This window comes from Equus caballus, chromosome 17, assembly GCF_041296265.1.
Source record: "Equus caballus isolate H_3958 breed thoroughbred chromosome 17, TB-T2T, whole genome shotgun sequence".
In the NCBI taxonomy this organism is placed as follows: Eukaryota; Metazoa; Chordata; class Mammalia; order Perissodactyla; family Equidae; genus Equus; species Equus caballus.
This window is the reverse complement of record NC_091700.1, coordinates 41,063,466-41,207,644: the sequence shown is the minus strand read 5'-3', so window position 1 is coordinate 41,207,644 and position 144,179 is coordinate 41,063,466. Positions and strand designations below refer to the sequence as shown.

General features: G+C 39.8%; 1 long non-coding RNA gene across 1 annotated transcript; it reads left to right on the top strand.

Annotated features, from left to right (window-relative positions):
• The first annotated feature begins 35,242 nt into the window (after positions 1–35,242).
• Positions 35,243–113,535, top strand: LOC138918394 (uncharacterized). Its single transcript, XR_011427725.1, has 3 exons — positions 35,243–35,383; positions 92,255–92,495; positions 110,913–113,535. It is a non-coding gene; the product is annotated as an uncharacterized lncRNA (long non-coding RNA).
• Positions 113,536–144,179: the final 30,644 nt, after the last annotated feature.

The following is a 144,179-nucleotide window of genomic DNA, read 5'->3' as shown; positions in this document are numbered from 1 at the left end:
AATTTAATTTAGATGTTTCTTCTTAGCTCATTCAAATATTATTGTATGAGAACTATTTGATGTTCAATTTCCACTCATCCAAAAAAAAAACAAAACCCCAAACCAAAAAATAAACAACAAATGCTTATCTTTTAAGTTGTGTTCTATTTAAAATTTGAAGCTGTCGTTTTGCTAAAATAGACAGAAACTGCTGCATGAAAGAATACTGTTTCATTTATCAATTACTGCATTAAAAACTACCCCAAAACTTTCATGGCTTAAAACAACTTTTTAATTATATCTTGTGGTTCCTCTACGGGCTAGTTCTTCTTTTCTTGTTTGGAGTTTCTCATGCAGTTTCACAAGATGGTGGGAGCTGCAACTGTGGCTGTCACTGGCCGTCTCAGGCCCCAGAGCTCGTCCACCTGGCCTCTCTCCCCACCTGCTGTCTTAGCTTTCAGAGCCTGTCTCCCATGATCGCTCTCTCCTGCAGGGTGTCCTGGACTTCTGACATGGCAACTCAAGGTTTCTGGAAGGAAGCAGTAAGCTGCCAGACCTTCTTAATGCCTAGGCTTGGAAGTCCCAGAACATTCTTCCACATTGGTCAAAGCAGTCACTGGGCCAGCCAAGATTGCAGGAGAGGGGAACTATGCTCCGTTTCTTGATGAGAGGAGCAGCGTGTACATACAAGGAAGAGGAGGACCGTTTGGGGCCATCTTTGGAGACTAGCTGCCACAATGAGTTTATGTGCAAAATCGGAACATGCTTACTTATCAGAGCCTACCTCCCATCAGCTGGCATGGCATCTATCTCTGTATAATACAATATATGCAAATATATATTAGATGCATATAAAATAAATGAAGTATGCTTTGGTGCTAGCTCAGCCAGGTAGGCCCACATGAATGACACACGTGCGCCATTTTTGCTTGAAAGGGAAAATTATATGGCATAGGAAGAGTGTGTAAGGACCTGAATGGGGCTTTAAGAAAACATACAGGCTATATTTTAGAACTATCTAATCCATTGCACGTCTCACAGATGTGGGTACAATTTTTAAGTCAGTCACTATCTTGCGGCTGACTTGATACATGGCTTTTCTTGGGGGAAAATACTTTATCTTTGCTTTGGGCATTCCTTCTCTAATTTGCCTTTTCAGTTGTGGGGACTACTGTGTTTTTAAACCCACTAAATGCAAGGAAACAATGGAGGTCTTTCTTAGCTACTTGTAAAAGGTCATATGGAAAATGAGCATGGGCAGAGTGTTCCAACTAGACATGCAAGCACATGCATAAATGAACACATTTAGAACATTGTCAGTGTTAACCCTTTGCTTACACAGCAACAAGGAGACTTTTCTTTTTATCTTCAGATGGTTTTAAATTGAATTTGTGTGAATTAGAAAACAGAAGTGAATCACTGAAATTTTTACTTGATCTGTTGGTGTTGGGAGCTCTGGGAAGACCCAATACGGAGGTGGTGCCTGAGCCCAGGAAGAGGGTGGACGCTCCTAAATGGGTCAGGGCCTGCCTCTCAGGCCTCAGTGAGGACAGTAAACAGACCAAGTTACAGGAAAACCTTTAAAGACCCCTAGCACTATGAAGATTATGTCTCTCCAACACAAGTCAAAAGAAAAATAGCAATAGACTATAAGGAAGTAAAGACAGTAGAAGATATAAATAAAATATTCTTTTATTCTGATTTTTCCATGTGATTAATAATTTTTGCAAAAAGTTAAATATCAAATTCTTTCCAAGTTTTTTTTTTCTCATAATTTAGTTTTCTTGCTTTATTTGGACCTAAATACCTGCGGTACTGTTGGGCAACATAGCACTGGCTCAGATCCATCTTCTCAGGAAGCCCAAATAATTACTTGTCAGGAAACCTGGTAGGAAGGTCAGCTCACCGGTGTAGTTCATTGCCTGTACTTTTGCACTGATCTAAGAGTACCGGTTACTTTTGGCTAGAATATGGCTGCTTTGGGGAGAAATTGGTGAGGTTAGGTCATCCTCAGATTTCTGGAAAATATTTTGTTACAATAGACCTAACCATTCCTAAGATTATAATACCTCATGAGGTATTATGTTCTCAGGGAAAAAATCTGGTCTTCAACGCCACTATTTCCAGCAGCAAACATAAAAATACTTGAATCCATTTTCCACAATATAGGTTTCTAAATTTGTAAAATTCTGCTTTATGATTGCCATGTATAAACAAGAAGGCACTTGAGTATATGCTATGCTGTAAGAAACTCTTGTAAAGCAATGCAACTAACGGGTTAAAAAAATGCTTTTGGCAGCTTTGTTGAACACACATGCAATACGTGAGTTTGCTTCTCCAGCCAGGAATACAAGAAGATCCGAGCTGTCTGGCCTATATGTGATGCACACATGAGAATGAATAATAATAATAATAATGATAATAATAATAATAATGTGTTTAAAAATCGAGCATGTTTTCTATCAGGATGGAGCAAAAGAGTAAATATGCACTGTACATAAATAATGTCTGAAGGCTGAGAACTTGTGCAATTGGAATTAAATTTTATGAAAATTGTGCGTAGAATCGATGATTTCATTTTGAATGCACAAATCATTTTTCTGCTCATGCTCTTTTTCTCCTCTCTTCTTTCCTTCCCTCCCTCTCCATCTTAGCACCCCTCCTCCTCTCTATTTTTAAAAGAAGAGAATGCTGTTCTCAGAACTCTCTCAGCCTTTCTTAATTGAAAACAATGATTCTGAGTCACTCTTTTATATTAAGTGAAACACTCTTGCATGAATCTCAGGGATGAAGTGATTAGCACAGCAAGAAGCCAGTGGACTCCGGTTGTCCCTGCAAGAGGTGGAAAGAATTAAATACAATTTTGCAAAGATAACACTGAAAGAATGGTATTTTCTTTCAAAACATGTCCCTCTCTGAAACATCAGTGCAGACGTATGCCGAGATAGAAAATGGATCATATTTCTAACAGTTGAAGACTCAGATTTCGTCAAACGAGACTGTTTGTTCTCATGCCCAAACCGTATCCTACACTGTCCCCTTGTCTGGACTATAACAGAATATAACATTAACTTCGGACAGTGGAGGTTGAGTTGGTGCCAACCTTGCTAATGAACATGTGGTTTCAATAATAGCGTGGCTACTTGTGCGTTAGGTGGCAAAGTGCCAGGTACTTAATGTCGAGGGGGCAACTGATATAAAAAGTACCATCTCCTGATATGATTACATTTCCAAAAATGCTCTGGGCCTTGATTGAGACTCAGCAAATTGGAGGTGTCACTCAGTATCAGGGAGTTGAAGGCACTGACAGATGAGGAGGAGCCTTGCAGGTCACTCTGAGAACCTGAAGCATCCCAGAGTCTTGGTGATAATGAAATGGATAACAGTGCCCCGTGGAAACACTCAGCGGGGCCCAGGAGGGTGGTGGGAGGGAAAGGATTAGGATCACTCCCTGCTTCAAGTTCCTGGTGTTCTGGACTCTGGGACTTCAGGGTCTGAAAGCTAGAAGACAGTGAAATGAATTACAGTTTAATGATATTCCCACTACACTGACAAAATGGATTCAATTACATAATGGTAGCATTAAATGTTATTAAGAAGGGATCCAGAGTCTTGAGGCCAGACTCTCAGAAAATCACGATAAGCTGCTTAAAACAGCTGAAATAGCACATTTATAGGCTTTCCAGTCCTCGGTTTGTTGAAGAGGAAAAGAGTTACATTTGCTCAAACATTCTGCAGTGCTGGTCTGTTATCAGGGGGCTTAGTACATGGAGAGGGGGTGTTAGGATATATCTGATTTGATTATTCTGTCTTAAAGTGCACTTTTTTCCCCCCCAGAAATGCTTTTGTCAAGTGCAGAGCTAAATGGCTTGCCTGAGGCCTCAGTGGCCTGGGATGACTTGCTAGGGCAATAATTTTTCTTGGGGGCAGGACCCCTTCTGTAAGGTAAGGTTTATAGAATTTGAACAGTTTTTCTTCGATTCTATCTTTTCCTTTGAATGAGAGACCTTTTATTTTTGTTTTGTTTTTAAATTTGCATTCTATAAAATTCACTCTTTGGGGTATACAGTTTTGACAAATGCATAGAGTTGCGTCTCTACCACCACAATCAACAAACAGAGTTCCATCACTTCAAAAAATGTCTCCCTGCTGTGGGTTTGTAGTCAGTTCCCCTCCTCCCCTCCAACCCCCGGCAACTGTTGATCTGTTTTCCATCCTATAGTTTTGCTTTTTCCTGAATATCATATAAAGGGAATCTAAGGTATGCAGTCTTTTGGGTCTGACTTCTTTCATTTAGCAAAATGCATTTAAGATTCATCCATGTTGTTACATGTATCACTGTTATTCCTTTTCATTGCGGAATAGTATGCCATCGTATGGATGTGCCACATGGAGTAGTACGCCATCGTATGGATGTGCCACATGGAGTAGTACGCCATCGTATGGATGTGCCACATGGAGTAGTATGCCATCGTATGGATGTGCCACATGGAGTAGTATGCCATCGTATGGATGTGCCACATGGAGTAGTATGCCATCGTATGGATGTGCCACATGGAGTAGTATGCCATCGTATGGATGTGCCACATGGAGTAGTATGCCATCGTATGGATGTGCCACATGGAGTAGTATGCCATCGTATGGATGTGCCACATGGAGTAGTATGCCATCGTATGGATGTGCCACATGGAGTAGTATGCCATCGTATGGATGTGCCACATGGAGTAGTATGCCATCGTATGGATGTGCCACATGGAGTAGTATGCCATCGTATGGATGTGCCACATGGAGTAGTATACCATCGTATGGATGTACCACAGTTTGTTTTTCAGTTCACTCATGGGACATCTGTGCTGTTTCCAGGTTTTGGTGATTAGGAATTAAGCAGCTATAAATATTTGCATCCAGGATTTTGTGTGATCATAGGTTTTTACTTCTCTTGAGTAGAATCCTAGGAGTAAGAGTGCTGGGTCATATGGTAAATGTAGATTTAATTTTATAAGAAATGGCTAAATTGTTTTCCAAAGGGGCTTTAACATTTTGCATTTCCGCCAGCAAAGTGCATCCTCACCAACTCGTGGCATTGTCAGTTTGCTTTTTAATTTAAATCATTTTGGTAGCAAGTGGTGGTGTCTCATTGTGGTTTTAATTTGCATTTCCCTAATGACTAATAATGTTGAGCATCTTTTCTTGTGCTTATTTGCCATCTGTGTATGTTTTTTGGTGAAGCGTCTGTTCAAATCTTTTATCCATTTTTGAACTTCATTTTTTTCTTATTATTAAGTTTTCAGAGTTCTTTATATATTCTAGATGCAAATCCTTTGTCAGGTATGCCATTTGTAAATATTTTTCTCTTAATATTTGACTTGTCTTTTTGAGTCAATACAGTATTTTACAGAACAAAAGTTCTTAATTTTGTTAGAATACAATATAATTGATGTTTTCTTTTATAGATTGTCCTTTTGATGTTACATCTAAGAATTTGTTGGTTAACTCAAGATCGTATAGATTTATCTTGTTTTCTTCTGGGAAATTTCCAGTTTTATGTTTTATGTTAGGTCTATGATAAATTTTTAGTTACTTTTGCAAAAAGTGCAAGGTATAGGTTGAGGTTCTTTTTTGTGTGAATATATATTCTAATTCAATTTGTTGAAAAGACTATTCTTTCTTTTATTGAAGTAACATTGGTCTATAACATTATATACATTTCAGGTGTACATCATTATATTTTGATTTCTGTGAGAAAGACTATTCTTTATCCATGGAATTGCCTTTGCAGCTTTATCAAAAACCGGTTGACTATACTTACATATATCATTTTCTGTACTCTATTCTATTTCACTATCTATGTGCCTATCCACATATAGAACGTGTGTTCTTTTTAAAATATATCTTTATATATTCCTACCTTAAATTTGCTAATATTTATTCAGGATTTTTGTGGATTTGTTCATAAAAGGATTTAATGCTAATATTTTTCTCTAAGCACTGCTTTGGATGCATCCCACAAATTTTTATATGCTACTTTTAATTTTCATTCAGTCTAAAATATTTTAAAATTAACCTTGAGACTTTCTCTTTGACCCATGCATTATTTAGAAGTGACTTGTTTAGTTTCCAAATATCTGGGGATTTGCAGATATCTTTCTGTTACTAATTTGTAATTTAACTTCTATATGATCAGAGAACACTCTTAGAATGATTTTTTTTCTTTTAAATTTGACAAAGTTTGTCTTCTGGAATAGAATATGATCATCTTAGTGAATACTACAAGTGCACTTGAAAGGAATATGCATTCTGCTGTTATTGGGTGTAATATTCTATAAATGTCACTTAGGTCAAGCTGGTTGATAGCAATAATCAGAACTTCGGTGTACTTGTTCTGTTAGTTACAGAAAGAGAAATGTTGAAATCTCTACTGCAATTGTGGATTTCTCTGTTTTTCATTTATGTTCCATCGCTTTTTCCTTCAAGAGTTTTGAAGCTCTGTTGTTAAGTGAGTACACATTTAGGATTCTTATGTCTTCTTGGAGAATTTATCCCTTTGGCAAGGGATTATTTTTCTCTTTTTCTCTGGTAATATTTCAAATGCAATAGACTTCATTTTACATTAATATGAGTATGCCAGCTTTTCTTCTGATTATTATTTGTATGGTGTATATTTTTCTGTCCTTTTACTTTAAACTTTTCTGTGTCTTTATATTCAAAGTGAGTTTCTGGTAGACAGCATATATTTGGGCCATGCTTTTTTATCCAACATGAAAATCTATGTCTTTTAATTATTGTGTTGAGATTGTTTATGTTTAATGTTATTATTGACATGGTTGGATTAAAATCTGCCCATTTGCTTGCTGTCTTCTATTTTTTCTATCTGTCTTTATTTATTTTTGCCCTTTATTTATTTTTCCAATATACACCATACTCCATTTTGTCTATTATTAATATCTTATATTAGTATGCTACATCTGTTACAATTAATGAATTAATATTGATAAATTATTAACTTAACTCTGTACTTGATTCAGATTTTCTTAATTTTCACCCAATGTCCTTTTTGTGTTCTGGGATACCATCCAGGATACCACATTACGTTTAGTCATCATGTCTCCTTAGGCTCCTCTTGGCTGTGATAGTTTTTCAGACTTTGTTCTTGCTGACCTTGATAGTTTTGATGAGTACTAGTCAGGTGTTTTTAGAGTTTCCCTCAATTTGTATTTGTCTGAATTTTTTCTTGTGATTAGACTGGGGTTATGGGTTTTGGGGAGGAAGACAGCAGAGATAAAGTGCCATTTTCATCACATTATATCAAGGGTACCTACCATCAACATGACTTCTCACTCTTGAGGTTGACCTGGATCACCTGGCTGAGATTGTGTTTGTCAGCTTTCTCCACTGTAAAGTTACTCGTCTCTTTCTGTACTCTTTGGAAGGAAGTCAGTATGCACAGCCTGTGCATAAGGAGTGAAGAGTTGTGCTCCTCCTTCTTGAGGGTGGAGTACCTGCATAAATTATTTGGAATTCTTCTGCAAGAGAGATTTGTCTCTTCTCCCCCAGTTATTTGTTTATTCAGTCACTAATATCAGTATTAATGTGTCTTTTATTTTTGTCTGCCTTCAAAATTTTCTCCTTCTTCTTTCTTTGTTTTTTAGCAGTTTGAATAAGATATGTCTAAGGCTTGTTTGCTAGTTTTGTATAGTGTGTATCGTCCTAGATGTTCTTTGTGTTTCTTGGATCTTTAGTTTGGTGTCTATGATTAATTTTGGAAAATTTATGGCCATTATATCTTCAAATGTTTCTTCTGTCCTATTCCTTCTCTCTTCTTGGAGGATAATTAAACATATCTTAGATATATGTCATTCTTCTACCTCCCTTGGATGTTCCATTCTGCTTTCTTTCATTCTTTTTTTGCGTGTGTTTCAATTTGGATAATTTATACTGACCCATATTCAGGTTTACTGATTCTTTCCTTGACTTTGTTGAATCTACTGATGAATAACTCAATGGCATCCTTCATCTCTGTTACTGTGTTTTTTATTTCTAGCATTTCTATTTGAATTTCCCTTGTAGTTTCCATTTGTCTACTGAAATTACTTGTTTAATCCTGCATGTTGTCTCCCTTTCCCATTAAAACCTTTAACATATTAATTATAGTTATTTTAAATTTCCTGTCTTACAGTTTCAACATTAGTGCCACATCTGAGTCTGGTTCTGCTGGTTTACTCTTGATAGTGTGTTGCTTTGTCCTGCTTTATTTTTGTGTGCTGTGTAATTTTTTGTTGAAAGCTGGACACCTTCTGTAGGACAGTAGATATGAAAGTAAGTGGTTTTTATGCCTGGAAATAGGCACTCTTCTTTCTGCTAGGCCATAATGTCGATTATTGAGTCAATCTAGTCAGGAATTGAGCTGGGTTTGGGGATTGTTGTTGCTATGGTTACTCACAAGGCACTATAGATTTCAAATTCCTCTAGTGATACTTTGTGTTTAGGGTGAAGGCTGGTTTGCCAGAAGGATTTTGTCGACATCCATTCTCAGCTTTAGGTCTTTTCTTTGCACTGTGCCTCAGAGGGAGTTTCTTTCTACAGTTCCATAATTCTTCCAGCACTTTTGCGCTGTTGCTTGTTACTTGATGCTTGTTAGCTTGGTGATGTGGGGTCAGCAGAACATTCTCTGTTGTTCTCATTAAGCCTGTCTTAGGCAGGCACTGCATCCCTGCAGACCTTTTTCTACATATTTTAATTTTTTCCTTTAAGAAGCATAGTGTCTATTCTTAAGGATCTGGGGAGAGATAAGGAGGTGTCTTGATGCAGTTTAATCCAAAAAAAATATTTGAGCACCATCTATATGCCAGACAAAGTGCTAAATGCTTGAGATGTAAATTTGACTGTGACTTGGCTCATCCTGTACAGAAGCTCTGTAGCAGAGAACCACAACTGGTAAACATTACAACCTAGTATGTATGATGATAGGAGTAGACTCTAGGTGCTTTGAAACCCAACAGAGGGCCTTTTAGTTCAGTGTGGATGAGGGTGAAGCTCAGGGAATTTTTCATGAGGAAACTCAAGTCGATCACCATCGCTCTAGGATATCTTACTTTTTGCTCTTTCAGGCAAGTGACAGTGGATTTGGGATGAGAGAGGAAAAGACATGAGGATCTGAAGTAAGGATGTAGGAGGTAGATAAGGAAACTGTGGAGAAATACAGCACCTTCTGGAAGTCATAGGCTCTGCATTCCTTCAGGTATCTTCATGGTGTCATCTCTAGAACAATAAAAAGTTTTTGATTCACACAAATCTGGATTTGAAATCTGGCTTTCTCACCTACAAGTTGAGGAACCTTGGGCAAATTACCTTCCCAAGGTTCAATTTCCTCATATATAAAATGATAAAGTTGTTTCCTATCTCATAGGACTGCTGTGAACATTACGTGAAGCACCAGGCTTCTGGAAGATCCATAATGAGTAGTTATTATTGTTGATGTTGTTGTCATTTGCTGCCACTAAATGTAATGTTTTAAAATTCTTTAGGTACCTAATGATCAGCTCACCAAGGTCTTCTGAGGAGTCCAGTTGGAAAGAAGAAGCATCTGTCCTTCCTGTAGAAGTTCTTCCCAGAGTGGCTGATTCTATGCTAATGGGGAAGATGCAGCTTGCAAATAAGATCCCATAAAAGTGTATCTGAAAGCTCAACTACTTTGGCCATCTCTTCCAAAAACTTAAATCTCAGAGTTTTCTCCAGTGAGCATATAGGCACATAGAGTTTATAACCCCACAATGTTTTGGCCATGTGTATCCATCTGGTACATTCACCCACCAAACTGGAATACGATATTGTGTTTCTTGGATTGAGTGAGTTCTCTTAGGCTCAAATGACCCCTGCAATCAGGGGCAAGAGGGCTATAATTGAAATGTCACTCAACAAACATGCCAAGAATAATAGAAACAGAGATGACTACCTTGCTTTGTGGTGAGTGTCCTCCTTTGGTGGATTAGCAAGATGATAAAAAATGAGCAGAAGGCAGCACTGGATCTCTTAGCCCTGCCTCTTCCTTTAGCATATAATCTCATTTGTTGTAGGAACTGAACACCAGTGGTGTGGCCATGACAACTTCTTCCTTAGAAAACCAAGATTTGTCTTCTTCACAAATAGAGACTATATTAAGATTATGGGAGCTGGATGGATAAAGGGTACTTCTGTGCCAGTCTTCATTCATTCATTTATTCATTTATCAGAAATGTATTTGGTGCTTTGCCTATGATTGTCTGGGCTTCAGAGAATAGTGCTGAATTTTCTTCTTCTCTAATGGAGTTTATGGTCTGGTAGAGGGATATAGCTATTAATCAAATAATCACAAAGATAAATGTATTTCAGAGAGAATTATTCTGAAGGAGAGTTATCTGATTTGGAAGTTCTGGGAAGTCTTCCCCAAGTGAGATAATTTCTGAACTAGGTGAGATGGTCAGGGATGGGGAGAGGCATATAGAAAGAAGCGTATAGCAAGTAACTGGAGCAGCATGCCCAAAGGTCCTGGTGACAGAGAAGAATGGTGTATTTGATGAACTAAAAGAAGAGCGGTGAAAATGTAGTATACAGAGTGAGGGAGGCAGGTGGTGCAAAATAAAGCTGGAAAGCTGGGCGAGGTCAGGCCAGCAGGGCTTTGTAGGGCATATGAGGGTTTGCGTAGGGAAACCACTGAAGAGTTTTGGGTGGGGCGGGGTTGGAAGGGGGTGAGCATGGTCTAATTTGAAAAGATCACAAAGGCTGCCGGGTGGAGAATAGATTGGGAGGACAGCAAGAGTAAATGTGGGAAGACTGGTTAGGAAGTATATGAAGGGTTTCTTCTTCCCTTTGTAGATGAGAGAAACTTGACTAAGTATAATGTCAATGGGAAAGATTCACGTGAGAGAAAATACTGAATATAAAGGAGAAAGAAGAGATAGTGAAAGCTTCCTGAAAAGGCCAATGTAATAATCGAACAATTGGTCTTGGAAAGGAGAAGGACTAATTCTACTCTGACAGAAGAGGAGAAAGACAGGGTGAATGTAGATGTAAGGAGTTCATTGTGGGAACTCATGTCTTGTGAATTTTCTTTTCTTTGTGAAGTAGGAAGTGAGGTCATTTGTTAAGAATGAGAGGGAAGGTAGGGGAATAAAAGGGCAAATTAGAGATCTGAGGAGGGTGGGGAAAGTTTGAAATATTTGCTAGAAAGGTGGGAGAGAGAAGTGATTTAGATGCATGTAGGAATCTTGCTGAGGTGTGTTGAGGACACACTGGTTTTGGTGTTCAGAACTTCACAATGATGCCAATCTGCTCTATGTATCACTTTCTCCACAATGCTTGTCTATTTAGGATCAGAAACAAAGAAAAAAAATAGTTGGGTTCAGGTAACATTGGCATTTTGTTAGCAGCTGCTGATATAATTATTAAAAAGGAGAGAATTTAGGGCACTGGCACATATGTTATTGAAATGAGGAACCATGGAATTTCAAGTTTGGAAAGGAAGAATTTGAAAAAGAGGACTGATAGATTGGGAGGATGTAGAAGGGTCAATAGAATGGAGGTCCTAAAGAGGGTAAAGAACATTTGTAATCTGAGGAGTCAAACCAACAGGCTGGATGGAAAGGAATTAGTAGGAACGTGATTTAATGATTTTGGTGGTAGAGAGGTTTGGAGTGATGACAAGTTCTAGGATAGCCCTGGGAGATAATTCTTCATGAATATTTTTATACTTCTGCACAGTCTGGGGCTTTCTGAGCAAAGAACACTGGCAAACTTGGTTAAAGGATGATTAAATAGCAAATATTCCTTAGAAGCTAGAGATAGCGTATTGCTCCAGAGAGATTTAGAGACTTATTTCTCATGGAGTCATGTGCTTTCATTGCTGGTAGTAATAACCTAGGGGCCTTCCCTCAGATTCCCAGAGAGGATTTGTTCACATTCCAGAGCAAAAGTCTCTCTCTCTCTCTGTCTTTCCTTTCAGAAGGGAGGAGGGGCAGATGTGCCAGCCGTCCTACGTAAGCTCAGAATTTCAGGGATCTTCTGCTGTGGTGCAGTCTTGCTGAAGGCACAGATTACTTCTTTCTGGCTTTCATTATGTCACCTCATGGGGACCAAGGCGGAGGGAACTAGCGCTAAGATGCTAGGTAAGTAATAAATATATGTTCTCTGATCCTAGAGACCTTGTGTTTCCTACCAGAGAAAACTGATCAAGGCCACAAGTCTTTGATGAGTAAAGGGAATATTAGGGAGATCAATAGCAGATAGCAGCAGGATGGAGGAGAGAATGGAATAAATAAATGATTGAGTCTCAAAAATTAATTATTAATTCACTTAGTTAACTTTTTTTGATAAGAGGCTAGTAGACTAGAAACAGCAATGGGGAGTGAAGAGGATGCTGATGCTGTGGATACAACCGGTGTGAGAAAATAACAGCCACAATTTGAGAGGGCTGCTGGAGAAACAGTAACTTCAAAAGAAATTCATGTGCCTGGAAATTAGGTTGAGAGTATGTGGAAGTTTGATGATAGTGGAAGCACAGTTCCAGAGGGCCTGGATAAAGGCTTTGGAAAATGGAGTACTAGGGTTGGAATAGACAGGGAAGGATTCTTGGGATGGTGTTCTGATACAGGATTGATTGCAAGATGGGCTTACGCTTTGTTGTTTGATGATGGTGGGTATTAGACTATGCCCATGGAATCATCTATTCCAATGGTTATAAACTCTTCTACCTGGCCTCCTGTGGTATTGGACCCAGAGGTGGAGGTCGTTCCAGGGTTTCAGGTACAGAGCCTGGCGTTAGTTAAGCTAAAATCCCCGCACCGTGTTCAGATGGGATGATTTTCCTAGAAGTGTCAACATGAGAAAACCTCAAAAAGGGATATTCCATGTCCTCAGGTCAGGAAAGTAAACCTGTCCCTAGTTACCTAGGAAAAAAGTTGGGTTTATTATTTCAGAAAAGTGGAGCTGAGATTGAGAAGTCATCTTCAGAAGAGTTAAATTAAGATACAAGGTAAAAACAACTACTGCTTGGATGGCTTACAAAATTCTTGCAATTTGACAACTGTCTTATATTTACTAAAAAACTATTTCCTCACCCCACTCAAGCTGACTACTCCCTTGCCTGTTCCCAGCTCATGGACTAAAAGACTTCTACACTCTGCTTGTAGCACTCATACAGGGTTAAACCAGAGCTGGAAAAGGAGAATAGAACACATTTGCCTATAGAAAGACTTTGTTTTCAGAGGGCCTGATTTTTCCCGACTTTGAGCACAGGGCACAGATCAATGAGCAGACTGTCTTTCAGAAGGATAAAGTGGCCAACACAGTTTGATGCTCGTGGAGGAGCTGGGCGTCCTCACAACTACAGGTCAGGAAATTGCCGTGGACCACCAAAAGTGTTTATCTGTAGAAAAATAACCTCAGAAGACCTTGGATTGAAACTTGATTTTTCATTCTATATCTCATATCTAATGTAGATCAATATTTTTCAGCTATTTCCTAAATTTGATTAGTTTCTAAATTCTACAAGAAAATGAAGAAGTTGACTGAAGCCAAAGTGGCCAACCATTTGAACTGCTTGGGAGAATCTGGCCACAGGACTGGGTCTCGGTTACATGAGTACGGGGAGCTACAAAGGAAAGAGACAGTCCCAATTCATTAAAAAAAAAAAAATCTTTTTTTCCTAGTTATGAAAATGATACATATTATATAGAATTTAAAAAATAAAGATAATCATAAAAAGAAATTAAAATTACCTATAGTTTTATCTCCCAGGAATAACTAATCTTAACATTTGGTTGCAATCTCTTCTGCCATAACATGTTACTATAATGCCAATTAACTCAAAAGTGATTGATAAAGAGGGAACTCTGTCCGTATAATGGTAGAAGTCAGATAGGTTCATATGAGATTTTTTCCCAGCACCCTAACATTTGAAGAGATCAAGGATGAGCTTTCTTAAAATAATAAAAAAAGGCTTATCAATATACTTTGAGAAACAAAGCAAGAGTATAATAAAAATTATTTACAATCCAAATACATTTTTTTAACAAATTTCTATAGAGTTTAAATAGACTTCTAAGTTTTGATGAAACATCTCTATTACAAGCAAATGCCTTGAAGAACTTATCTCTTGAAGCAGTAATCATGAGTCCCAGTATTTAAAGCTGAAAAAAAATCATCTATTTGTGATGCTGGGTCAAATGCCTGAGAAGACTCAACTGTGTCATCATTTTGATTATTTTTGTTACAAAGTTCTGTAGGTTTTGAGGGGGCTGCCTGGACTGTGTTTTTACTGATAAACCTTATTATCGCCAATGCTTGATTTTGCAGAACATAAAGTTTCTCAAGAATGACTATGTGACCTTATAACAGAATTGCCTGTATATCTTCTAGTCTCTTTCACTGAATATATAGTTTTTATTTGATCATGAAAACTTCATTTTTCTAAAATGACGTTTTTCTTTTAAAGGATGGTTGGTATTGTTATCATAACTTAAGAGACAAGGAACACACTTCCTTCCATGTAACAGCTTAAAATGCATTAATTGCATTTTGAGCTTAAAATGCATATATGTATTATATACATATACATATATAAAATACATATACTCACACATACATGTTTATGCGTAAATTAGTAGGCTTTAAATTTAAACACATACATGTTTATATATATGTATATATATACGGTAGGTTTTGAATTTAAATTTTATTTAAAGTAATCTTTAAAATATCCAAAAGCAAATATTGTCTACAATCCCAGCCCATTTTTTGAATTCATATAAAGAAACAAAAGTCTCACTTCGCTCTGTCCATCTAATTCAATCCTTAGAAATAACCACTATTAGTGTTTGGAGTACAGCCTTGACTAATTTTTCCTCTGCTTATAGAGATATATTTATACATATACCTACCCTACATCTTTCTATATTTCTATGTGTGAATCTATGTTTCTCTTTGTTGCTAAACATAAGAAATATATGTATGAATGCATATATATTTCTTTTCATCAAAATGGAATTATGCTATGTATATTAAATACTTATTTTTCTCACTTAATATTACATCACAGGCTTTATTCCAGGTATGTATAAGTCTATCGCATTCTTTTGAATGTTTCCTAGTATTCTGTCATATGGTGTACTGGTTATCACTGTATCATGAACCTCCCCAAGCTTCCATCTCTTGATATGGGAGTGCCATATGCATACAAGGAGGAAAGGACTTGTTGGTGGCCATTTGGAGACAAGTACTTTCGTTTTCCCTCTGGCCACAACAGTTCAGCTCTCACCATGTGAAAAATACACTCATCCTCTCCTAGGCCTGCCCCAAAAGCCTCATCCCATCATAGTAATAGCTCAAGTCAGGATCTAGGATCTTACTATCTAAAGAAGCCCAGCTGCAGACGTGGCACCTCAGGAGCTCTTTCTCAAGCGCAACTCTTTGTATGTGGTTCCTCTCAGTCTGAAGATCTGTTAACTAAAGAGACAAGTTATGTGACCCCCACACTTAAGATACAATAGTAACACAGACATAGGATAACATGAAAAAGATGAGAACCGGAAGCATATAGCAGTTATTATTCCATAGCAATTCTGAATCTTAGCCAGGCTCACAATACCAGTTGCTATATTAGGGCCCAGTTCTGCTACCTGGAAATGTTTCTCCATGGCTCTTATCTCTGCTGTCTGAGTCATGTTTTTCTTGCCATAAAAAATGGTCCTTATTTGCAACTGCGTGGCTGTCTCAGTCTGCTTCTTGACTGCAGAATATTGGAGCCCTGGGAGTTCTTTTCATTTTGAACTGTCTTTGTCCCTTTGAGTCTAGGCCAGTGATATTTCTCTAAGTACCATTCTCTTAACAATTTTGAGCACTGCCTATGAATCTTATTCAGGTTTATTTAATTGGATAAAAGCAACATTCATAAATCTCTTATTGTCTTTTCAGCTTTCTTTAAGAGTTTTCTCAAGGCCTTCTGGCCTCTGCCCACTGCCTGATTCAAGTGAATGTTACATGTTTTAGCTTTTGTTATGGTAGCGCTCCAGTTTCAGGTACCGATTTCTATTGTGGCTATCTGTGGCTGCAAAACCATCCACTCCAAAACTTAGTGACTTAACACAACTACTTTGTCTCTCACAGTTCTGTGGGTTGACTAAGCTTGGCAGTGTGGTTCTCATTTGAAGTTACTCATAAAGTTGCAGTCAGATGGTGGCTGGCACTGGAGTCCAAGGTTGACTGAGTTGAATATCTAAGATGACTTCTTCATTTACCTGGTTTTGATGTCTCAGCTAGGATGACTGGAACAGCTTGAGACTAGCTGGGCACTTCTTTGCCTCCTTGTGGTCTTTCCATGTAGGTACCTTGGGATGCCTCATAGCAGGAAAGTCTCAGAGTATCTGGACTTCTTACATGGCAGCTGGCTTCCCCCAAAGCATGTGTTCCTAGTGATCAAGGTGGAATCTTCAAAGCTTCTTAAGACCAATTTTGGAAGTTGTGTAGCACCACTTTTGCCACATTCTGTTGGACACACGTGCCAGCCTTGATTCAGTGTGGAAACTGACTAGATAAGAGCATGAATCCCAGGGGGTATGGGTCATTGGGGGGCCATCTTTGCAGACTGGCTACCATATGTGGATGTACCATAACTTATTTAACCATTCCTCTATTGGTTACAATAACTTTGGGTTACTTAAATTTGTTATTATTGTAAACTTTGCTAAAGAGAATATCCTTTTCATGTGTTTTTGTCAGTCCTTCTCAAATGTATAAACAAATGTAATGCTATTCAACTGAACGTAAATGAGGATTTTTAAGGAACTCTATAGATTTATCATAAAACTTTATGGAAGAAAAAGTGCATAAGACTTGCCAATAAATTTTTGAAAAAGAATAGTGAAAAGATATTTGCCCAGATATTTTAGCATACTCTAAAGCTACTATAATAAAAATGATATGAGACTTGCAGAGGAAAAGACAAGTAAATTAGTGGTCAGAGTAGAGTCTAGAAATGAACTCAAGTATATTTGTAAGTTTAAGATTTGATAATGATAGCATTTCAAATCAGTGGGATAATAATGAATCATTAAAAAATTGTATTAGGATATGGATATTTTTTAGTTGAAAATATTATTGGATTTCCTCTCCTACCATGTACAAAACCACATTGTAGATAAACTAAAGAACTTTATACAAAATGTAAATCTATAAAAATATTAGAAGAAATTTAAAAACACTTTTTAAGAGTAAACTCAAAGTAGAGGAAAGCCATGAAGCAAAAGAAAAATGTTTCTGATTAAATAAAAATTCAAACCTGTACTTGTCAAAAGACATTACATTGACTTTAAAATTTTTGTCATTAAAATGCAAACAATAGGGTGGGGCTGGCCCCGTGGCCGAGTGGTTAAGTTCGCGCGCTCCGCTGCAGGCGGCCCAGTGTTTCGTTGGTTCGAATCCTGGGCGCGGACATGGCACTGCTCGTCAGACCACGCTGAGGCAGCGTCCCACATGCCACAACTAGAGGAACCCACAATGAAGAATACACAACTATGTACTGGGGGGCTTTGGGGAGAAAAAGGAAAAAATAAAATCTTTAAAAAAAAAAAAATAAAATAAAATGCAAACAATAGAGTGAAGGAAAATATTTCCAACACATATAACAAGTAAGAAATTAACATCCTTAACACAGACAAAGCTCTATATGTTAATAAAAATATTTTTAAATAGAAAAAAAGGCAGAGTAGATAAAGTCTAGAAACAAGCATTCCATCAAAGAAGAAATACAAATGACCAATAAATAGGTGCAGATTTTTATGCTCACCCCAACTTAAAGTCCAAATTTAAATGGGCAGATATAATTTTTGGCTTATCAAATTGTTTAAAAACCTGCAATCTCCAGTGCTGGTAATAATTAGGGGAAATGAGCACTCTCCTACACTATTGCTGAGATGATATATATAAAACTTTGACACAGAGATCCCACATCTAGGAACTTATCCTGTGGAAGTAAGAGCACGACATCTTTTTCTATCATTTAATTTGATCTCAGGAGCATTTCCCCATATCAGCAAATAGTTTTTGAATCAATTATATTTTATTGATTGTATATAATTTCTTTTCATGGATATGACATGACTTATTTAAGCATTATTTTATAATTTGGCATTTATGTAGTCTTGAATATTTTACTTTTAGATATAAAAGAAAACAACCAGATCCACTAAATAGGTATTGTGTAGATTTGATTGAAACAAACAAAAAGTAAATAGATATTTTTGAGGTAACCTGGCCATTTTGAATACAGACTGGGTATTCAATGATTTAAAAAATAGCATTAATTTTGTTTTGTTTTATATTGACTTTCTTGGATCAGGATCACATCAACTTCTCTAATCTTTGAGTCTCTGACTCATATCTTTTTGAGAATTCTATTGTTGGACTTCCTTCTGGGATTTCAAGAAAGGAAGCCATGTTTCGATTGTCCCTTTGCAAGCAAGAAAAACCCCAGAGAGCCCAAGCCATATTTTGTCCCTTAAGGATGAGGGAGAGATAGTGGGCACATTCCTTTAAATTCTTTCTTGTTCTGGAAAGTCAACAAGAAACTATGATTGCTTATTGGTTTACCAGGATTCTGTGATACATTCTTCTTTGGAAATACCTTTGCAAATAATTTAAATTTTGCTAAGACAGTAAAATGATGTTATTAAGTGGATAAGAAGGATTTGTGTTTATTAAATCAATACAAACTTAATTGTGAACAAGTGGGGCTTAGGTGCAAATTGGACCAATGGAATGAGAAGTTTATTTTTCCCATTTCATTTATATACAGAAACTGGCTGTTCTTTTCACGGCAAAAATAACATATGTTTGTTGTAGGAAATATCAGTCATGTCCAGGGTGTCACTATTCAAAGGTACTAATATTTTAGTGTCTTTTCTTCTAATCTTTTTCCATGTGTAGTTATTGTTTGTTTTATAATTTGTGATCCTACCAGATATATAATTTAATATCCCATTGTTTTCATGTAAGATCAGCATTTTTTCATATCATTATAAATTCTTGCAAAACATCTTTTTTTTTCTTTTGGTAAAGAAGGTTGGCCCTGAGCTAACATTTGTTGCCAGTCTTCCTCTTTTTGCTTGAGGAAGAATGGCCCTGAGCTAACTAACGTCTGTGCCCATCTTCCTCTATTTTGTATGTGGGACACCATCACAGCATGGCTTGATGAGTGGTATAGGTCCACACCCAGGATCCAAACCTGCAAACCTGGGCCGCCAAAGCAGAGTGCACTGAACATAACCACTATGCCACCAGGCCAGTCCCACAAAACATCATTTTTAGTAACTCTGTAATACTGGGTGTATAAATCACAGTTTAACTAGTCTATCATTATTGGGAAATAATATGTTCACTATTAAACTTTTTGAATACAAATTTTATTTTTTATATTTCAAATTGTTTCCTTAGGGATGCCCAAATACATTTTTCAATGTGTTTGCTAACCACTTGTATTGACTCTCAAGGACTGTTTGTATTATTTACATATTTATTTCGCTTTTGTATCCTACTGCTTTGTTTAAATATTAATCATTTGACTTAGTTTCTGTGACATTTTTTCACAACTTGTTGAAGAATTTTCAATATTGGTTAGTTTATATATGCAGCAAATTTTCATTTTAATGTGTGAAATCTACAAATCTCCTACTTTGTGATTTCAACTACCTGATTTAAAAATTTTAGATTCAGTGGTAACAGAAAAAATTATTTGAGCGCAAAGCTGATTTATATAAGCATTAAAATAGGAATCTGCAAAGATTTTCCCTCTCTGGAACTGTGTTGAGGGAGAAGGGAAGATGGCATGAGGACTGGTGTGAGAGCAGCCAGGCAAGAGAGTGATGGTGATTCTTGAAAGGCTTGGCAGGAAATGATTAGCATGCCTAGGTTGGTGGCTTTGGGTGGATAAGGAGTGGCAAAGTGGAGTGGCATTCCACCTGGTGGTGCCACAAGTGAAAACAATTCAGCTATTCTATTTTGTCTCTCCTTCCTTACCCAGGGACATCTCTGGCCCTCTCTTGTTCCCATCCCCGAGCTCTGTGTTATTATTGTAGTGTCTTTAACACCGGCTGCAGTTGGGCATAAACCAATAGAATACTAGCCTGTTTCTATTTCTCAAAGATTCAAGAAGTGGTCACTTATTTATTATTGACTACGTTGTATGTACCAGGCAACTACTCTGAGGAGCAAAACAGAGAAACTGGAAAGAAATAGTCAGATTAGGATATATTTTAAAGATACAGTTGAGAGGATTTGTTGAAGGACTGGGTGTAGGATATGAGCAAAAGATGAGCAAAGATGCCCCCAAGGCTTTTGCCATGAGCCACTGGAGCAAGAAGCTGCCATACGCTGAGATGGGGTAGACAGCAGGCGAAGAAGGTTTGGGAGGTAGAAATCAAGAGATAAGCTTTCGGATGCGTAAAGTTGGATATGCCGTGAAACATCCAAATGGAGATGTGTGGGTCCAAATGGAGATCATGGAGCTGGAGCTCAGGAGAGAGATCCAGGCTGGAGATTGGTCAACAAACAGATGTATGAGATCACCAAGGAGTCCAGTACCTAGAAAAGTGAAGAAGATGGACTAAGCCCTGGGAACTTCCACTGGGACATTATTTAGAAGGCAGAGAAATGAGATTATTTAGAGGGCAAAGGAGTCTGAGGGCAGCAACCAGTGAGGTCAGAGGAAAGCCTGGAGAGTGTGGTATCCTGGAAGCCAAGTGAAGAGAGTTTATCAAGCAGGAAAGAGTGATCGACTGTGTTAAATGCTGCTGGTAGGTTAGGCAAGATATAGGCTGAGATTTGATCTCTTGATAGAGCAAAATGGAGATTGTTGGAGACTTCGACAAGAGCAGTTTCAGTAGAGTGATGAAGGCAAAAGCCTGAAAGGATTGGGTTCAAGACAGGAGGGGTGGGGAAATCAGGACAGCACGGAACTGCACTGTCCAATATGGGGCACGAGACACAGCTTGCTACTAAGTCCCTGACATGTGGCTACTCTGAATTGAAACGTGCTATAAGGGTGACATACACACAGATTAGAAATTTTAAAAAAAGAATGTAAACTCTCTCAATAATTTTCATAACAATCACATGTTGAAATGATGCTATTTTGGACATGTTATCTTAAAATACATTACTAAAATTAATTTCACTTATTTCTTTTTACTTTTTTAATGTGGCTACTAGAAAAGTGAAAATTACAGATGTGGCTCATTATATTTCTACTGGACAACACTCATATAAACAATGCTTTCAAATGGTTTTATTGTAAAGGGGAGCAGATAACCAGGATTGTAGCTGCTGGTGAAGTGGGGTTAAGAGGAATCCACACCATAGGAGTGTGGATTGTTCATACAGAGTAACAGGAAGGAAGTAATGGTCTGGAAGCAGAGAGGCGGGTATTTATGGAAGCTCCTTTTCTGTTTTCTTAGTGACATAGGAAGCCAATCTTCAGCTGAGAAAGAGGATGGGGGAGGATGGTCTCTTGTGATACACACTATAGACCACAGAGTTTGGCAAAAGCTGCTTGGCTGTAGGTTGCTTAGTAGAGAAGGAAGAGACATTCTGGGCTGCCTTTGGAGCTCACTGGTAGTTCGCTATCGAAGCCACAAAGTGAAATAACCTATTGGGGGAACTCATCCTGCTTGATCATCTTTTCTCTTTTATTTCTTGCACCTCAATTTCTTTTTATCAAAGCAGAAAATGAAAGATCCATCTTCAACCCCCCTCGGTTTGTTCAGTGTTCAACGTAGTTCTTCCTGCTGCAGTCAGCTTGGTTTCTTGACAATTTAATTGCCAAAAAGTGTTTGAATCCAGAGCCCTAAAATTTCCAACTTGTCCTTTTGCATTTCCTCTTCTACTTCTTTTCTGCCTTCAAGAAAGAAGCCAGAGGACAACCCTGCCTGTCTCCACCCCTCCAGAAGAGGCCGCGCAGGCTGGAGAAGCAGCTTCCCCCTGAACTTGGCCGCTCCTGGCCTTGTAGCAGCCAGGCTTCAAAGAGAAACCACTGCTTCCTCCCCCAGCCCCAAGGCCAGCTTCACAGGCAGCTGGGCTGATTAAACATTTAAGTTTCACTTCAGGCTACTTTAAACATTTGCTTTATTCCAAAAAGCTAACCTGGGAGTTATTTTCAGGTATCCCATGGGGATATAGACTGTTTTTATGCTCCAGTGCATTGTGTGGTTTTGATACTTGTCTTCATAGTTGCAATGCCCAAAGGTCAAAAATTGTGTTAGTGAAATCCTTACCCTGGCCCCTGGGTTCCCTGGATAGGACAGTGTCAAGACTGCGGGACAACCAGCCAAGTTGCACCAACGGTGACTCCTAGACTTGCGACTCTTCGAAGTGTCAAATGATTGTGTTCTGATGGAGAGGAAAGTGAAAGGAGGCTGAGGTGACCAGTCTGAGACTCAGATTTGGTTTGAGGTTTGACTGGGATCAAAACTTAAAAGTGGTCAGTGTGCTGAATTCTTTTTTCTTCCCTTGCTGTCTTGGGGCAATGATCACATAAAAATACTCTGAGTTTATTTTCTGTGAAATAGCTGCAGTTCACCTTTGAACTGATGAGCATCTGCACCTAAAAGACCATAAAAAATGGAAGAGTTTATAAGATGCTGTGTGTTGGCACAACTGGGCAGGGGAGCAGAAAGCACTTAGGATAAGTAAATATTTCACAGCCCCTATGTCCTCAGACTGTAGCTGCTTTAAGGACAGCCTCCTTTCTCCCTCCTGGCTTGCTTCTCCTCTCCCTCCCCTCTTCTTTGGCATGCTTTATTTCTGTCATTCTTTTTTTTTTTTCTCTCTCTCTCTCAAAATTAATTTTTCCACTTAATTCTACCTGCTTCCTCCAACAGTTGACTTGTTAGTTAGCTATTTAAACAGTTTATAGATTTCTCTGAGCTCGTCATAATTATTTTCTTGGCTGACCATCCTGGAGTCATTCCATGTCAGGAGACAGTCTGAACTGGAAAGACCAGAACTTGAGGGTGAGTTGAGTTGGGTTATACGAGCTGCTAAAAAGCCGGGCTTTATGAAAACAAAAACAAGCAAAAGGAAACAAAATAAAAGACAGTAAACAGCCAGCCTTAGTAAGCTCCATGCCTCTTTCTCTACCTGTTGTCATCTTTTTTGTGCATTAGATTTGTTTGGGTTTTGGAAGGGATCCCTCAATTTACAAGCTCCATACTCCTCACTGAATTACAGTGAAATAAATCACACCAAGAAGGGACTCCTAAGTCGGAGGGAACAATTTCTTTTGGCTCTAAGGAGCATTTGGATTTCGACAGCAGTTAGTTCCAAATAAATGCTCATCTTAACAATGGAAGGTATAACGAAACAAAACACATTTCTAGACAGTGTTGGTTTTCGTTTTTAGTGTCGGGTTGAGTGTTGGGGTTAGTTAAACGTTTTTGCAAATGAATGCGTTTTCCCAATTTTTATAATACTGAAAAATTAATGACCAGATGGTAAAATACTCTGACTGTGGGCATTATGTAAGGCATTGAAGGACACTGCCTCACCAAGGCAGGCCCAGTTTTCCTTTGACTCCATAAAAGATTTGGATTTTAAAATGCAATTGGGCTTAACGTTCCATCTAAATCATCATTCCATGGCATCATGTCAATCTACCATAAAAATTAGAGAAAGTTTCTACTGGTCAGGAAGAAAAAGAAAGAAAGTAGAGACATAATTGCTCTATTGAGAAGATTAACCAAGTTTATGAGGGAATAAAAATATTTTATATGTATGTGGCAAAGCTTACATGAGGGTTCTCACATTCTGCAGGAGTGTGTAGACCAGTTATGACGAAGTCACTTCAGACAAGGGTTAGAGCTTTGCCCTTGGACAATAAGAAGAGTTTTCTTTGCATTTTTTGCAAGAGGCCTGGTTTTTCTAGGGCCTGACATAAAGTCTGGGGCAATTGAGAAAAGACACAAATATAATCATCGGAAAGCTAGTTCCTAACGTTTAGTGAATAGTGGATTGAACTTTTTCTCATTAACTCTTAAATGGGAGTAAGGAAAGTTAAAAGCATTTGTGGTGGGAAGTTCTCCGAGGATTTATTCAAAAGTTTCAGTTATGCAAGATAGATCAGTTCTGGAGATCTAACGTACAGCATGGTGACTACGGTGAAGAATACTGTATTATTCCTTGAAATTTGCTAAGAGGGTAGAACTTAAGTATTCTTACCATAAAAAAAAAAAAGAAAAAATAATGGTAGCATTGTGAGGTGATGGATGTATTAATTAGCTGGATTGTGGTGATCATTTCACCGTGCATACGTATATCAAAACATCAAGTTGTACATCTTAAACATATACAATTTTTACTTGTCTATTACTTCCCAATAAAGCTGAAAAAAAGGGGATATGAAAATAAAAAAATAACAAAAAATTCATGGCCAAACCCACCTAGATTTTCTCCTGTGTTATCTTCTAGAAGTTTCATAGTTTTGCGTTTTACATTAAGGTCTGTGATCCATTTTGAATAAATTTTCATGAAAGGTGAAAAAAAGGTGAGATTTTAAATAAGGGATAAATCCTTAAAAAAAAAAAAAGAAAGAAAAAAGAAAGGGCAGACAGTCCTTCACAGCTGTGGGGCTTCACGTTGGGCTACGGCCGACGCGCTTCATCCCGAGCTCCTGCTGGCTGTACCAGGCCTCGCAGGAGGCTGGGCTGCTCAGCCAGCCATCTCTGCTACTTCGTTTCCATGATCCGGGCTGAAGTCCACCAGGGCTAGATCGGCATCTTTACAAGCATTTCATTCGTGTCATATTGTGGGTTAAGTTACACTCTAGCACTTCAGATGGTCCCCTAGCCTCCACATTTTGGTCTCACTCTGGTGGGAGTCATTCTCTTGCCCTATAAGATGCATCTGGATTGGTGATACCCACTCTGAGATTTTTCAAAATTATTTTTCATTGTGGTAAAAAATGCATAACAGAATTTACCATCTTACCGATTTCTAAGTGTGCAGTTCAGTAGTGTTAAGTACATTCACGTTGTTGCATAATCCAACTCCAGGACTTTTCCTTCTTGCAAAATTGAACCTCTCTACCCATTAAACAACTCTCCATTCTCCCTTCTCCCAGCCCCTGGAAACCACCATTCCACTTTCTGTTTCTAGGAATTTGACTATTCCAGATAACTCATATAAGTGGAATCATACAGTATTTGTCGTTCTGTGTCTGGCTTATTTCACTCAGCATAACGTACTCAAGGTTCATCCATGTTGTAACATGTGTCAGAATATCCTTCCTTTTCAAGGCTGAATAATATTCCATTGTGTGTATACCCACATTTTGTTTATCCATTCCTACCTCAATAGACACTTGGGTGGCTTCTCCCTCCAATTCTATATTTCTTAGATTCAGCATAGTTTGAATGGCAATGCTTTTCTATTAATATTTGTACAATGATCAGTCCCATGGTCTCAATTCTCTTATTATATGAGACATCTTTTTCCCAAAAAACACTTTACTGATGTTAAGACAAAGTATCAACTTTAAATAAGGCAAAAGGGTGACTGCATGTTCTTTCACCGTCTTACTGGAGCATTTTCTAACAGGCCCACCTAAGGATTATCTGATTCTCTGAGGGAATGCACCTTATTAACAACCTATTTGCTACTGATTACGGCTCAGACTCTATGAAATGACACGTTCATTTGTAGATTTTTGTTCAGTGGTGATGCAAGTCATTTTGATCCTAGAGAACATGACTCTAAAGGTTGTGCTTTTATCGCTGTGTGCGACATTTACCGCGTTCTATCTAATCTAGCGACTGATTTGCACATTCGTTCTCTACTGCCTGTACGTATTCAGTCCTTCAAATGCTCTTTGCACCAGCTCTCATTAATGAATTAAATAAATCTTTGCCACATGCTCACGTTATGTTTATATGTGAGCTATATTTATAACTTTGAAAAAATTACACTTTGAATTTCTTTCCTGCCAGAGCAGCCAGTATAAATTACCACATTTCTTCATTTTAGTGAAGTGTTTGTTGCCAAGCTATAGGGGAGCCCGACTGGGTCAGAAGAGTAAACATGAGACCTAATTAGGATAAAGTAGAAAGTGGCTTTCTGCTAAACAGAGCTATAGCATGAGCTTTCTTTTCTTTTTGAAAGAAAGCTGATCAACAGTGCAACAACAGATTTAGCCTACTAGTGCGGCCGAGCACTTTAATCCGACACAAGGGCAAAGTAAATCTACGTGTTGACACTTGGGCCGAGAACGACTAGGCTTATGTCCATCACAACTTGACTTCGCAATGTGAACCAGGAGGCTAAAGAGGCCTCAAGGTGTGTTTCCCAAAAGTCAGAATAGGAAGGCTGGCTAAGCTCGCAGCTTTCAACAAAGATATTAATAAATAAATAAGCAAAAAGCTAAGTTCACATGAACTCCCCATTCCCATACCCACCTGCAGCTGAACCTGCCTAATTTGGCGATGTGCCCCCTTTCTTGCAAAGGGTGTACCATTATGGTTCTTCTCCGGCCAGACAAAGTGCAAATGACTGTGGAAAGCCAGCCAGCCCCACAAGCAGCCCCTGCTGATTCCTTTTTCTTTCTACCTAGGCACGTGCAAGTGTGTGTATTATTGCACCACACAGCCACACAGTAGGGAATTTTAAGTATTCCAGAGATCAATTTATTTGACATTTAAGTGAAGAGCAAGTCACTGCTTTAAAAAATACATCCCTAAAGATCAGGAACTTATTCTCAAGAACGGAGATAATATCTTGGTCGCCTTCCTTTTTAATATCTGATGCCTAGAAGAGAGACCAACATGACTGAATCAATGCATTATTGAGTTCTGTAAATTTTGATTCTTTTTACCCTATGTGAAAGAGAATACTAAGGTAAATGGTAATCTCTAGACTAAAATTGAAGATTAGGAAAGCAAATGATGTATTTCAGTGAGTTAGTTCAAGGCCATAGTGAACTGTGTTAAAACCCTTCCCTACACCTTAATCATTGTCATATTGCAAAAAGAAGAATTTTAAACTATAGCTTTCCTCAGTTTTCTGCATCTATGTGTGGGAGCGCTCCTTTCTCAGATCATCTGTTTGAACTTGACTCTGAATTATTCAGTCAGCCAGTGTTCCATTCTAATTTGGTAGTCTTTGGCTAAATGGAAATTGTTGGTAGTCCCATCCTGGGAATACACAGATACCTCCTTGGTATTGCGACTTTACCCTGTAGAGTCCACAGGATGACAGATGAAGGAATTTCTCTACTGAAGTTCATGAGACTCCCTCTATTTCTACGAAATCTTTCTTAATTCTGGTTTTATAATTTTATGAACCTCTGCTTTACTTGCAGTGCAATGCTTGTGTTTAGGGTCATTTCAGTCTTTTTAAACAAAATTGGTATCCAGCTTTTCTTTTTTGATGGTGGTATTTTGAATTCTTACTTTGATGTTGTAATATTTCAGGAATAAGCACAAGTGATTCTGTAATTCTTCCAGACGTTTTATTTTAAACCTGAAGAAACCATGGTCAGTATCGATAAATGTTTATTGAGTGTCAGCTGGGTATAAGCCCTGTCCCTGGCACTTTAACAAGTCTATTTCAAGTGGTCTGGATTTCCAAGATGTTTCATTACCTGTTTTGGGAGTCAGATATTTCTCCAAAGAGGTCTTCACTATTTCCAAAGTTTTAAAATTAAGTTCCCAGTTTTTAAAGACATTATCTGTAAGATAAGAGTGTCCAGTATTTTTCACTTATTAAGTGCTTATTGAGAGCTAGAAACTGTAGTTAAGTGTTTTACATGCATTTCCTCATTTTAATCCCCACACCAATCCCCTGACTTGGGGGATGACTCTTAGGATCCCCATTTTAGAGATGAGAAAAATGAGGCTTAGTGAGAACATGTCATTTGTTCCAGGTTGCACAGCAGGCATGGAAACCACTTGAGTCCAGGGCTGTCTCATTCCACAGCCTCTCTGAAGCACTGTGTCCCATTTGGTTTTTGATAGCCTTTTGTAAATTCTCATTCATGCCGTGATATTTCAGAAGCTATGCATTATTTGGTTACACATTTTAAACCTTAGGAAACCAGGTCCGCGTCGGTGAATGTTTACCAAGTGCTGACTGACTCTGTGCTTAACGTTTTACGTGTCTCTTTTGCATAGTCCGGATTTCCAAATTATTTCATTAGCTGATTATTTTGGTCAGACATATTTCAGAAGGGGACTTTAATAGTGAAACTTAGTTTAAAATTCCTAATTATCCAGGGCATTTTCTTTAAAGATGAGAACAGCTGGCCATTTTAATTCCCTAAGTGTTGAAATATTGTGGAAAAGAGAAACCCCAAACTTGCTTGCTAACAAACGGCTTAGTGAATGAATCAGCAGGATTGTGCTCTCTATGGTCCTTTTTGGATGTTTTCTGTGTGTCCCCACAATCTGGGTGTAGTGTGATGAGTTATTCTGCTGAGAAAACAGAGTTGAAAGAATAAACAGGGCTGACAGAATAAACAGAGGAAGCCCTGAGTGTGGGGGAAGGTTTGCAAGTCAGCCTCCTTTTGCGGCCTTCACTCACATGCCTGGCGCTCGGGGAAGGCGCCCAAAGCTTTCCCTTTGTGAACCGGTGGAAGCGGCTTACTGCAGCCAGTTCATCTGATTTCTCATTGACTAGGCATGGTCCCAGACAGGCCTCAGCAGATTGAGGCTGCCACTGGGGGAGCCCAGAAGCTGGACATTGCTCTGTGAACAAACCACATGCACAAACGTGCTGCAGAAACAGAGGAAAAGAGTGGGACACAACACAGCACCTGCGTGCATGCACACACACACACACACACACACACACACACACACAGAAGATTACCTAATAGAAAATAAATGGATTTATTGTGGATCATTATGGTTGACACCTCAAATTAAACGGGACTTTTGTCCAGAAAAAATTTCCGTTGTATATTTGTCAAGGGCTCTTCTCTGAAGACCTTTAAAGGCACACACTGCTCCATAAGAACTGATCAACTGGCACTGTTAAATAAGCAAGTTGGGAAGCAAGATGGGCAAGAGAAGGAAATTGAAGAGGGAGTAGGAAGAGTTGTGAAAAGAAAATGGAAGAACAACCCTCGCTTTCCACTGCTGGGCTCCCTTAGCAGTGGGAATAACAAAGGGAGGACAAGGCTACAGCGGAGCCCCCTTACCAACAGTGCTGTTTGGGCGCCTGAGGGACATGGGCAGATTTCCTTGCTGAGAAGAGCTGTTATAGGGAGTGAGTTCTTAAGCTTTAACGTCCTTGGTGATGCGGCCCTGTGCTTCAAGCATGTGGCGAATGGCTCAAGAAAGTTGTAGAACTTGTTCGCAATTTGTGTAGCCAAACAGCTATGTTTTGGAGCCTAGGTGGTGACATCCCAGAGGTGGGCACAAGGGAGAGCAGAAAGCTGGTGGTCAGTGACAGGGACGCGTGTGTCTCCTGGGCTACACTGGAGACCTCAGGACTGACCCACAGTGACACCAGTCCCCAACCACGGGCCACCAGTGTGCACTTGTAACCTGAGCTCAGACAGATCTGCTGACCCCCGGGACAATTGCAGCTTGAGTTAATAGCACATAATTCAGCCCCTCACTGAGGCTTTCCTAGAAATCAAACCATGAACTCCATGTGGATTCAGTCCAGGAACTCCCTTCCTATCTGAGACAGGGGAAATGCCTCTTTTGGCATTTGCACATTTGTAGCAGTTGGATGAAGCGGCAGTCGCCATATCTATTTTTCGTCTCCTGCCTATGCCATGTATTCCCCACTCTGTAGAGTGCTGTTTGTGAGGCAGAATAAGGATATCCCCCCACATTTAGGATTCTTAGCAGTAGGATTTTCCCTAGTGGTGTGTGGAGGAGAATTCTGATTTCTCGTTACTAGGAAATAGAGGTACAGCTGAGACACAATGAAACTTGAAGGTCAAGGTTTGGGGGAAAAGCATGGAATAGCGAATTGAGACCTGGCTGACTCAGAGTCCTTTCTCCTTTTCAGGTGTACGTATTCTTTGGATCACATCTCCCAAAAAACCATGAGACTTTCAAGGTGACATGTGCCTTCTTTGCACTGAAACCCAGAATATTGAGTGTGATGCTATTAACCAAAGCCCCTGGACTGAAGAAAGTGTTCTCTTGTGCACAGTGCACGGAAATGGCAAGGAGTGGATTGGAGGAGCTGTTCCCCGCATCTTTCAAAGGTAGCTCTCATAATTTTTTCCCTACATTCTTATCCCCTTAATAATGTGCTTTGCTCTTTGAAGCTGAGCCTCCCTGTTCTGCTTGAAGTCAGTGTTTCCTTCTGCCTTTATCATAGCATTAGAGAAGTTCTCCTGCTGGACATAGTTGGATTTCGCATTATGAAAGGAGCAAGGAAAAGCACTCCAGAACACCGTCGAATGGCCAAGGCTCTATTTACTTTAGAGGTGGTGGCAGCTGAGGAGGAAAGTTCAAAAGACACAAAGTTGTGTATGAGTTATGATGTGAGATGTTCAGCTTTTAGCTCGCCACTGGGCAGACCTTCAAAGTTAGTTTTCAATGGGTTTTTCCCAGGGGGCCACACCATCATCTTCCAAAAATGAGTTTGAGGATGCTTCCCATCTTACATCACTCACAAATAACTGCCAGAGTAACAAGAAACAAAAACTATACCATGTACAGTTCACCCTCTTTGATGTAAGGTGGGACGGGGGACGCAAAGCAAGGGCCTCTGAGTAGGAGGTGGTTGGATTGCCACAGAAAGCAAACTCTTATTTCCTTGAGAAGAGAGCAAGCTGCAGTACAAATTAAAAATATTAGAAAGCCTTTACTCAGATTCACTTGAGCTTGATTTGGGTCAAGGTGGGGGAGGGGAAAGAAACCGAACGGCATGTGCCAAGGATTTGCTGAACATGTTTAAAAAAAAAAATGCTGATGGGCATTAAATTAAGTAGCAACTGAAGATTACACAAGAGTAAACACTGCTGCTAATGTTTGACTAAAAGCTAACTGAGGGTTCTAAGTGACTCCAGTTAATTTACAGATCATGCCAATAACAGCCCCCGGGGAGAGGGGCTGCTGAAGGTGGGGAGATGTTTTATAGAGAAACCACATTTTTAAATTTAGAAAAAGAAAACTAGAGCTGAAGGAACTCCTTTAGACACTTCCAGGAAGGAGAGACAGAAAGAAAGGGAGAGAGACAGAGAGAAAGAGGGAGAGACAGAGAGACAATGAGACAGAGGGAGAAAGAAAGGGGGATTCTGTGTCTGTGCCTGCTGGGTTTGGGGTAAAAAAAAAAAAGACAAAGGATGTGTAACTTTTAAATGACTCTTCTAGGAGGAGAGACTATCCTAGGATCAAAGAGTTAACCGTTCCTGTGGGACAGGAGTCTTAATAAATTCTAGACTGTGCGGGGGGGCCTCCATCCACCCCAAATGAAAGAGTGTAAATTCCCCTGTGTGATCAAATAAAATTGACTTAACTTTGCAACATTTAGCTTCAAGTTAAAATTTAAGTGGACAGTCATACAGCGAATGATGTTAAAATTATAGTCCCTCTTCAGCACAATCTCTTTTGATACAGTTTTAAATGCTTTCTAAGTGGGATGTGTCGTTTATTTGGTAACATAGGAGTTGATATCCTTCGATTGGGCTGTCATCGTGTGCTTTAATTTTCTGGGGCATTGGGGATGACCATAATCGCTGAACAATTCAATGGAATGGAATGGGCTCCTTCAGCACTTTTACTGCATTTTTTCCAAGTAATATCTAAAATCTCCTTTCTCCCCCATCGCAGTGTGTTTATGAAAGCAAAGCATTTAACCCTCGTATTTCCTGAACTTGAATAATTTTCTTAATAAAGCATAAAACATTTGCAAATTCACCCCTTTGCCTTAGCGTGTCAGCAGTAAGGAGATAGCCCTGTTTAGCATATCAGGGATTGGGTCCTGTCTGTCTGCTGCTTGGGGACCCTCAGAGGATACTCGAGGAAACCCAGTCTCTCCAAAGACCCCTCTGACTTCTCAAGTTTCTGTCTTCTCTCAGGCAAAGGCAAAAATATCTGCTGTCCTAGGCCAGTCTTCAGTTTAATCCTGGAGTCTCAAAAACAAACAGTGGTAAAGTCTGGATAACATTGATACACATTTCTGTGTTTGCCCAGATGAAACTTTCAAAATGCTAAAAGCCACCAAAATCTCTGCTCTTTCCCTTAATTGCCCTGGATTATCAGGCTGAAGAAATGAACGGGCGGGTATATTCCAGTCTTTTAAATCTTCTGCTAACTTTACTGATACTGGCCCTTTGACTCCAGCAGTCTATTCTGCCTTCCAACATTCTCCAGGGACCCTCCCAGCATGTCAGAAACCCAACACCCTGTCTGCAGGGACAGCCCCAAAGCCAGAACTTGTGCTTTCCTAGAGAAACTAGAAGAGAAAAATCATGCTGTCTCATCCGTTCTGCACCATCAGTTGACTCACTTTATGACTTTTATTGCACGATCCAAAACTTTATGGCTGACCTGACTAAGGTCACCAACCTCCTAGAGCTATTTTAAAAAATTGAAAATCACTTGGCATTTTCAGTTCTTGCCACTTTTATGAGTTTGCTCAAATATCCCGATGAGCAATTCTCAAAAATATATGCCTCCGAATACCAAAGTGGGCCAAACCATAGCAAAACTGAAAGGGGCAAAACTGAGTGACTGGAATTAGTGGACATTGGTTTGGTACCCCTTATGCTCCACACCTGATGTTAGGAACAAAGGCTAGGATCACCCATGTCTCCTGGGTCAGTTTATTAAAGAAAATTGAGGAACGTCTAAAGGGGATTGGGCTCTCGTGTATGGAGATTTTTTGAAATTCAAACAACTCACTGTAATTTATAAAGTTTGCACAAACGGCTTGATTGTGATGCTGTAGCCTTATCCTTTCCTTGTCTTTAACAGTAAATACGATGTTAGGTTGCATTTATCTGGCTCTTTCGTTCTTCTACATTAACGTGAAAAATGAAATTTATGTAATTTCTCAAAAGCCTGAATCTCAAAGTTGGGAATGGCAAATGCTATCTTAATAACAATCATTGCTGAAATATATTGTGTATCTATTCCGTGCACTGCTCTCGGCAACAACCCTGTAGGGCACGTACTATTGCAAAGTTTGCGAAGTGAGGCCCAGAGATAAGCCAGGTGTCCAAAGTCATCCAGCAGTCAATGGAGGAGCCCAGATTCAGCCACATATATTTTCATTCAGTCTGGGGCTCCACCAGGGAGAGGACACGTCATCACTCTGCATTCCCAGGTGTCCGAGGGCACATGCTCACCGTTTTGGTTCTGCTGGACCCTGTCATCTAACCTATCTTGGCATGTCGTCAGTTCACACTGGAGAGGGGAAAGACGGATTGGATTTCCTGGAGCCAAATCAAACTCCATTCTCCATTATGCCTAAAAGTATCCACCTCTCCCCACAAGTGAGAATGCACATTTTCTTTTTTAAGAGTGGACAATTTTATTGGAAAAGAATAATAGCTACACTTAGCTTACTACATGTCAGAAATTATTCAGAGTACTTTACATTTATTACTCATTTTATTCTCACATTAACATGAGGTAGATAGCATTTTTATCACCATTTTACAGATTAGTAAACTGAAGCACGGGTAAGTCATGTCTCTTGCTTAAAGTCACCTAGTTAGGGGGATGCAGAGATAGACAGACTCACACCCGAGCCAACTGGTCCTGTGGTCTGTGGTCTTAACACTACTTCCTCTCTCTCTCTCTCTCTCCGATGAGTTGAGGACCAGCCAGGCGACTTGAGGGCTAGCAATGGAATGACTTCAGGAGATAGTTTGGGCTAGGTTCTATCACAGCTGATTGTGGAATTGGCCATTTCATCGCTAGTGAGAGCAGTACTGCCTGTGTTGCTGCCACTGATATGGCCGAGCGTTCCAGAAGAAAGACCCCAGGAGGATCTACAGAGGCCTAAGTCGTTCTTCCAGCAGCTCAGACTGGGTGATTTCTAACTCTCACTCCTCTTCTCTATGCCCTGTTTCTCCTGACTCAGAATAGAGGCCTAACAACAATAGCCTCTTTTATTTGTGCTGTTTCCCAGTTTAGAGAGCAATTTCTCACACACTTCCTCACGTGACATGAGCCTCATCATGGTTCCATAAGGTGCAATTATACAATTAAGATCTTAGCTGTAGCGCAGAGACCCCCAAGGCCATAAAACCGGTCTAAAGGGCTAGATGTAAGACCTGGCTTTCTGATTATAAGCCAAAGCACGTTTAAACCATATCCCCAGTAATTTCTGTAGTAGAAATAGCCTCTTAGAACAAGTTTCCCTGTCACACGGCAGTCTCAATGGGAGATCTCAAGCACTTCACAAAACCCTCTCCTTGGTCCTCATAGCAAGTCTCTGTGCAGTGGTCCAACCAGCCACCTGAACTGGCTGGAGAACACGTGAACCTGCTTGCCATGGTAGACATCTTACGGCAGTAGATGAGGATGTTAGAACTAGTTATGTTTGAAAACACAGGTTGGAGCCAGAGCTCCAGGGCAGCAAGGACACCAACCATGCAGAGTAGGGAAGTGTGCTGAAAATAGGCTGGGCTTTGTCTTCCACTCTCATGATTATGGAGAAATGTTGCTTTTTCTTAAAGAAAAGAAATGAAGACCTTTTGACAGTGAGTGGGGACAAGTCCTGCATGCTCCCCTGCCTCCTCCAGTCCCTTCAGTGTGGGATGCTGGCACTGGCAGGATTAGGTGGCTGGCCTACTTATTCATTGCAATTTGCAGCGCACAAAGATCCAGCTTAACTGGAGGCTGGGTCCTGGAACCCCAGCTCAGAATTTCAGAACAATCTGGGCAGTTTCCAGACATCTGAGTCTACGACCTGGAAGCAGGCTCTGACAACATATTCTCGCATAATTTGACTGTTCCTAAGAAAAATTAAAATCCTCTGCTCCAACTGAGCAAAGGGAAGGAGTGAGGGGAGGAAAAGAGAGGAAACTGGAGAGAAAAAGGCAGAAAAGATGTGTAAAAGGAAAACTCACAAAGCCGCTTTTCTAAGAAGCCTTTAAGCTGGAGTCAACCAGCAACTCACCAGCAGACACACAGGGGCAGGCGAAGTCCCTAAAATCAAGCAGGAGCCAGTAATAACAGACTCAGGCCCATAGAAATTTACAGTCGGTAAGGAAGTCTGTGCGGCTCCACCCCATTGGAGACAACAATTACTCTAGATAGAGGAGTGGCTCCCCAGCTCTGGGCACACACGGGGGCTGGAGAAACAGGCCCTGCTGTTCATAAAGCATTCAGCTCCCTCTGGGACAGATCCCTGGAGAATTAGGAAGGCTTTACAGTAAAATCCAGCATGATCTCGACTGGGCTCTGGAGGCGAGGTTAGAAACTGCTTGCCTGATTATTGCCTGTGCTGAGATGGTCTCGGTCGTCAGAGACCTGGGTGGAGGAGGGAGAGCTGTGTGCATGTGTGTGTGTGTGTGTGTGTGTGAGAGAGAGAGAGAGAGAGAGAGAGTGCACGTGCTGCAACTGTGTGTTGTGTGGTAGTTGTGTGATACGGAGGCAATTTGCTGCTGTGACTGCAGACCTGTTTGTTACCACTCAGGGTCCTTGGGTGGTTTGGGATGCACTTCTTTGGGGTAGCAAACTAAATATGACAAGTTCTGAGCTTGGCAGTAGCTACCAGTTGCTTGCCTGTCTGTTGCCCTGTTCTTTCTAAAGCAGTAGAGTGCTGGCTTCTATTTCACCGGTTTCTATTTCTGTGAGAAACATTTCAGAACCACTTTCTTCATCATTCCCTCTGAAAGTCAACCTTCCCTTCCTTTCTGCGCTGGAAGGGCTGACCCACATTCATCTGATCCCTTCCCTCCCCGACTCTGCCAGCACCAGGTGGGTTGCTGCCATCAGAGGATGTTCCGCCCTGGCTTGCACATGTTTTGAAATGACTGTGCAGTACCTGTGCTTATAAAAACAAGTGAATCTAAATGAGGTCGCAGCCGGCAATGGGGATACACCCACGTTCTCTGTCCCTGCTGAGCTGGTCTCTCCCTTCAACTCTCCCTCCAGTCAGAGCCCTCACTTGTGTGACTATTTTAGTATTCAAAGCGCTTTATGGTGCTCCTAGACACGAAATGTGCAGAGAAGGACTTGAGTTCAGAGCACAGGCTTCATGTAAACTGATGCAGTCACTCATTGAGTGTGTGCCCTATGGGTAAGTTTTTTTAACCTCTATGCCCATTTATAAAATGGAGCAGAAGCAGCACCTGTTTGTATAGGGTTCTTGTGGGAATTAAATGAGATAATGCATGTGAAGTATTTAGCACAGTGCCAGGTCAGGGACAAACGTTACTTCAGTGAAAGTTTTGCTATTTATTATCATCTTCTTGTTTTCTCCAAAAAGTAGCCGATCTTTACTCACGTCTGTGTATATTGGGAGATGAAATGGTTTGGAAGGCAGGGAGAGGGGAGCCATGATGAAGCAAATGTCACATTTGCTCTGTTATCACCATTGCTCACTCAGCAGCCACCAGTCCCCTTGCCCTGAGTGCTCCACATGGGCCTATCCTAAACTCAAACCCAGGAGAAGTGTGGGGAGCCTACAGAACTCTCGTGGGGGGGGACTCGGGACTCGGTTGTTCATTGCAGTGTGAACTTTGCATCACCAGCTTGGCCCTTTGCACAGGGAAGATGGTCAGGGAATGGCAGATGGTGACCAAGGCATCACTGGAATCCATGGCACCATGAACCAGAGCCTTCCTCTGCCTTCCTCTCCTACTGGTGGAGATGTGAAGCCCAGGTCTCAGTGAAGTATCTGAAGGAAGGCTGGTGATGAAAACGTTCAACTCTGCCTTCCAAGCTGCAGTTCCTTCCCGAGGCTCGTGTGCCAGATGCCCGTGAGTCCCTGTTGCCATGGGTAGGCTGTCAGTCAGCAGATCTACAGAGCAGAGAGGCAGAACTGGGGCTGGATGTGGGGAAACGCCATCTCAATCGGTGATTCTCAAACAGGGCATCCCCATGGCACCGACCTTGGGTGAGCTGGACTACGGGAAGCCTTTCTCAATAACGGACTGAGTCGGCAAATAGATGGTTCTCCATTTTAACTTTTCCTTACACAATTCATTTTTAAACACGTCGTGCCCCTTTCCTCATATACTGCTAAACAAATGCCAAGAATATAAACAATTAACCAGGGCGTATTAAGAGGAAAAAAAAACCCTGATGAAATAAATACGGCAACTCCTTTGTGTGGCCCACAATTCAGATATTTTGTGCTTGAGGTAAAGTAGCCCTAAGTGCTCAGCTCCAGACTCAGGCGGATTATGAAGTTGGAGTGTGTGGGGGTTTGAATTTAGACCTACCAGATGCTCTGTTCTCTCACCTTTTTTGTACCTCGAGTTTCTCCAGGGTAAGAATTAATGTAAACTACAAACGTTCTTCCAGGACTTCTGATGACCGTGAATGGTGAGAGGCCTTCACAAATGTAAAATGTTATATATAGGTGCAACCGTAGATCAGAGAGTTATCTACATCAAACGAGACTCAGAGTTTTCGTCAAACACTGTAGTCTCTTAGTTTTCTAACAGTCCAGGGCAGACGAAAGTTGCAGGGTATATCTTTTTAATGTGGCAGGCCTCCTGGGTGGATTGAGTTAGGCAATTTATCCCCTTTTATGCCCTGTATTCACAGACAACACTCCAATGGGGTAACATAAAACCACAGATCGGTTTCTTTACAGCAGTATTTAAGTGAACTAGGAAAGCAGCCCAAGCCATGTGTAGAGAACCCGGGACAGAAGTATCACAGAAGAAAATGGACCTTAAAAGAAATGACAAAAATGAAAAACCTTCCTAACTGCTCCAGACGTCATGCTTAAAGTTACATTGCTTTGGCAACTTATAATTTTCTGCGATTGGCTCTCAAGGCTTCAGATCTCCCCAAGGTGTTTGTGTCGTGTTTTGACTCAGTGGGAGCCATCGCTTCCCCAACCTGCCAGCTCTCGCCAGCAGACCACACGCTCACGCCATTCAGCAATCAGATGACAGAGAGGAAAGGTTCAAAGAGGATTATTTCTCAGAACTTACTGGCTCATCTACCCTCCAGTATGTTGCTCACTCTGTAGATGGACAAAACATGTACAAATATATTGGGATTCTACAGTGTGTGCACACACATGCACACACACACAGACACACACATGTGTAATTGGTACTCCATGCCGTGAGGACCACCCGTCCGCCTGGCTCCTCTGCCCTGGCAGGCTTGTCTGAAGCCAGGCCAAGTTTCGGTGGAGGAATTTGCCTGTGTCTGGAACTGGCAGTCAGGTTTGCTGACATGGGGACTGATCTGTTGGTTGTCTGAAAAGAAAAGGTGGTTTTTAAGTGAGTAGCATTAAATGGCATTGTGCTGGCTGCTAATGGCCAGCTTAGGTTCCAACTGGAAGCTTGAAAAATAAAAATAGAATACAGCACGTATAGGACAGAAAACAGATGAGAGGTTGCCAGGGGTTGAGGGTAAAAGAAAGGAGATTGACCACAAAGGGACAGAGATTTCTCAGGTGTTAGAAGTATTCTGTCTTGATTGTCGTGGCTACTTGACTGTGTATGTTTGTCAAAGGTCGTAGAATTGTGTCCTAAAGAGGAGGAATTCTATCATATGTAAATTATAACTCGATAAACCTGATTTTACAACTACTATGATTTTGGAGGTCATTTAAAACCAAAGATCATTTTGAGTCACAAATGCATCTTTAAAAGTATTTTGGATTTAATTTTTTTATTAAATTAAAAGAAAAACCCTTCATGGCAAATCTTTACTCTTTAAGATCCATGTGGAGGAATAGAAACTATGTGTTTCAGAGTTGTTTATACTTTTTATTTGGTCATTTTATAAACTTAATTAAAAATTTTTTTTTGAAAAAAGAAGTCAGGCTTATGAAACAAAAGACAGCTGTGATTCCAAAAAGTTGAATTGTTTTTGAGATTCTGAAGTCACCGAGGAGGAGAGAATTTTGAATTTCTAAAGGATAATCTATTTAGAAAACCAAAGAAATCAGCTATTAGAACTGATAGTTTATTATGATGTTTGGATACAAAATACCCATAACTAGATAATAGTCGTAGAAGGAAAAGAGCTCTTTTATTTGGGGGGGGGGGGGGGGGAGTGATAGGGGAGGGAGGGGGGGAACAAAGCAAAGCAAATGACAACAAAACCTAGAAATAAGTTTGAAAAAATGTCTAGGGCCTCTATGAAATTAGATATAAAACTGCAGTTAATAATACAAAAGCAGCCTTGAATAAATTAAGATATATTCTACACTATTGAGTGATGTCACTTTTTCTCAAATTAATTCTTAGGCCCAGTATGATACAGGAGTGAACAGAGAGAAGAGAATACAAAGTCCCCAGTCATTTCAAATCAGAGGAGGAAATGAAAGATTATTCAATGGTCCATTTTTTGGGGCGAGGAGAGAGACCCATACTATATACCTAAATCAAATCTAGATGAATTAAATAAATTTAAAAAACTAAAAACACAAAGAAATAGAAGAAATTATGGTAAATATTCATCAACTCCCACTGTGTGAGAGCATTTTTTAAACAAAAAGATAGAGGAAGAATCTATGAAAATAGAATATAAGTTTTTTTACTATAAAAATTTAAAGTTTGTATACATCACAACTCATGATTAAAAAAAGCAAAAAGCAAAGAATAACCTGGAAAAGAATGGCAAAATATAATACAACGGTTAACGTGGTTAATACATGAAGAGCTTCTAGAAATCAATAATTGGAAGATAAATATCCTAAATAGAAAAATTGTCAATGTTCACAAAAAGGCAATCTGTACAAGCATAAAACATTAGACAATAACTCATGAAAAAATTTAAAGCTTACTACTATCTAAAAATAATTGAAGGAAGACACTAATTTTTGTTTATCAAATTGGCAAATGTTTAAAACAAACAAAACAGATAATTGCATATTTGGGAAAAAGTTCAGGAAAAAGAAAAGCTTCATAAACTCCTGTGGGAAGTATAAAGATTTTTCAAATTTTCTGAATAGAAATGTATCCAGGGCCAGCTCTGTGGCGGAGTGGTTAAGTTCCCGCGCTCGCTGCGGCCGCCCAGGGTTCGGATCCTGGGCGCGGACATGGTACTGCTCGTCAGGCCACGTTGCGGCGGCATCCCACATCCCACAACTAGAGGGACGTGCGACTAAGATATACAACTGTGTACAGGGGGTGTTTGGGGAGATAAAAGCAGAAAAAAAAAAAAAGATTGGCAACAGTTGTTAGCCCAGGTGCCAATCTTTAAAAAAAAGAAAGGAAAAGAAAAAGAAATGTATCCAAAGACTGAAAGCTGTATATACTATTTGAACCTAATCATTCCTCTTCTAGGAATCTATCTTTAGAAAATAGTTTTAAGAAATGTAAAGATTTAGGTACAAGGATGTTTATTGCAGTGTTATTTATAACAGAAAAATTCTAAAAATAGATTTAATTACAGTACATCTACAGACACTGAAAATTACATTCTCAAAAATATTTAAGGCTTTGGAAAAATGTAAAAAAATGTGAAGTGAAAAAAATAGGATGCAAAGCTGCAAGTACATCATGCTTCTGCTTCTTGTAAAAAATTTGGTTATGGTTGTACATGTGTAGACAGGTACTGGAAAAAAGATGGGAAAGATTTGCACAAATGAAATGTTAACAGTTATTCTCAGGATAGTGAAATTATCTGTGGGTTTTTAAAATTATCTTTATTTGACATTTCTTCAGATTTTCTGCGAAAAGAATGTATTAACTTTATGAGCAGAAGCATAAACATTATTTTTGTAATTTTCTTTGCTGTCAAGAGCTCCCCCTGCTGCTCACCTAAAAAATTAGGGAGGGTTGGCTTCCTACTTACTTCTCATTTTCCTCATCCTCTAAAAAGCTCCATTCTTGATCTTGATGACCACTTTCTACTTCTTATTTGCCTTAGGAGCAAGCTCTTCTAATTTCAATACTTGAAGTGACATGTCAAGCTTTAGACTTTTTAAAAACATTGAGATATAATTTACACATACTAGTCATTCATTTAAAGTATATGATTCAGTGGTTTTTAGTATATTCACAAAATTGTACAGCTGTCACCAAATCTAATTCCAGAACATTTTCATCACCCCAGAATGAAACCTCATACCCATTACCAACCATGCCCCATCACCCCTTCCCTGGTCCCTGGTAACCACTAAGCCACGTTCTGTGTCAATGGATTTGCCTGTTTGGGATATTTTGTATAAATGGAATCATACCATATGTGGTCTGGCTTCTTTCACTTAGCATAATGTTTGCAAGGTTCACCCGTGTTATAGCATCTATCAGAACTTCATTCCTTTTATGCCTGAATAATATTCCATTGTTTGAATATTCCACATTTTGTTTACATATTCATCAGTTAATGGACATTTGGTTTGTTTCCACTTTTCGGCTATCATAGTTAATGCTGCTATGAATATTCACATATAAGTTTTTGTGGACATATGTTTTCAATTCTCTTGAGTGTATACTTAGAAGTGGAATTACTGAGTCATATTATAGCTCTATATTTAACTTTTTGAGGAACTGCCCAACTGTTTTTCAAAGTGCCTGTATCATTTTATATTCCCACTGGAGTTGTATGAGGCGTCCAGTCTCTCCTTATCCTCACCAATGTGTATATACTGTCTTTCTGATTAAAGCCACCCTAGTGGGTGTGAAGTCTTATCTCATTATGGTTTTGATTTGCATTTCTCTAAAGACTAATGACGTTGAGCATCTTTTCATGTGCTTGCTGGCTATTTATATATGTTCTTTGGATAAATGTCTATTCAAATTCCCTGCCTGTTTTTTAATTGAGTAATTTGTCTTTTTATTGTTGGGTTGCAACGGTTTTTATATGTTTTGGATACTAGACCCTTATCAAATATAGGATTTGCAAATATTTCCTCCCATTCTGTGGGTTGACTTTCTACTTTCTTGATGGAAAACTTTTGAAACACAAAATTTTTATTTTGATGAAGTCTCATTTATCTATTTTTTCTCTTAATGCTTGTGCTTTGATGTCATGTTTAAGAAACCATTGCCTAATCCAAGGTCATGGATTTTACAGCTATGGTTTCTTCTAAGAGTTTTGTAGTTCTAGCTTTTACATTTAGGTCTTTGATACATTTTATGTTAATTTTTGTATGTGGTGTGAGGTAGGGATTTCAACTTTATTCCTTTGCATGTCAGTATCCAATTATTTCAGCACCATTTCTTTAAAAAACTATTGTTTCCTCCATTGAATTGTCTTGATACCCTTGTTAAAGATCAATTGACTATAGGGGCTGGCCCTGGTGGCATAGTGGCTAAGTTCACGCTCTCCACTTTGGTTGCCCAGAGTTTGCAGGTTCAGAACCCTAGGCAGGGACTTAGCACCACTTGTCAAGCCGTGCTGTGCAGCATCCCACATAAAATAGAGGAAGATTGGTACAGATGTTAGCTCAGGGCCAATCTTCCTCACAAAAAAAAAAAAAAAGAAAGAAAAAAGAAAGAAAAGAAAAATCAATTGATGATAAATGTATGCGTCTATTTCTAGACTCGCAATCCTATTCCATTGATCTATATGATTATCCTTATGCCACTACTACACAGTCTCACAGTCTTGATTACTGTAGCTTTCAAAATTGAGAAGTGTGTGTCTTCCAACTTTGTTCTTCTTTTTTAGGCTATTTTGGTTCTTCTGAGCCCTTTGAATTTCCATATGAACTTTAAGATTATCTTGACCATTTTTGCAAAAAAAATGGCAGCTGGAGTTTTGATAGAGGTAGTGTGGAATCCATAGGTTCAGGGAGTATTACTATCTTAATAGTTTTAAGTTTTCCAATCCATGAACACTGGATGTATTTCCCATTATTAAGGTCTTCTTTAATTTCTTTCAATGATTTTTGTATTTTTCAGTGCACAAGTCTTACACTTATTTTCTTAAATTTATTCCTAAGTATTTTATCCTTTTTCATGCTGTTGTAAATGAAATTTTCTTAACTTCATTTTCTGATTGTTCATTGCTAGTTTGTAGAAGTACAATTGATTTTTCCATATTGATCTTGTTTTCTGCACACTGGCTGAACTGGTTTATCTCTAATAGATATTTGTGGATTCCTTAGAATTTTCTGTTTATAAGATCATGCCATCAGCAAATAGAGATAGATCCACTTCTTCCTTTCCCAACCAGAAGGCTTTTCTTTCTTTTTCTTCACTAATTGCCCTGGCTAGAACTTCCGGTACAACATTGAGTAGAAGTGGCTAGAAAGAACATCCTTTGCCTGGTCTCAGTGGAAAGGCTTTCTGGCTTTCAGCATTAAGTATGATGTCAGTTGTGGGTTTTTCTTAGATATTGTTTTTCAGGTTGATGAAGCTCCTTTCCATCCCAGTTTGTTAAGGGGTTCAATGTGACAGCATTTTTATCGTGGATTTGGTTAAATGCTTTGTCTGTCTCTATTGAGATGGTCCTGTGATCTCTGTTCTTTTTTTTACTGATATGGTATATGACATTGATTAATTTTGGTATGCTGAGCTAACCTTGCATTTCAGGGATAAATTCTAGGTTATGATTTTCTATAATCTCCCTCTTCATTTTCTTTTTATGTTGCTGAATTAACTGTATTAGTACTTTCTTGAGAATTTTTGCATATATATTCATAAGGGATACTGGTCTTTAGTTTTATTTTCTTGTGATGTCCTTGTCTGATTTTGGCATCGGGGTAACACTGATCTCATAGAATGAGTTGGGAATTATTGCCTCCTCTTCTATTTTTTTGGAAGAGTTTGTGAAAGATTGGTGTTAATTATTCATTAAATATTTGGTAGAACCAGTGAAGACATGCTGGGCTTTTCTTTCGTAGTAAGTTTTTTGATTATTAATTCAATCTTTACTTGTACAGGTTTATTTATTTCTCTATTTCTTCCTGAGTCAGTTTCAGTAGTCTTTCTAGGAATTTGTTTCATCTAGTTTACATAATTTGTTGGCATACAGTTATTAAAATAGTTCCTTTTGATCTTTTTTATTTTCTATATGAATAAAAACTTCTTTATTTCTATAAGCTTAGTATCAACATCCCCTCTTTCATTCCTGATTTTAGTAATTGATGTCCTCTCTTTTTTCTGGCTAAAGTTTTGTCAATTTTGTTGATTTTTTTCAAAGAACCAACTTTTAATTTCATTGATTTTTCTCTTTTCTATTGTATTTATTTCCATTCAAATATATATTCTTTCTTTCCTTCTTTTCTTGGGGGGGTTTATTTTGTTCTTATTTTTCTAGTTTCTTAAAGTATAAGATTAGTTTATTGACTTGAGATCTTTCTTCATTTTCATGATAGAGCTTTGCATCTGTAACTTTCCCTCTTAGTGCTGCTTTAGCTGCATTACATGAGTTTTGATATATCTTTTCATTTTCATTCATGCCAAAGTATTTTCTAATTTCCTCTGTGATTTCTTCTTTGACTCTTTTATTACTTAAGAACATTTTGTTTAATTTCCATGTATTTGTGAATTTTCCAAATTTCTTTCTGTAATTGATTTCTAATTTTATTCCATTGTGGCTGGAGAACATACTTAGGATAATTTCAATCTTTGTAAATTTATTGAGACTTGTTTTATGCCCTCACATGGGTGCATCCTGGGAAATCTTCTATGTGTCCTTGAGAAGAATATTATACTACTGTTGTTGTGTGGAGTGTTCAATAGATATTTGTTAAGTAATTGGCTTATAGTATTGTTCAAGTTTCTATTTCCTTGTTTATCTTCGTCTAATTGTTGTATATGTTACTGAAAGAAACCTTTACTGTTGAAATCTCCAACTATTATTGTTGAATTGTTTCTTTCTTCCTTCAATTCTATTTTTGGTTCAGGTATTTTTTGGCTCTGTTGTTAGGTGCATATATGTTTATAAGTGCTATATTTGCTTTATGGATTGGCCTTAAAATGTCTTTTTTTCCTAATAGCAATTTTTATCATAAAGTCTATTTTTTCTATTAGTATAGACAGTCTAGCTCTCTGTTGTTTACTGTTTGTGTAGTATATCTTTATCCTTTTCCTTTCAATCTTTTGTGTCTTTGAATCTAAAGTGTGCCTTTCATAAACAGCATATAATTGGGTCATATTTTTTGTGCATTCTGCCAATATCACCTTTTAATTGGAATGTTTATTCATTTACATTTTATCTAATTACTGATAAGGTAGGATTTACATCTGCCATTTTGCTGTTTGCTTTCTACATGTTTTATGTATTTTTGTTGTTGTTCCTTTATTTTTCCATTGGTGCCTTTTAGGCTGTTCAATAGATATTTTCTAGTGTACTGATTATTACTTCTACAATGTTTGGCTGAGCTATTTTCTTAGTGGTTATCCAAGAGATTACAATTAATATCTTAATTCATAACAATCTTGTTCAGATTAATACCAATTTAATTTTAATAGTATATAAAAACTTTGCACTATATAGCTCCATTCCTTCTTGCCTTTTGTGTTACTATTGTCAACAAATTATATATTTATACGTTGTATGCTCATCAACACAGATTTATAATTACAGTTATGCATCACTTAATGACGGGGATATGTTCTGAGAAATGCATCATTAGACATTTTTGTTGTTTGTGCAAACATCATAGAGTGTACTTACACAAACCTAGATGTTATAGCTTACTACACACCTAGGCCATATGGTACTAATCTTATGGGACCACTGTTGTATATGTGGTCCATTGTTGACTGAAGTGTCATTATATGGTGCATGGCTGTATTAATTTATGAAATTTTAAAAGTAACTTAAGAGAAAAATAGAGAGTTATAAACAGAAAATATATTTATACTGTCTTGTATATATAGTTATACCTTGTATGTACTTTTACCAATGATCTTTATTTTCTTCATATGAATTTGAGTTATTGTCTAGAATCCTTTTATTTTAGCCTGTAGGACTCTCTTTAGTATTTCTTGTAGGGTGGTCTGCTAGTGACAGATCATCTCAGTTGTTTATCAGGAATATCCTAATTTCTCCTTTATTTTTGGAAGGATAGCTTTGCTAGATATAGAATTCTTGGTTGACAATCTCCTTTTCCCCCCAACACTTTGAGTATGTAATTCCACCGCTTCTGACCTCTGCAGTTTCTGATGAGAAATCAGTTATTAATTTGATAAGATCAGAGCTTCCTCCAGTAGAGAATTCATTGTACCTGATGAGTTTTTCCCTCTTGCGGCTTTCAAGATTCTCTATTTGCAGTTTAGCTGTATTATTATGATGTGACTAGGTTTTGACTTTATCCTCTTTGGAGTTTGTTGAGCTTCTTGGATGTACAGACTAACATTTTTCATCAAATTTGGGAAGTTTTCAGTCATTATTTCTCAAATATTCTTTCTGTCGCTTTGGCTCTCCTCTGCTTCTGGGACTGCATTTATGTGTATGCTGTTATACTTGATGGTCTCTGAGTCTCTGTTTCTTTTTCTTAATTCTTTTTTATTTCTGTTAAGGAGGTTGGATAATCTCAATTGACCTCTCTTAAAGGTCACTGTTTCTTTCTTTTGCCTGAGCCCCCAAGTGAATTTTTCATTTTATATTGTATTTTTCAATTCCACAATTTCTATTTAGTTCATTTTTATAATCATTAGCTCTTTATTGATATTTTCTATTTGTTGCAACATCATTCCATACTTACCTTTGATTTTTTACATGTGATTTCCTTAGTCCTTTGCCATTATTTAAAACGGCTAATTTAAAGTCTATGTCTAATATGTCCAACATCTGGGCTTCCTCAGGGACAATTTCTCTTGGCTATGTTTTCCCCATGTGTATGAGCTATACTTTCTTTTATCTTTGCATGTCTTGTAATATTTTGTTGAAAATTAGATATTTAAAATAATATAATGTGGCCACACTGGAAATCAGATTCTCCCCCCTCCTCGGATTTGATGGTGGTGGAGATGTAGTGACTTTTCTGAATGAATTCTCCAAAGTCTGTCATTTTTGTTGTGTGTAGCCACTGAAGTCTCTGCTCTGATCAGCTAATGATCAGAAGATTTTTTTAGATGCATGGAACCAGTAAGTCTCCTAGTCTTTGCTGAGGGACACTGTGTACATTTTAGAGTACACCTTCAACATTCAGCCAAGAACATGACAACTTTGCCTTAGGCTTCATTTCTTGCTTACACAGAGCCTCAAGTTTAGTCAGAGGTGAGACTTAGGGCCTTCTCTGATCTTCCCTGACCATGTGCACAGTCATGGGCTTGAACATAGCCCCACGCATGCGTGTGGTCTTCTAGTTTCCCAGGAATAGGTTAGAGCTTTACAAAGTCACCTGTGGACATTCAGCTTTTCCTTTAAAGTGTCTTGGTTAGTCCATTGTCTGTACCAGCCATTTTCCATGACTTCAGGAAGCTGCAATATTCATCATTTGCCTCTGATGGTTTTTGATAAATGCCCCTGAGGAAAAGAATGTTTGCCTTAGGTGACCTGTGAGTCAGGTCAAATAAAGATAGTGTTGCAAGTGGGATTTCCCAGGGTACCTCCATATAGGTCAAATAATTGCAATTTTCTTGAAATAGATATTTGAAGAAACTCTAACCTCTTTCTGCTCCCTTCAGTGGCTACAATGCTGCTGTTTTTCAACATGGTTGTGGACTGGTTTCAAGGCCACTGTGGATCTGGGGAAGATTGGGTGAGGGAATAATGAGAAAAGGACAAATTAAAATTCAATAAAACTCTCTATGCTTACTGAGATTCAGCCATCTTTATGAGCAAACACTCCTTGGGTTGCTGCAAGCTTTTGATTCATTTACAGAATTCTGAAAAAGCTAATTCTGACAATTTTTTCCGGTTTTCTCATTGCCTTTGTGTAGGAGAGGATTTTTGAAGGTCCTTACTCTCCCATTTATGTTAGTATCACCTCAAGTTCTAGACTTTTAATGAAATAAATATTTTTAGAGAATTCGCAAAATTCCTCTTAATCACATCCAAATGGGCCACCATTTTTTTAAACTTCTATTGTCTTAAGAGTAGAGTTTGGTTTAACTCTCCTGGCAACCTTGGTGAAAACTAGAGTCAGCTGATGCCTTACTCATTCCCTAACAATGCTAACTGAATGCAATATTACTTACATAGATACTGCACTTGAAAAAATGCTCAATACTGTGTAGGTGTCTGTATTTGATACTATGGTGAGTGCTGAATATGTGAAGTCTACAAGATCTTGACCCTCAGGCAACACACAAATGAAAAGATGCTCAACATCACTAATCATAAGAGAAATACAAGTCAAACCCCAATGAGATATCACCTCATACCCATTAGGAAGGCCACCATCAAAAGAACAAAAAATAACAAATATTGGGAAGAATGCAGAGAAATTGGAACACTTCTGCACTGAAGGTGGGAATGTAAAATGGTGTACACGATATAAAACACTATGGAGATTCCTCAAAAAATTAAAAATAGAATTACCATATGATCCAGCAATTCTGCTTCTGAGTATATTTCTAAAAGAATTCAAAGTAGGATCTTGAAGAGATATTTGCACATCCATGTTCATTACATCATTATTCACAATAGCCAAGAACTAGAAGTAACTCAAATGTCCATTGAGAGGTAGATAAATAAAGAAAATGTGGTATATACATTCAGTGGAATATTATGCATCCTTAAAAAAGAAGGAATTTCTGTCACACACTACAGCATTGATAAACCTTGAGGACAGAACATTATGCTGAGTGAAATAAGCCAGTCACAAAAGGACAAATACTGTATGATTCCATTCACATGAAGTACCTAAAATAGTCAAAATCATTTAAACAAAAAGTGGAAAGGTAGTTACCGAAGGTCGGGGGGGGGGGGGGGGGCGGGGGAAGGAGAATTAAGTGTTTAGTGGATGGAGAGTTTCAATTTTGCAAGATGAAAAAGTTCTGGAGATCTGTTGCACAACAATGTAAATATGCTTAACACTATTTAACTGTATACTACAAAAAGAAAAAATGCCAGTAGTTCAGTAGAACTATGGAAAGTGTATGGGACAGTGGGTCGTAGGATTGTTTTATGACAAACTTTTAGGAAATTAAAAAATGTCTTTATTTAAAAAAAGAAAGAAAGTGTCTTGACTAAGTTTCTGTTGATACCACCTGCTCTAACCATGACCAGGCAGTGAGCTGTACTTAGAAATTTAGGCTGTATGGATGACATCTTCTACTCAGTAGGTTGCTCATGTTTCTAATTTGTTTCTTGGAGTGGGGGGCCCTTTAAGACTGCATAGTTTCTGGGCGTTCAGTCTTAGATCCTGGCATAAACTTTTAGAGATGGAAAGATCCTTAGTTATCCACTTATCCACGTCATGTCCCAAAAGGTATGCTAATGGTGTTAATAGATGCTAAAGGACAATTCTGTGAATAAATGCCTTAGGGAAATGCCGGTTAAAGAAAGTTAAACAGGTTTGTTTACTGCTGGAGTTTTCATAGCCTTCAATATTCTGTTTTGCACTGTACCTTTCTAGAAGAGTTTCATTTGAATTTCATATAAATAATGAATAACTTTTTAGCATTTGCATGAGATGTACTTATTCTACAAGTTTATTGTTTACCTCAAATTCACATCGAACTAGGTATCCTGTATTTTACCTGGCAGCCCTGCTAATTGTCTTGCCCAAAGCCACAAGCAAGTTCATGGAAGAACTGGGGCTAAGATTAAAATTTTCATGCTCTTCTTCAGTGGTTTTACTCTCCAAGGCATGTAAGCATGGTCTAATGGCATTCTGGTGTACTAAGGAGATGGTGTGATATACACGGAACCATTTTGTTCTTCTGTGTCACTCCTTCAGCGTCTACCTGCCATACTAGCAGCATAATACGACAACCAGTACTACTAGTAACTTAAAAATGACAATGGTTATGGCTAATCTTTATTAGTTGCTTACTATGTACCAGGCCGTGTTCCACGAAGATTCCATCTTTCACTATTTAAGCCTCACTACAGCCCTAAGGGCTAGGGGCTATGACTATCCCCTGTTACAGATGAGGAAACGCGAAGGGCAGGCAGTTAAGCAACTTGTCCAAGATCTCTCCCAGCAAGTAAGTGGCAGAGCCAAGAAAGAAAAGGACTTCTAGAAAGGGAAAATTGTATTATGTCATGTTTAAAAAATGATCCCTGTTCACTGGGAAGGAGTTACAGTTAACTTTCCTTTTGACCAGATGCTCCGGCTTGAATGAAGTCACTTATAGGATATGAAACCTTCAAGACATGGGGTAAATGTCTTTATTGCAAAAGCAGTTCACATAATTCAGTTCATTCTAGGCAGGAAAGGCATAAATCAGAGATCTGTCTTGGGTTGCTGTGTCTACTTCTAGGTGAACGTTAGAGGTAGAACCATGGGTCTAAGACTTGGAGCTGCAAATTGCAACAGGTCCTGCAAATGGTTCTTGCATTTGTCAATGGAGGACAGAAGCCACCTCTTATTATTCCTCTTTCCTCCACAGAATGTAGCATAGCACCTCAAATGCAGAAAGAGCTCAATAAAGATTTGTTGAGTTAGATGGGAATGACTATAGCTAATATAAACCATATCTGTTATTTATTGAGTGCCTACTTTGTTCCATGTATTCTATTAAGCACTTTACGTACATTAACCCATTGATCAAATAGGTACTATTATTTTCCTGGAGGAATAAACTGAAGCTCAGAGAGGTTAAGTAACTTGCCTAAGGTCCCACAGTGAGTTAGTGGTCTGGGGAAAAATGTGCACTAAATGATTGCAGTAAAAATTTACTATTTTAGACTAATGGAGGCAAGGCAACCTGAATTTGTGAGACACATGCTTTAATAAATGATATTTAAAACTAAAGAGTTTACTGCCTTCTCAGACAGTGAGTAAATTAAACTATGTATGGGAAGAGAGCATTTGCCTCCTAGGGGGTCTTGGACGACCTACAGATAAGCATTATTTATAATTAGCATGTCACTCTTAGAGCATTATTTATAATTAACATGTCAGTTATTTATAGTTGAAGAAATACTTCTAGATTATTTTAAAAGGATTTTAAGAAACAGTTTGTCTTAAGCTATTTAAATTATCATTCTTTACATCCTTGATTTGCTTAGCAAACTTTAGGCCAATCTTGTAACTGACTCTGAATTAATGGGAACGTGGACTAATACAGTTTAATGTAGAGGATTTGTAGCCATTCTTGTTTGGCTTTCTTATTTAAAATACATGTCTTGTTGACTGGGTCTGGCTGTTTGGATATCTGTGAGATTCACTCTTTGTAATGATAATACAATCAAAGCCTCTAAGGAATTGGATTTACTTCTAAGAACTCGGAGTCTCCCTTTGAAGTGACCCTTTAAAAATATTAGCAAGTATCAGCCTTAATATCCAACTTGTATGCCTCACTGAGTTTTCATGAGATTAGCAGCCATTACTAGTTCTTTGTCTGGAAGTTGAAATGAAAAGCAAAGAGCTGCAGTGGGCAGAGAGAACACTTCTGTTTCATGTCCCCAAGCCTGTTTTGGTCCAAATGACTCAGATATAGTACTACAGCTGTTTTAGCATTCCTGGATTTTGTTTGCCAGCTCTATTGGAGACTAAAGCTTATATAAGTAATATAAAACCTCAGCATTTACAACATAAAGGCACCACAAGAACTCTTAGACGTTAAGCTTCGGTAGGATTTTATTTGGAGGAATTTTATTTTAAAATGTAATATCCTTTTCCTTTCTTTGGCAAAATAGAATCAGGAGATCTTGGATGGAACTCTACTGCTTATGAAAAGTCTCACCCTGTTCATATAAGCAAGTCTGTCACCCTTGATTGGAAAGTAATAATTCATAAAGCTTAACGTTATTATCATCCCTCTGCCTGGAGTGATAGATATTCTTGAGGCCTTTTAAATAAAAAGCTTAAAATTGAATTTGCAACTCAAAAGATTGGTGGGTTCAAATGTTAGTTTCCTGCTGAGTAACTGGGAAAACAATTCTAAAGTAGCTAGTAGTGTGTTAGGAATGGCAGTTTTATTAAATGTCTTGATGGAGTGCAATCAAAACACTTTCGGTGTCTCTATGCAGCCTTTCCCTCTACAAAAATAATAGTTTTCTTGTAGAGGTTAGTGTTTCCCTTCAGTCTACTTCGTTGGTTATTCTCCCAGCTCAGGTTTTCTGCAGTTTTTCAATAAGAAGAAGAGATTTGGTTTTATTAGCAGTAAACCGATAAGATTCTCCTGCGAACTGATCGTCTGACACTGCTCAGAGGTTACTGATTTGCATTTCATCATATAATTTTGTAGGAAAAGAGTCTTAACGCATCCATCTGGTCTAAAATAGTGCCACTGGGTATTATGTTCTCGTGGTGGTGTGGCTTCCAACATCACAGATCTTCAATGAAGTCCTTGAAGGAATTGAGTCTTGCTGGAAGGAAGAAAACCATCCAGCAGAAGGCTCCTCTTGCCCAATAGAAAACCAGCAAGTTCATTTAAAAAGGTATCTTTCAATTATGAAAACTGGCAGGCATCAAAGGACATTTGGCAGTTGAACTTTGCAAAAACATTTGCACTGGCGGCTAAAGAGGACCTTCTCTTTTGCTGGTTTCATGAAAAAATGAAACATTTTGCAGTTTCACCTCAATTTCCTCCCTCCTTTTTTCCACAGAAACAAAAGGTGATTTTTCAAGGTCCTTGTATCAGCATTATTTGACATCCTCATGTGGGTTTGACCAAATAACTGACTAAATCTCTCAGGATGAACATTGAACATTTGTTGGGATTTCCACCCGTCTCCCACAGTGCTGCCTCCCAGTCAATGGCAAATTGTCTCTTTTCCTGGTTTCTTCATTTTTCCCCCTATGGGCAAAATACTGCTGTTGTAAAAATAAAAACAGTGAAATTCCAGTCTTGACAAAATTTTGAAATTCTTAAACAAATGAAAAAAGTCTTTGTTTCTCTTTGGGGAATTGGCAAAGTGAAAATTGACAGCTTAGCTCTTCTCCCCTTGGCACTTATATTAACTGCAGGAATTGGATTTTTAAAAGACTTTGAACATAATTTTAGGGAAAAAAAGTCCTATTACATATAAGTGTGGCTTATGTTTATCTTCACACCCATGTCCTGTATGGAAATCTTTATAAGCAGACCTGGAGCATCTTTCTTTCTGGGCAAGAATGTAGCCTTGTGAGAATGGAGGCATCTTCCTCGCTGAGAAGAGTGTTCCTAGAATCTAGACATTGTCTGTTCTTGCTTAGATCATCGGGGAGTGGAGGGTAAGGAAGCCTCAGACCGCCATGTGGCTGGCTGATTAAGCGCATCCTTGAGTTTCTGGCAAGACATTGACAAACCCCTCACACCGGCAGACTTTGGGTACCTTGTACCTTAAAATATTTGTCTTTGGCATAAAATAATTCTGGATAATTTTATCCATACCATTCAATACACTGGTGGTGCAAGTCCCACTCTATAATTTGTGTGAACATGTATATGTGTTTTCTTCTTCAGTGTTTATCCTTAACAGAATAAAATATTTGCTCTAAAATTCTGTGCATAAACATAAGGTGTAAGAACTGGTGAAAAGAGAAACAGCAGCCCACTCAGATTTTAAACCCCAGATTTAACTGTCTTCTTTCCTCATACGTCTATTTTGTAATTTTGTTTCTACTCCCCAAATTAGAAAGAAAATTTAGCTGTCTTCTGCAAGTTTGGTGAAGCTTTTGCCCCGCCTGTAAGGCATGAAGGGATGGTCTTTCATTCTGCACTTCAGTGTGACTGTGGCGAGTGCTGATTCAACCTGTTCTAAAGAAAGATGGCTAGCTAGTGGAACTGGCAGGGAGAAATCTTGGCTTTTGCTCATGAGGAGATCAAGCCCTCCTGATTCACCCATCCATTCCCCACCTCTCTTCCCACATCGAGCCTCTACCCGTCTGTAGTAGGGTGAATAATGGCCACCTGAACAAGTCCAGGTCCAATCCCCAGAACGTATAAATATGGTACCTCACAGGCAAAAAGGAAGTTGCAGATGTGATTAAGTCAAGGATCTTGAGATGGGAATATTATCCCAGATTATCCAGGTGGCCCAACAAAATCACAAGGGTCCTTATAAGAGGAATGCACGAAGATAAGACAGGGGAGAAGGCGATGTGACTGCAGAAGCAGAGATTGGGGTGATGGGGCCATAAGCCAAGGCAGTTTCTAGAAGCTGGAAGAGGCAAGGAACAGACTCTCCTCTAGAGCTATTAGAAGGAACCAGCCCTGCTGACACTTTAATTTTAGCCCCTTAAAACTCCTTTTGGACTTCTGACCTCCGGAATTGTAAGAGACATTTGTGTTGTTTTAAGCCACTAAATTTGAGATAATTTGTTACAGCAGCCATGGAAAATTAATACACCTTCTCATACTCCCCTCACCTTTGTTCAGAATCTCTGACTTTGCTTCCTTCTTCTTTTTTGCCTTTGCTGGAGTTTCTCATCCCTGTTCTCAGTCCTTTTGGCCAAGGATTTGCCTACTTTTCCCTTAATTAACCATCCTCCTCACCTAGATTCTTGCACAGCCAAGGAACTTGTCAGTTTTGCCCTTCAATGAGGACCTGTGGTGACAGAACCAGAGTAACATTTCCCAAAATGTGCTCCATGACATATATGTCCTCGACTATGTGAACAAAGGGTATATAGTGAAGGAAAGTTGGGTATCGTATCCCCCTCTTAGAGACTCATACTTCACATTAGCATGTCAATGATCCTGAGAAATTCTACAGTTGTGTTTAATGCAATATTTTTCAAACTTATTTGGCACAGGACCTTTTTGTTCATACAACAGATATAAACATGTTCCAGAAGTGGTATTCCAAAGAGCTGGCTTGGGAAAAAACTTCTATAGGGTATACCTGGGGCCTGTGGGATGACAATATCCTTCTCCTGTGCCCTGAAGCAAATGTCCATTTGGCCCCTGGATGTGAAAGGAAAGCCAGCTTCTCTCAATGATGGGCTGGGCTCTGTGGACATCCGCTGGATTAGATAAAGGCTGCAATAAAATCAATTGATGAAACAGGCTCCATGTATCTATGGCAGTTTCCTACTTGGCTTCTTGGGAAATGTGTTTGAAACTCAGATCTGACTCATATTTTACAGATCTGCAGTGGCAGGGGCCTTAAATTCACATATCCGGTGGATTTGCCAGGCAATGGCCTGCTCATGGATTATACAAACTCTTTTACGATATGTGCCTAAGATCTGAAGAAGATAGAATCTATGAGAACCTCCTGATCGGCCCATCCTTCCTGGTTCCCGAACTCAGGAAGGATACTCACTGGCCTGCCTAGGTTCAAGTACCCCCCTACTAAACCAATCAGCACTGACTGAGGCACAGGTCAGCTATACAGTAGTAAAATTAACTAATATTTATGCAATATATGCTCTGTCTTAGGCATTGCTCTAAGCACTTCACAAATGTTAGCTCCTTTAAACCTCACAACTACTTTATGCAAAATCCTGAGGCATGGGGAGCTTAAAAATAACCCACCTGAGGTCACACTGCTCTTAAATGGCAGTGCTGAGCTTTGATCCAGGTGGGCTGGCCCCGGAACCCCTGTTTTCAAACCCCTCTATTATGCACAGGTGGGAAGAAGGTAGATCTGGGTTTGAACCTGGACTCTTTGCTGTGACCTCAGGCAAGTCACTTAATCTCTCTCAACTTTTGTTTCCACATTGGAAATCATAATATGAATACGCAGTGTCAGAATCACAGCATATGCTTGCAAGTCTGTTAATATACGCATCTCTCCCACTTAACTGCCCCTCTCACCAATCTGTTTTGGGAGAATTGTGACTGTCAGTAGATGTCTGATTCCTTTGAAGAAAAGAATCATATTCTGCCTCTTGATAAATCATGATGAGTTTGGTTGTTTCTCTTTCGTGAATTATGTTTTTATTAAAATTTTTTTCTTATAGCAAAAGCAATACATATTCATTTTAGAAAAGAAAACTAAGCAAAAATAAGAAAAAATTTTAAATCACCACTAATTGTGGAAGATAATTACTGTTAACCTTTTGTTGTTAATATTATTTTTATAATATAATATAATGTTATAATATATTATAATATATATAATATAATATGCTTTTTTACCCTACATTATCAAAATAATGCTTTCATACTGTACATTTTTTACTCTGCATGTTTTTCCTCCAAATGATAATATTCTAACATGCAGTTTTATAAACACTGCTTCTTTTCGCTTGTGTATCTTGGACAATTCTCATGCACTGAATAGTCTTCTACAACTCTTATTTTTTTTTAATGAATCCATGATGGGGTCTTAACCAATTCCGTATTGTTGAATATTTAAGGTTTTTTTTCTCTCTTATTATTGTTAACTAGTGTTGCAATAAACATGTTTTAAATATAGTTTTGGATCAGCCCTGGTAGCCTAGTGGTTGACTTCGGTGTGCTCCACTTCGGTGGTCCAGATTCGGTTCCCAGGTGCTGACCTGCACCACTTGTCTGTCAGTGGTCATGCTGTGGCAGCAGTTCACAGACAAAAAGAGGAAGATTGGCAGCGGATGTTAGCACATGGCGAATCTTCCTCAGCAAAAAAAAAAAAAAAAATATATATATATATATATATGTGTGTGTTTTGACTTATGATTAATAGTCATTCTTGATGGCAACATTTTAGATCCCTAGAAAGCAGTTAGACTGAACTGAAAAGGGAAAGATCTGATTTGTCCGATTTACTTTTACTATGCCAGTGCCCAGAAACATAACTAGCTGATAGCTAAATAAATACCTATTGAGGAGGAATAGAACAGAATCTGAAGCAGTTGCTTCCCTTCCAGGTAAATTCATGCCAGCAGCCCAGCAACTAGGATTCGTGAGAGTGCCTGGGTCTCCCCTGGCAGGTGACCAGCATGGAGGCTTACGTGGCCTCCCTCTCTGTTGGGCATGAATCGTGACTAAGAGGCCTTTCCAATATTCTAGAACCAGCAAGACACTTTTGGAGAGGTACAAGCTCAGCTTTTCGGAGTGCTGCCCCCAGCCTTTACCAGGGCTTTGTCCTTCTTTGGAAATGAATGATGTTGCTGACCAAAAATCCTGGGATTTTAGCTCATTTGCTGAGAAATGATCATATAAAGTGGCTAGTAATTATTTTTCCCTCAATGTTCAAATTCTGAGAATTTTCATTCTTTTTAAAATCTGTGCTATATTAAAATCACTTTTTTAAAACAGAATATCGTGTAACCATTAATAAGGATGTGTTATATCCATATTTTGTCATGGAACGATGTACATAATAGTATATTATGCTCATATTAAACAAATGCATATATTTTTGTACATATGTTCATATATGCACCGAAAAGTCAATGAGTATGTGAGAGCTGTTAACAATTGTTACCACTAATGGGTGGGATTAAGGAAGTACTTTTATTTTCTACTTTTTTACTTACAGTGTTATTTTAATTTTCACAATGAGTGGTTTTTTTTTTTTTATGGGAATCAAAACAATAAAGGTAGTCCTGATGTTTTAGAAAGACAAATAACCTCTTTTAAAATGCAACCTGTATTATTGTTTATAATGATAAAGAGATAAATTTAATTTGGAACCCAGCTTTTATGATTTGAGGACTACAATATGTGCTCCCAGGATTTATAATATATCGTTTTAAAAATGTGTTTTGATTGAAAAAATAGACTGTATGTTGCATATGATGTCATTTGTCCCTCAAGGTTCTTGTAAATATGTGTTCCTTAAGGATATCAAAAGTGTTTTGCTGGTGCATTAATTTATTCACTCATTCATTCATTCCTTCAACGTGCATTTATTGAATGTTTTCTGTGTCTCGCAGTGGGCCATACACGAGATAGAGTTGTAAGCCCACAGACAAGGTCCTGCACAGAACATAATCCATTTCAAGTGCAGGATTGATTTTTCACAAGATAATGGAGGTTGGACTAGGTAGCATGTCACCGGTATTGCTAGTTTAGAAGAAAATTAACTTTGAAAATGTGAAAGTGATGATGAAAAGAGATCAGAAAGAAACAAGTATTGAAGAATTGATTGCACAAGTTCTGTCAAGTTTAAGATTCTCAAAGTCTTTCACAATAGAGTATTAAATAGAACCCCGAATATTGTGCTTATTCTCTAACTTCCATAGTCTCGAAGAAGATATTCTTCCTTCCTTGAAGAATTCTGGATGGTGCTTGCAGGAGTAGAGGGGGCCTCATATTCCTCTCTTTCCAATTCTGTTTTTTTTGTGTTCGTTACCGGTACGAGGACATTACTAGTATGCGGGCCTTTGAGAGACTTCTAGGACTAAAACCAGAAAAATTTCGGGCAAACTGGGATGAGCTGGTCACCCTGAGTAGAAGGGCGGTTGTAGACTCCTGTGAGGAGTGAAGGAGAATGGTCTGAAATGGGATTCCAGATCTTCCAATATTTACTATAATTTCAGAAGAAAAAGGCTATTTCTAAGTCCTTTATGACAGTAACCTAGGTAGGATGTTCTTGCTCCTTAATAGCTACCCAATTTTCCATGTTTTCCTTTCTTACCTTCATGTCCAGCCTAGAGAAGCATCAGATTTATACTACAACGAGAGAGAACTCGGGGTCAGAAAGCCGGTGAGCTCTTGTCTAATGGAAGCCATGTGTCCCTGGCGGGAAAGCCACTTCCAGGGGCTCCAGTAGGTGGCCCACAGCAGCCAACCCCTCGGTGACAGCACACCCTCAAGGGTTTTTTGAACAAGAGCTTTCCAAAAACAACACCACAAAGTGCGTCCCTCATTGTCTCTTTGTGATGGTCTGTGGAGTGGCCAAGGGTAGACTTGGGTAGCAAAAGTATAATCACGTTTTATTTTTGGAAGCAGAAAGCATGTCTACTTATTGGCAACGAAAACGCTGGCATGGGCCAGAGGGAAAAGTTTAGATTACACGGCTTCCCAGTGCCCTTGTTTATCTAAACCAACCCCTGGGGCAATGGCTTTGGCAAATCTCTCAGTAGTTGCCTTTGAGGAAATCTACCAGAAGTCTTATTCTTTTGTTTTGAAATGTGGATATCAATTGTGAAAAATGAAACAAAACACAATAAATCTAAACAATCCTTTCAGTGACCCTGAGCTTCGTCCCTGCTGCCCTACCATGCCATCTCTGTACTCTGGCTGCTGTGGCTCTGTGGGGAGGGCGGGGGCGCCCTCAATGTCCTGGAACTGAATGCCAGCCTCTCCCAGCCAGGCCTGCTCCAGCAGGACCTACAACCGCTTATGAAACCTTTTTGTCTAGATTTGGGTTTTTATAACAAGTAGTTGCTATTACCACAGTGATGTGGAGAAATCGACCTGGCTTCAGCTGTGGGCATAAAGGGATTGACACAGTTAAGCTCCATTTTGCCAGAGAAAACCATAAAAATTTGAATTAGAGATTGTTTAGCATAAACGCATTTGAATTCAAGTAATAAAACGTAATAGCTCCTGGAATGACTGGAATGGTCACTGACAATCAGAAGACTCGGGTTCTAGTCCTGGCTCTGCTGCTGTCTTGCCCTGTGAGCTGGGCCAATCCCATCAGTCAGCTCTCTGGACTACAGTCTTCCCATCTGGTAAAAAATGAAGAGGGTAGATGGGATGATCTTACCTGAAAATTAGTTCATTTGAAGTATGATACTCATTGACTCATTCGATGATTCAACTTCATTATCATCTTCCAAGTGTAAATTACAGTCATGTGTGGCATAACAATGTTTCAGTCAACAACAGACTGCATATATGACTGTGGTCCCATAAGATTAGTACCATATAGCCTAGGTATGTAGTAGGCCATCTAGGTTTGTGTAGGTGTACTCTAGGATGTTTGCACAATGATGAAATTGACTAACAATGCATTTCTTAGAACATTTTCTCATCATTGAGTGACACATGACTGTATTCCATTCCTTAATTCAACATAAATCAGTGTTTATTATGCTCTAGGCACTGAGAGATGGGGAGACAAAGATACTGCCTGAACCCTTAACCCTGAACCCTTTGTAAGAAACAAATTTGTCACTTATGATATTATCCTTCACATTTATCTGTTAAATCTTACCACTATTTCTAGACACATTTAAAATGTCATCTCCTCCATAGGCCTCCATTTTCTTTCTGGCTATCTTGGACCTTTTTATGTGTCTCTCATAGTCTTTTTCAGATTCTTCTTTGCATGATTAATTATTTGTATTTCTATCTAATCAACTCTTTTCTCAAGCCTGTTAAACTTGAAGACAGGTATCAAATTGGGTCTCATTGTTTCCTGCCTCCAATGACATCCAGCACAGTGACTAACACATAGGTGCTCAACACTTATTTGTTGAATTGCATCAACTGGCATATTCCTAATTAATGGCTTTTCATTGTCTGTGTCCACTTGCCCTCTGTCAGTGGTGCTCTCAGTATACTAATGACAAAACCCCCAGACTCCTTTGAGGCTGCAGTGTTCAGCTGGAAGCCAGAAAGAAACCTTTCACAGGAATGTGGGACTGCTGTTTTCCTTGAAAACAGGGACGCTCACATTATCAACCTCAGGATCTTAAGAAGAGTTTTTGTTAACACGAAGTATTCTGGATTATGGCACAGGTGTCATGACACCCCTGCCACATGGACACCAGGAATATTCATTGCCAGCAGCTGGAGGATTGAATTTCCCTTAAGCCAGCTGTAAGTCTGGATGGAGGTGAGAATTTGCGAAGGGCCACAGGGTACCTTCTGAATTCCATAGCCAAAAGGCCAAGGGGAGGCATTCTTACTACCTGCTAATGCAGCTCAAGAAATAGATATGATCTGGGCTTTTATATTGTGCTTAGATGCAATAACTTGATACAGACTATTTTTAATGGGTTCGCTTTAAGAAGTGGCAACACCCCTACTCTGTTGAGTATTCTTGCATGTGTTGTATGAAAGTCTGCAAAGTAATATTATCTACTATTTATGGAGTGTTTCCAGTGTGCCAGGTTCTCATCACATGTGTTATTCTGTTGAATCCTACAACGATGGTATCAGATTGGAAGGTAGAGTGCAGAGAAAGCAGTCAGTGCCTTACTCGTTAGTAGGGGCTGGTTGAAATAGAACTAATTGGTGAATCAGACAGTGATCTCAAACAAAACTGTGTGTGTACAACAATTATTCGCTCCAAGATTGTCATCCAAATGATCTAGAATATCATTATATTAATTTTCAGAAGTTTTTGATAGAAGTAGTCCCTTTCCCCCGCCCCCCCCAAAGTAAATTCTGGTAGAGAACTATAGTCTCCTGGAAATACACACGTGCACTTCCATGGTTCAATAGCTCCAGCTGTGAAAACTATCTTACTGATCTTGGAAATCAACTAGAGCCAGATTGTCTTTCAAAAGAAATATTACAAGCCTTAGAAGCTCCAAGGTGTGTTCCGGATAAAGGCCTCTGGGTCTGTGCTCCTGTCCCCTCAGCATCTTAAGCTGGAAGTCACCTGGGCTCAGAAGCGCAGCCTCTGGAGATGGAAAGGACAGAAGGAGATGCCTCAGCACGATTCACCCCTCTCCAAATGATGGCTTTGGATTTGCACTGAAATCAGACTTTCAACTCAAATGTGCCACTGCAGTTAGTTTACTCTTGGCAAAGCAAAACTTGCTGTTTTTCAGAAAACAGACTCAAAGAGGCTTAGACAAGAGGCTCAAGAGTTTGCTTCCACACCAATCAGCTCTTGCAAACTAGCATTTTAATTATTTAAGTGCAAGTGAATCAGTTACATCTGAATTAGATTTGTTTGGAAAAAAATACAATTGGCTTTTGAAACTAAAGGGAGAAAGTGCTTGGTTGGTTGCAAACAATTTAGGTTTTGTGGTAACCCGAAAGTGCTTGAAAAACAATTTACATATTTGATGAGCTCAAAATGTCTCTGGATTCGGCCTTGTTCCCAGAATAAAATACACAACAAATATGGACATTTTAAACAGGGGTAATATTGGGTTCCATTTTTCGGGGTCTCAAGTTTGGTAATCAAAAGTTGAAAAGGTTTATCCTTATTTTTTACATGGCACATTTTCAAAACCATTAACACTCTTTCAAAAAATTATTCAAATAATGAAAACATTTTATGAACTAGACTTTTCACGGTGTCAAAGTAGAATAACTTGTCAAACAATTTAGTGACACTCTTTGTAGTTGCTTTTACCTGAGTCTATCTTGTACAAAGGGGAAATCATTCAGGAGAAGTCTAAGAATATTTAGGTTCTCAGAGAGCTCTGGGACTATGACACATTTACCCATAACATGAGTCATCACGATAATTTGCAGAACTTACATTTGGTTATATTCATGGGCGATTCACACCGAATTGGATTGATTAGTACTTATTAATCAATTTATGCTGCCCTTGTATTTTCTTGGAAAGCTCCTATTTAACCAGTATAGATGTTTTCAGATTGACAGTTATGAATCCAGTCATCAGAGTGAGTTGGGTTTCTGACTAACCAGTGGTGAAGTTTCAGTGGAAACTAAAACCAGGAGATGTCCATTGAAAGACATTCACTGATCAACAAGAACCCATTAATTGAAACTTACTATGAACTCACAATGTGGTTGGCAATTTAATGGTGAGTAATTTAATTGACTTAAAGTGAGAAGATTTGGGTTTTCTCTCTACACATGTCAGTGGCGGGTAAATCATTTAGCCTCTTTCCCCTGGTCTGTGGATGCCCAGTCTCGTTCTGGCAAATGAGGAGAGAAGAGGCAACTCGATATTGGATTCCCAGATGCTGACAGGGTAGAATTCTTCCTGGGATTTTCATGTTGGCTTGGCTTCTCTAACAGCACCTTGGTTTGATTAAGTTTCTCCCACTTCTATGAAATATTTATAAGTTGTGTGCAGAGCCTTTTGCTTGAAGCCTAATCTTATTTCCTTCCAGAGTCTTGAAAATAGATGGTATTTAATAAATGCTTGTCGAATTGAATTGATTTTATTTAATTAGGCCAGACTTTTATGTTGGAATCATGTACCTCATTCATTCCTATATCCATATTTTCTGAGTCTGTGTTGTGATGAACATGATGAATGAAACAGACAAGTTCTCATCCTTTTGCTGGGCACTGTATAAGGTGCTGTGGAGTTGGAGATGATAAAATCAATGTGGGACCTCAAGAAGCTTATGATGCAGACAAGAGATAGATGTAAAAACAAGTAGTTATGGTTTACAATATGGGCTGTGTGTCAGAAGCTATAGTTACCTACCCCAGCATCCAGTTTCCCACTTCTCCTTAGAAATCAATCCCAGTTTATATCTGAGTACATGATCTCTGGTTATAACTATTTCCCTTTCCTAGCTTGCTTTGCTGGTGGGTATGGTCTGGGGAGATGTAAATGGAGATATATTATGTAGACTTTCCAAGAGGAGTTCTTAAAGGCAGCTAACTTAGCAGGAGGAGCTGCTTTTTCATAGTTGCCTTTTCTTTTTCTTCTGGTCTGAAATTCTATCAGCTGTCTTGAAACATGAAGTGACCTTGAATGTGGAAGTCAAGTACTAGACTGTTGGAGTAGTTAGGTGCCTAGATCTCTGATGATACCACAGAGCAGCTTTACCAACCCTGGATTACTTATTCCTAATGTGTTTTGTTTTGTTCTGTTTTTAACATCAGAAATAAATTTCTATCTTGATTAAGCCACTGTTATTCTGGAATTTTCTATTTATGCAGCCAAACTAAAATCTAACAGATACGGGATATATTGGGGAATTTCCATAAATTAATATGGGAGTTCAGAGCAGAGGGACCTCATTGTAGGCAGGGAGACGGAAAAATCTCTCCAGAGAGGGAAATCCTTGAAAGAACCCTGAAGAAGGAATGGCAGATTGTCAGGAGGACAAAGGTGGGGAAGGCAGAGATCATATTCTAGGTAAAGGGAAGAATGCTCGGTGATAAATTAATGGTCAACATGGGGGCCTAGTCCAGCCTTGGAAGTGGAAGTACGATATGCCCAGGGCAAGGTAATTGCAAAAGATCAAAAGAAAGAATCCCAGACTCGCCAGATGCTACCTCCCTTTCCATTCCCTCATCCTCTAAGTCCACTGTCTTTAGTATCAAAATATCGAGGAAACTTTAAGATGGTCATGAGCACTCTCTTGTGGCTGGAAATACAGTCATGGACCACATATATGGCAGTGGTCCCATAAGACTAGTACCACATAACCTAGGTGTGTGGTAGGCTGTACCATCTGGGTTTGTGTAACTACACTCTATGATGTTCACACGATGACAAAATTGCCTAACAAGGCATTTCTTAGAATGTTCCCTGTCATTAAGTGACACATGACTGTATCTAGATACTCTTTAAAGCAAACAAAAAGCATACTTGCTATGAATAAGGTCTTGTGACAGATACTGGTGACAAGAGCCTAGGGGAGCTCAAACATGAGTTAAATCATTATTGCTCTCACAGAACTTCCATTCTAAGGGTGAGGACATCAATAAACTTCTGCACACATGATAAAAAAGTAAACAAAGGAAGATTGTGAAGGGAGCTGGGAAAGTGCTGAGTGTGGATTGAAGGGAGGTTGGCTGTTACCTAGAAGGTTCCAATTGGGAACTTTGGTGTTGCCGTATGGCTACTTTAAAATCCCGTCCCACCCATGAGACTGGGTGGGATTTCCCAGAGTCTGGGAGCAAAAATTGGAGAAAGCAGTGAGGTGAGGTAGTGAGAACTTTCGAGACCATCTAGTTGCATGGTGGATGGTGGCCCGACCCCTCGGGGAATCAACAGGTAAGTGTTGAAGGCCTTTTTTCTGAAAGCAATCTATGTTGGACAGACTTGATCATAGCTAGAGGATGCTTATTCTGGGAAGGAGATGGCACTTTGTACAACAAAAGTGCAGAAAGACATTGAGAGAGGCTGAGGTTAGAATATGGGACAAATGCACTGAAAACTCAAGCAAGCCATGACTTTGGGACAGCTCGGAATGGTCTGAGTAATCATGAAGTCATCTGGTCATATCTCCCCAAAATACTCCTGGTATTTGCTTTTTGTGGTCTGGGATGTTGCAGACTCAACAGGGAACAAGGTCAGAAGAAGAAAACAGTGACATTTGTATCCTATTATGGGATGAATTTGAGTAATTGGTATGTGGTATGAGAAGCCCAAGTATAGAAAAAACAGAGCATCTAGGCAGGGGCTGGGATACTAATTTCAGGAGGTGACATCTGAAAGTTTGGAGGAAGTGAAACAAAAATTTGAATTTTCTTTAAGCCCTGGGGGAATGGTGGAGAAAAAGCTGATAGAAGGTGGACGTCTGCTTTGCTTTATATGCCTGATTGTAGCACTGCTTGCTTGGGGCAGAGGAATTCTCCAGATCCACATAGTCGTTGGGGGAGCAGGGACAGGGGAGGAAGAGGGAACAAAATGAAGTTAAATATACCAACGCAACAGTTCCAGAACAATTGCATCTCCCAAGAAAAATGTGACATTCTGAGTGCCTCCACCCCTGCGGAAATAATAGGTTAAGAGATCAGTTGCTTAGAGGAATAGCTCATGTGAATGGATTGCTCTAGGAAAGACAGAGATTCAGGGCAAAATTCCTAAAAGAGATGGGTCTACAAAGCCATGCATTAGAGCTCCAACAGGGCCTTTGTGGTGTCTGTAGGGTCCCTGGTTTGGGGCTAGTGTCCAGTCTAGGGCTGTATTGACCTGGGCCTGGAATCCTTATCTTAGAACACAGTCCTGGATTCACCACAGGATGCCCTGTCTGAAAGAGCATAGACACCAGCATGAGATTGATTGTGGGCAGAGACCCACCTCCAATTCGTCCAAAGCAGGTAATAAAACTACCCACAGATCTGCAAGTCAGAGAAAAACACTGTTGGCCTTTGCTGTCGTCCTGCCTGTCTTGTGTCTGTGAATATAGCGTGGCATGGTGTGGATTCTGGAACCATTCTGCCTGGGGTCTGCCACTTATTAACTGTGTGACCGGTGAAAGTTAGTTAGCTTTTCTGGGCCTCAGTCTGCTCCTCTTCAAAACTGCCTGTGTTAAATGGTGTGATGTGTGTGTGTGTGTGTGTGTGTGTGTGTGTGTGTGTGTTTTGGAATAATTCTAGTTGACTTGTGAGAATTTTTTTGTATATTAATACAATATAATATGTTGTCTTCCAGAGAGAGTACAAGTATTGTTTCAGGCTTTTCTGCCATTAATTTATTAATGGTAATTTTGACATATAGACATTTTAATTATTTATGTGGTCAAGTGAATCAATTTTTACTTTTTGATTTATACAGTTGCTTTTGCTTAGAAAGTTTTTCTCATTCTAGTGGACGCACTTGTATGCCAACTTTATGACATCATTTTTACATTTAACTTTGTAATCCATTTAGAAGTTATTTTATTTTATTTTATTTTTTAAAGATTGGCACCTGAGCTAACCACTGTTGCCAATCTTTATTTTTCCTGCTTTTTCTCCCCAAATATTGCCAGTACATAGTTGTATATTTTAGTTGTGGGTCCTTCTGGTTGTTGCATGTGGGACACTGCCTCAGCATGGCCTAATGAGCAGTGCCGTGTCTGCGCCCAGGATCCCAACCAGTGAAACCCTGGGCCGCCGAAGCAGAGCACACGAACTCAACCACTAGGCCACGGAGCTGGCTCCTAGAAGGTATTTTTATACAGTGTAGGAAGTGAAGTTCTAAGTAAGTTTTTTACCTGAAGGTTCAGCCAATTTTCTCAACACTATTTGTTGAATAATTCATTGTTTCTCTACTAAGGTGTTTTTCTTTATCAGATGTTAAATTCTTATATGTAATGTAGTCTGTTTTCAGCCTCACAATTATACCACATTGTTTAATTGAAGTGGTAGTATAGTATTTTTTTTTTCCAGGAAGATTAGCCCTGAGCTAACGTCTCCTGCCAGTCCTCCTCTATGTTTGCTGAGGAAGACTGGCCCTGAGCTAACATCCATGCCCATCTTCCTCTGTTTTATGTGGGATGCCTGTCACAGCATGGCTTGACAAGCAGTGCGTAGATCCGCACCCAGGATCCAAACCTGCGAACTCCGGGCTACCAAAGCAGAAGATGTGAATTTAACTGCTGTGCCACCAGGCCAGCCCCATGTATTATGGTGTATTTTAAAACTCGATGATATAAGTCTTCTGGATTACTTTATCTTTTCAAAATCTTCTCACCTGTTTTTTCTTATTTTTATATTCAAATGAACTTTAGGTCATTTTCTTTCTAAGAAATTTCTATTGGAAAAATGAAATAATTTAAAAACATTCAGTCTCCCCTACAAAAACATGATCTTTTCTGTTCTTATTATATATTTGTATGGGTTATGCACATTTTGAGTTTAGGCAGTCACTCCACAAGTATTTCACTGGTGTCCACTATAAAAGTCTGCAAGGCTATTTCACTTTGTGCATGTGCAAGCACGCATACATGCACACACACACACACACACACACACACACACATAGAGGAAGCTTAGCATCTGACATAAACTGCTGCTCTTTCTAAGATTTGGCTTTTGTAACCAGATAAATGGCTCTCCTCCATTCAAAGAGAGCATCCCTCCAGGATCTCTTTGCAGATTATATTTTGATCTCAACATCCTTGATCACTTGCAGTGATGTCAAGATGGCAATGGAAACAGAGAATCCCAAACTTTCCTAATAGATGACTTCACTACCCTTTCAACTAAGGAATAAATGGTTGGGTGCCCATTTTATGAGTGGCAACTTTCTAAGTGTGCAGAAACAATTAATAGACTGAGACAATAAGGAATCATTGCTTGGATCTTTGAGGGCTCCTAATAAATACCACCCTTGTTCGCTGCCTGATTTACAAATCAACTAATAAATAAAACGTGAGTCAGCAGATGATGCACTTTGTTACTGATAAAGGCTGACCTGAGGATAGAGCCAAAATGAGCCCCTCGGCTGCAGCCTCCCACTGGTTCAGCTACAGAAGGAAGGAGAAAGAAAGCACAGGTCTTTTTCCTGGGACTTTTGATAGATTATCTCACCCCATAGAAGTGGGAGAATGGCTATCACCCTCAACCCAAGTAACTCTCTTCCCCTTTTGTGGGATGAGTAGCAGGGATTAGTGGAAATAAATTCCTTCCTTGTGCACCTAGGAGGGAAAAGAGGTAGACCCTCTCAAAAGTCAAGGTTAGGGGCAGGAACTATAGCTCTGCCTGTAATCTCCGGGCTAGAAATCGCCTTGACTTTGCCTTATCAGTCCAATGACATGTTCTCAGCAACTATTTCTGTGCCCACCCTGCCCCAGGCATAGTTCTAGGCCCTGGGGGTGAGGCCTGAAGACACAAGGTAAGACTGAAAGTCCCTGCTTTCTTGGAGCCTGCAGTCTGGAGGAGGAAATGTGGACCACAGACGAAACAAAGAGACGGGTAGATGGTAAAAAAGGCATAAAAAATAAAACAGGACGAGGGACTGAATGGAGGGTGGAGATGGAGCTGGAATCTGGATGAGTCTCAGAGAAGGTGACATTGAGCTGAGGCTTGAATGAGGAGGAGAAAGAATCAGCTATGTGAAGATCTGGAAGGAGAGGGCTTCTGGAAGAGGCAGCAGTGGAGTCCCCACGGCAGGAAGGACCTCGAATTGTCCCTGAATCTACATCTTGTGTTCTTGTGAACCGGCAGCAACAGCACAGAGAAGGGGCTTGGAGGGTCTCTGACAGATCACCGTGGCCCTCAGAGCTGGGACACACTGTAACTGGGCATGGGATTTCTGTTACAGCAAGTATCTTTGCCTTAAATCTGTACTTGTTTAAAGAAAATGTGCTTGAAATTATAATGTTGCTCTTGGTAAATCCTTTTGAGGGAAAGCAAACCCACTTGATCTGGAGGGATGAGAATGAATCAAAACTGAGACCAGTCTAACTTCCTAACACCCTTAACACCTACGACTGGTGGTGTTGGACAAAGACCCCTCTAGTGGCCATGAGCAGATAATCCCACTACCGTATGTGCCAGGCACTGTGGATGCAAAGGTGGATAAGACAGACTTGGTCCCTGCCCTTGCCAAGAATCTTACAGGATCGTACATACTAAGAATAATTAAACAAAACATTGATTTTTCCTGGTTAGGGTTATTCCTAGGTATTTTATTGTTGTGTTGCTTAAGTGAATAAAACTATTTTTCTCATTTTATATTTTAACTGGTTCTTGCTAGTTGTAATGGTTCACAAGCGCTGCCATAGCAAACACCACAGACAGGATGGCTTAAACAACAGAGATTTATTTTCTCACCCTTCTGCAGCTGGAAGTCTAAGATGGAGGCGTTGGCTGGTTTGGTTTCCTCAGACGCCTCTGTCCTTGTCCTGCAGAGGGTCTTCTTCTTGCTGTGTCCTCATAGTCTTCCCTCTGTGCACACGTATGTCTGGTGTCTCTGTGTGTCCAAATTTCCTCTTCTAGAAAGGACACCAGTGAGACTGGATTAGGACCCACCCTAACAGCCTCATTTTAACTTAATCACTTTTTCAAAGGCCCTGTTCCTAGATATGGTCACATTCTGAGGTACTGGGGGTTAGGGCTTTGACATATGAATTTTGGAAGGATACAATTCTCCCCAAAATACTTGTAGATAGGAAACCTATTTATTTTTATATATTTAAAGAGTATTTGGCTACTTTATTGAGCTCTCTTACTAATTCTAAAATGATTCTATTTTTTGCCTTTTGGGTTTTCTGGGGAAGAGGTCATCCCTTAAATAATGGAAAGATTTTCTCTTTAAGTCATTAAAACTCTTATTTTTGTTTAATATCTAGTTGTATGACCAGGACTTTCAGAACAATGATAAATAATGATCATGGAGGAAAATCTCACTTTAAAGCTGATTTTAATGTTAGTATTTCCCCATTAATCTTAACTTAACAAATATTTATTGAAGTCCTATTAAGTTTCAGACATAGTTCTAGGTGCTAAGGATACAGAGATGAACAAAATAGGTGAAAATTCTTGCCTGCATGGAGCTTACATTTCAGTTGGGAGAGACAGACACAAACAACGTTACTGAGAAAGACATACAGTACACCAGAAGGTGGGAAATGCTGTCAGATGAAAAAGCAGGGAATGGAAATACAAAGTGCTGAGGTCTGTTGAAATTGCAGTGAGTGATTAGGGAAAGCTAAGGTGACATTGTGTGAGTGAGAGAGTGGATGACCCAGGAATAAGTGTCAAAGCAGAGGGAACAGGAAGTGCAAAGGCCCTAAGGTGGAAACAGGCCTGATATGTTTGAGGAATAGACGAGAAACTAAATGCTACCGTTGGGACAGGGAGAGTGGTGGTAGGAGATGAGGTGAGAGAGGAAAGAAGGGGCTAGATTGTGTAAGATCTTGAAGGCCATTGAATTTTATTCTAAGCGAAATGAGGAGTCACGGAAAAATTTTGAGCAGAGAAGTGACGTGATGTGTTATAGTTTAACAGGATCACTCTGGCTGCTGTGTTTAGAGTCATTTATAAGGAAGGAAGCAGGAAGACTAGTTAGAATGCTATTACAATTACAGAAACAAGGAATGATGATGACGTGGAGCAGGATGATTGCAGCAGAGGTAGTGGGAAGTGAACAGATTCTGAATATGTGTTGAAGGTAGGGTCAAATTGCGTGTGTGGCATTAGATAAAGAGAAGAGTCAATGATTCCAAGGTTTTTGGTTTGAAAAACTGAGTAAGTGGACTTGCCGTTATGAATATGGCATTCTGGGAGGAAAAAAGTTTGTGGGGAAAGATGCGGGATACTAATCTTGAGATATCTAATAGACATCCAAACAGAGATGTTGAGTAGGTGATTTGATGTGAATCTGGAGTTCAGGGGAAAGCTCCACACTAAAGATGTCAATACAGGTGTTGTCAACATTTCATAAACCACAGGAATGGAAGACAGGATGAAGGATTAAGTATAGGTAGAGTAGACTAGAAGTCCAAGGACTGAGCCCTGGTGTACTCCAACATTCAAGATTGTGGAGGGATGAAGGACCAGCAGCTGAGAAGAAGCAACTACTGCAATAGGAGGAAAACCATGGAATACAATATATGTACTGGAAGACAAAGAAAGTGTCTCAAGAAGATGGAATGATCAGCAATGTAGAATGCAGCTCACAGGTCATGGAAGATAAGAGTTGGTTTTGCAAAAGGATTTAGCAAAAGGGAAGTCTCTAGTGACTTTGAGTAGAGTAATTTTATTAGGGTGGTATAGATGAAAGCCTGACTGGAACAGGCCTAAGAGAGAATAGGAGGAGGGAAACTAGAGAAAACTAGTATGAATAATCGAGTTTAGCTAAAGAAATAGATCAGTAGCTGAGAGAAGAACTGGAGTCTAGAGAGGAAATGGAGCCTATCTTACAATCCTTTGCAAAAATCAACTTTATGGAGGTGTAATTTGTATAACAATGAAATGTACCCATTTTGAATGTTCATTTTGATGAGTTTTGACAAACTTCTATTCCCATGAAACCACACCATAACTGAGATGGAAAACATTTATATCATCCCCCAAAGTCCCCCTGTGCCCCCGCCCAGTCAATCCCTCCACCATCGACACAGGCGACCACTAATCTGCTTCCTGTCACTATAAGTTATATTTGCCTTTTGTAGAATGTCATTTAAATGGAATCATACAGTATGTACTCTTTTGTGTCTGGATTTTTCTCTCAATAATATATTTTTTTAAGATTCTTCCATGTTATCAAGTGTATCATAGTGCATTCTTTTTGTTTCTGAGTAATGTTCTTTTGTGTGTGTATACCACAATTTGTTTATCTATTCACCTGATGATGGACATTTACATTCTTTCCAGTTTGAGACTATTGTGAATTTAGGTGCTATGAATATTTGTGTGGTCTTTGTGTGGACCTGTGTTTTCATTTCTATTGTATAAATGCTTTAGAAATGGAGTTGCTGGGTGAAATAGTGTCTGTATAACTTTATAAGAGACTGCCAGCTTGTTTCTAAAATAACTCTATGATTTTCATACCAGAAGTATATAAGAGTTCCAGTTGCTCCATATTCTTCAAATGATTGGTATCATCAGTCTTTTCAATTTTAGCTAGTCTAGTGGGTATGTAGTGGGCATCTCACCGTGGTTTTCTATTTGTTCTTAAGGCTGTGTTGGCAATTTGGGATTTGCTAGGAATTTTTTCACTTCATTAAACTTGTCCAATTTATTGTTCTTATGTTATTCATAATATTCACTTACTTCCCTTTTAATGCCTGTGTGGTTTGTAGTAATGCCTTTGTCTCACTCCTGATATTGATATTTTGTGACTTCCCTCTTTTTTGTTGTCGTTGATGGTGATTAGTTTAGCTCAGGCCCTATCGAGTTCGTTTGGTGTTTTCAAGGAACCAACTTTCTTTTTCAGTTGAGATGTAATTGACATATAACATATTATTAGTGTCTGGTATACAACTTGACTCGATAGGTGTTTGTATTGGGAAATGATCACCACAATAAGTCTAGTTATCATCCATCACCAAACATAGTTACACATTTTTTTTTATGTGGTGAGAACTTTTAAGATTTACTTTCTTAGCAACTTTCAAATATACAGCACAGTATTATTAACTACAGTCGCCATGTTGTATATTACACCCCCATGACTCGTTTATTTTATAACTGGAAGTTTGTACCTTTTGGCCACATTTACCCATTTCACCCGCCTCCCATCCCCCGCCTCTAGTAACCATCAATCTGTTCTCTGTATCTATGAGCTCAGTTTTTTGTTTTTTAGATTCCACATATAAGTGAGATCATATGGTATTTGTCTTTCTCTGTCTGACTTATTTCACTTAACATAACGCCCTCCAGGTCTATCTATGTTGTCCCAAATGTCAAGATTTCCTTCTTTTTTATGGCTGAATAATATTCCTGTGTGTGTGTGTGTGTGTGTGTGTGTGTGTGTGTGTGTGTGTATACACCACATTTTCTTTACCTATTTATCCAGTGATGTCACTTAGGTTGTTTCCACAGCCTGGCTATTATAAATTATGCTGCAATGAACATGAGAGTGCATTTATGTTTTCAAGTTAGTATTTTTGTTTTCTTTGGATAAATACCCAGAAGTGGAATTGCTGAATCACATGGCAGTTTTATTTTTAATTTTTTTGAGGAACCTTCATACTGTTTTCCTTAGTGGCTGCACTAATTTGCGTTCCCACCAACAGTGCACAAAGGTTCTCTTTTCTCCACATCCTCTCTAACACTTACTATTTCCCGTCTTTTTGACAATAGCCATTCTGATAAATGTGAGGTAATATTTCATTGTGGTTTTAATTTGTATTTCCCTGATGATTAGTGACATTGGGCACCTTCTCACTTACCTGTTGGCCATTCGTATGTCTTCTTTGGAAGAATGTCCTCTGACCATTTTTAATTGAATTGTTGATTTCTTTGCTATTGAGTTGTATGAGTTCTTTATATATTTTGGATATTAACCCCTTATCAGATATATTGCAATTATTGTCTCCCTTTTCACTTTGTTATGGTTTCCTTTGCTGTGCAGAAGCTTTTCAGTTTGATGTAGTTCCATTTAATTATTTTTGCTTTCATTGCCTTTACTTTTGGTGTCAAATACGAAAAATTCAAGGAACCAACTTTTGACTTTGTTCATTTTCTTTATTGTGTGTTGGTTTTCTATTTTGTTGTATTATGTTTTAGATTTTCTTTCCTCATATGAGCATTTAAAATTATAGATTCCAGTCTAAGTACTAGTTAGCTGCATTCCACAAATTTTGATGTTTTCATTTTTATTCAATTTTAAAAAATTCTAATTTCTATTTTGATTTTTTCTTTGAACCCTGTATTTTTTTTTAAGATTTTATTTTTCCTTTTTCTCTCCAAAGCCCCCCAGTACATAGTTGTATATTCTTAATTGTGGGTCCTTCTAGTTGTGGCATGTGGGATGCTGCCTCAGTGTGGTTTGATGAGCAGGGCCATGTCTGCGTGCCCAGGATTCGAACCAATGAAACACTGGGCTGCCTGCGCCCAGGATTCGAACCAACGAAACACTGGGCCGCCTGCAGCGGAGCGCAAGAGCTTAACCACTCGGCCACAGGGCCAGCCCCTGAACCCTGTATTTTTTAAAAGTGTGCTCTTCACTTTGTTAAATGTAGAGATTTTCTGGATTCTTTCTAGAATTGGTATCTATTAAACGCAGTTGTGTTCAAAGAAAATATTCTGTATTATTTCAATCTTTTAAAATTTATTCAAACTTGTTTTATGGCCCAGCATATGGTATAATCTCATTAAATATTCCATTCTTCTAAAATGGAATGGAATGAAATGGAATGGAATGAAATATTCCATTATTCTAAAAATGTCAGTTAGGTCAAATTTTTAGTAGTGTTTCTAAGTCTTCTATATCCTTACTGATTTTCAGTCTTCTTTTCCTATCTATTACCAAGAAGCAGTGTTGAAATCTCTAACTACAATTGTGGATTTGTTAATTTTTCCCTTCAGCTCTATTAGTTTTTGCTTCACGCACATTGAAGTTCTGTTATTGGGTGCATATACTTTTAGGATTTTTATATCTTCATGGTGAATTAATCCTTTTGTCATTTGTTATTATTTGACTTTTCCATGAAGAATTTCCTTTTACATTTTTTGTAATGTAGATCTACTGTTGATGAATTTTCTCAACTTTGTTTGTCTCAAAAAGTTCTTATTTCACCTTCATTTAAAGGCTATTTTTACTGCATGTAGAAGTATAGGAATTATAATTTTTTTATCCTTTAAAAAATATGATTCCATTGTCTTCTGGCTTGCATAGTTTCTGATGAGAATTTGTGTATTATTTTTCTTCCTCTGTGCATAAGGTCTTTTTCTTTGGCTGCATTTAAGATGTTCTTTTTATCACTGATTTTTAGCAATTTGATTATTATATACCTTCGTGTGTTTTGTGTGTGTGTATGTTTATTCTGCTTGGAAGTTTCTGTGTTTCTTGAGTCAGTGGGTTTAGAGTTTTGGTCAAACTTGGAAATCTTTCAGCCGTTATTGCTCTCATTCCTTCTGAGACTATAATTACATGGCTATTAGACTGCTTGATATTATCCGAGAAGGCCCTGGTAATTTTATTCTTATATCTCTTAGTGTTTTGTTTTGGCTAAATTCTATTGTTTTGCCTTCAAGTTTACCAACCTTTTCTTTTGCAATGTCTAATCTGGTGTTCATTCCATTCAGTAAAATTTTCAATTACAAATATTGTATTTTTATCTCTAGGCATTCCATTAGGTTCATTTAAATAGCTTCCTTTTCTCTCTTCATTATGTTCATGTTTTCCAGTAAATATTTGTACATAATCATAATAGTTGCTTTAGCATCCTTGTCTACTAGTTCCATCCTTTCTGTTATTTCTGAGTTGGTGTCAATTCACAGATTTTCCCTCTGCTTATCGATCATATTTCCTGCCCCTTGGCATATCTGGTAATTTTTTATTGCATATTGGACATTGTGATACTATCTTATTGAATGTCTGGATTTTGTTGTCATCCTCTAAAGAGTATTGAAACTTTGTTTTAGCAAGCAGTTAAGGTTTTTGCAGATCAGTGTTGAAACCTGTTTTAAACTTCACTCAAGCAGGTATAGAATAGACTTCACTCTGGGGATAGTTCACCTTTATCACTAAGGCATAGTCCCTCTGGTAACTCTATTAAATTCCCTTGGACTTTGTTTATATCAAAATATGAATTATTTGTTGTACTATGCATCCTATCACTATAAAGATGTGTTTTTACTTTAGCTCTGTGAAATTGTCTTCTATTATTTTTAAGTTAATTTTGATTTTCCACTCCTTCCATTTTATGTTTTTTTTTTTTAACTCTTGTAAGGCAAATGTTGAAACTTTGGATCTTCCTTCCATGCTCTAAACTTTTATTTCACACTTGCCATCACACTTCTCTTTCCTTTGTGTTCTGGGAGAATTCCTTAGCTTAATCTTTGAAATTGCTAATTTGCTCTTCATCAGTATTTATTCTGCTATTCAGCCAATCTCTTGAGTTTCCTTCAAAGATTATTTTTTTTTTTTTCAGTTTTAAGATCTCTAATTGGTTCTTTGACCTAATATCTTTTTCTTACTCCATGGATATATCTTCTTGTATTCCTTTGAAAATATTAATTACCCTTTTGTAAAAGTTTTTTATTTGTTTATTAACTGTGTATCTTCAAGTGTTCTCCGATTTGTTGAGTTTGGTACTTTTGTCAGGGCATTTATTGATTCTAGGCTTATACTTCTTTCAGATTCCCTTCTTATTTTTATATGTATTCTCTTGTTTATTGTCATTACTTTCAGTTATTGTAGGGGACAAGTAAATTGTTCAGCTGGGTAGCATGTGCCAATAGCTCATCTTCTGACTGAGTGGGATTATCTCTTGCCCCAAGATATAACTAGACTCCCATGGGACTTCCCTATCTTTTGGACCTAAACACTCATATTTCTTACTCCAACCTCAGAAGCAAGTCTGCTGCTTATATCTTGTCTCAAGTAAGGGATGAATGGGCAGATAGAGAAAATCACTGTCATAGATGCTCTGAGTGTAGTGATCAGCTAACTCATCCTCTGGGCCCTGTTCCTTATATTTATTGCTTCTGCATTTGCAGTCTCCTAGACCCACTGCCAACTTATGCAAAAGTCTTCTCGCGTATAATTACAGAGTGATGTTTACTTCAATTAATTCATTCCTTGTTGCTTTCTATCTTTAAAGCACTTCTGAACAAATTTGTTCTACTGATAAAATTTTCTTGTTTTCTGGAGTGATTAAGGTTTCCTTAATTTTTTTGATGTTTCATAATCAATATTTGAATCTCTTCCATATTTTTGTTATCTCTTCTTCATATTTATTTGGTTACTTCTCTGTTTTCTTAGAAAAATTTTCCAGAACTTTATGTTCCATATTGTTGATTTCAAATAACCAACTCCCATCGTTGTTAATTTATTGATGTTCTGCTTTCCTGATTTCCTTAGTTTACTTTCTTAATATTTTGCTCGTTTATTTTCCTTCTGTTTTATTTAATAATAAAAATATTGAAATTATTAGCTTGCCCTATATTTCAGTTTTAGCTATAGCTCACAATTTCTGATTTCTAAGATTATTTCTTAAATTATTTTCTAAATAATTTGTTATGACAGTTTGACTGTTAAGTCAAATAGGAAATGGGAGGGCTTTGTAATTCCTAATTACTAAGGTTTTAAAAAAGCTTTTGTTTTTCTTTCTGGAAATCTCATCAAATATCTTGTTGTGTATCATTGATTCTGATTAAGTTTGTGCTCATCTATGTATCAAGTGATGTGCTCATCTCTGTGCTAATTATTATGGTTAGAGTGATGAGAAATAAGACAATCAGACCTGACATAAAACATATGACTGATAATAGGAGATAGGAGGTTCCTCAAAGACCATCTAGAGTGCTGCTTGAATGGGGAAAGAGAAGAATATATTCTGATCAGCAACCAAAAAGATCCACTAGAGTAGACATCTGTTTTCCTTCCTTATTTTATTAATAATGTCATAATGAAAAGTTAATGGCAGCTACATTATCTTAGCAAACACTACTAATGATAAAAAAGTTATAACAAAAATAATCTTCTATTTCCCTAGGAACTCAGTTTTAAAACTTGTTTTGTCCTTATACCATCTGTATGAAATAATTAGGATTCATATTATTGTTCTTATATTGCAGATATGGAAACTGAGGCTCATGGAAATGAAATAACTTCTTTAATGTTCCACACATAGTTTTTTTTGTAACTATTTCCAGGGCTAGCCAAGACAGCATAGTTTCCAACTGCAAATTCAACTAAATGCCATTTGTCTTCTTTATCTACACACCAACAAGTTGTTCTCATTTTAAAATTGCCATATAATTTTTGGTGCCAATTACCCTATTTTGAATTGCTACCAAAATAACCTATCATTTTCGCTATATGATTACTTTTTCTTAGGGGCAAATTATATATAGCCTTAACCTCATAATTCTGGTTAGGCTGATGTGGGTAAATAATATGATTTTTTTTCAATACCATATTTGAAAATGCTGTTGCATTGTTTATAGCTTTTCTTTTGTGTTATTCTCTGTTTTATAGGTTTAATAGTTTAAAATCTCATTATCTTTTTAACCAATTTATTAAGGTTGCATTCATATTTGCTAAAATAGTGCTTTCTATTATCTCACAAGTAGTAACAGTATTTATTCTTTAAAATTATGATTCCCTAGATTTCTACCATTTAGTAAGGGCAAGAATTTTTTCAGCTGAAACTTTCAAGCAAGATGCATGCTTGGTTTTTAATACTTTGATGTTACAGTGATAGAGCAATTTTCACTAAGGAGTAGATGCTTTAACTCTCTTCTTTAGGCCTTAATTTTTTTCCTGTACTGAGCTACACTGTCATCTATAGTAGCTGGAATTTTCAGTAGTTTGAGAAACTGTTTTGCAGTTGGCATAAAAGTTAAAATCATTCATTACAAACAAAGATTCATGATTTGATGCTCATGTTTTAGCTTAACACCATGACCAGGATTATTTAGTTTTCTATTTAATGGATCCTAGCCAAACTTAAAATAGCAAAGACTAAATTAATGTCTTGGAAATAGTTCCTATTTTATCATATAAGTTCTGATCACATGAGACTCTCTTCTTCCTCTGAGAAATGTCAGAATGTATTTTATTTCATCTGGCTCAGAAAATCGATATTTGGAGTATCATAAACTTATAAAATCCCTAATAACATGGAAGGAGTTGGGAATATGGGACTGAGCATCAATCTTGAAAAATGGTTCCTACTCAACTTTTTAATTTTATTAGAAGAGATGTCTATCTCTTAAGCTTTCTATATGTAAAAAGAGCAACATGATACAGTACAAAGATCACTGGGTTGGAGTTTGGAAGCTTCTAGCTCTAGCATGAGCCGTAGCATGAGGCAGTTGTGAAACATTGGGTTGCACAGTTGGTTTCTCTGAGCTTGTTTTCTTATGTATTTATAGGAATAATAATACTTGCCTGACCTTAAAAAGTAGTCGAGAGAATCAAATGAGATAATATATTAGGAAGATGCTTTGGGAACTAAGAAACGGAATGCAACGTGGTAGCTTCGTGCAGGCATCTGCGCTGCAGGCCTAAGTATAAACAAAGCTCCATCAGCCCATCCTGGAAGGGAGAAAGGGGAGAACACAGGAAAGAAGAGGCCCTTTCTTTAAAAAAATTCTTTTCATCTGATGTGTAGGTTGGATTGGTAGAGGGGCGCCCTATTTCTACACCGCGGAGGAGTGCCTCATTACGGCCACGTAGTGCTCATTTCCGGTACTTTCACTCTTGCTTCTATGGAGCGATATTTTGAGAATTCTCGAGGGCTTGCTCGTGGTTCTGACCTTCCAAATGGTGGTACATCTTCTTGATATTTTAATTGTGATTGTTGCATATATAATGTAATTTCTTATGCTGATTTTTGAAGCATTTAAAATAATTTTCTCTTCCGATTTCATTGTTATATTTATGATTACTTTCAATAAACATATCAATTATTTCAAACAGTTATCATTTGGAAGATTCATTCAGATTAATTATCTTAGTAACTTCATTATGGAAACATTTATATAGCACTTAAGGCACAAATAATTACTGAGTACTGAGAATATAAGTCAAATAAGATAGAGTCTTCAGGCAACCTTATATTCAAGTCAGGAAAATAGACACCCACACAACTAACTCTAATAGAGTGTGGTAGGAGTTAATGGGTAGTGATATAAATAGAGTAGACTGCTCTAGCTTGGACTGGACACCAATGTACTCTTTAAAAAAAAAATTTGATGCCCAAAGGTAGGGTGAAAAGACCTGACATTTAAACATATCAAGTAATCCTTCTATTTATCTCTAGCAGAGTTCACAAACTGGTGGCTGTAGGCTTGATTTGGCTTGCGCATGTGTTTGTTTTGGCCCACAGACTATTTTAAAAATTTGAGCCAACATGAAAACATTAGGAGATTTCACACAAAAGTCCAAATTTCCTAGTTTCTCTTGAAAAATTGTAAAGCTTTGCCAACATTAGCCCTGCCTTCGTGTATAACGACAGTCACCTGGAGATGAGTAGAAGCTGCTTGCCTTAAATAGGCCAACTGCTTTCAAGTTCACCAGTAGCTGTGCCACTTCACCCACCCCTCTGATTCTCATTTCTGAAACACTTAGGTTGGTTCCGACCTCAGGGCTGATCTCTAAGCTGGAACTTTCTTCCCTCTTGTACTTATTGGCTCAATTCATTCAGGCCTCTGGGTAAAGGTCACCTCATCTTAGAGGCTTTCGCTGACCTGCCTGCCTGCCTGAAAGACACACTCATCATTCTCCCTTTATCCTACGTCACTGTTCTTTGAGGCACTTACTGCCATGTGGCATGTTATATATTTTTTATGTGTTTACTTGTTTGTTAAATATGCCTCTCTGATGGAACATATGCTTTGTGAAAGCAGGGCCTTTGCTCTGTTTACTGTGATTTTCCTACCAGCTATTGCAGTGCCTGGCCCAGACCAGCACTCAATAAATGAGTGTGGAATGAACACTGTTCTTGCAGTTTTGCTAAATATCTGAGCATGCAGGGGTGGAGATCAGGGGAAATGGGTCTCTGATATGCCCAGGTTTCAAAAACCAAAACCAAAGTCTAACATAACTTGAATCATTAAAACTTTATCTATCTGAAACTTTGTATACACAACATCTATGTATTATACATGACACCTAAAATACAGAAAAATTTTAAAATCTGTGTTACGGATGATAATGGCCATGAGAAGCTGTTCTCCGAGTCTGATTACCTGAACAGGGAATAAAGAACTGTTTGACCGTGAGTGCTACAAAGTCAAGAGGCTGTGGTACGCGCATGATTTGGGACGTACAATTCAATTTGGATCAAGCTGAAATTCTGAGCATTTTGTGGTCTCTCTGTGACATCTGACAATATAACTGTCTTAGCGGTGTATTGTGCGGTTTTATTTCAGGTCATATTAAAACCACGAAGTCATGGAGGTGTGAGGGTGGGGAAAGGGAGGGAGATAATAACACATCTCCTGGCTTTTTGTCTCTGAATTCTCATACTTCCCGTAGAGCTCTGCATTGGAAGTAAAAATCTGTCGGGAGTACCAGGGGAAACAATCGAAGAAACTTTTGACAAGATCGATGAGAAGGAAATGGGGGAGGGGATATTTTGAGTCCAGATCAGTTTTACCACAATGTAAAAATAAGCTCCTGTAATCCCTGTGTCCTCACTGTGCCCTCAGCGAATGACACAAACATGGAAAGATTTATCTAATTCAGCGGGTCTCCCACTGTTAGGAGAGATATTGGAGAACGTGAGTTTCACTGGGAAACTCTATGAACTTGGCTTTTCACCAGCCTGACCTGTGTGGTACGTGTGTGTGTGTATGTACATGTGTATATGTGTGTGTGCGTGTGTTTCTCAAACAGTTGAGAGATAGTTCATTTTGTTCCTTGGCAGATCTGCCTCATTCCCATTTGTTACCACTTACTCTTCTTTCCTCTTTTCTTACAACTCAAAGAAAAAGCATAAACTCACTGACCATGATTTCTTCCCCATTTATGACTTAATGGCTCCTCAACTGTGCTTTTCTCTCTGTTTTATAATAAATAATAGTAAGGCATTTTCATTTATCCAGAAAATGTTTATTGAGTACCTACTAGTTCTAAGCACTAAAGATACACAGTGAAACAGTAGATGAAGCTTTTTGGAAACTTTCTAAGATCTGAGTAAGTTCCATGGAGAATTTTTACAGATACTGGTTGAAAAATCCATCAAAGAAATACATTGAGAAAAAGTAAACAAATGATGTTCCTTTCCTGCAAAAGATAGAGAATCCTGGTGTTCTGTGGAAAACCTTGCTTTAAGCTGTGTAGGGAGGTACGTATGCCAATGGGTCTCCATCGAAATAACTACAAATTCTAACACCCGGGAAGAATGTCTGAGAAGATGCTTGGACCAGATGTTTCATGACATATGCATAAACAGCACATAGGAACATGCTCATCTATTTCATTAGCCTTTTTTCTTCAGGCAGAGATGCCTAACCCAAAGATATAGGGGAGGTTATGCCAACATTGTATAGAAAATTCTCAGCCTCTCTTGATGCCTAAAAATAAAACTATAAACACTATTTTGGAGACCAGCTGAATCGGTGGCCCCCTGGATATTTAAGGGACATTTTAATCAGCAAGTTATTGAGATGATAGCATGTATTGTTTTTAGCTGACTTCTGTGGCAGAAAGTGGGTAGGAAGAAGCCACAGTACTGTAGGAAAGTTAATGCCGTTCAATATTTCCCACATTCTTTTAAACCAAGGTTGGAGCAGTAATTCCAGGAGCAGGAATACTTGTTTTTTGGAAGAGATTTCTTTACTCCTCTGTTGGCTCCATAAGTGGACCCTGTCAGTGTATTTCACGGGAGTTGTGAATATGGAAGTCATAAAATGCGCTGCTAGGCCATGCTACCTTTGGGGAGTCAGAAAAGCTCCTGGGAGCACAGCGGCTAGGTAACCCTTTCTGCATGTCAATCTAGTCTCTGGACAACTGGGATGGGACAACTAGGAAAAGGGAAGTTCTGACATTTGATTTTCCAATTAACTTCGTTAATAAGAAAACTCTTGTTTCCATACTTGGAGTTGAAAATATTTCCAAGAAGTCTGCTTACCTTCATTAGCGAATACTGTTTAGAAGCCATAATGGAGCCTTTGCTGAAGGTTGAGAATCTGGCCCCATTGGACGTTGTGAATTCCCTGCACCCGTATGGTGAGGATCATAACCGTGTTCTAAATGCACAGCACAGGACGTTCCACACATGTTGGATTTTGGACTAAATCGCTAATACAGACTTGTGTGCTGCCTTTTTGAGTGCTAATAATTAAGCTTCTGGGTAACTGTGTGTACCTGCACTGCAGACCCTCAGCCTCAAGCATTTTGAGAAGAAAGAGACTCTCAGGGAAGTTATTTGCCGAGTTACACAACTAGTAAGTGACAAAGGAATGATTCAAACCCAAAGCCTTAAAGATTAACAAATCAAAACAATGCCATTTTATAGATGAATAAAATGAGACCCAGAGAAGGGAGGTGAGTCATTCAAGGCCACACAACAGATTAAAGGCAGAGATAGTGCAGGCCTCTGGCTCCCAGGCAAGTCTTTCCATCACATCGTACATCTGGCTGTGGGCACAGCCCACTAGAGTCTCCAGAGCAGACTTGGGACAAAGGCAGTTCCCCACCACTTCAGCTACAGCGCAAACAGAACCTGGTCACTGCTTTGGGGAAGGTTTTTTTGTTCATAGCTATCATTTATTTGACCTCCTACGGTGACCAGATTGTACCAGGTTGTTTACTTCTGTGATCCTCACAACAACCCTATGAGGTGGTATTATCATTATATTCACTTTACAGATGGGTAAACTGAATCCAATCTCCGTTAAAGAACTTGCTCAAGGTCGCACAGGTGGAAAGAGACTGAGCTGGGATCCAAACGTTGGTCAGTGGGGTTTGAACCTATCCCCTTTCCACAACACACAGTGTCCTCCACTGTTGCTTCTGCGGGGAGGGGGGAACAGTGCCCTGTGCAAACATCTCCTCTTGCCCAGCCCCAGAGATCACTGCCATGCTTGGCCAGCTGCCTGGCACCTGCAAGCTTGGAGCCAGCTGCAGCTTGACTTTGCAGGCATCAGAGGCTGGGCTGGGTGGGCATGTCACTCCCAACTGTGTGAATGAAGGTTTGATTTGCCTTAGCTCACCATTGGGTGGAGTCCACTTTGGGCAGAACACTTAGTGGCTGAATAAACACTCAGAGCATCTTGGAAAGGCTGCAGGGGCTGGTGGTTTGACACTGATTTTGGCTGTTTGGAGAGGTGCCACTGAAAGCCAGCTTTGACCACTGGTGTGCTGTTGAAAGACCTTGCCTTCTTAGCCTCTCACTGTCCTAGTTTCCTTGGAGGTCAACTGAGGACAAACAAATCCTGTTATTTCTGCTGAGTTTCTCTTCTCCATGCTGAGGACAGAGGCAGGAGACGCCTCTGAAATACTGGACAAAATAAACTCAGTGCAGGCAAAATGGAAGAGGCTGTTTCAGAATCTCACACCTGGGCTGCTGATAGAGACGCACAACCCTGGGAACAGATGGAGGAAACTTTCTCTTTTCTATTCTTGGAGTTGTCCTGTTAGGAGAGCTGTTTCATTTTATCACCTCAAGGACTGGGATAGAGGCCTTGGGAAGCTTATGCTGTGGGTGTCCTCCTTGGCTCTGACTTGGCTCTCTGAAGGGCATGATTGTATGACCGTGAGCCTGAGAAGAGTGCAGAAGAGTGGAAGTTAGTGATTGTGAATGCTGCTGTGTTCGTGCTGGAGGTACTAGGACAGGAGGAGTGTTCCCAGTGGGTCAAAACAGCCCATTACATGGAGGAAATTGGGGAAGCTCTGTAAATTACTCGAACTTAGAGCTAGCGTGTCAACATCAGGGACTAATTCATAGTATTTTTTCATTAGTCTGTATAAAGATCTAAACTATGTGCATATGAAAACTCACAGGAGATCCCAAAACTAACCTAGAAAAATGTCTTTGATATAGTAAATGTTCTTTGAGTATGTAAAATCAATTTTTCTTTGTCTGACTGAATGAGGCATTTGGAGATTCAAGATGGTTGGTGGGATAATAAAGTACCGTTGTGTCTTCACTGAAGTAATGAACAGGAGACAAAGAGGATACCATCTATGATGGGCATATGGAAGTCCTTTTCTGCTAAAAATATCCCAAAGGAGAGCCATCTCTGGAGCTTGAGACCTGCACCGTTGACTTTTAAAATAGTCTCTTTTTCTACTCCTTGTTGATTTCTACCCAAATAAAATAATCACACTTGAGTAAATTATTTCTCACACTGTGTCTCACAGAGAACACTGCAATTATTGTGGAGCTGAAAAATTACTGACAGACATGGGGGACATTTGCTCTAAGTAGCCTGGAATGGTGTCTAAACAGTTCAGTGACTTTGTGTGATTAATGAGCATATGGGAGTCAACAGTAGAGGCAGAGTTCTGAGTTCAATTTCTCGCTAATGAGCAAGGAATGGGGACTAGCTTACATGTAGGCAGTTGAATTAGGGTCTGGATAATGTAGGCCTAAATAAGCTATGTCTCCTTCTTCAATTATGTGCCAACTTAGCCCTTTTTTATTGAGTGAATATTTGGGTGAGGGTAAGGAAAAATAGCATTAAAATAAAAGCTGAAGACTTCTTGGAAAATAAAAACCAGATATTTACAGGGCTGACAGCTACCTCCTCTCATCTTTCAAGGGTTCAGCTTAAATAACTATAAATAACCACTCTCCCTGCCAGGAGGCCTTCCTTGACTTGTCTAAAATGTTAGTCCCTGCTCTTATAATTTCATAGCTCCCTGGGCTTTTCTTTGCAATATTAACCACAACTGTAATTCTATAGTCACTTGTGTAATTATTTGTTTAATATCTCTCTCAAGACCCTGCAGATAGGGACTGTGTTTTCTTCTCCTCTGTATTGCCAGCTCCTATCACTATGTCTGGATTATAGTAGGAATTTCATGTTACCTATAGAATGAATGAATTACTAGCTCCTTCACAACGGCTGCTAAATTTTGTTGTACTAACCTCGTTCTTCACACATTAAGATTGAAGCATTCAGAGAGATATTGGTCTGATCAACTGAGTATCTTTCAAAGGCTAGAACTTTCTCTAGATGAACTCCTGAAATTAAGGATACATTTTTCTGAAATGAATTCCGGATTTCCAGATGACAGTGCCTACTTACAGCTGTTTTACAGCACTGAGCTGCTCAGCTGTACTGGGTTCATATTTTTGGAAGGGAATTACCACATCAAAATGAGATTCCTCCTCTCTCCCTTGTCAACAATCCTCTGTATTTCCTCATACTCAAGATTTACGAAAAAATACTTTTGGGGAGGATTATCAGAGTCGTGGAAACCAAAGAATGATGAGTCTGTCTTATGGACTGTGACTAAAGAGTCTTCACTGGAGTTCAAGGTTTAGGTCATTTCCACGGCCCTGACTTCCTGTAAGCAAGGGTGTTGGTTCTTAATGTGGGTACCAGATCTATAGTGAAAAGTTTTCTTGGAATCTTTGAAACTGCTTTTTTTGCTAATTCAAGGGAAGGTTTTCAAAATAAATGTCAAAGAGCTGTAAGTCAACAAAGAAGAAAGTCATAAAATTGATAAACTGAAGAAAACTGTGATTTCCCTCCCTGCTCCCTTTCAGGACATTGAAAACAAGGTTTTGAAGGCAAGTTGTTAAAATCAGGTGAGGGTGCAAACTTTGACCTTCCTATCTGGTCTAACTTTGTGTTTTCTCAAAAAGCATTTCTAACTCTGCAGAGCCAATATGGGTGAGAGGAAACTGCTTAGGGTTTTACACAGTGCCCTATTGGAAGCATTTGCCTTGCATAGCCTCACAGTGTGCCCCTATGGAGGGCAATATTTGTCATATGTAGACTAGTGAAGTGTTTTTCCACACCTGAGATGACGGCAGAATGTTACTCTGAAAACGTCAATATTTTTCACCTCTGTTTCTATCTGGTTGACTTTAAAACATCAGTCTTCCGGGAGCCGGCCCCGTGGCCAAGTGTTAAGTTTGCGAGACCTGCTTCGGTGGCCCAGGGTTTCACCAGTTCGGATCCCGGGTATGGACATGGCACTGCTCATCAGGCCGTGTTGAGGCAGCGTCCACATACCACATCTAGAAAGACCCACAACTAAAATATACAACTATGTACTGGGGGGATTTGTGGAGAAAGAGCAGAAAAAAAAAGAAAAAAAGATTGGCAACAGTTGTTAGCTCGGGTGCCACTCTGTAAGAAAAAAAACAAAAACAAAAACAAAATCAGTCTTCCAGACAGAAAGCTGTTTACTCTGCCGTGGCAGAAGTGCGCAGATCCCTTCCATGCCGCATGAAACGCTTTGTTGTTGACATGATGAAGTGAGATATAATACAGTAGACTGGCACAGATTCTAGTTCTGGTTTTGACACTTTCTCATCTTAGCCTTCCTATTCTCTGAGTTTGGGGTATATAGTCATGTGTTGCTTGATGACAGAGATACATTCTGAGAAATGCATCACTAGGTGATTTTGTCATTGTGCAAACATTGTAAAGTACTTACACAAACCTAGATGGTAGAGTTTACTACACACCTAGGCTGTATGGTACTAATCCTATGCGACCACTGTCGTGTACATGGCCCATCCTTGACTAAAACGTTGTTATGTGGCACGTGACCATAATCTTGTTAAGCCTTAATTTACTTATCTGGGAAAATGGATGAACTCAATAGGCCATCTAGTTTGATCTTTAGAAGACTTGTGTTGTGTGAGTCCCTGATGGTCAGGTAAGTGGATGATCAGATTCTTACTGAATGTGGCTAAAAATACCCTGTCACTCTAGGTACCAAGGCCCGGTAATTTCAGCTGTGCCATCAAGGCGTTTCGTATACTCTTTCACAGTCTTTTCTCACTTTTGGTGAACAAGACATAAAAAGGAGGAAAAAATATTTGGGGCAGAAGAATATATAGTTTGCTTACATTTGCCTTTTATAGTCTACTCTAACATATCTCAAATAGTACTATTTTATACCACTCAGACAATTTAAATACAATTCAAACAACTTAAATTGTTTAAACAATTTATTAAACAATTATTTATCAAATTTATCATAATGTAATATAAATTATTATAAATTTATTTATTAAGTTAAATTATTAAACAATTTAAATTTTTAGTAATTTTAATAATTCTAGACATTTCACCCATTTAAGTACATTTTCCAATATCCTAAGTTTTTTCTTAGCCTGTCTATTCTGTTAGACTTTTAAAAACTTACTCATTTGCACACAACAGTTTCTAAATTACAATATGAACTCTACTACTGCTAATAAATAGTTCTAGAATCTTTTGTCTTAAAATACATCCCACTGGGGGTGTCCAGAAAATTACTCTTTCTTTTTAAAGTTTGAAAGACAATAGACAAACATGAGTGTTATACAGTCATGCTCCATGTAACCATGTTTTGGTCAATGATGGACAGTAACAATGTTTTGGTCAACGATATACACTGGTGGTCCCATAGATTAGTACCATATAGTCTAAGTGTGTAGTAGGCTACCATTTAGATTTGTGTAAGGACACTCTATGATGTTCGCACAATGACAAAATCACCTAACGATGCATTTCGTAGAACGTATCCTCCCCGTTAAGTGACGCGTGATTGTGTTGACAAAGGTAGGGGAGGTCTTTAGCCTCTCTTTAGAGAGGTCACTTTAGAAAGGTCCCCTTTGTTATTTGCAGCAACTTGCGCTCATTTGAAAACTAAAACTCAAATTTGGTTGAGCCTCAAGATTGTGTTTCTAAAGACTCAGAACTTGATCTTGTTTCATAGGTTAACAATTTAAAGAGAGAGAAAGAACGCTATTAGGTCTACAGAGGTGGATGTGTGCAGATCCCCCCTTTCATACAGCAAGCAGAGAAGGCTGTTTCAAGAGAGCAGAGAGTGCCTTACTTGCCCCCAACCCAGTCCCATGCTTAGACCCCAGCAAGTGCCTGTGCCTGTCCTCCAAAGGCTTTCAGGACTATCACTCCTCAGTGACACGTGGCCCTACCAATAAGTGTCCTCTCTTGTAGTGTGCACTTGATGTAGTGACATTGTACTCTCCCAGGTCAGTCTTAAGTTGCCCAGGGTGAGAGAATAACATTTCTTGTGTGAATGAGACCACTCTTAGCACTCTTCCCACAGGCTCTTCTAATCCTCCCTATTGGTGGTAGTATGTGAAAGGCAGGGGGACAGCCAACATTGAAAAAGATCATATTGCAGGAATGCAGAGATTATGGCCTAAAGAATGCAGAAGAAGACGTGGTTGGAAGATGTGTCATTCTATGGTTAGTCTCCAAAATTCTGAACGGTAAATTTAACACGACCAGAAAACAAATTATTGTCCACATTCGCCTACATACTCTGGGTAAGACTTGTATTTGTGATCAGCATCCATGAACCAGGCACAGAAACAACCTTAGAGAGAGTCATTGGAAGCCAGTGTTCCCATGGTTATGATGTAATCAGCATCAAATAGATGCGGGGGCAAGATCTGTCTTGTTTCCATACATGCAGGCTCTGGAGAGCCATGGTATTGTGAATAATAACAATCTGGCTACTTTTTGTCTCATGGTAGAAGACATGAAATTAGGCAGCAAGGGGCATAAATGACAGTAAAGAATCTAAAGACATAGTTCCAGGACTGGAACAGGAAGAGGTGGCGCCTGGATACCACGTGAGCTGACTGGACAACAAAGTGCGTAAGGAATGCTTCTCTACCCATTACTTCAAATCTTTACTGATAAATCACTATATCTCATGCGGACCTATGATTTTGTAATTTTTTTATTGAGGTTAAATTCAAATAAGAGTAACTATTTTGAAGTGGACAATTCAGCAGCATTTAGTACTTTCACAGTGTTGTGCAACCATCACTTCTAACTCCAAAATGTTATCACACCAAAAGGAAACCTTGTACCCGCTAAGTAGTCACTCCCCATTCTTCTCTTTTCCCAGCCCCTGGTAACCATTAATCTGCTTTCTATCTCTATGGATTTCCCTATTCTCACTCTCTCATGTAAATGGAATCATATAATATGTGGCCTTTTGTATTTAGCTTCTTTCACTTAGCGTGTTTTTGAGGTTCATCCACGTTGTAGCATGTGTCAGCAATTCATTCCTTTTTATACCTGAATAATATTTTGCTATATGGATTTACCACATTTTGTTTATGCATTCATCAATTGATGGACATTTGGGTTGTTTCTACCTTTTGGCTGTCGTGAATAGTGCTGCTATGAACATTCATGTACAAGTTTTTGTTTGAATACTTGTTTTCAATTCTATTGGATATATACCAAGGAGTGGAATTGCTGGATTGTGTGGTAATCCTATGTTGAATCATTTGAGGAGAGTTTTCCAAAGCAGCTGCACCATTTTATATTCACACTAGCAGTGTATAAGGGTTCCAATTTCTTTACATTTTTACCAACACTTGTTATTTTCCATTATTTTTGATTGTAGCCATTCTAGTGAATGTAAAGTGGTATCTCATTGTGGTTTTGATTTACTGTAGTATATTTTTAATCAAATTATTTATTTAAACATGGACCCAGTAAAAATGTTTGCCCAAGGCCCCACCACCCCTAGGAGCAATTCAAAACATCTCCTCAGAGATCTAATTAAGGAACAGACTTTCCCTTCTTCATTTCTTGAAATTCTTAGCTTGAGAGTAATTCATGTGTTGGATAACATAGATAAGAGTATTACACGTGTGTTACATTTTGAAAGCATGTTTTGGGATACTTGGGCGTTTGTTAGAAATGCAGAATCAGAATTCATAGTTGAACAGGATCCCCAGGTTATTCCTATGCACGTTTAAGGTTGAGAGGTTTTGAGAACTTCCTGTCTTTTTGAGGAGGGAGACAATAAGTCCACACCAGAAAAATATTTACAGGTGTAACAGGTAAAGTTCAAGCTAAATAAGATAGAGGTGCAGTATGTAGCACTAGGGCGGTGGTTCTCAAACTTGTCTGCCCACTGGGAACCTCTGAGAATTTTAAAATATTTGTATACCTGGGTTCCACCCCTGAAGAGATTCTGGTTTAATGGGTCCTGGGTGGAGCCTACCAGCAGGACTTTTAAAAAACTCCACAGGTGATTCTAATGCACAGTTTTGAGAACTATCTGTATGGATAGTATTAGCTGAGCTAATCTAGAAAGAATTCATAGAGATGGTGATTCTCAAAGCTGTCATTCCAAAGTGGGAAGGTGCAAGACTTTGCCCTGAGGGCAGAGAGGCAGAGGAGTGGCTAGTGTTGCTGGAGAGAATTCATCCATCTGTGGAAGGCCGCGAAGGCTTTAACTAGAGTTTTAATATTGAAGGCAATTGGGAACTCTTGGAGGAGCGTGAGAAGACGGCCAGGTGACTTTCATTGCTGTTTGGAGGAGTGGACTCTGAAGACAGGGAAGTTGTAATAATACAGGGTATGACCTGTATTATTTGGCTTTGTCAGTAAGGTCGAAAAGAAAGAGTCAGAAGACAGTAATAAATAAGGTTCCCTCAAGGTTTAGGTATGTGATTATAACTCGTTAGTAGTTCTCTACTTAAAGTTTCTGCTAATTCAGGAAAGGATTGAGTATTCTAAGAATCTATTAAAAAAAACATTCTAAGTGCGTGGTTGCCTCAGGAAACTTTTTACGTCTATAAAAGGTATACATTTACTGATAATTATCCTCCAGAGTCTTTAACATCAACAGTTCCACACTTTCCTTTATTCAGATTTTCATTTATTTAACAAATATTTATTGAGCGTGCGCTTAGGATGTTACAGAGGCGATTCAAGAACCAGAAGTGTGTTTGGAGTGGATCTGTCATCCTCAATAGAGGCAGTACACTCTATGGTGGATTTTTGAAACTTTGGGGGTTTTGTTGGTTGTTGCCGTGATTGGGGTAAACTAGTGGCTCGTGGTGGAGGCCAAGGATGTTGTGACCTGCTATTCCCAGTAAAGTCCTACACAATGAAGAATGATCTCATGCCCACACAACTTTCTAATGGTTCGGACATTCGTGTGGCTGGAAACCCTGTTTATAATTACCCAAGATTAGAGTCTAACTCAAATATATATATATATAAATTATCTAACCTTAGAACCTAAACACAAATATTTGTACACACACATACACACACAAATACTTCTTGATAGTTTTAATAAATATGAGACTTTTCCGAGAATGGTCCTACTGCACTTATTGAGGGAAGATAGTACTTCATTTTATTTAGTCCTCTACCAAGAATTCTTCACTATTTTGGAAAATGACATGACTGATGGCAATACTGAACCTGGCGTTTGAGTCTTTATCAGTCTAATTTTCTAACTGCCATATTTGCAATAATTCTACATATAGGTATATTGAAGGGTAATTTTTGAAAGTACTTTTAATCATGACTTTCATTCAGCTAGAAGACGAGCCCGTGTGATGGTTAATCTTATGTGTCATCTTGACTCAGCTAAGGGATGTCCAGATATCTGGTAAAACATTATTTCTGGATGTGCCTGTGAGGGTGTTTCTGGAAGAGATTAACATTTGGATTGGTTGACTGAGTAAAGAAAACCACCCTCACCAATGAGGATGAACATCATCCAATCTGTTGCAGGCCTGAGTAGAAGAAGAAGGTGGAGGAAGGGCAAATTCACTCTCTGCCTGAGCTGAGACATCTGTCTTCTCCTGCCCTGGGACATTGGCACTCTCGGTTCTTGGGCTTTCCGACAGACTAGAAGTTATACCATCAGCCCTGATTCTCAGACCTTCAGATTTTGACTGAAATCACCATGAGCTTTCCTGGTTCTTCAGCTTGCAGATTTCAGATCATGGGACTTCGTGGCCTCCATAACCACGTGAGCCAATTCCTATAATAAATCTCTCGTGTATATTTATATATATCCTGTTGGTTTTGTTTCTTTAGAGAACCTTGACTAATACAGCGTGTTAAAGATTTATGTGTAACTCATCAATTAATAGAGTGCTTAGATAAATTTGCAAACACAAATAAATGCAAAACTGATCAATATCTACAGGGAAATAATCAATTGTACTCTACTAGACACATTTTGCCTTTCTATGAACAAGAAGCATTTGCAGAACTGCCATTTTCTTTTACAGTGTACAGCCTTGTTAGCTCAAGAGCAATGAATGAAAAGTGGAGATAACTTAGAAAAGTGTGCTAAACACAGCACTCAGTAATCCACGCTTTTTTTTTTGCCCGTTTCACAGCCTCAGCTTTTCCTGATGTAGTCATCTGACTTTATGTCTTCTAGAGGAGCCACGCTTGAACATTTACTAGCAAAATGCATGTCTTTTTAAATTATAAATTATTTTCTTTTTACTTATATTATAATTAAAAGATATTAATTATTTAGAAATATGTGTGCAGGTAAATTATATTAGCTATGGAGTTCATTTAGAATACTAAATGAGATGTTAGAAAATATTTGTTATAAAAAGGGACATTGAGTCTGATCAAGTTGAGGACCACTGGACTAAATAATCTTGAAGGACCCTTGTAACTTTGCGGTCCTGAGATTCTCCTGAGTCTAGAGTGGAGATTGAGAACTTGAGCTCTCAGAAGCAAAGGTCATTGGTTTGAATCTAGGCTGTTCCACTTCCAGGGTTATAATCTTGGGGAGGTTTCTTATAACTTGTTCATGCCTCATTTCCTCATCTGTAAAACTGCATAATAATGTCAAACACCTCATCCAGTAGCTGTGAGGATTAAATCAGTTGATCCACATGTATCTCTTAGAATGGAGCCTCGCATAGTGAGGACCCAAGGGAAGGCTTGTATGCTTCCCCATCTCTCGGACAAGCTCTATCTGGGTGGTGAACATGATGGTCCCAGCAGTCCCAGGCTCCCTGCCTATGGGTTCAGCAAGCCCAGACATTGGTACAACCATTCTAGGAAGGGCTGCGACTGCCTCCACTTGGTACAGCCTCATCTGTGAACACTGGAGCTGGAGCCAGGCTGTTCTCTAGTTGACCAGGCCTGGACCCATGGCTACTCGTGTGACAGAGGTTGGGAGGGTCAGCAACACCTGACCCACATGAAGGAGGTTCCCCACAAGAAATAGGGGTTCTGTTCCTAGAAGAAGGGGCAAGGGATGCTGAACTGTCCTTGCCACCCTGCATTAGCCTGAGGGGCTGAAGGCTACTCAGTTCTCCATGCAGAGGTGGGGCCATGGCTGCTACCCTTGCCCTTACCCCTGACCTACTACCAGTCTATTTTCACTGAGAAGCTGGAGTGATGCTTCTTAAATGTGGTTCCAATTTTAACTCCTCTGCTTAAAACATTCCAGAGGCTGCCCATCTGCTATGGTCTGAATGTCTGTGTCCCCACAAAATTCCTATGTTGAAATCCTAATCCCCAAGGTGATGGTACTAGGAAGTGGGGCCTTTGGGAAGTCATGGGGTCATAAGGGTGGAGCACTTATGTACGGGGTTAGCACCCTTATAAAAGAGGCCTCAGAGAGATCCCTTGCCTCCTCCACCATGTGAGGCTATAATGAGAAACCTGTGACTAACAAGGCCCTCACTTAACCATGCTGGCATCCTGATCTTGGACGCCAAACTTCCAGAACTGTAAGAAATAAATTTTTGTTGTTTATAAGCCACCCAGTCTGTGGTACTTTGTTATAGCAGCCTGAATTGACTAAGACACCATGGAACTCAGGGTAAAAGCCAAAGGAAACTTATCACGGCTCTTTATCGGATCCTGTATGCCATGCTCCCAGCCCCATCCCATTCTGACCCATCTCCACCCATCATTCATCCCAGTTCCTTCTCTCCTGCCACATTAGCTTCTAGGCTGCCTTAAAGAGCCAAGCACTGCCCCTTCAAGGCCTTTGCACCTACTGTCCTGCCTGGAACTTTCTTCTCAACATATCCCCATATCTCATTCTCTCACTTTTCAGGTGTCTTGATGAAGGTCACCTTATCAGAGTGTTCTTTCCTGATCACCTGATATAAAACAAACACTACACCCTCCATGATGCTCAACTCCTCAGCATCCTTTATTCTTCCTCATGGCACTATTCATCACCTGACACTTTATAGATTTGTTATTTGTCTCCTCCAACCAGAATGTAAACTCCATGGGAGCAAGGACTTTCCTTTTTCGTTGCTATGTTCTCAGTACCTAAAAGTTTTGGAATATATTATATGCATGTTATGGCTTGAAGCGTGTCCCCACAATAGACGTTGAAGTCCTCACCCCCAGTAATGTATGAATGTGGCCTAATCTGGAAAAAAGGTCTCTTCAGATAATCAAGTTAAGATGAGGTCATTAGTGTTGGCCCTAATCCAAAATGACTGTGTCCTCATAAAAAGGGAAATTTGGACATAAGGAGACATACACAGAGGGAAGATGACGTGAAGAGACACAGGGAGAAGAAAGCTATCTGCAAGCCAAGGAAGGCCTGCTGCTCCCAGAAGCTAGAGAGAGACCTGGAATGGATCCTCCCCTCGTGCCTTCAGAGGCAGCATGCTGAGGGTGCTGCGTTTCCCATAAGCCAATTTACTTATTAAAGAACAGGGTGCCCTAACCTAGTGGAAGACTGAGGAGCCCGGGGAGGATGGCACGCATGTGTACCTACTCGGGAAGGACAGAGCAAAACTTCTTTTCTGATAGAGGACACACATTTGGCCTGATAAAGTGGGTTTGGGGAGGAAATATAGGAGACAAGCAGAGGACAGGGACGTGGGAAAGAAGCAGTGAATAAGGAACACAGGTGAAGGGGGATGGGACTGCAACCGAGCCCTTTATGTTCACCAGAGAGCAAATCTGGGGTCAGGTTGTAGCTTTTTGATGTTAATATCTTGTGACTTACAAAACCCAATTCATTTTTTGGATTTTATCATTTATATTAGGTGCTTCCTCAATGTAGGAAAATAAGCTAAGTACTTCATGAGTAGACATCAGTGGAGCCTGATGTGGTTTTGTTTCCACATAGTGTGACTCTGTCTTAATTGAAGGATTTGGTTCTACTCTTAGCCACAGAGCGCTTCATCCTGGCAGACGTCTTGAGTCTGCGTCAGCTGTGTCAGCAGATCTCCCTACGACGGTATCGCTCCCCTGGGACTCCAAGCAGGGATTTTCCTTCTTTAGATCCCCCTTTTATTTGAGTGCTGGCTACAGGGTTATAACAAGGAGCATATTTCAAAACCATTTTCTCTGTCCCTATCTATTTCTGCAATCTTTATTTCGATAAATAAAACCCAGCCTCCAAGTCCTATTGTTCCCGGGGTAATTTCGCCTCTCACATGACAGTGTGTTTCTGAACCACTGAGTCAAGGCCTGTTGGGGCGCCCTCAGAGCAAAGAGCAGGGCGAGCTGAAGCAAACATTTTCTTGTGGGGCCTTTCATCTCTGTCCTTCCACAGATAGACCAGATGAAAAGTCGGGAACGCTGCATTCTTCACACAGACCTCAGGCTTTCTGACATCTGGAAAAAGTGGTTTGTTATTTGGACCTTCCAGCAAAATTCTCTTTCAGTTGGAGCCACATAAGACTATACTGCTCACTTATAGTTTGGACGATAGCGACACCTCTCCTTTTACTTGGCAATGCTAAAAGCTGTTTGGATGAAAATGAAAGCCCTTGAAAAAGCATTAGGGAAAGCGCCATGCTCCTGCTGGAAAGGCGTGAGAGACTGTTGCTCAGTCTCCTCACTAGAGCTGAAAAAGTCTCTTAGCTCACCTGGGTCCTCTCAGCCCTTTGACCTGGGATCTGAACTACTCTTGATTTTAAGAGTTGGCATCTTTAAGGTTTGGTTCTGGGGTACCAAGAGGAGATGCAGGGAAGCCAGGTCTGCAGAGGAGGATAACTCAAGATCAAAAGCCTTTTGTTGGCTTTTCAGGGCCTGGGTGATGCAGACCAATTGCTGACCCCACTCAGAATCCCAAGCCATTGGTCAGTCGCTCCCTTCCCTTAGCCTAGAAAGAGTTTTCCGTAGAAGATTTTGTGGATCCGAGGGGGGCTTGGCAAGAGAATGGAAAAGAGAATGGTTGGAAACAGGAGAGAAAAATCATCAAGATGAAAAATGATCAAGATTTATGAAGGCAACCCATCCCTCGCCTGTTGCACAGTATCGCTTCCTGAGATATATTTTCCAGCTCTTCATACAGACCGGTTTCAAATGAGGCAAATTAGCAGGCTGCCATCACTTTCTTTGAGAAACTGTCAACAGATTAATAGAGCTTCCCAATATAGTAATTCCCCTCCAGTTGAGCCTATATTTTCCATCACATCACTGAATTTATGTTTCCCTTGGAGTAGCCTAAGCCTTTGTTTATGCCCTTTGAGTGCTTGTTTCATATCCACCGCTATCGTATTTCCTTTTAGCAATGCGATCTCTTGGCCAGGTTATATAGATTTAAGCCTTTGGAGTAAATCCTTCCAACTCATAATTATTTTCATGCCGCTCTTCAAATTTCCTCTGTGTATCGTCGTCTTGGGCTTTGGGGCTCTACCCTGTGCAGGGATAATGGTAACCTGGCCGCACTTGGACCCTGGTGCCTGGAGCATGGCTTGGTCCTGCCAGTTTTGTAGTCTCTTTCTGGCTTCCGCTCTTGCTCTATGACAAGTTATTAAACCTCCTGAAGTCCGAAATTTCTTACTGGTGATAAAAGTAATTTTTGCCTCTTCCCTCAATTCTTGGCTATTGAGTTCCTTTTCATACTCCATTAACCTCTACATCCAAGTGGAGGAATCTCATTCTCATAGGAATCTGTCGCCACTCTGTCTCACAACCCTTTTGGATATGGGGACAAGATTAAGGGCACAGAGAAGATAAGAGAGAGGACAGGCCTTTTGTGATTTTCCCAAAGGGGAAGAGGTGTGAAGACATACAAGTTGCCTTGTAGAATATGAACAGAGCTTAATGCAGGTAGAGTGAGAATTTGAGTTGCTTGGAACAAAAGTGTTAACTAAATACAGTGTTTGCATCATAATGTACAATCTCAGGAGACAGGGCATGAGATCACCTCCTCTGCCTCCCGTTCGGTCAGTGCCTCATTTGCTCTCATCAACACACGGACTTCTCTTCTGCTACTCTGTTCTTGATCTCTTTCTTTCACCAAACCTCAGTCTTTCTGTACTATTTTTCTCCCATATGTGCTTAAATTTTTTTAATTCATCTGTGTCTTTTGGTTTTATAGAAAGATCTTGAGAAAACCTGAAAGCCATTAAGAAAGGCTGCTTGATTAAGATGCCACCCTTTCCCCCTTCATTTACAAAGCAAAGCTCTTCAAAGCCTGATAGCTATGAAGAACATATTTTTAGGTTCCTTGTGGTTTCTTTAATGTCTGACCCTTCTTTGACATCGCGTTTGTGAAAGACAGGGGATATCTCCAGAGATAAAAATTTGATCCGCTGTTTTCAGCCCATGCCAAGTCCCAAATAGTTGACCCTGATACGTCTTGTTAAAGTGAAATGCTTGCCTTCTTTCACTCACATTCCTTGAGGGGAGCATCACTCAGACCTTTCAGTGTCCCCTTCCCGTCCTCTCCCTGCCTCCTCCCAGTTCATGGAAACAAAAGTTGCCCTGCATCAAGGAACTCAGCAGTCCTGATCAAGTATCCCCTTTTCCTGCCCTTTGCTGGTGATTTGTCCTCTGTCTCCTCTTCGGTGTGATGACCTGGGCATGAGGCCCTGCCTGGGCCTTGCTCTTGAGAGGGCTTCTCCGGGCTCCCCTCTGCCTGCAGCTGCCCGCACAGGACAGGGTCCATGTGAACACTCAGAACCTGTACTCCCTCTTCTAGACTGCCCCTAGGTAGCTAGGACCTGGGACCCTTGATGACTGCTCAAACGCCCCAAGCCCCCTTCCAGGGCCTTGTGCAATCTGGTGTCTGACAGTGATGACTGGCCAATGGGGCGCTGTGTGGGCAGTCAGGGCAGAGGTTGGAAGCGAGGGCTGGGACATCAGTCCTCTGTGATGTTGGACAGAACCAGAGGAGGGACAAAAGTAGGATGGGTCACACAGGCTGGGAGCTCAGTGACAGGGTCCAACTTTCCCTAAGCCCCCATGTTCCAGTGTAGAATTCTGAAGAGTCTGTGAATTCTAAATGTGTACGAGGCCTTCCAGGTCTACTTATCAAGACAGAGGAGTAGACACATTTCACAGTTTGTTAGCTTGCAGTATAACTTCTAAATATCTTGATCTATACTAGACGGGTCTCCGTTTATATTCTCTGTCCTAGCCGGCTAGAATGCATGTTAGGAGCAGGCCTGCTTGGGACTGTGGCTTAGAGCAGTCTGATTTTGTTGTTTGGGTGAAAGCTACAGAAAGAGGTGCTTTCTGCTGAATGAAAGGGGAGGCTGGAGGCTGAATCCCCACCCCCCCACCCCAGTCTTCCAGGAACCCCTAGAGCTTTTCCATGTAAGTGCTTGCCCCCTCAAGGGAATGTGGCTCTCTGGGGAAAGAGCTGTGATGGTTCCAGAATCTGCCAGCCTCGGGGAGCCAGCATTGGCACATGCTCTCCTGGTGGCACATGAGTTACCTTGCAAAGCTGTCTGGGCAGGGGGGCCTGCTCTATTTTATTACAATCATCACTCAAAGCAAGCCCAACCTGTCACCTTACACCAGTACAGGTCTGGAGGGAGCAAGTCTTCCTTTCTCTATTTTGGCACAGTCTTTCATGCTGTTTGATTTCCAGAGCAACTGTTCATCTCAAGTCATATCGCTTGCATCATTTGTGGAAAGGGTTAAATGTCACTGTGTTCTTTTTCCTAAGTGAATGAAAAAGAAACATCTTCAAAATGGTAATTTCTTTTTTAGAACCCCCAAATAATATTATTAAACATTTTCATGCTGATGAAATAAACTTTTCAAAGTAATATGGAAAAAATGATTTCATTTAAACACCTTTTAGCCAAAAAAACATATGCTGCTGGTTAAGCAGTGCAGGAGTGGAGACTTTTGCAGAGCTTGCCTGCACATCTTGAGGTCTGTGGTTCAGCCACCGGCCTCACCAGTGACTTGGGACTCAGCTGGGGTGGGACTCAGCTGGGTTGGAACTCAGCAGGCAGGCAGGCCCGTGTGTCCCCACAATGCAGGCAGGTTTGCACAGGTGGGCAGGGAAGTGACGGAGTGTGCGTGTGAAAGACTGTGTGGACTTCTCTGCAGAAGCAGCCGGCCAAGCTGTGCTGCAGGCTCGCAAGGCTTCAGGTGTCTGGAGCGCTGACCGATTTATAACTAACGCGTGCGTTGCTGTGTTCAGGCTACCCACAGATTCAGGACCATAAATAACTGCCAAAGAAGAGGACCCTTGTCTCTTCTCTGCAGTTGCTTCAGTCTACCATGTCAGGAAATCTCATCAGAAGTAAGCATTATGCCCAAAACCTTAGCATTAGCTACACTCCTTTGCAAATAAATAAGAGAAAGCGAAACAACACACTCCTTCCAGCAACCCTGGATAGGTGTGTGTGAAAAAAAGTTATGCATTCATTTAATAAATATTTATTGTGAGCCTACTATGTGCAATCAGTCAGGGCAAGAAGTGTGAACCAGCAAGGATCAGAAGAGTGGGCTGAGCCGGGACGAATGGAATGCTGGCTTCTTGCCCTGGTTTTGTAGCATACTGACTCACTGAATAACTGTCTCAGTGAAAGTTACTTACATCCTTGTGCTTCTGTCTCCACCAGCATAGTCATGCGGTTTAAGAGTGCTCAATGCCTTCCTGCACACACTGGTTGTAAACAACGACGATAAGGCTCAACAAAGTTTAACATAATTTATTTTGTTTAACAGACACTTAGCTCTTACCAAGCACTGTTCTAAGCACTCTACAAATGTTCATTTAATCTTCATGAGAATCCTTTGGGGCAGCGACTGTTATTCTCCCCATCTCACACTTGGAGAAACTGAGATCCAGAGTAGTTAAGTAACTTGTTCAAGGTCACACAGCTAAGAAGTGGTGAAGTTGGGATTGAAACCTAGGCAAGGTGCTCAGTCATCCTAATTTGTCCCGTTCTGATGGGCTCCCCAGGAGGTGGAACTTTCAATGCTAAAACTGGGACAGTCCCAGGACAAATGGAGAGGGTTGGTTGCCCTAGAAGTCCAGCTTCAAAGTCTGTCAGTTGTTAAAACTCACTACTTTTTCCTTAATCTTTCTAGCGTCATTAGCTAAAGGTCAGCTTAATTCAAAGACTCCCATCTGCTTCCTGTTCCTGGTGGAAGGGACACAAGACTGGGAGATGGGTGGCCTGTTGGGGCTCTGGGAAGGGAGAAACCCTTGCATGTTTTGGAGCCGAGACTGAATCCATCAGTCTGTCCCACATCAATGGGTCCAGACCTCTATCGTGTACTTGATCCCAAGAAAAGCGTCTGTGCTGTCCTGCTTTGCTCCTCTCAATTATGGAACAAAGGGGATAATGACTGAATAGATAAATCCCATTGCTATTTGTGGGTTTTGATGAATTTCAAACTGTAATTTTAAATATACAGTACTTGAGACCAGAAGGTGAGTATTTCCAGAGCTAGAGTCAACTCCGGTTGGCATAACAAATTCTTATGGACTGGGTGGCTTAGACAACAAACATTCATTTCTCACAGTTCTGGAGGCTGGGAAGGTGCCGGTAGATCTGCTGTCTGGTGAGACCTGCTTCCTGGTTTGCAGATGGCCATCCTCTTATATCCTCATATGGTGGAGAGGAGAGAGCGGAAGCAAGCTCTCTCAGGTCTCTTCCTATTAAGGTACTAATCTCATCATGAGGGATCCACCTTCTTGACCTCATCTGAACCTAATAACCTCCCAAACACTCCATCTTCATATGCCATCATGAGGATTCAGATTTCAACATATGAATTTTGAGGAGACACAAACATTCAGTCCATAGCTCCTTCCTGCCTCCTCCTCCCCAGTCAGTGCTCGTGAGCAATCTGGGGAAAAGGGCAGTGTGTTCTCTGACCAGACTGCTTGTCCATTGTGGGCAGACATGTCCACGCTGGACCCCACAGGGCTTCAGCTCCTTGTGGTGGAGGATTTCGCAATCCCAGCCCTCATCCAAGGCACAGGTGCCTTGGTCTGTAGGCTTTGCTGATGCCGTATCATGAGCTACGCCCAGAGGAATCAGAGTAGAGCAGAATCTCAAATGTCCTAAGAATTGAGTTCAAGTAAACACTCATCATCTGATCATAACTTCCATAACATGTTCTCAATAGATAACCACCTAATTCCCATTTTCCAAGGTTCTTTTGTGCCACAGAATGCAGGCTCAGGCAACCTTGGGTATGAATCCCAGCTCTTTTACTTACTGTTGTGTCGTTCTGTCTGAACTTTGGTTTGTTTATCTCTAAAATGGGGATATTAATGCCTACCTCCCATGACCAGCTATAATCTGGGCGATGTACCTAGCTTAGTGCTGGCCCATAGTTGCTACTTAATACATGGTGCCATGAGGTCTCTCAGACTTCCACACAAGTATAATGCCCGATTAACCATTGGTAATCCATAAACACATTTTGTTTAGCAATTAAAAATGTAAATGTTTTTTGTATACTCTGAAAGGTGATATATTTACATAGGACAGATATGTAAGCACATACAGTGAAAAGTCTCCCTTCCACTCATAGTTCCTAGACTCCTCCTTGGTCCTCTCTCCAGAAGCAAATGTAGTCATTTCAGCGCCATCTTTGGCCTACATAAGCAAATGCATATATTATTTACTCTTTTTCCCTTCTTTTGTACACAAATGGTTATCTCTCTCTCTTTTTTTTTAACTTAGTATATCTATCTTGGAGATTATTCAGTACAGAAACTGTGTTTTCATTTATTTATAGCTCTATGGTATTCCATTATATTGATGGACATGCCTACAATCTCCTATGTATAATTGCTAACTTAAAAAACTCTGAAAACCAAAAATTTCCCTAAGTTTGTGTCAAATACTGACATGAGTTGTATTTCTCCCATTTAGTATGAATATTCATAGTTTCTCTGCAGAAATATTAATGGATTTGATCACTGCCCGCTGCCCCAGAACACTCCAGGGGTTTTACGTAATATATGGTACATGTACTGTATTAGCTTTCTAAATTTTGAAAAGTTCTGACATGCAAACCACATCAAACCCCAGGGTTTCAGATAAAGAATTGTGGAGCTGTACCATAATCTATTTAACTAGTCCCCTGTTGACCACCAGGTGGATTTTTAAAATACTTTTTGTTATTACAGTGTTGTAGTAAATATCTTTTTACATATGTCATTTCACATGTGTAAAATAATATAGATTGGATAAATTCCTAGAATTGTGATTGCTAGGTCAAAGGATAAATGCATTTGCAATTTTGACAGATTTGGCTAAATTGTCACCCATAGAGATTGTATATCTTTTCACCCCCATCAGCCTTTTTCTTCATCTTTGGCCAACATGGGATTATTCTTTTTCATCTTTCCTATTTAAGTGCTAGTAAGCATCTTTTCACACTTTGAAGGGCCATATTTTGTTCTTTTTCTGTGAACTGTTTATGTATTTTGCTCATTTTTTACATTGGATTATTGGAGTTTTTTCTTGATTCGTTGGGGCTCTTTATATATATAAAGACAATGAACCCTTTCTGATATAATTTGCCATTTTTTTCTAGATTGTTTTTGTCTTTTGACTTTACTTTTAGTGGCTTTTACTATTCGGGTTTTTATTTGTATATTCATTTGTTTATTTAATCTCTCCCTCCATGAGCAATTTTCCTTCAGACTATGTGCTTTTATTTTGCATTTTGCATAATCTGTTCCAATATTTTTATAAGAAAGGAAAAGAGAAAAGGACATAGAGTGAACAGCTATCCATGTAACTCAGATCTTAGGAGAATCAGGAAAATGATAGGAAACACTGAACATTTTCAAGTCAGCACTTAAACCAAGGGTTTTGTTTTATATTTTTGTATCGATTGTAATAATAGCAATTTTCATCAGTGCATAATGAAAAAATAGAACAAAGTTTAATTTTGAAAATGAATATTTGTCTGAGAAAGCACAACTGTGTGAAGATCCCCTGACAGTGTCTATCACCTGGCCCTTGCTTTCCTTTTTCAAAGCACATTTTGCTTGTGCATGTGCATGTGTGAGTGTGTTTTGTTTTTAAAACACACTTGCTTCTGTCCTGATTCACCGTGTGTAAAAGTCGTTAAAAAGCAAACTCGACTGGTTATCCACGGATACTAGAAATGTATCAGGCTTTGAAGACTATTTCATTTCCAAAGAAAAGCCAGGTATTTAAAGGACTTCTGTAAATCCTTCACAAGACTTGAGACTTCTGTTGAAATCACTGAATTAACTTTAAACTATTCAAATCAGAACATAAAAATGAAAGTGTGGTTAACCACCTGACATTTTAGCAATATTGTTACACATACCATTGTAAGAACATAAAGCTGAAACTTAAGAGAGAATAGATCCTAAAATTCACACACCGAGGGGCCTCTTTCATTAGGGCTGTGTTTGCTGTCTGCTCATCTTTTCGTTCCACTTGCGAATGCTTAGGGCTCACGTAGCCATTTCTCTTTCACTTTAAACCCGTGGTTAATTTTCAAGCAAGAGGGCCCGAGGGGCGAGGCCCGAGAAGGCCTGGGGGCTGTCAGGAAGGGGCCCTGCAGACGGCAGGCCCTGTTTATCCACAGCGCAGGTGCAGGGAGGGTGGGGGGCAGGCTGAGCCCCTGGGGCTTCCCTGATCAATCATCCCACCTGGGCCACTGGGCGTCCCCTCAGGGCTGCCGCACACAAGTGCAGCCTTTCTCTGTGACATCCCAAACAGGCCGAGGGGCCAGAGTTCACGGAGAGCAAGGCTTTTACTACTTGTCTGTTTTTAAAATTTAGTCCAGAAGTTAAATTAGGGATAGGGTCCCAAGTGGTAAAAATCTAAATAGTCTCTCTTTCCTCCCCCCCCTCCCCTCTCCCTAGAGCTGTTCTGACAGTACCTTCGATTTCCTGCCTTAAGCCTCCCCACTCCACTTGAGGAGGTCTCTGTTGTTTTTTCCCTCCTGTGAAACTCCTGCTTAGCTTCCAGCCTTTGGAGGAAGTGCTTAGTATTTTCAGCAGCAAAAACCTGTCTTTGCAAGTTTCAGAACTAGAACCTTTTTTTTTAGGAAGAAAGACGGTGAGACCATAGCCTATCCTGAAGCTGACAGCCTCTGCTTAGACAGATGTTGAAGAGGAAGAGGCGAGGAACTCTGCATATACTTCAGGAACCAAGTGTGCTCTGAAAAATTGTTCATTGTACTCTTCTTCAGGGCAAAATGCTGTATTAAGCATGGGGCAAGGAGAGAAAGAAGTAGAGTTGCAGCTCCTAGACTTCAGCTTACAATCTAGTTTGAAAAATAAAATAAAGGCACATTAAAACAGGAAACAATGAATCAGTTAACTCATGGTTTGAATCCTAGCACTGCCAGTTAATCGCTGTGTGACCTTGGCAAATTGCTTAACCTCTCTGAGTTTCTATCAGTACAATGGGCGTAATGATAGCATCTACCTCACAGGATTGCCCTGAGGATTCAATGGGCTAATATATGTAAAGTGTTTATCACTGGCCTTGACCTTCAGCAAGCCTCAGTGAGTGTGAATTTTCCTTGGTACAGACTAAGGACATGCCGAAAGAGTAGAGGAGACAATAGGACTTCCAGAAGTTCAGAAAAGGACAAGGCCCCCATGGATGGGATGATCAGAGAGAAATCTTCACGAGAGAAGGAAGATTTGGCCTGGGCCAAACAAGAAGAGCTCTGCTATTATCACTTTATACACTGAGGGGCTGGGGTCCTCCAAATAAGACTTTGTTTGAAGTAAGACTTCTGTTTCTTAAAAACATTGAAAACCAGTGACTCAATGAAAGGTTGGTAAGACAAAAACAGTGTCTGAAAAGAAAATGTATATTCTCTAATATTGACTTGTTTGAGGAGTCATTCAATAAACATTTACTGAGCACCTGCTGTGTGCTAGGTGAGGGGAGGACGTAAAGATAACTGATATAGCTCCTGCTCCCAGTTTCTGCTCCCGAGGCAGGCAGAGCAGGACAGACAGCCCGTATGACTTAAATGATAGCCCCATGAGCAAAGAACTAACTACCAGGGACATCACATTTGCTGGGGTACAATGGAAAGGTCCAGATTGAAGGATCTGAAAAGGTTTCATTGTTAGAAGTGACGGGTGAACCACGCGGCTGAGCCATGCATGCTGCCTCTTTAGGTTTGAGAATAGTGAGGGGCGCCTTGCCCCCTCCAAAGATACACTTGGGGATGCTCCCTTCTGTAGAGGAGTTAAGGCAGGTGGTGTGCAGAAGGAAGAGGGTAAAGCCTGAACTCAGGCACTGGGACCTCAAGTGTAAGCAGGGGAGCAGTAGCTATGCCCAAGCAGAGACTTGCCCAGAGTCTACACCTGCAAAGGTGAAAGTTCACTTAGGCCATGACTGAGTAGGAAAGCAGGGCAGGGCCCTTCAAGAAGACTTGCATTAGTGACTATTTTCCAGAATGGCTCTGACTTAGCTGTTTCTGCTTCTGCTTTCCTCTTTCTGATTTAACAACCTTTTCTTGAGTACTTGTGCTAGAACAGTCGTTTGTGGCTATAGAAACATCTGAATGCAGGATCAGAGGATCCACTGATCAGGTGAGGGGACGCAACAATGTGAACGAAATTAGGCTCACCTAGTTCCATTTAAGGATCCCGAAATTTTCAATTTCATACAGCTACAGAAGGGCATGACCAGGATATCTTTGGAGCCCAGGATACCTTGTGGAGAATGGATGCATAAAAATGTTTGTACTATGGAATGAAATGAAGCCAAATGGGGCATAGCTTCATAATTAAATTTACAGATGAAACCTGATAGAGATAGGATCTGGGAACACCAGTGACAATTGAGAAACTGCCCCAAAGGGATGGAGGGGAAAGGGACTAGCTGTATGGGCAGGAAATAACAACTCAAAGTTTGACCTTGAACAACGGGAGGGTAATTCACCTAGGGTGACATAATTGAAAACACAGATATTCAGCCTAGAAAGGCATGCTGAAATCTAAGACGTCGATAAGGGCTTGGGGTGACTAAGTAGCAAATCGGACTGCAGATTAAACCAGGACAAGGCTGCAAAAACTGAACTGCACTGAGGGGTCTGTCAGGCTTGAAGCCCTGCTTGGTTCCACCGGGGACTGGTTCAGGCTATGGAAAGGCTGGGATATCATAAGGTAGGAAGCAGGGGCTTCCTAAGATCAGCGTCGCCCTTCACAAATGCACAGAGGAAGGCGGACGAGAATGAATATCTGGGAGGCTATTGGTTGGTGAGGGTCTGAGTGTGATGGAGATGATGAATCTCTTGGCTTGAATAAAGTGGGGAACAACGTATTTGTCCCATATGAAGGCTGTGTTGGGATGAGGAGGGGTAGGGAAGCTTCAGAGAGGAGGCTGGGGAGCTGATGTAGGTGAAGAGGAAATTGATCAGGAAAGGCTCTTTTTAGCATTTAGCCCAGAACATGGCACATGGCGCCCAATCAGAGTTATTAAATGAATTCGGGTTAACTGCAACCAATGCCCTGCTCCTGGGGGTAAATAATACTGAGGGCTCCTCAGTGGGGGGTGTGGTCCCACTAGTGATCCGGGGCTTCTCCTGGTGGTCCCAAGCTGGCATATTGTATATTTTTTTTTAACAGTTTCACAGTGTCTAAGTCTTTTGCTTTGGGCATGAATTAACTTTTTAGAGTTTTATGTGTTTTCATTGTTTCATAAAAGTAGCCTCATTCTTTTTTTTTTTTTTTTTTTTTTGGTAAGCAAGAGTGTAGAAATGAAATAGGGTCTTTGAGCCCATTTTAACTGCCCACAGGTCAAAACAATTTGAGAACCAACACTGTAGAATGTGCTAATAATCCAACTTAGTATTTAGCTAATTCAGTATTTTCCTCCCAGTTACGCAGGCACAAAAGGGTTGTTCCATTTCTGTCCCCTCCCTTTGCCAGTCACGTTGGTGATTAGTCACTGGCTTCTACCTCCTTAAACACCTGTGCAGCTGCCCCCTCTCTACAGCCCCATGGCACTGGCCTGCTTCACCAGAGGAAGAAGAGTGGCTTCACCCTTGCTCGCCCCATCTCCTCTTCTGCACCCCATCCTCCACCGTTCTGACTCTGGGCTTAGACTGGGTCACTCTCCTTCTCACAAATCTTCAATGACTTCTCGTTGCTTTTTTTAGGTATTCTCAGATGCTTCCATCACTTACCACTCCTACCTCTGCAGCTGCCTCATCTCTCCACCTCTGGTACCCGAGATGACCCCTCCCTCCCCAGGTCCTGGGCGGTCCCCATGGATGTCTTTTCACCATGCTTCCTTCTCCCTATCAGATCTTCCCCATCCCACCACTTCCCTCCCGCTCCTGTCTCCTCAGGTCTAGACACTGCTAATCTTTCAAGGCACAGCTTAAATACATGTCTTCCCTACTTCCTCCAGATTGAGGCTCTCTCTCCCTCCCCTGAGCTCCCGTGACACTTGCACCTGATCTGACCATCTCACGGGGACAGATGGACCAGAGCCGCTGTGTTGGTGTGTTCAAAGCACGTGCTTTAGAGTTCAAAACCTGGCTCTGTCACTTACTAACCATGTAACCTCTTGGAGCTCGAGCTTCCCTGTGGGTGACATGCTTGGCAAGGTGGCTGTGATGATCAGCAATAATGCCCTTGAGTTGCATGGCACAGGGCAAGGAATCAATAAATGATAGCTATTATTACTACATACTAATGTAAAAATAAAAATTATAGGTTATTATATTTATACATGTTCCTGTCTTATCTTAAGCCTTATTCTGGGTGTTTCTTCCAGGCAGAGCTTTGACTAACTCATCTTTGTACCTTGTACAGCACCTAGCATGTCACCTCCCATCAACAGGGTCCTCAAAGGGTGCTTGTTGATGGCATCCGTGACTGAATAAACAGGAAACTAATCAATGGCACCATATAGAATGCTCTCTTGAGGCACTCCTCTTGTCATTTGACTCAGCCTGACCTTTGCAGTTAAACTAAAGTGACCGCAAATTTCAGGCATTGACAGGCATGCTGGTGGAGGCACAAGGCACGCTGAGGAGCAGGTTGTAACCTCAGGGGTTTGCCCACTTGGGTTATACAGAGAACTAATTCACTTCCATGCCTTATTTCCTCCCTTTATTTGTCTAATCCGAATCCACCCAGCAGCCAACACATGTAACAGAGCCCTGGAAATGGAGGCAGGTTTCCTTTTTGGGGTCCCCCGGGAGCTTCACTACCACAGCCATTATTAACTGGCTGGAAACAATTTAGCATCTGGCTCCCAAGAGGTAGAAATGTATAGAATAGGGAAAGTGGTGAAAGTACATCCCATCCTGTCGTTTAAACAATTTTCTGGCTCTGAAAGGAAAGAATCTAAACAAATTTTTCCAAGAAAATGTGAATGTAGTCATTTTTCTTGAAAGAGCCCAAGGTTTTTAGTCTTTTGATAACAGAGACTGAGTATAAAGGGGAGAGGTCGTTTCAGAGAACAAAGTCTGTCTGGGAGAATTTTGAGGGAGACTTTCTTTCTCAAGTGGTTTTTTCCCACCTCCTTTCCTTCTCAGGAACTCTCATGCCCTCTGCTACCACCCTTGGAACTTAGTTCTTGTTTTCTCCCCTGGGCCATGTGTGCCCTGGGGTGACTGTTCTGGGCCCATTCTCCTGGAGCTGGGTCCTATAGTCTGACCCTTTCCACTTCTCCTCTTTCCTCACTTTCACCCTCCATCTGCTCCAAAACTAGTCTGAGGTGCTCACCCGATCCGTGAAGCTCTATGTGCTTCTTAATGAGACCTTCCGTTGAGAAGGTTTTGTAATTCCAGAAAGTACTTCAAATGGTGGAAAGATTTGGGCCGCATCTGATCTACCTACGTTAGTGCCAGCCCTGGAAACTAGAGATGTTTTTATGTATTTAGCATTTTCTTTCAAGTAATCTTTTCCTAACCTGCCAGGAAAGAGTTAACACAAAAGCTAAACTGAGTGATCATACCTGAAAATTTGTGTTGGGGCATTTTCATAAAAGTGACACTGCATTTCAAGGTCATACTAGAGAAATGGTCTGCTTTCAAGTAAAATTATCTCGTACCGGTTTGTAGGTACAATTTGAAAATTTTAAGCCTTGGACAAAAGAATTAAGGCCCCAACTCGCTTCCTCCACTCATGTTGAAGCATTTCTGAGCTTAAACATTTCCCAAAGTTCTGCACAAAATCAGAAAAAGTCTGTTGTTGGTACTGAAGAGGAAAAGGTCGCTGCTCAGGAGTTGATCTCAAGCTTCACACAGAGCAAAAGGCCTAGTGTGGGGCAAATGTTTTAGTTGTCAGGATTCTGAAGCCTTTCAAACTAAGACTCCAAGATAAAACAAGGTTGGGGTGCGGGATAGTTTAAATAAAGAGAAGACAATGCTAAGTAAGTAAAGCAGAAACTCAGGAACCAAATTGAAACAAGAATGGTCAAAACAATCAGAAGAAGGACTTATTGAAATAGGGAAACTAAAAAACTAAAAAACAACTGACAATGTGGAAAGGAATCCTACTGGAGGAAAACCCCTATTTCAGAGAAAACCTAAGCTATGCTACATTCTACCTATGGTCCTGAGATGAAAAGTGAAGTTGGCATCCCAGAAAGATACAATGTAAGGCATCTGAGATGGCAGGAGTTAGTTTCCCTGGCAACAATAGTTCACTGGTCTAGGCTTCTTCCTTCTTTACTCACTCAGAGCAAAATTATGCCAGTTTTGGTTTCTTATGTCACTTGGGTCTGTATCTACAATAGGCCCCAAATCTTTCTTCTTAGAATCTTGAGACAAGATCTTGGAGCTTATGGTTAAGGTCCTTGTGACAGAATCCAGGGAGGGAAGATGTCTCTCCAAATTCATATTCTATTGTTAAAGAATCCTATGGAAGACCTTGCAGATTAGTATTGTTTACTTTCTATTTTATTGATGAAAAACCTGAGAGCCATGGAGTCTATGCTATTTCTCAAGGTCTTACTTGTACACCACTCTGCATATATTAATTGCTGTAATAGGTTTAAATATTGGTCTAGGACAATCAAAAATATTGTGTTAATGAATGTCCCTAAATCTATGTGACAACATGTTAAGTGAAAAAAAATAAGCTGGATATAATAGTGTATTCCAATGAAGTTAAGTGTATGTTAAATGCAGAGAAAAAAGACTGAAAGGAAATACCCGTAAAGATTAACAGTGGTATTCTCTGAGAGGTGGGATTATGGGAAATTATTATTTTTCTTTGTTCTCTTTTCCAAATTTTCTACAGTGAATGTGTATTACTTTTTTAATGAGAAAAAGAAGCATTAGCAACTTGGAAAAATATATTTTACGAAGGACTGAAGTTGTACATGGATATTATCAACCCAAAATGGTGGAAGACAACCAAAGGAGGCTATGGAGGCCACCTGAGAATCAGTGAAAACCAATGCCTCCCAGGGGAATCAACACAGACTATTTCAAGGAATCTGTCTGAGCGTGTCCAGGCCTAGTAGGAAAGGAAAGAGTTTCAACCAGGCATTTGAGCCACTCACATATACCGCAGAGACAGGGGCTTCAAGACCCAAAGTATGAAAGGCCAGGGAGGACAGCCTCTGAGGATGAGGATGCTATTGTTAGATGCATGTGTGTGAAAATGAAAGTGGTAAGAGCTGCAAGTCTTCCCTCCACCTCTTTAGGTTCAGGGCTGGCCCCACCAATGCATCACTGGGTGCTCACATCTGCTTGAGTATGCACAGTACGGTGAAACTGGATAAAATCTATACTCTGTGCTAGGTGTAATTTCATTAGCTCTCCTTCCCTCTCAAGGCAATTCCAGCTTGGTGTCTTGGTCAAAGTCACAGAGTTGGGAGACAGTAGAGTCAGGACTTGAAGGAAGCCTCCCAACAGCTAGTTCCACTCCTTTCCATCACTGCGTGTGCCCTCTCTTTTAAGTCATTTGATTTACTGCATATGAATTTTGTGCCTAAAAGCAAATTATGTATTCTCAGATGCAAATTCTGTCTTAAATATAGATAGAGTAGGATTAGGTGGGGTAATAAAAGCCCAGAAAGTCCATTGACCCAAAAATCTCTCTTTCATGTGAGAATCCAAATGCCTGAAAATTTACCTAAGGAAACAACTCATTCCTTTGGGCTAAAACTCTGGGTTTCCTGGAGTTCTTTGTGTTAAGACCATATGGCAGAATTACTGGACAAGTAATAAGACTCCTGCGGTCTCATCTGGGCCATTACGTGCCGTTGAGCAGGTGGTGCAAACTCTTTGAGCCTCTGTTTCGTCATCAGTAAGGACTCACGGATAATTCTTAGTCATCAGACTTTAAGTGGAAATTAGTTCATCAGATTTTTCCTGCAGCATGACTGCTGCAGAAGGAAGCAGCTTTGGAGGTTTTTATAGGGAAAGATTACAAGGGGCGCTCTGGAGCATGGCCGCTCTCCACTGGGTGCAGATTCACGAGGGAGATTGGAGAGGGCAGCCCTCGGTGCTGGGGGGTCCAGAAGAGATGGGAGGGCCCCACATGGAAATTCAGAACAGACCATGTCTGTGCTGCACTTGTCACCACGAGGACAGCAAGACTGTCTTCCTTGTCCTCCCCTTAACACCTAGCACATAGTGTGCACTCAACAAATGTCCGTTCCTCCTGCCCAGAGCAATCCTCTCCACTAGAAAATCTTAACTCTGGTAGACCTCCTCACAGCAATTACCTTGGGCCTAACTACTGGGGTGGAGGAGCACATGGATCAAACCCAACCCTGAAGTTGAGGGGATGTTGATGGGTTCCCTCTCCTCTCTCTCTGAGGACACCCCTCATCCCACCTGTTTGAACTGCTCTTTCTTCTTTAGTCCAGTACTTTCTTACTTTGTCCTTTTCTAGTCTGTTCCATGAGGAGAGTCCACACTCACAATCACACGTGGACTGATTCAGGCTTACACATCCCTTCTGTACCTGCTGGTAACACGGTCACTGGGCTTGGTTGGGCTCCCCTCCTGTGCTGGAACTAAATTTGCCAGTAGCTTGAAGAGGAGCAGCCAGACCTGAGATAATGCAGAAGCTGGATAATTAGCCTCCAGGTAATCAAGGATTGCCTGTCTCAGCGGGACTCTCATATTCTGGAGTGAAGAAGGTTTTTACCCAGAGAATCAGAACCTCCCAAGAAACACATGATTATCAATTAGTGATTTAGGCCAAGGTGGGGCCTATTTCCTTCCACTGGAGCTGAATTTTTATATTATAGAAAGTATTCAAAAACTGCCTTTCTTAAAAAGTTTAGTTCCCTGTGTTCTAAGATGGGGAAAAATAAAAAACAAACAAAAATCTCTCCCATTTGTAAAAAGAGGTCCAGGTATTGTTCCATGTGACTAGAAATGAGACTAACGGTGAGGGCTTTGTTCATCATGGTGCGGCAGCTGTTATGCTCATTTGTTAGTATTTCTCCTCTCATGGTGATTTTCTGACAATCTTGGTTAAAGAAAAAGTCCAGCTGTGTGATCAGTTTTCTAAAACTTGAAAGTTCAGACTTGCTATATATACATTTTAAAAGTCTTCAAATCATTAGGTAAAAGTGTGCATATTGTATTTTACATTTTCTTAAGTGTTCATTGCAGAAATTTTGAGTAATTATAAAAATTATTTTTGTAGTATAACTATGTTCATATATATATATCACAAATTTGGATTTTAATTTTATACAGTTTTGTATCTGTTTTTTACAAAATATAATATAATGAGTATTTCCCTTTTTCAATAGATATTCTTCTAAGCTTGCATTTTATGGCCATGCCACATTTTATTGTATAGCTACAACATAATGTATTTAATCATTATTTAATCTAACCCCATTGGATTGTCTAATTTTTTTTAATCTATTGTAAATAAAGCCACAATGACTATCTCTGTGTGTATTTCTTTGTCTCTGGTTCAAAAGAATAATTGGAGGTTACCTCAACCATAGATTTCGCCAGGTGAATCGATATGAACAGATTTTCCGTTGCTATTTGCCAGCTGCCATCTTCTTTTACATATCCCTAAGATGTCCACTGCTGCCAGGATGCTCCACCATAATTCTCTCTGGATATCTCAGTAAATTAGGACTGGATGCCAACTATGGTGGCGCTGGGGGCGCTGCAGCAAATGGAAGAGGAAGAAGGAGGGACGTGAGCCAACATTTGTGTTTCAAATAAGAGCAGCAGCTACTTCAAGTTCTCCCTGTAACTGAGACTCTTATCTTACCCGGTTAAAGAGTTGAGCCCCATAACTAATGCAAGGCACTTTAATTATTAGTATTGGAGTATATAAAATGTCTATGTTCTTTATTTCGTTTGCTATCTTAGCAATGTCTACCATTTTGCAACTGGTTCCAAATGGTGTCCAAATCTCTGGCATTTTGCGTTTCACTGGTGGAACACAAGTGGAAATGAAGATGATATTAGCAGTGATAGGATGGAATGAACTTTTCTTCCAGCTGAAAAATCACCCTGAGCTACTGAAATATAACAGCATACATCATAGTCAAGTTGTCAAAGGGGGATATTTCACAGCTATGACCTCACAACCATAAAACATAAGCCATGTAATGTGTAAGGAAACCCAAGACAAATTTTCCAGAGTTTTTTTTTTGCTAATAAGATTACCATATGGAAAATACCTTTAACTGGTTATAATAATCTAATTAAAAGAATACTTGGAAATTGTATAGACTTTTCCATTTTCAAGGGCTTAAATTTTGTATTTATTACTTATGGCAGCACAAAGCGCTCTTATCTGTTATCTCCATATCACATGCTCAGCCCCAGAGTGTCCAGGTAAGGGACCTGAGTCTTTTCACACCTTTGATTTTGAGATTCCAACCCAGCCTGCCTCAGTCCTCATTACTAACTGGACCACAGCAGCAGGTGGGTTCTGGAGAGTTAACTCCCAGCTGACAGCAGAGATTTGCCAGCAGCTGTCAACGTCAGTCTGTGACAGGCTTTAACAAAAACTATCCTTTTGACCTTTCCCCACACAGAACTCACATCCAACTTGAACAATTCATCAAGGACTTTTGATGGCAGCTCTGCAAGTTTCTGGGGTTATTTTAGAAATCCCATTGTTCCCTTTTATTTATGTCTTTGCTTTTCTTCAGAGTAAATTTGATGACATTTTTTTCTTCTTTGCATCTTGGTTTTCTTATTTATGATTAAGAAGGCTTATGGCAAAATCAACAGTGCTGAAATCATTTGGAAATTTACACAAACCCTCTCTCTGATGATTGTCTGTACTCCCTCTATTCCTGTATTGGGACTGTCTGTACGTTTTCTTCCCTATTCGGAAAAGCATAAACTGATTTAGGTGACCACTAGGGAGGAGGGGCAAGGATGAACATTATCTAGAAATTGTTGTACAAGAAATGTCAAAACTTCAGTGAAAGTTTCAATTTTCAATGGGCGTGTTGTTTCCACCTAAGGGGTTGACGTGTAAATGTTTGCTGGTGACATGCTGTCTTTGAGAGTGGATCATCTCCACTCCAAACCTTGTGAGAAGTCTGATGCCACACCAAGATATCTACAAATGTCCGAGGAGTGTACATCTCCCGATCACATTCGACTCCAACTTCCCATCTTCCCTGTATCTTGTTCTCTGTCTTATGGTTGTTGCTTAGTCTTTACCATTTCCATTGATTCCCACATAGAATGTAGCCCTTTTCCATGATTGCTTCCCAAATCAAAAACTCACAAAGAAATTATTTATATAAGACTTTCCAGAAGATTTGGGGAACTGGAGGGGGATTATATTGCAGCAATGACTGGCATTCCTGGTGTTGAAAGTCCCCTGGCTCCTTTATCTCTCTTCTCAATCTTTCTCTTTGCTCTCTCAAGTTGTTTCTCAGATGCTCCACCTACTGCTGCCCAGCAACTTCTCCCATTTTGTTATGCAGGGCCATTGGCTTCCCTCCAATTCTTCCCCAGATAGTGGTGGGCCAGATGGATCTCTTGGTGAACTAAACGATTTCACTGAAGCTTTGGCATTTCTTGTACAACAACCTCTAGATAATGTTCATCCTTGTCCCCAGTCTTTCTCTCTACAGAAGGGGGTAAGAGTTGATTACCAGGACAGAGCTCTGTTCCCGCTTAATCAGGAAGCTCATTTCATGAGAGTCAACACCGATGACCTACTAAGTATTTGCTCCATGAATTTTGCTTTGCCTTTTAGAATTTTTGTCTCTGTCCCCCATAATTTGTTCTTCCATTAGTCCAGTCCCTCATAGATAAAATTCCTTAAATATTGAGCCAAAATCCCTTTCCAGATTAGTAGACATGAGTATCCTCAGTAGATGCATTGGAGGCTGAGCTGGATACACTGGTGCAGAGTAAATCACTGCTCAGCTCCCCAGGGGAGATCTCATCAGTTCAGCGACAAAGTGATTGATGGAGTCAGACAGGAAAACGTGCATTTTTGTTGTCCAGCAAAATAATACATAAAAATACATCACTTTTTAATGGACCCTGTAGGGGAGGTGAACAATTCAATCTGGATAACATGCGAAAGCAGCAAACTCTTATATGTAATCATGAAGTTATTGCTTTCGAAAATGATCTATTGTCCTGCTTTTACCACCAAATTGAAAAGGAACAAAGACAAGCTCTGTGAGCTCTTGCTGGAGTTTGGGAAGAGTGGGAAGGAGGAGGAAACTGAGATGCCTAGAGACACCTCACCTACAGAAAAAGCACAGCAGTGCTTTAACATCCCTGTAGTTATTGCTAACATTTCCTGAGCCCTTACTCTGGGCTCCACATCAATATCTCATTGAAGCTCAAATCAGCCCCTGAAGGAGGCTCTGTATTTATCTACCACAGAGGGTTCTGTAACTGGTGCCTGAGGTCACCCAGGGCAAAGTCTAACTCCAGAGCTTGTGCCCTTAACATTATATTACGTCCCTGGAAGGTCCAGGAGGGAATTTTCTTTCCCCACATAGACGTACGTAAGGAGTCCAGTGATTGTAACCATTAGGATACCTTTTATGGACCACAGGGCATCCTCTTTTCTTACAAGGATATACACAGAAGTGCTGTGAAAAGGTGAAGCATTAGATAGCTATTATTGCTGTTACTACTCTTACCATTATGCCATTTAGTGTGTCATTTAGTGTCATAATAGTGCATTCCTATTTAGGTAGGGAAAGAAGGTATTATTCAACCCATTTTACAGATGATGAAAGTGAACATTCCAGAGGCAATTGCATCATAAAAACAATGGATCTTTGGAGTAATTCAGACCTTTATTCATATACTGGTTCCATCATTAACTGACTGTGGTGCCTTGGGCAAGTTATGTACCCTTCATAGGGCTCATTTTTTCATGTGTAAAGGAGGAACATTCGCTATAAGGCTGTTTTAAGCATTAGAGATAATGAATGTAAAGCATCTGGCCCAGTGTCAGGCACACAGTGGACTTGTTCTTTGTGCCCAAAAGATGCAGTGTTTTCTTTCTCTTGGATGTGAGGAAAAGTGAGATCCCTCATTTCCTATTCTAACCAACTGAACATAACGCTGAACCTTAGTCATGCACGTATGTAGGACAGCATGCTAGAGGGAATGGGTGGTACCTCTGAGACAACCACCAAAAATAAGTTTCTAGGAAAACTCATGTCAGGTGGGAGTCCAAGTCACCATATGCCCTGGATCCTGGGATACCAGCAACAATAGCATCTTGCCTTCACAAAGCACATCCTGTTTTGCAAAGCACTTTCAAACAGAGTATCTCACTTCATGGTCAGAACAAGCCCGTGCAGTACGCCAGGCAGTATGCCTACCTGACACAGACAGAACAGGGATAAGTATAAGTGGAATAATATCTACAAATGCTAGATTCTTTGGTAAATACTGGTAAATCATCCAGTAGGTTGAAAACTGGCACAACTACCACAAAATAGCTCAGAGTTAGAAACCAGACTTATAGGTTAAGATGCTCCATTTGGCAGATAAGTCACCAAACCTTCATTTTGTGCTACATGGATGATGTAAGTATAAATATGAATACATCAAGAGTACATATTGACTATTCCTGTGAATTCAGCATTCAATACATGTTTTTGAATTTCTGAAGTTGATTCAAAATATTTACTGGGCATCCTCTTTGTGCAAAACAGTGTCAAGTACTTGGGACACAACACCTTCAATGAGCTCCCAGACTCATGGAGCAGCATACAGGATGGTTAAGGCTATCCTACCACCATCATCAAGGGAGGAGTGATGAAGGCTGCCTGAGGGATCCAGGGAAAGTCTCACTCTGGAGCTGACCAATGAACTGGAGGGACTTGAGGGGTCAGGAAGGAGCTCACCCATGAACTTGAGGGAATGGAGAGAGGTCAGGAAGGAGCATGTCTAATGGAAGGGACTAGCTCTGGCTCTTCCAGTCCCACCTATAAATGACCAGTCTCAATGTCCATCAACATGAGAAATGAAACTTGCCACTGCCCATCCCCATGCATCCCAAGTCAGAAAATGGATCACTAGGTCTCTGTGGTTATGCACTAATGCCTGGGGCACCATTCATTTCTCTGCTTGGAATGTTCTTTACTATCACTAGCCATTCTTTTGAGTCACTTTGACTTCTCACTTCTCCCTAAAAGCCAAGCTGAAACGTGAGCCATGAAGTGAATTCTTCCTGCACTGACTCTCCACTGCAGCTTTTACTGCTTCTTCCTCTTCCTATGCAGTGGTAGGGCTCTAGACCTCGACTATAGCACCCCCTGGCGTGTGCCTCCTCTACAAGACTGTGCACACCTTGAAGACAGGATTTTATTCATACCTGCTTCCCCAGAGCTTAGGAGAGTGCCTGGCACAGAGCAAGTACCCAACAGATGCTCATGCAAAGCATAAATGAATGCAGACAATGGAGATTTCCTGCCAGCTCCAAATAGACCTTGGCAACCTCAGCATGTTGATTGGGAGAGGATTTTCATTGGCTTAAGGGCCTATTACCACATTTGGGAACTTGAACAAATTTGAAAACTGGGATAATTTGTTTAAAGTGTCGGCCCATGGGCCTTTTTATTGCCCCTCTTTGGCTTTCTGGAAGAAGCTAAGGTTCAAAGACATGACTTGATTTGCCTAAAGTCAGTTTGCACAAGGCTGTATGCCAGGTGCTTAGGACACTTTCATGATTTCTAGAAGGTTGGAGCAGAGTCAGCACTGGGACCCAGATCTCTTGAAGGGCCAAGGCTTTCCTTCCTGACTCAGCACTCCTCCTTCTAAAAGCTTGCTGCAAGTGTAAATACACACCACGTTTTGAAGACAAAGAATATAAAAGAGTGGGAAATGGTTTATTAATATTTTTATATTCTTTATATGTCAAAAATATTTTGGATATATTGGATTAAATAAAATATCTTATTAAAATTTATCTCACTGATTTATTTTGGCTTTTTTGCTGTGGTTACCAGGAAATTTAAAATGGCATATGTGACTCACATCTTATTTTATTGGAACACTGCTGCTTTATAGTATTCAACATAAGTAGGTTTATTCTCATTTATAGAAGCAACAAAACCACTCTCCAAAATACGATCGTATCTAATTTTAGAGGAAGAGAAAGGCTACGAGTTAGAAAATAATTGTAATGGTGATATTAATAATAAATTACAGCAGCAATAGCCAGTGTTTGCTGAGAGCTTGTTGGTACCGCGCATGGTACCAAACCCTCCGCGTGTATTAACACATTGAAAATTCATGATAACCATGGAGTGAGTACTATAGATCTCCTCACTATTCAGACAAACCAACCGAGGTAGAGGCAGAAATGGTAAGTCATTGCTCATGGTGCAGCAGAGCTGGGATTCAAACCCGCGCCATTTGGCTCCAGAGCCCAAGTCCTTAACGAATGTTGCTGTGACTGGGACTCACCTTGCAGAATCAAATGCCTCATGAGGCTCTGAAAACTTGGCCAGTGAGAGAGACTCTCACTTCAAAGGAGCCTTTGTCTCGTGTGATATTGTTCCGACTGGCCCATGAAGCCTTTTTGGCTCACGGTTGAGAAAAGTCAATGTTCGCTGTTAATATAGCATTGACGCCAGGGCCAACCACAATGGCCTCCAAGAGGTCGGAACAGGCCCTGGGCATCTCCTCACATGTCCCAGGGAGACAGGATTATAAATCTCCCAATTCAGTGAACCACACAGTTACCACCCATCGTTCAGGGAAGAGGAGAGGAGAAAAAATGGAGAAGAGGGAGAGAATATTCCTCTCTCCGGGTTGATGGAAAAATTTAGATAACACATGTGAAAGCACTAAGCACAGTGCCTACAGTAAATTAATTACTTAATAAATATCTGTTCCTTTCCTTTCTGTTTTCCTCACTAAAATCTAAAATTTAGGGCCCTCTATTAACTTTAGTAAACTTTACGTGACTCAAATGCTTTAATTCTCAAATACAAACAGAACATTCATGCATATGCTAAGGGTCTAGTTGAATCTCCCCCAAATCAGGTAAGGAGTCGTACACTCTGACTCTGTAAGAATTGCTGTGGCTTTTCTCAAATACGTTGTTGCTATAAGGAATGTCATCATCTTCACAATTCCCCACATTAAAAAATCGTCTTTATGTTTTTTTCTCCTGATTCCCGTCTGCTACTTTTTTTCAGGAGTAATTTGAAGCAAATCTCAGACACGTGTATGTTTCACTTATAAATAGTTCATTATGTATGGCTAACAGATAAGGACTTAAAAAAATAACCACAATACCATTATCTCACCTAGAAAATGAATAATAATCCCTTGCTATAATCCAATACCCATTTTCAAGTTTCTCTAACTGTCTCAAAATGCCTTTCTAGAGTTGGTTTGCATAGATTATGTTTCCTTTTAAATTCTATTTCTCTTGTTCTCTCTCTTTCCTTCCCTATTCTAGAAAATACTTGAAGAATCTTTCAAAGATACTTATGGGACAGTGAAACAAATTAATTCCAAAGAAAGCGAGAAAATACGGCAAAGGGTGAAGACAAGTAGAAAAGACAGATAGAAGCAAGATTGGGTGAGGACTCAAAACATCAGTTATAAAGTTGCATGTGCTGTTTCCCCAGGAACCGTATCCTTCCGTGTTATCCAGCAGGCACTGCAAAGAGGGCACGTGTGCACTTGTGGGACTCAGAGTTGCTAACACACAGTAGAATTGCACAGAAGGATGACCCGAGAGAGATTTTCCTGTGGTTCCCAAGGAGAAGGGAAGGAAGAAGGGAACACTGGATAACGTGAAAACCGTCATCTCCACAGCTCTTCTTGGTCCCTTGAAATACGAGAGCAGAGTTTCATAAGGATTTAAAGAATCACATCCTGAGGATTCTAATGCTACTTCTGTTAGTCAATTCCTTATAACATGAACATTTCTTTTGGTTCAGTCATGGCCATGCCCAGATGCCTGTAACAGCTGCCTGGCTGATCTTTCCTAGAACACTCCCACCTCATCCAGCCTAGCCTAACTGGCTTGATGAGCCCTGCCAGGCTGATCTTCCTAAGGGACCACTTTAAGCCAATTGCTCCCTGGCTCAAGGTTCTCCAGTAGTTACTTACTGTCTGCTGCACATTCAAGGTCAAGTTTTCTACTGCAATGATGCCTCTCAACTTGCTCTGCTGGTGTCTCACAGCAGAGTGAGGAGAGAACTTGAAGAAGGAAGATTAGCCCAGGAGTTTCAAAAGCTTCAGAGAGGCAGAGGAAAATGAGAGCTTAGAGAGGCCCACGGATTTAGTGACTAGGAGATCACAGAGTGATCTTCAAGAGAGCATTTTCTGAAAAATGGCTGGAGGTGAAATTAGACCTAAGTTTAGGACCATAATGTTTAACACTTAAACACTCTTTTCTTATTTTATGTAGGTTTTAACTTTGAGATCCCAGTGCCTGGATTCCAGGCCCAGACGTGTCTCTTGGTACTTTGGACAAGTTACGTAACCTGGCTATGCCTCAGTTTCCTCGTCTGTAAAATGAGGGTAATGTAATCGTATCTCCCTAGAAGGTACTTTGGGGAGACTGAGTGAGCCTCACAGAGGAGGGTCTGTGTCAGGTCTAGCTGTCAGCTGCCCTCCCCCCATTGAAGTCAATGCCCCTCTGTGCCTAGTATAGCCGTTCTTCGTGCTTACTACGGCCTGCCTTTCTTCTACTTTCTAAAAATGTTCTCCTACTCTTTGCCAATAAATCTCTGAAAAGAACATTTTTAAAGAGTAAAGCAAGAGAAACAATTGTTTAGTTCTTTCAACTTAAAAACTATAATAAATAATTACCAGGGGTTGGGGGGAGGGGAGGAGGAGTTAGTGTTTAATAGGTAAAGAGTTTCAGTTCTGGAGGATGGAAAGTTCTGGAGATGGACAGTGGTGATGGCTGCACAACAATGTGAATGTAATCAATGCCACTGAGTTGTACACTCAAAAAGAGTTAAAATGATAAATGTTAGGTGTATTTTATCACAGCAAAAAAACCCTGTAGGACATATAGGCTAAGAAAGAATTACAGTTTGGTAGAGATCCTAAAAAATGCATAAACAATTACACAATTATAAATTTTAAAAGCTTTACTGGTTCCCTGGCTTTCCCAAGGCACATTTGTTCCGTGATATTAAAAAATCAAGAATTTTTTCTGAAGTAGTTACAGGCCTTGTTTTGAGGTGCGATAAAAACCCCAGCTCACACCAGCAGCTGGGCCTCTGGTACTGATGTCAGCTGGGAAACGGCACCGGTTTGAATACATTGGAGATTCTCAAACTTTATCATCTGAAACTTCATTTGCATTTAGCCATGACCCATGTTTCCATGAGATCACCTTTCATCAGATCATGTTATTTATGAAATCCAATTTTAGAACAAATGCATCCAGCATCATTCCTTGGCCACATTACGGTTTTCAGTGGGATGGCAGAGTCAAGGCATCTGGCCCTACTTTTCTTTGTGAAACCCATTGAACATGACTAAAATAGCTTTTGAAAATTAGGAAAGATTCCTTGATCAATGCTGTCATCTTGGGCCTAGTTATGAGAGGAGGTTGGAAGCAGAGGCATGACTCTGAGATCTCAGGTAACACAGAGCCCACCTGAAGCAGGCCGAGCATTCTAAGGAGAGAAATCATTGGCCGCAGGGAACAGCGAGGTCTAGGTAGGAAGGTGAATGTGGGGACATCCCTGAGCCTTGTGAGAGGACACAGAGCTGAAAGAGAAAAGGAAGAGCCATGCCATCTTTGCTAAAAGGCAGCACAGAAGAGTGGGCAATGGCCTTCAGCTGAAGGGAGGTAAATGCCGGATGCCTCTGTGGATGAGTCACAGCTGGCCAAGCCGACTTCCTGCGGAGATGGGAGACAAAACCATGGGCAGAGAGAAATCCAGGCTGATAGCTGACCCAGCTCACTTCTCTGTGCTCTCTGCCACATCATCCTTCAGAAAGTAATTCACCCGTAAAGAGCAGTCCACATCAAACAATGAGGAATCTCATAAAAAAATGAGTATAATACAAAAGGAGTTTGTGTGGAACATAACGCAAATATACTACAAGAAAAATAAATGAGAGGAATAAGACAAAAGGCAGACTAACCTTCCAGAAAATTATGCCATAATGCAGACAAAAATTGTAGAGAATCACTTTTCCATCAAAAAATTTTAAATGTGACTTTTCTGAAGCAATAAGTCCAATAAGTCAGAGAAGAACTCAAGTAAGAGATGGTTAAACAATGGAAAGTGATTTAAACAAAAGAACCTGCAAGGATCTGGAAAAAAATTTTTTAAAAAGAGTACTTACAGTAGTGAAAATTAACATTAGAAGTAGAAAAAGTGGGTCTGGTCCCGTGACGTGGTGGTTTAAGTTTGGCGTGCTCCACTTTGGCAGCACAGGTTCAGATCCCGGGTGCGGACATATGCCACTCGTCAGCCACGTTGTGGCAGCAACCCACATACAATGTAGAGGAAGATTGGCACAGATGTTAACTCAGGGCAAATCTTCCTCAGGAAAAACAAAAAGAAAAGAAATAGAAAAAGAGACACTGCTTGGTTTGAGGGCTAGGATAAAGAGAATAGATTTGGAAAAAAATAAAGGAAAATAAATAGGAGAGAACCAAATATTTAAAATGATTAGCCAGCAAATGATAGATATAGAAGGCAATAAAAGGAATTTTAATTTTCCCATGAATGGTGTCTCTAATATAGGAAACAGTACAAATATTCAGATATAATAGAATAAATATTTCCTCAGATAAATAAGATCTAAATCCACAGTTTGAAATAGGGGGAACTAGTCCAGGAAAAAAAAATTGAATCAGCAAAATCAACACTGAGACATGGCTTAGTTACTGGACTTCAAAGGTGGAGAAAGAATCTAGGCCTTAAAAACAATCTAATAGTAATAAAAGGAAAAATTTAAGTTTGGTTTCAACTGCTGGAAGATGAAAAACGTTGCCAAGTCCTCAGAAAATGTGTGATCCAAGAATTTTTTACCTAGTCAAATTGTTGTTTGTTATTCCCAAGCATGCAAAACTCCAGGAAAAAAGAACTTCTGCGTCTTTTCTTACAAAAAAAAAATTACTTGAAGATGCCAATCAAGAGATGATGGAGTAGCCCTGGTGGGGAGGAGGGCCGGCACTGAGTTTATGGAATAAAGGAATAAGGCTAAGCAGCTGTAGGAACTACGATTACAGAATGCAATATAATGTAGAAACAATAACAGTAAAGAAGCCAAAAAGGAGAGGTAGAGAGAGGGACGAAGCAGAAGTGTGAATTCCTCATCTTTTGTAGCACAATTTCCAAACTTACCTTTAAAATGATAAACCAGGTGACAGCTGTGTGAGTGTATTATGTAAAAGTATAAAGGTACTGACCAGAAGCATTAATGATAATAAACCAAAATTGAGCAGGGTAGGATAAGCAAAATGGAAGAAATGTAAGTAGTAATTGTCTCATCTTTTGTAGTGGAGAGTCATCAGATACCATATAAGGATTTTAACATATGATAATAGCACATAAAATTATAAAGGTAACCACTGAAAGATTCTAGAACAGACTGTAAACCTTCAGACAGAACCTAGAACAGACTGTAAAAATCAGAAGGTAAACACATACACAATAAACTGTGACCAAACATTTCTCTCATATCAATAAATGTAAATCTATTGAAACAAAGAAACTGTAAGCTTAGATCACAAAAGCACAATCCAAACATATGCTACACTCAGACGCAGATAGCGAGAAGCATGCCAGGCAAATGCAGTGGGAAGAAATAGGGCTCCTGATATGAATGTTAGTTCAGGGTGAATTAAGACAAAATTAGTAAAGATAGAAGGACATCTTATAATGAAAAAGGATATAATCCATAATAAAGCTCTAATTTCATGAATCTTTATATATCAAATATCAAAGCATCAAAATTCATAAAGCAAAAGCTACTGGAAATGTGGAGAGAACTAAGGTGGAACTTACTGATAGAAGAGTCTTTGGTTCACTTCTCTCATCCCTTGATAGCAAGAAAGAAAATTAAGAATAAACTGGGCCTAAATCACAAAATTAATGAGATATATCTAAGCAGTAGACACACACACACGCGCATGCCTACTTTTCTAATTGCACCACAAAAGCGAAAAAGACATCTTTCTTTAAACTATGCAACATTTTAAAAAACTGCAATAAAGGAATCCTCAAGAAATCCCACAAGTTGAAAGTATGCAGAAGAGAACCTATCCTCCTAGCTTAATGAAAAGAAAAACCACTCTAAGTTAATGAGAAAAATAGACAACAAAACCCTCTACTATCCAGGCATTAAAAAGGCAGACCCAAAAAGCAGAATCTCCTGTGGAAAAAGCATTGCTGAAAGGCATCACTTGCCAGGCTCACTGCTTCATTTACTAAGCTTCCCCCACCACCACCAAAAAAAGAAACGAATGAAATTAATTTCTTCAACATACTTTTTCTAAACTGGAAATTTTCTAATAAACATGTACAACTGCACTTCTGTGTTCATCTTAATTCCTTAGATGGATGTGTTAAATTTATGTAGGATTTAATTGCATTTGCCATGTATTAAAAGAGGGTAAACTATTTGAAAGTTCTTTATTTGAATTTCTGCCTTAATTTCAAACACAGGCTTATTTCCTTATGCATTAACACACTATAGGTAGCCAGCTGGAGCAGTCTGACTTAAGAAGCAGACAAGGTGAGGCTGCCATCACCAAGGTGGTACTGCCATTGGACTGATTTTGGAATCCGAGGACAGAACTCCTGGGGGAGTCTGCCCACGTGCTTGTCTTTACTTGGCCTGCCTTGGCTGTGTGCTGATGATGTTTCTGCTCTCCCCCGATGTCCTGCAGCTGTACGGACATTCTTTTCACCTCTCGAAGGCATTCTGCTTTGCCCAATCCTGACATCTGAGAGCCTAGGAGCCTAGAAACTACAGAAGAGCTGACTCCCATTTTCTTGCTGGATATCTAGCACCTGGCCTGCCCTACAGCCTGCCGGATGACCAAGCTGTCATGAGTTTGTGCCTTCCTGACTCAATCACAGCCTTGCCTCCTCACTTCCCTGGAAGGAGCTCTTGTCTGTTGTTGGCAGAGCTAAAGCCTGACGGTGACCCAGAGACATTGTCCAGATTTTCTGGTCCAGAGAATTTCATCTAATAATTTAATAATTATCCTCTTATCGTGCAGCTTGGGTTGTGCACACACCGATCAGTTTTTATATTAATTACCTTTCATCTTTGTTCATGTGTAAATAATTGGTAAGAAAATAATATTTAAGTGAGAAAAAAAAACATGTAAGTACATGGCCATTGAAAGCTCACTCCATTTCTGTATAGTGTGTATGCTCCCAATTCCTTTGTCTAAAGCTGGAGTGGGGGAGGAGATTGGAGCACATCCTCTGATAAAATTTACTGGGTTCACCACAATATTCAAGCCAGCTTTCCACATTTTGGGGGAAGTTCTTTGTAGCAAAAGCATCCTGATGCAGTATTACGTGTGATAATGATAAGAGGGCCCACTTTCTTTACAAAGGCAACGGATCTTGAATTTTTCTTGGTGTACCAAGGGTACCATCAGTGCAAATTGATTCCCATATGTCAAGCATTAACTTATACTTTCTAAAAGCAGGCACTGACAGGACTGAACTCATCAATTCCTTTGTAGTTGTTTGCAATGGTTCACAGAACAAGACTTCTTTGATCTGTTTCTCCTTTATGTACATTACAAACATGGGGGCTCGCTGCAGCCGTCAACCTCAGATGACTCAGATGAATACCCACTTTGAGAGGACTAATGTGGCTATCTTCTATAACTTTCTCTTCAATGAATTCTAGAAGAGATCACATTGTTTACTCAGGGACCTACCGAGGGTTCTTTTCTGCATCTGCTTCCAATACTATTTTTTGGGATTTCACTAATTTTTCGACTATTGTATGAGATTTCTTTCTCTTGCTGCACAAATATGCAATATGACAGGCAACTTACAATAAACAAGGGCTTCTCAGGTGTCAAGCCCAAACATTTGAAGACATTTCTAGAAACAGTTTCATGTCCAGCTGCATAGCCTTGTTTTGTTGAAAGGTTGGACAGTTCTGATGGTTTGAATCTGAAAAAAATAAACTGCACCCAACACATTGCAGTTTATAGCCATTGTAGAGCCAACGTCTGAAGAATATATCCCTGTTCCCATTTGTGATTCTTTAACATGGCTCACTCCCAAATACATGGATATTTCGCTGAGATGGTGTGGAGCTTTGCTGAGGGAATAAACCCTGGTACTGTCCATATTACCTACGTAAGGGCTGAGATAGTAGCTAACATGTAACAAGCAGTTTCTATGTTCCAGGCCCTGTGCTACGTGCTTTGCCAGCATTATTGCCTAAAATCCTCACAACAACCTAATGTGGGTAAGCATTATTATTATAACCATTTTATAAAGCAGAAATTGATGTTTAAGTATGGTTAGAAGAATGTGTTCTTTGAATTCCATTTCCCACTAACAGGAAACAGGTGTTTGTGGAGAAATGGCTAATTCCAGATCTGGAACAGGAAATGTATATGATGAGCCTCCAATGCCTTGTCTTACCAGATAGCTTTGGAGCTAGCAAAGACTAGTGAAGTTAGGGTGACCAACCATGCCAATTTGCCCAGCACTTTCCCCATTATAAAACTGAAAGTCCTGTGTCACAGGAACCCCTTCATTCCCAGGCAAACTAGGATAGTGGTCATGTCAAATAATAATAAGGTCATGTCAAAAGAGCACAGGGGCCAACTTCAGTAGCCTCTCATGGGACAAAGAAGGGTAATTTGAGCATAAACAAAGATACTAACTACAATGTATTGAAATACATCAAATCTGCATAAATCCATAAATTCATAATGATACTAAAAACATAAGAAAAACACAACTAATTTGTCATCATTGGAGGGAACTAACTCATTATTTTGAAAATCAAGCGTTTATGTGGCTTTTGTAAAATAAACAGTGCTTTTGCATATCCAGTTTGTAGATGAGGGGAAGTTTCTTTCAATGGAATTATTTCAGCTAATACATGAAGCAGGAAGATAAAAATTAGAATATGACCATTTTGTAACCCTTAATGAATCTAGGCATTAAGCATAAACAGCTGCTAATTTCACCAAAAGAGATATAACCAAATATTATATACTACCTGTTGGAAGACCTAACACCACCTATGAAGGATTCTTCCAGATCTGATTACAGGAAATCCAAAGGACGTGGGGCCATGTTAAACAATACCTAGGAATGCAATTGCAAAATACAGACTGTGGGAAATTTTATGGGACAAATGGCCAGTTCTCTTCAGCTAATAATCGCAAGGAAAAAAGACAAAAGCAGAATGTACAGATCAAAAGAGACTTAAGAGATATATCAACCAATTGCAATGTGTGGACATTATTTGGAAAACGCTTCAAACCAATAAACTATAAAAAATTAGAAATTTAGAGATAATCATAAATTTAAACACTGCTTGGTTGATGATGTTAAAGAATTATTTAAAATTTTTTGTGTGATAATTGTTGCCTTGGTTTGACTTGTCTTAAAAGAAATCGTATGTTTTAAAGATACGTGATGAAATGTTATGAATAACATGATATGATATGTTATCTGGGATGCGCTCCATCTGCTTATTTGGGTGGAAGGGGAGTGGGTTACAGTGTGAACGAGACAAGATTGGCTGAGTTTATAATTGTTGAAGTTGGGTGAGAGGTGCATAGGGATCCTATACTATTGCATCTATTCTTGTACATTTGAAAAATTCTTCATAATAAAAAGAGAAAGATTAGATTACGTTTTCATGTCATAGAGTAAGAAAGTAGATGAGCCAGGATTTGAACAAAGACAATTTTAGTCTAGAATTGATTTTCTGAAGTGCTATACTACCTCAAAAAATATCTTGAAGGCACAGAAGAACTGAACAAAAGCAACTTAGCACTTCTCATCTCCCCAGTGATAGTCATTTCAGTCTAAAACGGCATGTGAGCATTGTGAATTGAATTTTAGAAAACAGCTTCTTCTACATGCTCTGGTGGAGCAGCAATAATGCTTCTATATTTATTTTTTATTCCATCTCTCTTGCTCCAAGGGAGAGTATTTGATTCCCCTAGAGGATGCATACATTCCTGGTAAAAAATCTCTTACAAGACAATAATTAAGTATCTTCAAGAGACAGTCCGCCCCAAGCATTTACTTTGCTTAAAAGATGAAACTATCTCAGTCATTTCATGCCTCTGTGTTTCACTTAAGGATTTTCTAAGTGAATTCAGGGTTGATTTGTTGACTCCCTTCCTGCTTCTCAGTGGAATTGTATCAAAATTCTGGGTGCCTCAAGCCATCAGAACATGGGGAGGGGACAGGAAGGCTGTCTAGTCTCAGTTGCCATCTATCCACGGGGCATCTGCTACTGTATCCGTAGCATATCGGTGCCCAGATATTGGCAAATATACTCAGGTAAGAGCTCTTTTCCTCCATCTAGTCTCTGTCCAAAGTCCAATCAGATCATTCTGCATCCCACTTGGCCCCATGGTAAGGATCCTTCAGGTCCACTGACTTCTGAGAGAGCATAGTTCTCTTGGATGCTCTTCTTCACCAGTGAAGCTGTCTCGGGACCCATTGCCCCAACCCACTGGACTGCCCAGTCTAGTCTAGCACTGTTCCATCCACTCAGGGTAGGGAAGAGATCTGCACCCTTACTGCTTTTCCAGGTTCCCCCCAGGGAACAAGACACAAGTCTCCTCCACTCTCATGTCCTCAAACTTACCAAGGGTTCCTTGTCCTTCCTCTGGTAGATTTTGACCTCAGGAGAAGAGAGAATGCAATATCCCTTAGCAGACTCCCTTAGTATTGCTTTCCTTTTACTTTTTCTTCCTCCTTAAGCTCTAGGAATTTTTATGTGGTATCCAGTGGGCAGAAAACTGCTCGTATAATCTTCCAGCTCTTTTGTCTCACATCTGGACCTCAGATTTTCAAGCTCAAAAGCTAAGAATTAATGTTTTATTTTTGCTCTCCACAGTCAGCTGTGACCTCCCTACAGGCAATAGATTCTCCTTATCTCGTTGGCTAAATGGGGGAGGGTCATGTGTTAACAGAGAATATGCAAAAAAGACCATAGCTGTTGACACATTAAAACATTATCTTGCCACATGGGGACAGTAACTGTACTGAGTGGGCTGCAGCAGAAGCCCATAACACTTGGAGTGCTTTCTCTTACACAGCTACTTTTGAAAGAAAGTGGTTTCAATTGGTTCTTTCCAGTATAGGCAGCTATGACTTATGCCATTTTCTTTTTAAGTGAGACCAAGCCTCCTGGCATAGATATAGCTGATTAGACCCAAGAGCAATTTATTGGACACAAGCTACCACTTATGAACAGCACACCAGGGAAGCTGACTGTCTCTTAGGTGGCTGGGCAAGAGATTTGACCAAGAAGTTCCAACATTTGACCAATACTGGATGGGCTCAAACTGACCCACAAATCCTCCCCTTTACAATTAATAGTTGCTAGAAGAACAAAGAGAAACCAGTTCCTTTGAAGTAAGGTAGCCACCCCAGAGAGTGCTGAGCAACTCGTTGATAACTGTGTCCCCTACTGTATCCTGCAGCATGGGGAACTTGGGGACACGGAGATGACTGTGTGGTTGATGGGGTTAACTTCCACACTGCCTCATGTTCTCATATATATTTGCCTTAAATCTGTGTCAGGCTAGACTAGGAAATCTGGCATGCATCTTCCCCGGGTCTATAAGGAAACTGATGACTACCATAATACCTACTGTCTTGGTTCGAGCTGTTATAGACTGGGGGACTTAAATAACAGAAATATATTTCTCACAGTTCTGGAGGCTGGAATCCAGAGATCAGAGTGCCAGCCTGTTGGTTGGGCTCTGGTAAGAGCCCTCTTTCTGGTTTGAAGACTGTCTTCTTAAGCTGTCTTGTGTCTCTTTTTATAAAAACACTAATCCCGTCACAAGGACTCTACCCTCATAACCTAATTCCCTTCAAAAGGCCCCACCTCCCAACCCTGTGGCATAGTGGTTAAATTCTCATGCTCCACTTCCGCAGCCTGGAGTTCACTTGTTTGGATCTTGGGTGCAGATCTAGCACTGCTCATCAAGTCGTGCTGAGGCCGTGTCCCACATAGCAGAACTAGAAGGACCTACAACTAGGATACACAACTATGCACTGGGATTTTGGGGAGAAAAAAAAAAGAGGAAGATAGCAACAGATGTTAACCCAGGGCCAATCTTCCTCACCAAAAAAAAGAAAAAAGAAAAAAAGTTCCCACCTCCTAATACCATCCCAATGGGGGTTAGAATTTCAACATATGAATTTTAGGGGAACACAAACATGCAGTCCATAAAATCTACCTTGCAAGATTTAGAGGACTTAATGAAATAAAGTATACAGACTTCCTACCACAGTGCCTGGGACATACCAAGTAGCAGCCTAATACATTTAAAATTTCTTACTGATTGTCATTGATTAACTCAGTCCATTGTTACTGTGGATTTTTGTTTGAGCCAGTGACACTAAAATATCTTCACTCTATTCAGGAATCCTAAAGAGGCTTAAGAATCACTATTTAGTGATCATTGTTAACATTTATTAAACAGTCATTGTTTATTTGCTCAGTCCTAGGAAACTCAGTGCCAAAAGATTTTGTTTGTTCTCTCTTAAAGTTATGAACTCTCTTAGGATTGAGAGGATAAGAAAGAGCCTCTCTCTTCTCAAGATTCCTTACTCCCCTGAAACAGGTAATTATTGTTGCTTCTTGAATTGAGAGGGAAAAAAAGTTACATGATTTGTTAAGAATTATCAGAGACCTGGGGACCATCTGGATCTCTTGATCCTGTCTCTAAGGCTCTCTCCAGCAGTGGGACAGTTTCTAGTGACAAGGTGTGTTAGTAATCTATTGCTGCGTAACAAATCACCCTCACACTTAGCAGTTTAAAACAACAACTATTAACACACAGTCTCTGAGAGTCAGGAATCTGGGGCATCTAGCTGGGAGCTTCTGGCTCAGGCTCTCTCAGGCGGTTGCAGTCAAGATGTTGATCAGGGCTGAAAGCTCATCAAGGCTCAACTGAGGCAAAATGATCTGCTTTCAATCCGCATCAGTTCCTCATGGGCTACTGGACTGGGGGCCTCAGGTCTGCGCTGGCTGTTGCCAGAGGCCTCCCTTATTTCCTCAGCACATGGGCCTCTCCATAGGGTAGCACCTGACAGAGAAGCTGGCTTTCCCTAGACTGAGTGATCCAAAGGAGAGCAAGAGACAGGGTGACCCAACTCAGAGCCATCATCATTTGGAACCTAATTGTGGACGTATCATCCCATCCCTTCTGTAATATTCTTTGTGTTAGAAGCAAGTCGCAAAGTCTAGCCTTACTCAAAGGGAATTACACAAGGACATGAATACCTGGAAGTAGGGGTCTTTGGGGGTCATCTTGGGGACTGCCTACCACACAGGATACATCTGACACTGTCCTGGGCAAAGAAATCACTGGGGCTGAAACCTCCATTCCATTGCTGGGTTGCCTGGGGTGTTTTTCCGGGAGAGAGTTCTAGTGTGAGGACAACAGATTTCAAAGAGAGAATTTACAACGGACCTAAAAGTAGATCTAACACCACATTGCCATGATACTGAGTTTAACACAGAAAATGAGAGTGGAGGGTTGGAAAGGGGGCTCTACTTCTCCCACGTTCACAGAATCACAGGCCTGCTTAACCTCACTGACCATTCAGCAAGTGTCATCAAGTTCTCAGGGACAGCTCCACCCAAAAAGACCAAGTAGGGGATGTCCTTAGAGACCCTCCATCGTTCCATGTTTACAGATTTCTCACAGGAAGCAGTGATCACAGAAAGTGTTAGAAGAACCTGCATCATGGTCAGCTGCCTCTGTGTTCATTGGGAGTTTCTTAGTAAATCTATGGTAATGATTTTGTCTTTTAAACCTTACGGTCTTCTGGAAATACCTCTACAGTAATACCTATATTTATTATAAGATTATTACTGGGAGACACTTTGATAGAAACACTTCTTCTGCCTTCTGAGGTCTTTGAATTCACGACCAAGAACAACAATGCACAGCAAAGAAGGACATGTGGCTGGTACTGGGTAGGGTTGGGGGCAGCAGGTACCTGTGAGGGCTGTGGGAAGGAACACATGAAGAAGGGTTTCAGCTGCGAAAGAATGACAGAAGTTATAGGGCAACAGGCACTCCCACACGTTGCCGGTAGGCGGGTACATTTTGATGTCTGTGGAGGTCCGTTTGGCAATATACGTCAAAATTACAACATGCTTATGCCCTTTGACCCAGAAATTCCACTGGAAGGAATTTATTTTCAGAATACATTTGTACACGTGTGAAATGATATAGGTACAAGGTTATTCACTGCAGCTCTGTTTGCAGTAGCAGAAGACTGGGAATAATCTAAATGTTCATCAATGGAGAAATGCTGCCCAAAATAATGGCATATCCTCACAAAGTAAAATTATACAGCTGTAAAAAAGTTTCAGGCTGTCCACACAAAAACCTGCCCACAGATTGATTATAGCAGGTTCACTCGTAATTACCAAGACTTGGAAGCGACCAAGATGTCCTTCAGTAGGTGAATGGATAAATAAACTGTGGTGCATCCAGACAATGGAATCTTATTCAACACTAAAGAGAAATGAGCTATCAAGCCAGGAAAACACATGGGGGAACCTTAAATGCACATTACAAAGTGAAAGAAGTCAATCTGAGAAGGCTGTATATCATCTGATTCCAACTATATGACATTATGGAAAAGGCAAAACTACAGAGACAGTAAAAAAATCAGTGGTTGCCAGGGGTCAGAGATGAGGGAGAGATGAAAGGCAGAGCACAGAGAATTTCTAGGGCAGTGAAAGTATTATGTGTCATACTGTAATGGTGGATACAGGTCACTAGACCTTTGTCCAAAACCATAGAATGTACAACAACATCAAGAATGAACCCTAATTTAAACTGCGGACTTTGGTGATAATGATGTGTCATTGTGGGTTCATCAGCTGTAACAAATGTATGTTGATAGTGGGGGAGGTTGTGCATGTGTGAGGGCAAGGAGTAGATGGGAAATCTCTGTAGTTTCAGCTGAAGTTTGCTGTGAAGCTAGCACTGTTCTGAAAAATAAAGTCTGCTAAAAAAAAGTGTGAGGATCTCTTTGCGGAATACGTGGTCAAGTAACAAAAGCTGAGTCTTTCCTATGAGATCATTTGATGGAAAGAGAACTTTGCAACATGGTGTACTGGCCTTCCCAATGTAGCTCCGTGGAATGAGGAGGTATTTATATAATTTACCACTTAGACTTATTTGCCTTTCCTAGTATGCTAAAATGTTTGTGGGGCATGGGGGGAAGATTGTACTCAAAATACACCTTGTTTTATTTCTTTTTAAGTTTTATTTTCTTATGGTAAGAACACTTAACATGAGATCTACCCTCTTAAAGTTTTAGGTTACAATACGTTATTGTTGACTCTAGGTACAATGTCTTAGAGCAGATCTCCAGAGTTCATTCATCTTGCTTCACTGAAACTTTGTGCCCCTTAATTAGTAACTCCTCATTTCCCCCTCTCCCCAGCCCCTGGCAACCACCATTTTATTCTTTGATCCATGAATTTGACTATTTTAGATACCTCGCATAAGTGGAATTGTGCAGTATTTGTCTTTCTGTGATTGGCTTATTTCATTTAGACTAGTGTCTGCAAGGTTCATCCATGTTGTCACATATTGCAGGATTTCCTTCTTTTTTAAGACTGAATAGTATTCTTTTGTATGTATATACCACATTTTCTTTATCCATTCATCTGTTGATTGACATTTAGATTGTTTCCACATCTTGGCCGTTGTGAATAGTGCTGCAATGAACATAGGAGTGCTGATATCTCTTTGAGTCCTAATTTCAGTTCTTTTGGATAAATACTCATAAGTGGGATTGCTGGATCCCATGGTAGCTCTATTTTTAATTTTTTGAGGAACCTCCATACTGTTTTCCTTAGTGGCTGCACCATTTTGCATTACCATCTACAGTATGAAAGAGTTTTAATTTCTCTATTACCTCGCCAATGCTTGTTGTGAAACATACCTTGTCTTATTTATTTATTTTTTTTTGAGGAAGATTAGCCCTGAGGTAACTACTACCAGTCCTCCTCTTTTTGCTGAGGAAGACTGGCCCTGAGCTAACATCCATGCCCATCTTCCTCTACTTTCTATGTGGGACACCTACCACAACATGGCGTGCCAAGCAGTGCCATGTCCACTCCTGGGATCCGAACCGGCGAACCCTGGGCCGCTGAGAAGCAGAACATGTGAACTTAACCGCTGCACCACCGGGCCGGCCCCCCTTGTCTTATTTTTGAAGTGTTGTTTGGCTCCCAAGAATATCAGCAGCATCCTCTGCTGAGAAGTGAAGATGTATGAACCCTAAAGGGCTTCTGTGAGGTGCTCAGCATCAGGCTGCAGATCCATAGTACATCCAAATTAGCCAGTTTATCTTGACTCAAAAGCAAACAGTTCATTAATCATAGCATAACCCCCTCTCACCCAGACTCTCTATTGCCTAACTGTAAGGGAAGCTACATATTTATTTATTGAACAAAACAAAACTCCTGGTTCCAACTGGTGGAAGCAAAGGTCAAATTACCAAGTCATGATGTAATCAAAGGGCTCATGGTAAATAACTTTGAGGTCACATCTATGGTATAGAACTATTTGGAAGAACAGTAGAGTCTTAGGCAGTTAAAATGCCTTTAATGACATTGAAATGGAAAGAATGTGAGCGTGTTGGCAAAGTTAATTGTATGGGGTCTGCTTTTGGCCATCACCTCAGAGGGTCCAAACAGGCCTGAAATTGGTGGGAACTCAGAGCTGGTGCCCTTTAAAAGAAAAGAAAAAAAAGGGGGAGGTAGAAGAATGGATCTGTTGTTTCTGGAAGATACAGGCAGAAATTGTCAAACTCTGATCCTTTGCTTTAGGAGAGAAATTACAAGAAACGAGAGTGACCTAACCCAGAAGGCAAAGAGCGTATTCCCACTGGCTCTGATGCCCCTAAAAATTCTTTCCAGATGCCTGACTTCATGGAAGGAGAGTACAAGTGCCAAAGAGGAAAGTGAGAGGGAAGAGAAGGTAGTGAACCAACAACAGAAAATAATGGCAGGAAAATAATATTTTCTATGAAGAAATCATATTATTTTCAGTTCTGACAGAAATTTGATCAGAGAATTTTTTTTTCCTGAAACAATACATACAACTATTAATAATATATAATTGCATATCAGCTTCCACTCTTGCCAGAGTATGAAGTGATTCACTCAATATTTCCTGAGTGTGCCTGTGTCAGGGGCTATATAAAGATGAAATCAAGGCACCCAGAAGACCTAGTGACAGATCCCTTACAACTGTTTTCTCTGAGCATGGCCCCACTGGCCAGAGATGGAAATGCCAGGGCTTCGTATGCTCAAGGCCAGGACCAGTGGGATACAGTGATCAGATGTCTTGGAGCCAACCAGGGGCCTGGGTAGCTGGGGATCTGACCTTGAACCAGTTTGGTAGTTGAGCTTTTTTCTCTGGAAGAAAAAGGAGAAAATACTGGTCACATTAATGTTGACTATTTCTCAATAAGCAAGCTTTATTTTTATCATGTTATGAGATGCTTATTACCAAGAATTCTCTTCACACTTTAGGTATGTGGTATGTGCTGTTGTACCAATTTGATGCCTTCATGCCAAGGGAACTACATTTTGATTTTCATGGGCCCTAGGCACTTTCATCTCTGTAGGCTTCCTTCTCTGCTCCAAACAAATTAAAAATTATATTTTAAAAATGTTTTAAATTTATTTTTTTAGGTTATATTCTATAACTGTATTGGTATAAAGATGAATCTAATAATATTATATATAAAATTTTCTCTTCAAAAGCTAAAAGTTAATTTTTTTGCCTACTGATTTTAAAAGAACTCAAAACATTTTCGTGGGCCCCTAAAGTACTGTAGCTCTAACACTGGGCCTGCTGTGACACATGGATAAGTCAGTCCCAGATGCCAACCTAAGCTTGCTGTCACATTAATGCTTCTAATGGAGATGGCAGTAGATGGCATAGTTCTGAATTCATTGTAGCATCATTTACCAACCAGCTGGCATGTAAAGATGCCAAATTATTTCTTTTTTTTATACATGTATTCAGGTCAGGATTGTTTTTTATTTCTTGTGGCAGCTCGGGGTATTGCAAATGTCTTTTTTAACTCCACTGCTTGCTCTGTGTTCCGCAATGGTATTCAAAGAGATGAAAAGCTAGAAGAATAAGATGAGCTGTACAACAGAATAATTCTGAAGCAGGAGAACAATTCTGAAACACAAAGGAGGAGGAACCGCTCACACTTCTTCTCTCGTGGATTATCTGAGAACCAAATGCAAATGGTCAGGGATTATTCAATTCAGAGCAAACATTGCTTACGGAAAGAACCAACAGAGAGTAAAATGGACAAAGGCTAAAACTGCGCAACGTGAGATTTGTTATTGCCAAATATGGATGGGAAAAGTAAAATCTTGGCAAATTTTGGATCTGCAAAATTTGACACAGGAAAATTGGATTTTGTAAAAATAAAATAAAAGATACAGAACAAAATTCACATTGGCAATACTCTATGAAATACGATAGATCAAAAGTAATGAACAAAACGTTGAAAATGTGGAAAGGCAAAATGAAAAATAGTTAATCCTGATACAAATAACTTTTCTGACACAAATGCAAAATATAAAAATATAACTGCATTGTACAGAAAATGTATCATATATTAAAGTGTGGATAATAGAATTCACTTTGGAAAATTTATCAATGTGAGTAAAATTATAATTAAATTATTGATAGTCATGAATATGTACTCAATCCATTCTTATAATTAAAAGGATGAAATTAACCAAAATTCAGAGTTAAAATAGCATAAAGGTAAAGGGTGTCCCAAAAGGGTTAATGCTGTTTTAAGTTATTAAGACAATTTATTTGAAAAGTCTAGCTTCATGCAATAAAGTTTTAAGATTTTAATTTAGTTATACATGTACATATACCATTGTAACTGCATAGGAATGTTCTAGAAGCATAGTCCCAAACAGATACTAGTGGTTACCTCTGGGGAGGGATGCGGGACCACCTGAGACAAAGTGTATGAAGGGAGATGTCTTGCTTTTTATCCTGTGTGAGGTTGCCCTCTTCTTATCGGCCAGCTAGGATGGAAAAGAAGCAGATTCTGTTTGTTTTGTTTTTAAATCTCTGTTGCCCTGCACATTGCTGGTCCTGCTTTTCCTCCACAGCAGTAGCCCTTCTAGCATCCTCATCACTTCCCTTCAACACTTGACACACATACTGTCACTCATATTCTGAAGTTGCAGCAAGTTCCCCTTCAGCACTTTCTTTTCTCTCCCTCATATGGGAGCATCCTTCTTGACTTATGGTCAGAAAATATATCCATCTCTGCAGAGTAGGTAGGATAGGTATATTTTTTTATTCCAATTTACAGACGGGCGAGTGGAGGAAGAGTTTGAAATACTTCTCCCAAGGCCACAGACTTGAGTTAATGACCCCCTTTCCCAGCTCAGAGGTCCCTCTCTTGTAAGGTTACTCTTCTGAGCCTTTAACCCAGTTGGGGTAATACCATAAATGTGCTATTTAAAAGAGGACAGATCCCCAGTCCACTTCCCATATCAAACACCCACAATGGGTCCCCAATGCCTGATTAAAATAGTCCAACTGTAGATATGTTGGAAAAATAGGGACTTAGAACCAGCAGAATTTGGAAAAAACTATTCATATTGAGAAAAAATTACTTTCTAAAGAATTCCTTTACATCTTCAACTCCCTTTTGGGTCTGTGTGATTATTTTGCAGTTCACTAATTATAAAGGTGCACTGACAGATGATGAGGAGAGAGGAAGGAGAGCAAATGAACACTTCTCTCTCATTTCTGAAGACGATATGGAAGCTGTAAAGAAACAGCCTCTTAATAAAATAAAACTTTGCTTCTCTCAGACTTAAGACTGCAAGGAAGTCTAGAAGTTTTGCAGTCTGGGGAGGAAGGGGGGCCCAGCATCCTACTCTGCCTGTTGCTGTGCTCTTTCCGGATTTCCCTTGCTGCCTGCATGTAACCGCTGTAAGTGCACTGATCTGGCCGGAGAGCGCGTGACAGGGCACTGGATAAGTCTGTGCCTAAATTCATGTTTTAGCAGTGAAGCTGCCAGCTGCTTTTCAGTCTAGGACAGGTCAAAAAGTCACTTTGAGTTAGATCTCTTTTGTTCTTCATGGAGTCCCTGCAGAAGAACCTCTTAGTTGAGCAAGTATAACGTGAGCAGACACTCCTTGCCCTGGGAGAAAGCTACTAAGACCTTTGCGTCAGCTGTCTTAGTCTCCCATTAGTACGCAAAGCTCTGGGAAGGAGTGGAGCAGTTTGCAGAGAGTTCTGAAGACTTCTAAGGAAACAGATTCTAGAACCCTAGGCTTTCTCTAAGATTGAAGTTTGGGAAACCTCTCTGGATAAAACAGAGTTGCCACATCAAAGATTTTTGTACATTCAAGAGAGAAGGAGAGTCTCGTGGGTTTAGAAGAAAATCCTGATAACAGGGATGTCAAGGTGGGCATGGCACTTTGGGCTGCTATGAAAGTGGGGAGCATTGTTTTTACCCCAAATTATAAGATTCTATCTCCCAGTTAACGTGACTGGAAACAATTTCCTTGGCTGTCTTTAGCACAGCTGTGATAGGCTGTGAGCCTCTCAGGACTTAATTAGTTCCTCAGGAAAACCAATGGGGAAACAAACACAGATATAAGATAGGATTCTACTTCCAAAAACTGCTGTCAGATGCTGTCACAGCAGGAGCTCCCAGGGCTTAAGGCCTCATTGTCTTTTTTTAAATATTTTTTTTTTCATTTTTTCCTTTTTCTCCCCAAAGCCCCCTGGTACATAGTTGTATGTTCTTCGTTGTGGGTCCTTCTAGTTGTGGCATGTGGGACCCTGCCTCAGCGTGGTTTGATAAGCAGTGCCATGTCCGCGCCCAGGATTCGAACCAACGAAACACTGGGCCTCCCCTGAGGCCTCATTGTCTTTTAAATATCACATTCTCTTGAAACACTTGTATCCTAAGTCACATTCTACAATTTTGCAGCACCTCACCTATGATTTCACTTCCTGGTTCTTGGGGTGTCTGTGAGTAGAGAGCATCAGGTTTACACCAATGTTCAGGAGCTACCTCAGAAACATCTGGAAGCTTCCAAAATCAGGGCAAAGGAATTTCACTTCCCCTTTGTCCTCTTCCTAGGGCTCTCCTTCTGAATTCAGTTTTTCATATGACAGACTTTTCTCCAGGTGTCTTTTCATTCAGAACCTTCACCTTAGAGTAGGCCAGCATCTAACAGGAACATGGTATGGAACCATGACATTCATACAGCAAGACTTCCCCCAAAACAGAAACTAAACTGTTGCCTTGCAAAGATCCTTAGAGACTATCAATTTCAACTGGTTCACTTTACAGAGGTAGAAATGTTACAGAGATATAAAGATAAGAGAAAATGAGATGAAGAATCTGTACTCTTGCATTCTTAGGGCAAGGCCTTAGAGAAAACATAGGGAAATGAATAGAAAATTATAGATCCTTTTGTGTCTAGAAGAAAATTCCATGAACTGTCTGGCTTGTTCATTGCTGTATCTCTGGCTCCACTCTCATGCTAGAAACTAAAAAAACTTTGTGTTACGAATGAACGGCAAACTTTAAGCAAATTACCCAAATAGACACCTTATTGTGGAGACAAGCAGAAAGGGCATGCAAAGGGCCCAGGCCTGGGAGTTTTCTCTGGGTTGCCTGGTTACAAGGTAGCAGAGACTGAGAGCTCCACGTCTTGTAGAAGGAGGGGCTACAAGTTCCCATAGGACTAGGGACATCTCTTGCCCCGGTGGGAGGGACTGTTTCCAAACTCAACTTCCCACAAGTTTGGGACCCCCAAGGTCTCCAGGTGCTGGGCCTCTGTCATTTCCCAGCAATTCACTAAACAGCTAGAGCCGAAGTTTAGACAAGTTGGCAACTAAGCCCAAAATATTTATTCCCCCAGAGCAAGCCTGCTCTCACACTGAGGGCCATGATCCAGAAAGAGACTTGCCTCCCATAAAAACGAAGAACAACAGGAAGTGGGATCTCCCCTTGGATCACTGCACCTGAGCGTGTCTGTTTCTGCTCTGGCCAAAGCACGCCTCTCTGGAGATGCCAAGACGAGAGGACACACCACCTGCAGAGCCGTCTTTGAGTTTCATCCTGCTCACAGCTGGTCACCCAACACCAACTCACAATACCAAGAGCTAGGATAGAATCATAATCATTTTTAGAACTAGAAGCTATTCTCATTTTACAAATGTAAGAACTGAAGTCCAAATAAATTGAATGTCTGGTCATAAGTCACGTAGTGAGTAATGACAGGGTTAGGAGTACAGACCCGAGCCCCAGGAAGGCAGAGCCCCTACTTTGTCAAATCAGTTATGTGGTCACTTAGGTTGATAGAGGATGACTGATGCAGGTATTGGGGCCCATGGGTGGAAGGAGCTTGACATAAGCTTTGGAACTACAGCATCCCTCCCATGAATCTTGGAAGTCCAATGCCCTCTCAAGATTTCTGCAAAGTCGTTATGGGGTTATATTCTTAGAACAATCTTTGGCACTGGTTTCTGCTGATTAGCTGAATTTAGAGAACTCAGTCTTCAAATTTCCAGTGGTCTCATAAATGTAATTTTTAAAGTTTGGTTTGCTTGCATCAGAACTCAAATAAAGGTTCATGCATTGTTATTAGTAGATGTGTTTCTTATTTTTTTTTTAATACATGAGTTCTACATACAGAGATACAAGAGATACATCTCTTGTTGTGTATTCCTTTCAGTTTATATATTGAATAAACCAGGCAGTTTGTCCTGGAAAGTTTTCCTCAGGTTGGATTTTGCTGATTGTGTCCTTGCAGTGTAGATTAACGTGTCTCTACTAATTCACTAGGAGTTTTAAAATGGTGATATTCTAACTATGTCATTACTTTTTCATTTATTAGTCAAAATACTTCTATAAAGAGAACTTCCCCTCATCAACTATCTTGTTATTCAGAGCTATGTTTCTTAAAGGAATAATTCTTAATAGTTGCTTGATTCTCTTCCTTAATTTATCGATTTTCAGAAATGATAAATCTCCAAAGACAACTAATGAATTTTTTTTAAAAAACTATGAAGTCATGAGTATATTTGTTTTCTTTGAACCAATTGCAGTCTTTATTCTTTTGGATGCATACATTGTCACATCCTTGACCAGTGGGAGCCTATTGGAGTCAGCTTTTGAATCACTTGGCTCATCTTGTACTTTTCAGACCTGGAATCATCATTTCTCTAGAGAATCTTGGTTTCTTTTACTGAAAAATGCGATCCAGTGACCACAATCTCAGAAACAAAGGGATTCATTTATACCAAGTTGTTCATTGTTTCTTTGGCTTTTTAAAAAAATATGAACTATATCAAGAGTTCATACCAATGTTTCCAATTCAAATGGATTTCTATAGAGTGTTAACCTCTTTGATCTTACCTCTGTATATCCTTTCTCCACACTGAGAATCCAGGTTCTGCATGACAGTGGGATTGATAGGATTAGAATATCACATACTTACCCATTTGCTCTGTCCTACCATACAACCACCACAGCTTTAGGACAACAAAACCAAAACTACTACCAACACCATAATTACTGAAAACAATTTAAGATTTTTTTGCAATCCTTTTTGGCTATAGGGTATATCCAAATACTAACTTTTAAAGTCACTTGGAATAGTTTTTTTCTTTGTGGTCTAGCCGCCAACTGGATACACGTTTAGATTTAGGTTCATTGGCTTCATTTCATTTTCTATTTTTAGAGATTATTTTTTTAAAATTTATTTTTTTCCTTATATAATTATCAGAGATTAAAGGGTAAAACTTTACATTTAGAAATACAAAGTCACTCCTTTGATATCCAGAAGTCTGACTATACCGGAAAGGAGGATTGCATGATAGAAAGGTCTACTCATTCTGAGAACACTTGTAAAACATCAGTGGGTGCAAAGATCCAGTGGGTTATTTCTCTTTGTGGACACAGTTGCCCTGTTGGTCCCAAATTGTTTTACATGAGAGAGATTTGTTTTCTATCACCAGACATGCTAGATGCCAAATTCCTTGAAGGATGAAGGAGCAGGGTTGTTGTATTGTGTAGTCAGAAGACAGATGACTAATGGAGAAGAATGAGAACGAGTGACACAGTGATGAGAGCCTACTGTATGTGTTGGCATTAAAGACTCACGCTTTAATCGAAGAAAAGCTACGATTGTATTCTGCTCCATAATAATGTCCATATTATATACAGATAAAAATTACTTTTTAAATAACTTACTATCATAAAAACTGGCCTTTCAGGAAGTCACACCATGCTTTTACGTGTGGTTTTCAGTTCTTTATGACACAACATAAAGATGCACTGGGCGATCAGGACTTCTTTATCACGCTGTGGTCTGAAATATTTCTGGAATAAATTGAAAATAGAGTGCCAATTAACTTGTTTGCACACATTATTCGTGCTTTAAAAAGCAACTTAGTTCATCATATTTTTTTAAAGACGAAAGGCCTTTTGTAATAGAGATCATTAAAGCTAACATTTACACAGTTCATACTAAATTCCAGGCATTGTTCTAAACACTTTGCATGTATTAGCTTATTTAATTCACACAGCAAACCTATGAGCGAGTTACTATTGTTTTCCTGATTTTCATAAAGAAATTGAAACACAAAGGGAATTGGTAAACAACTTGCCTGACTGAGTGTATCAGCCAGGATAGGGGAGGACGTGCTGTGGTAACCAAGAAGCCCCAACTCTCCGTGGCTCAACACAATAAAGTTTATTTCTTGCTCATGCCACACGTTCTCCAGGCGTCGGCAGGGCAGCTGCACTCATTGTGGGGGTAGTCATGGTATAGACTCATTGCAGCTACTCAGCAATCCATCTCAACCTGT